Source organism: Bombina bombina, chromosome 6 (genome assembly GCF_027579735.1).
Source record: "Bombina bombina isolate aBomBom1 chromosome 6, aBomBom1.pri, whole genome shotgun sequence".
Lineage (NCBI taxonomy): Eukaryota > Metazoa > Chordata > Amphibia > Anura > Bombinatoridae > Bombina > Bombina bombina.
The window spans coordinates 234,115,240-234,259,418 of record NC_069504.1 but is presented as its reverse complement, the minus strand read 5'-3'; positions in this window follow the sequence as shown (position 1 = coordinate 234,259,418).

Here is a 144,179-nt window from a genome sequence, read left to right as displayed (position 1 = left end):
ATATTAACTACGGCAATCTATCAGATGCAGCGAATACTTGGATGGACAATATTATAATCACAGTATGTCGCATTTATAACTATATGCACTCTGGGGCTTGGAATCTTTTTACTTAAACAAGACATGGACTTGCACCTTATTGTGACGTCACCTATCGTTATGATTGTCTCCAGACAGTTTGGGGCAAAAGAACTTTAATTAACTAAACTACATGTGAGAGAAGTATTGACTTATACTATATATCAGCATCTTACTGAGGAAACGGGTGAATATCAGATCCTTGGGATTTATAACTTGTGGAGGTTTAGAAAATACTAAGAAAAGTAACATTGAGCGGAATGTCGCCTAAAAAAGGCTCTAAAGGGGATAACCCTGGAAAGAAAAAGGCAAATGGTATACCCTCAGTCAATAAGTTTTTTTAAGAGCATTGAATCTTCACAGTCTCCACATACTCATGATAAGGAGCCTAGAATGAGGAGCAAATCCACATCTTCGGAGTCTGACTCTGAAAACACTGGGCAGACAATAACAATACCAACGGCCTTATTTGAAACTCTACCATCTAAAAAAGACTTCACGGCCTTGGTGCAGCAAGTGAAGCAGTGCATAAGAGAAGAAATAGCTGATATAAAAAAAAGACCTTACAGAGATAGGCCAAAGAGTGGAAAAATTGGAGGAAGACTCGACCCAGCGACACATGACTTGAACAAACTTCTCTGATAAAATGTCACAAAAAGATTTAACTATCCTACAACTAGAAAATAAAGTTGATGACTTAGAAAATCGGAGCAGACGTCATAATATAAGGATAAGGGGTGTCCCTGAAGAAGTATCCCAGCAGGACTTAGAGGCATATGTCCAGAGTTTATTTGCCTATTTAACAGAAGAAGAAGATGACTACACTTTTGCTCTTGATAGGACTCATGGAGCTCTGAGATCCAAACCCCTGGAGGGTCAACCTCCAATGGATGTGATTGTAAAAGTTACCAGTTATCCCATTAAGGAAATGTTGATTTAAGACCCCTTACAGCCAAATTTCAACAGCGGAACATTCCTTATAGATGGGGGCATCCATTCAGCTTGCAAATTCAATGGAAGGGCAGAAGGATCTTTTGCCAGTCACCGGAGGACATTCCCTCAACCTGCAAGGAACTGAAATTGGATATCCCTGAGATGACTGGAAATTTAAAGGTGACTTCAGAAAACCGCAACAATAATGAGATTCCACTCCCACAAAAACAGGAGTGGCAAAAGGTGCCCTATCGAAGAAATGACAAATCTGTCTCCAAACAAAATGTTGCTGAAGATTCAAGACATGAGTCCACTTGAAGCTCGTATAAGTATAAATTTATGTTAATATTTGTTGCCATTGAGAGCCATAGCTCTGTTTTGTTACACTTTGAGACTAAATGCCTATGAATAAGATAGTATACAGCAACCATTTAGACCATGATAGGTCCCGATGATGTTACAACACTTCATAATCTATAGTTAAGAAGTGATGATGGACTGTTATTGTGAGACCATTGGTGGTTATGTGAATTTTGAGCTGTGCCATTATTGAGTCTCATAGTATGGTTTCAGAAAGGGAAACCATTCTACGGTTTTCAAACATATTTGGAAATCATATGTAAAGATGTGTGTGAATATATGTTTACCAAGCAAATGTTTAAATGTTAAGCCATGTTCTACTTAATATTGTCTTTATTCTTATTAGTCTGGCCTGGCCCTATTGGGCAATCCCCCCCCCCCCTTGCAAATAACAGAGCTTCGATTTAAGGAGCTTTATGTTTTCAAATCTATGTTTTTTCTATGTTAAACATGTTTCTTTTTTATTGTTACTACCAAGCCCAGGGATTACATATGTTAATCATACAGCCAGAGTGTCTATGCTTATGGAAAATGATGAGCAGAATATAATATTCCAATGACGACACAAGGTAAAGCACAATATTTACACATAATTACCCAAAATGTCAAAGGGTTGAATAGCCCCAATAAAAGATGGTTAGCCCTTCAAGATTTATATAAACGGGGTGGTAAGATCCTCCTATTACAGGAAACTCATTTTAAGTTGAATAGCATTCCAAGGTATTTTAATACCCAATACCCACAACATTTTCATAGTGTTAATCACCATAAAAAGATCAACGGAGTGAGTATCCTCATCCATAGATCTGTCCCATTCAAGGTTTTACAAATGGATAAAGACAAGGAAGGGAGGTTCCTATGCATAATAGGTTTGTTATATGGCAAGCCAATAACATTGGTAAATCTATATGCCCCAAATAAACATCAAGATAAATTTTTTAAACAAATTGCACAAAAGATATTAGACATTTCTAAGGGACCTTTGATTGTTGGAGGAGATCTTAATGTTCCATTGTTCCTTTAATAGATAGCTCCGGCTCCACCAATTATATTCCACAAAAGGTTTCTAGATCTATATGGCAGTCTATTAGAACACTCACTCTACACCTGGCGCTATGTACATCCATCGCAGAGAGACTACACGTTCTTTTCACACCCACACAAAAGTTACTCCCATTTGGATTATATTTTAACAGACCATATAGCTCTTTCATATGTCAAGCACTGCAATATAAAACACACCACGTGGTCAGATCATTCATTAGTTGAATGCTCCTTGCATTGGCCATCTATGCCTATACGCCCCTTTAATTGGAGGCTAGATGATTCTTTGCTCCTAGATCCACAGTTAGTGGAAAACTATACTAAACAAATAGATACATATTTCTCCTTAAACAATACCCCAGAAATTAAATTAGACATAATATGGGAAGCGCATAAGGCGTATATGAGAGGGGAATTTATCAAGACTAAAGCATCTAAACAAAAGGCCAGTAGAATGGTATATATATTAAAGAATATGTATAAAGCGCCTAAAAAGGCTGGGTAATAGCCGGGCTAATGTACTGAGCAGACTTCAGTATAGTTTAAAAGCCCTTAATACATTATAATGACGTAAAAAAGCCCATAATAGGGGATTAGATGTTAAAATTTATTACAAATAATAATGACATAAAAACAAATATAAAACCAAAATGAAATGCAATGATAATAAGATCCGGATCTACTAAGTCTCCTAAAATGTTCAATAAATGTCCAAAAAACTGTCCTATGGGTAAAATCCTGAAAATGCTTTAAAAGTCACACAGTCACAAAGGATTTGTCCTCCAAATGTTGAGAATGGCAAAACTGAAGTGATGCAAACGATGAGAAAACAAAACTGAAGTGATGAAAAAATCAATCAAATGTAAACAATATGTGAAAAAATGTGAAAAATTGTGTAAAAATATGAAAAAATAAGAAAAAAGCAAAAATAAGTGATTATATATATATATATATATATATATATATATAAAAATAAAAAACAAATGGTTAAAAATAGTTTAAAAAATGATGAAAAAATGTGATGATGAAATATGGTGAAAAATCAAAAAGTGTGTTAGCCAAAAAGTGTGAGAAAAAGAGACCAAAAAACACAATCCTCCAGAGATGATCCTGATAGTGGTTGTGTCTGTTAATCCTATTTGATAAGTAAGTCTAGGGAGGATGATAGAGTGGCGCACAAGGCTAAGTTCATAAATCTAATATGTAATGGAAAAAGGCCAATATCCTTACCAAAAAATTAAATATATATATATACAATATAACAACTGCTGATAAAGCACTAGATGGACGTAATGTCAGTCAGATAATTTATTAATCAATTCACAAGCTCTAAGTAAAACAAATAAGTAGAATCACAAGCTCTAAATGAAACAAATAAGTTGAATAAATATACATATGATAAATATTAATACTCAATAGATCAATGGGGGCAGTAAAAATAATAAGTATTGGATCTAAAATAATCTATAAGATGTGGCCACATCGTCTAAAATCTAATCATAAATACTAAAAACCAAACAATTAATGAGGCATTTGATCATAGATATACAATGAACAGTAAAAAACGTACTTGGAGGATGCTAATACTCTAAAGAAACAACCGCTAAATATAAGACAAGAAATCTCACAGATGTGATGAATATATATAAAGTTCTATTTCTGCTTATACTTTAATATTAAAAGATAGAAATCCGGAAAAATGGTTTGTGAAATTCAAGTCTCACTTTTTGTGCGCAAGAAAACAAATTATGGCAAACACAAAAGTCACTAGAAACAAATGTGATAGTTGGTAGCTCATATATCATAGAATCTTAGAAATGTAAGTCTCTTCCAAGTGCTTATAAGTGAAATGCTGACCGGTCAGACAAATGTTCACTCCAAAAACGGTAAAGTGGGGTTGAAATTGTATTCCACGTACCTGACAGACTTGCGGCTAAGAGTGGCTCCGAAGTTGCTTCCAGGCTCACAGTGGAGTGAGCAGCGAAGAGCACTATACGCTGAGCTTGTTTCCTGCTCCCAAGCGTGACTCCAGCATCTTCACTGTCTGCGTGCGTGCTGTGTCACCTGATGGTTAGAGTCCAATGGGGTTTCTCCAAAAGCGGTCCAGTTTCGAATGTCACTTTCAACATACAAAGTGAAAATTTTCCAGTGTGGTGTCTAAACGTTTAGTAAGTCTCTTCTACGCGTTTCGGCACGTTGTGCCTTTATCAAGATGACTTACTGGATGCCTAGTACTTGTTTTTATAGGGTTATTCCGGATGCCATTTTTTGTATTAACTGTTTAGTGGCTTTATCAATAAACTTTATTCAATGCACATTGTCCATTATTTATCTAAAGATCTATGATCATGACAATCTCTTATTTCTTAGGATACAACACCTATACAAATAGATAAAATAACCTCAAAAAAAATATATGTTATTTATAATTTTAGGATGGTTCATAGTCGAAGTAAGAATAAAATATTGGAATAAATAGTATCAATAGATTAGTCTAATACCTGGTATAAATAAATAAATAAATCACTAACTCGAATATAGTTTGTCTTAAAATCTTACAAAAAGTCCAAAGAAATGGATGAAACTAATGCATGAAATTGGCCATAAAACCGTATACAAAAACTTAAAAATACATGTAGGCAAAATATTTAATTAAAGGGATTGAGATCAAGTTCAGCATTCAATCCACCAGGGGTCAGGGTGGCAAAATTAAAAATAAGCTCAGCTTCTGTCCTTAAAAGTTGTTTTAATATATTTCCTCCTCTATGTTGTTTTACTTTTTTTACACCCCAATACAACAGGCCATCAGTCTTCTGGCCATGACACTCTTTAAAATGTTTAGAAAGGAGGTGGTCTTCATATCCCCACTCTATATTAAGGAGGTGCTGTCTTATTCTGTCCCTTACAGGTCTGCTTGTTTGTCCAAAATATTGTTTTTTGCACGGACACTGTATCATATAAACCACATTTTTATCACAGCATCTAATAGTGTCTCTAATTTTGATTTTACAATCTGAATTACTGGCCTCTATTAGTTTGCACTTGTTACTGAAACTACAGGCTTTACACTGATGGCATGGAAAGAAGCCTTCCAATTTATTACCTTGTATATCTGAATCTTGTTTTTTATTTTTCTTAAACTCACTGGGGGCTAAGATGGATTTGATTGTTTTGGCTTTCCTATAGACAATCTTGGGTGTGTTCTCAGTAATGTCAGATAGAAATGGATCTTTCTGGACTAAATGCCAGTGTTTATGTATGATTCTCTTTATTAATTTAAAATCTGCACTGTATTGCGTGATAAACGTAGTTTCTAGTTCTTTGGAATTTGTATGTTTTTTCTCTTTTTTCTTTAAAAGTGAAGTTCTATCTGTTTTCTCTACACTTTGTATGGACTGTTCTAATAGTTCTTCATTATATCCTTTTTCCCTGAATCTTTCTTTTAATATGTTCGATTGGTCCTTAAAGTCCTCCAAGGTGGAACAGTTTTTTCGCAACCTTAAAAACTGGCCTTTCGGAATATTTAATTTCCATTGGTCAAGATGGCAACTATTAAAATGTATATAATTGTTCGTATCTACTTTTTTAAAAAATGTTTTAGTTTGGACTTTATTATCTAAAATTTCAATGGTAAGGTCTAAGAAATCAATAGATGTATTGTTAAAATCATGAGTAAAAGAAATTCCCCATTCATTGTTGTTAATGTCTTCCATAAATAATTTAAGTAGATCTTCTCCCCCTTTCCAAATAAAAAACAGATCATCTATATAACGTTTGATGAGTACGAGGTTTGCGCTCCAAGGGCTAGTTAAAATGTTTGCATGTTCAAATCTGCCCATAAAAAGATTTGCATAACTGGGCGCAAACCTCGTACCCATCGCTGTACCTTTCTTTTGTAGAAAAAATTCACCATTGAAATTAAAATAATTATTATTGAGTATAAAATGGATGCATTGTAGGATAAAATCAGCTTGATTGAGGGGCATATCTTTGTCCTCATATAAATAAAATTTCGTTGCATCTAATCCTATACTATGTGTAATGTTAGTATAAAGTGCATTGACATCGCATGTGACAAGAAGAAAGTCCTTTTGCCATGTTATATTTTCTAACTCATGAAGTAATGCGGTGGAATCTTTAAGATAAGAGGGTAAAGTGGTTACATAGGGTTGTAGAAATGTATCTACATATTGCGATAAATTGGCAGTGAGGGAATTAATCCCTGAGATAATTGGTCTCCCTGGGGGTTTGATTAGGGATTTGTGTGTTTTTGGCAGGTAATAAAAAATGGGGGTAATCGGATAGTCCGTTTTTAGAAAACTTAGTTCTTTCTCATTTAAAATCTTCTCTTTTTTAGCATAGAACAGTAGTTTGTCAAGTTCAAGACTGAATTTCTGCACTGGATTAGCCTTTAATTTGCTGTATGTGTCAATATCACCTAGTAAACGATATGCTTCTATCAGGTAATCTTCTGTATCCATTAACACTAAACCCCCCCCCCCCCTTATCCGCTGCTTTAATGATTATCTCTGGGTTATTTTTAAGATCTCTTAAAATTTCATTTTCTTTCTTGGTTAAGTTGTATTTTTGTCTTTGTTTGCTTTTAATATTAATTTTACTTAAATCTTCTTTTACTGACTTCTCAAACATCTCTAAGTATTTACCCTTTTCTTGAGTAGGATAAAATGAGGACTTGTTTTTTAGATTTGTATGATTATAATAATCCTGTGTTTGTTTCTGACTAGTGGTCATACTGTTAGATGCACGCTCTATAGGGTTTTTAAGAAAATAACGTTTAAGTGTTAATTTCCTTATATACTGATTAACATTAATCATAGTATTGAACTTATTCATACGGCAAGTAGGGGCAAATGACAGACCTTTACTCAATACTTTTTCTTGTTCCTTGCTTAGAGTCAGTTTACTCAAATTAAAGATCCCGCTGGTGTTGATTACCTCAATCTTTTTGTTTCGTGTTCGTCTTCTCCCTCTCTTACCTCTAATCTTTTTTCCTTTCTGTATCCATTCCCTTTCTACATTTCTTTCTTGTAGTGTATCCCAAGATGTCCCTTCTGTTGGTGTGAATTGATTAATAAATTATCTGACTGACATTACGTCCATCTAGTGCTTTATCAGCAGTTGTTATATTGTATATATATATATTTAATTTTTTGGTAAGGATATTGGCCTTTTTCCATTACATATTAGATTTATGAACTTAGCCTTGTGCGCCACTCTATCATCCTCCCTAGACTTACTTGACCTTTCACCGAACTGTGTTTGAGAGATCATAGTTCTTTTAGAGTTGGCCCGAGTTCTTGATAGCATCTGTCTAGACTTACTCCCCACTACCCGTAAGTTTCTTATCTCTCTCAGTCTGTTGACGGTACTTTGGTCACTAGTATTAGAATTATTATTTTTTTAGCTCTTCTTTAATTACTAAATTATTATTTCCAAATGGATATTTTCAATTTAAGAACTAGTATTTTGGATAGTATGGATAGACGTCCTAACTTCACTCCAACTATTACTTCTAAAAATTGTGAAGAACTATTAAGGGAATTGGAGGAAAGCATGATTAAGGAAATAAAATTAAAAGCAGAGCTGACTTTTACACAAAAATACCTAGATAAAAAAATGGTCCCTAGAGGACTGCGTTTAAAAAAGAACTGCACATTCACTTTGGATGACGACCATAACACTGAATGGTACGACATCCTAGAAAAAGCTTCTACCAACCTGCTTAAAGTCCTAATTAAATCTAGAACTAGGTCCTTAGAAAATATTGATAAAAATATCAGTAATTTTAAAGAAAAACTTATTGAATATAATGAGGATTCTACATACAAAGAGAAACAGAAAGAACTCATCACCAATATAACTAATTTGAAAAATCAAATATTAGAAAATAAATGGAAGAAATTTACTAGGGACGAGATAGATTACTCTAGTAATAATATAGAAGAAAATTCTCCTAATGATAGCCCCCCAAATCAAAATAAACCCCAACAATCATGTACAGAAGACAATAGAAATGAAAACTTATTCAGAAAAAGTAACAGACTAAATTCTATTAGACAACCAGAAATGAGAAACTATAGAAATCAAGAGAGAGATAGAATCGCAAATCCTCACAACACATATTATACTTATAATAACAGAAGGCATACTGCAAATAACCATTTTAGACATTACAAAAATAATGGCTACTCTAACACATCAGAATATACAAGTGGTAACGGGACTCACTCCAGAAACCATACTTATGATTGGAACCCAAATGAGAACCATGGAAATTACCCTAGGGAACACACAAAATCAGCCTCTTTTTATAATTATAATGGACAATCCAGGGATAATAGAGACCATTATGGAAATCATTATAATAATAGGAATAACTATGATAGTTATAGAGATAACTCAAGAGATAATTGGAGAAAGCCTGATTCACATAAACAATATGGAGGCAACTACTATAATGATAAGTTTTTACCCAACTCCAGGCAATATGGAGGGAACTATCACAATGAGAGCAATGCCGCACACAATAGACAACATATAGGAAGACAATATGAGAGTAATACATATACCCTTAATGATAGAACACATACCAAACCAAAAGAAATCACAACTCAAAATAGATTCTTACCATTAGAAGAAATAAGAGAAGATCAGAATATTACTAGACCTTTTTTAGGGCCAGGCACACCAACAGAAGGGACATCTTGGGATACACTAAAAGAAAGAAATGTAGAAAGGGAATGGATACAGAAAGGAAAAAGAAGATTAGAGGTAAGAGAGGGAGAAGACGAACACGAAACAAAAAGATTGAGGTAATCAACACCAGCGGGATCTTTAATTTGAGTAAACTGACTCTAAGCAAGGAACAAGAAAAAGTATTGAGTAAAGGTCTGTCATTTGCCCCTACTTGCCGTATGAATAAGTTCAATACTATGATTAATGTTAATCAGTATATAAGGAAATTAACACTTAAACGTTATTTTCTTAAAAACCCTATAGAGCGTGCATCTAACAGTATGACCACTAGTCAGAAACAAACACAGGATTATTATAATCATACAAATCTAAAAAACAACTCCTCATTTTATCCTACTCAAGAAAAGGGTAAATACTTAGAGATGTTTGAGAAGTCAGTAAAAGATGATTTAAGTAAAATTAATATTAAAAGCAAACAAAGACAAAAATACAACTTAACCAAGAAAGAAAATGAAATTTTAAGAGATCTTAAAAATAACCCAGAGATAATCATTAAAGCAGCGGATAAGGGGGGGGGGGGGTTTAGTGTTAATGGATACAGAAGATTACCTGATAGAAGCATATCGTTTACTAGGTGATATTGACACATACAGCAAATTAAAGGCTAATCCAGTGCAGAAATTCAGTCTTGAACTTGACAAACTACTGTTCTATGCTAAAAAAGAGAAGATTTTAAATGAGAAAGAACTAAGTTTTCTAAAAACGGACTATCCGATTACCCCCATTTTTTATTACCTGCCAAAAACACACAAATCCCTAATCAAACCCCCAGGGAGACCAATTATCTCAGGGATTAATTCCCTCACTGCCAATTTATCGCAATATGTAGATACATTTCTACAACCCTATGTAACCACTTTACCCTCTTATCTTAAAGATTCCACCGCATTACTTCATGAGTTAGAAAATATAACATGGCAAAAGGACTTTCTTCTTGTCACATGCGATGTCAATGCACTTTATACTAACATTACACATAGTATAGGATTAGATGCAACGAAATTTTATTTATATGAGGACAAAGATATGCCCCTCAATCAAGCTGATTTTATCCTACAATGCATCCATTTTATACTCAATAATAATTATTTTAATTTCAATGGTGAATTTTTTCTACAAAAGAAAGGTACAGCGATGGGTACGAGGTTTGCGCCCAGTTATGCAAATCTTTTTATGGGCAGATTTGAACATGCAAACATTTTAACTAGCCCTTGGAGCGCAAACCTCGTACTCATCAAACGTTATATAGATGATCTGTTTTTTATTTGGAAAGGGGGAGAAGATCTACTTAAATTATTTATGGAAGACATTAACAACAATGAATGGGGAATTTCTTTTACTCATGATTTTAACAATACATCTATTGATTTTTTAGACCTTACCATTGAAATTTTAGATAATAAAGTCCAAACTAAAACATTTTTTTAAAAAGTAGATACGAACAATTATATACATTTTAATAGTTGCCATCTTGACCAATGGAAATTAAATATTCAGAAAGGCCAGTTTTTAAGGTTGCGAAAAAACTGTTCCACCTTAGAGGACTTTAAGGACCAATCGAACATATTAAAAGAAAGATTCAGGGAAAAAGGATATAATGAAGAACTAATAGAACAGTCCATACAAAGTGTAGAGAAAACAGATAGAACTTCACTTTTAAAGAAAAAAGAGAAAAAACATACAAATTCCAAAGAACTAGAAACTACGTTTATCACGCAATACAGTGCAGATTTTAAATTAATAAAGAGAATCATACATAAACACTGGCATTTAGTCCAGAAAGATCCATTTCTATCTGACATTACTGAGAACACACCCAAGATTGTCTATAGAAAAGCCAAAACAATCAAATCCATCTTAGCCCCCAGTGAGTTTAAGAAAAAGAAAAAACAAGATTCAGATATACAAGGTAATAAATTGGAAGGCTTCTTTCCATGCCATCAGTGTAAAGCCTGTAGTTTCAGTAACAAGTGCAAACTAATAGAGGCCAGTAATTCAGATTGTAAAATCAAAATTAGAGACACTATTAGATGCTGTGATAAAAATGTGGTTTATATGATACAGTGTCCGTGCAAAAAACAATATTTTGGACAAACAAGCAGACCTGTAAGGGACAGAATAAGACAGCACCTCCTTAATATAGAGTGGGGATATGAAGACCACCTCCTTTCTAAACATTTTAAAGAGTGTCATGGCCAGAAGACTGATGGCCTGTTGTATTGGGGTGTAAAAAAAGTAAAACAACATAGAGGAGGAAATATATTAAAACAACTTTTAAGGACAGAAGCTGAGCTTATTTTTAATTTTGCCACCCTGACCCCTGGTGGATTGAATGCTGAACTTGATCTCAATCCCTTTAATTTACATGTATTTTTAAGTTTTTGTATACGGTTTTATGGCCAATTTCATGCATTAGTTTCATCCATTTCTTTGGACTTTTTGTAAGATTTTAAGACAAACTATATTCGAGTTAGTGATTTATTTATTTATTTATACCAGGTATTAGACTAATCTATTGATACTATTTATTCCAATATTTTATTCTTACTTCGACTATGAACCATCCTAAAATTATAAATAACATATTTTTTTTTTTGAGGTTATTTTATCTATTTGTATAGGTGTTGTATCCTAAGAAATAAGAGATTGTCATGATCATAGATCTTTAGATAAATAATGGACAATGTGCATTGAATAAAGTTTATTGATAAAGCCACTAAACAGTTAATACAAAAAATGGCATCCAGAATAACCCTATAAAAACAAGTACTAGGCATCCAGTAAGTCATCTTGATAAAGGCACAACGTGCCGAAACGCGTAGAAGAGACTTACTAAACGTTTGGACACCACACTGGAAAATTTTAACTTTGTATGTTGAAAGTGACATTCGAAACTGGACCGCTTTTGGAGAAACCCCATTGGACTCTAACCATCAGGTGAAACAGCACGCACGCAGACAGTGAAGATGCTGGAGTCACGCTTGGGAGCAGGAAACAAGCTCAGCGTATAGTGCTCTTCGCTGCTCACTCCACTGTGAGTCTGGAAGCAACTTCGGAGCCACTCTTAGCCGCAAGTCTGTCAGGTACGTGGAATACAATTTCAACCCCACTTTACCGTTTTTGGAGTGAACATTTGTCTGACCGGTCAGCATTTCACTTATAAGCACTTGGAAGAGACTTACATTTCTAAGATTCTATGATATATGAGCTACCAACTATCACATTTGTTTCTAGTGACTTTTGTGTTTGCCATAATTTGTTTTCTTACGCACAAAAAGTGAGACTTGAATTTCACAAACCATTTTTCCGGATTTCTATCTTTTAATATTAAAGTATAAGCAGAAATAGAACTTTATATATATTCATCACATCTGTGAGATTTCTTGTCTTATATTTAGCGGTTGTTTCTTTAGAGTATTAACATCCTCCAAGTACGTTTTTTACTGTTCATTGTATATCTATGATCAAATGCCTCATTAATTGTTTGGTTTTTAGTATTTATGATTAGATTTTAGACGATGTGGCCACATCTTATAGATTATTTTAGATCCAATACTTATTATTTTTACTGCCCCCATTGATCTATTGAGTATTAATATTTATCATATGTATATTTATTCAACTTATTTGTTTCATTTAGAGCTTGTGATTCTACTTATTTGTTTTACTTAGAGCTTGTGAATTGATTAATAAATTATCTGACTGACATTACGTCCATCTAGTGCTTTATCAGCAGTTGTTATATTGTATATATATATATATTTAATTTTTTGGTAAGGATATTGGCCTTTTTCTATTACATATTAGATTTATGAACTTAGCCTTGTGCGCCACTCTATCATCCTCCCTAGACTTACTTGACCTTTCACCGAACTGTGTTTGAGAGATCACAGTTCTTTTAGAGTTGGCCCGAGTTCTTGATAGTATCTGTCTAGACTTACTCCCCACTACCCGTAAGTTTCTTAATCCTATTTGATGTAGTGTCCCAGTATCGATCCTATTTGATGTAGTGTCCTATAAACAATAAAATAACATAGTGTATTCCGTATAGATAAAATAACAGTAATTAGAATTTTGCTTACCCAGTATCGACGCGTTTCGGCCCCTATGAGGCCTTTTTCAAGACATACAATTGTGTGACACAATTGGCCTTATATAGGGTAAGCAATCAAACAAACAAAGTAAATTTTGGCGCCAAAAAACGTTACTTTTTGGGCCACCCACTTCCTGTTTGTGCTGTATTATGGGTAAAAGAGCTCTAATCACGAAAATAGCTGTCTAAAAGAGTCTTGTTTTAGAAATAAAGTTGTGTAGACTACTTCACTGTGTTTGTACAGTTATATTCAATATCCTTAAAATGTTCTGTAATTGTGAATTGTATTAAAAATTGTATTAAAAATTACGAATAGTGTGCAGTGACATCACTTCCGGTTTCGTCAAAACCGGAAGTTGTCATGGAGATTTGTTATACATTCCTGAGATAAATAATGTCACCTATATCTAGACATGGCCTATATATATATATATATATATATATATATATATATATATATATATATATGAATATATAAAAAGAGAGAAGCGCTCAACCTGGGAACGAACAATAGCATAATAGCTTGTTCTATGGTTAGTTACCACCCTAGAAGCAGCCTCTTTTTGCTCAATATGTGCCTTTCACAGAGAAGAACTTTCCTGTAGCATATCAGTCTGATCCTGACTTAACAGTGCAGTCCAGCCCCGAAATATCCGGCAATCTCTCTCTGAACGAGAGAAACAGCAAAACCCCAGACGTACGTTTCGGCCTATTGTGGGCCTCGTCCCTAAGTGTGATGCGGGAATCCAGACGTAGACCCGTTGCTCAGTGTGCCTAGAGGAATATGGCTGCACCTCACTGACGAGGCCCACACTAGGCCGAAACGTACGTCTGGGGTTTTGCCTTTTCTCTCGTTCAGAGAGGGATTGCCTGGTATTTCGGTGCTGGACTGTACTGTGAGGTCAGGATCAGACTGATATGTTACAGGAAAGTTCTTCTCTGTGAAAGGCACATATTGAGCAAAAAGAGGCTGCTTCTTGGGTGGTAACTAGCCATAGAACAAGCTATTATGCTATTGTTCGTTCCCAGGTTGAGCGCTTCTCTCTTTTTATTTATGCAAATTATGACACTTGGGGAAGTCTCCCTAAGTGTGATGCGGGAATCCAGATGTGGACCCGTTGCTCAGTGTGCCTAGAGGGATATGGCTGCACCTCACTGACGAGGCCCACAATAGGCCGAAACGTACGTCTGGGGTTTTGCTGTTTCTCTCGTTCAGAGAAGAATTGCCTGGTATTTCAGGGCTGGACTGTACTGTGAAGTCAGGATCAGACTGATATGCTTCAGGAAAGTTTTTCTCTGTGAAAGGCACATGTTGAGCAAAAAGAGGCTGCTTCTTGGGTGGTAACTAGCCATAGAACAAGCTATTATGCTATTGTTCGTTTACAGGTTGAGCGCTTCTCTCTTTTCATTTATGCAAATTATGACATTTTGGGAAGTCTCCCTAAGTGTGATGCGGGAATCCAGACGTGGACCCGTTGCTCAGTGTGCCTAGAGGGATATGGCTGCACCTCACTGACGAGGCCCACAATAGGCCGAAACGTACATATGGGGTTTTGCTGTTTCTCTCGTTCAGAGAAGAATTGCCTGGTATTTGGGGGCTGGACTGTACTGTGAAGTCAGGATCAGACTGATATGCTTCAGGAAAGTTTTTCTCTGTGAAAGGCACATGTTGAGCAAAAAGAGGCTGCTTCTTGGGTGGTAACTAGCCATAGAACAAGCTATTATGCTATTGTTCGTTTCCAGGTTGAGCACTTCTCTCTTTTTATTTATAAAAATGTTAATAGTCTATAATATTTTATAGTTACCTCTGTTTTTGTTTTTGTTTTTGATGACACATGTCTACATTTGTATCTAAGTTAAATAAATTATGACGTTCAGTTAATATTATGTTAAATACTTACCTCAAAGCTTAATGGACTATTGAATAATATATGCTTTCCTCCGTCTATAATGATACAGAAGATAATACATATATCTTAGACCAGTAATTGATGTTAACTCAAAAGGACTTACAAAAGGACAATGTACACAAAAGTGGCTTTGTAAGATGTTGGTACAATGTAAGACATGATGTTGATATGTTGTTTTTCTGTCAAATTTAAAAAAATAAAATATTTAAAAAAATAATAAAATAAAAAAATCACAAAAAATATTTTAGGAATAATAATTTATTTTATTTCATTTTCTTTAGGGGCTCTCATGTTTTTCATACGGAGATTTATTACACTAGACTACTCAGATCTAGCTCACTATTCAAACCCAAGGGGTGTAATGTCCCAAAATTGTAAATTAATTCTTCCTCTTGTCGCAGGAGTTTTTTCTCCATATCTCCTCTCCTTCCATCTGGGAATACCTTTTTAATACCCCAAAATGTCATACAGCTAACCTTTCCCTGATGTACTTCATGGAAATGTTTATATAGTGCCGTATCTTTTCTTTGATGCTCAATGCTTAAAATATGCTCTCTAATCATGTCCCTAAGTTTTCTAATTGTTTGACCAAAGTATAACAAATTACATTCGCATTTTCTGGCATATATTACATTTTCATCTGAGCAGTGAATTATTCCATTAATTTTAAATATTTTTCCTGTCTTTTGTGATTTAAGACTTTTTAGTTTATTACTGAATTTGCACGATTTACAAGAGTTACAGGGAAAAAAACTTCTATTTTATTCCCCTCCAAGTCTCTAATTCCTTTGCTAAACATTGATATATTTTTCTTTTTGTATTCACTCGGTGCCAATAGATTTTTAAAATGTTGTGCTTTCTTATATATAAATCTGGTATTTCTACCTAAATTAGGGCCTAGTAGGGTATCCTTTAACAAAAGGTGCCAATGTTTGTTTATCACTTGTTTAAATAGTTTGTATTGTGAAGAATAGTTAGTTATTATCGGTATATTCATTTCACTTGTAAGATCATTCTTATTTTTATTACTTAATCCCTTGTTCCTCTTTCTTAATAAACTTTGTCTATCTACATTTTTAATCTCACTAGCCATTTTTTCTATTTTCTATTTTCTAGCCATCAAAGAACACTGGTGTAAAGGTAAAAGGTTGCTGCCTGTGAGAAATACAAATACTTGCAGATACGGATTGGAGGAAAACTGAAAGGTAACACAAACAGCCCAGAAAAATATAAATACCTGCTGATATAAAAAAAATGGAGACAAACTTGCAAGTTAAGAGGTAATGCAGTTATAAATCTGCAAATTGTTGAAACACTGATTGAAATAATAATGATTCTAAATAACGATTCTAAACTCTAAAAAAGGCAGATCTATTAAAGGGCCATAATACCCAAATGTTTAAACACTTGAAAGTGATGCCGTATAGCTGTAAAAAGCTGACTAGAAAATATCACATGAACATCTCTATGTAAAAAAGAAAGATATTTTACCTCAAAAGTTCCTCAGTAGCCACATCCCATTGTAAAGGATTTCTAAGCAGCATATCAGTATGTCTGTCCTGGGACAGATGAAAGGATGAGCCTCGTGCAATCTCATATTATTTCCCTATTCAGGTTAAAGGAAGCTTACTATGAAATCTCATGAGAGTTAAGTCAAATCTCATGAGATCACATTAAAAGAGTTCATGACCTCAGCACTAATGCTGATTGGCTGCCGTTCATTTATTTATTTTTTATTATTTTTTTACCTGCATCTGGACAATAGCTGAGTATAACTTTTGAGCTGAGGAAATTGTGAGGTAAAATATCTTCCTTTTTTACATAGAGATTCTCAGGTGATATTTTCCTGTCAGCTTTTTACAGTTATACTGCATCAGTTTCAAGTGATTTAGCATATGAGTATTATGTCCCTTTAACTTTTAAACCCCAGAACACCAGAAACTGGAAAGTAATTAACTGATGAACTTTTTCTGTTTCAAATGTCTTTTGTAATTCAATATTCATACAACATATGTGGACTTAAAACTTTGCAACAAAATAGCAATTGTGAGTTAAATCACTATAAAACATTATCTTAGTGATACACTTATGCATTTGTGAGTGTGAATAAATAGCATTGTTTATTTCGTAGCATAAAAAGCAAAAAAGGGGTTATAAGTTTGAATTTTGATGTGAATTTTATATACAGTATCTGTATACTATATACTTTGTCTAAACCATTATGGTTATTTGCTAAACTAATTAAGTGTATTTAGTTTATGGATGACACCGATGTCAAAGAAATTTTAAAATACTGAGTATTGTTTTTTAATTTTGGAGTATTAAAATTTGCTTATTTAAATCAGAGGCTTGAATTCTCTTGCTTAGAAATGGTATATTTATTATTTTTATTTATTATTTTTTATTATAGATATTATTGACAGCCGTTTCAAGCATATATATGATGCCCTTATTTGTACATCTTATGGTGTTTTCTATTAAAAATTCCTCAGTTCTACCTGGAATTTTGATTGTTTTCTTTTTTGTACTAAAGTGACAGACCCTACAAATATGGCAAGGGAAGAAACCTTTTATATCTCCACCTTTGAGATCTTTGTCAAAAGTTTTCTTAAGATTTTTCGCTCTTCTGTAGATCATTCTGGGATAAGGCTGCTTTTTATCCCCCAGAAAAGGGTTGTTTTTAAAAAGGTGCCAATGTTTTTAAAGTATCTTTTTTACTATCTTATGATCCTCACTAAAATCATTGACAAATGGTACATCAAACTCATCAAATTTATTTCTCATATTTTTCAGATTATATATTTAATAGTGCCTTCCTTTCTTTTAGTGTCTCTTGCTCTACTTACTGCTGTGTCTATTACCTCTTATTTGTATCCTCTATCTTTGAATTACTCCTCTAGAATATTTATTTGAGTTTCAAAATCATTAATTTTGGAACAGTTCTTTCGAATCCTCAAACTCTGATTTATAGGAATACTCTTCTTCCATTTCATAAGGTGGCAGCTGGAGGCATGTATAAAGTTATTAGAGTCTATCTCCTTAAAACTTGTCCTGGTTTCAAGGTTATTTGACTCAACCACTATGTCCAAATCAAGGAATGTTATCCTTTCATTACTGTATTGATACCTACATGATATTCCTCTATCATTGCTGTTCATTGATTCAAAGAATTATATTAGCTGTTCTACCTCCCCTCTCCAGATTATAATGATATCATCTATATATCTCTTGAAGAGCACAAGGTTCGCACCAAGCTCAGAGTGGCTAAGGAATCTTTGTTCCCAATCCCCAATGAAGAGATTAGCATATCTTGGTGCGAACCTTGTGCCCATCCCAGTACCCTAAATTTGGAGGTAATACTTATTATTAAATGAAAAGTTTTTGTGTTCTAATATAAACCTTAAGCTTTGTAACAGAAATTCCCTTTGTTCCTTGCGTAAATCAACATCTTTTCATAAAAAGGAATCTATGGCCTCTAACCCCAAATTATGGTTTATTGATGTGTATAAGGATGTAACGTCACATGTAGCCAAAAGCATATTTTCTTCCCATTCTATATTCTTTAGTAGTATTAGGAGACTTGTGGAATCTTTGAGATAAGTATTCAAATTTACTACATATTTCTGTAATAGAGTATCCACATATTTAGATAAATTGGACGTCATAGAGCCAATACCCAAAATAATGGGTCTCCCTGGGGGATTTTTAAGATTTATATGTATCTTGGGTAAGTGGTAGAAGACCTACAGCCTGGAAAATGTATTCAAAATAAAGTTATATTCTCCTTCTTTTAGAATGCCGGTCCTTCTTCCACTATCCAAGATAGATACCCATTTCTTATTGAATTTTTCAGTGGGATTCATTCCTAGTTTTTTTATATGTTTTCTTATCCCCCCGGAGTCTTTCAGCCTCTGCACAATATTTGAGTTTATCCATTACAACTAGACCTCCACCCTTATCTGCAGGCTTGATGGTTATTGTGTTATCATCGTTTAGTTCTTTAAGCATCTCTCTTTCTTTTCTACTAAAATTATGTACTATTTTAAGGTTCTGATTGTTTTTTTTTTTAAATCTGCTAATACAAGTTTTTTCAAATGTTTCAATGTTACTTCCCTTATAATTTAATGGATAGAATTTCGATTTTGGCTGTTAGGCCTGTATGTACAAAACTTTTACATTGTGTGTTTGCGTTTACATTTATGTAATTTTCAAGTGGATGTTTAAGGAAATGTCTTTTAAGGGTCAGATTTATGACAAATGTTCTCACATTTATGTGGGTCTCAAATTTATTTAGGGTTTTAGTTGGAGCAAACGTCAGACCTAGATTTAGAATTTTGGTCTCCATATCAGTAAAACTTCTTTCACTTAGGTTAAAAATACCATTATTTTTAACTGTGTTCTGTTTGTTTTTTATTTCTGTCTCTTTGTTTCTGTTCTGTCTTCTCTGTCCTCCTCTACTTCCTCTATAGTTCTTTTTTTAACTTTGATGATCTGTCTGTTTTTAGGAGTTATTTTGGTCTTACTAAGTGGCCCTCCCTTGGAGAGATTCTCTCTAAAAAAAATGTCTTCTGCAGTAGTGAGTTCGAAACTGTCAAGTCTCTTTTCTCTAATGGTTCAAATCTATTGTGCTTTACTATTTTCCATCTTACCTCTTGGTTCTCTAGACCTATTAATCATCTGTCTAATCTATTTGGGCTCTTCCTCCCTGCTGTCATTATAATTATGTGTGTTCCATATCTCTTAATATTCATCATTATAATGATTCCCATTGTATGTGTTATATCTCCTATTATAGGAGGGCTCATGATACTCATTATATCTATATTGATATCTGTTCGGGTAGGGTCTATTCCAATTATTATTATTGTTAAAAGGGTTATTCCCTCTATATATTGGATTGCAATAATTGGATTGTTTTTGGTTTGTGTGTTGTCCCTCAGCCCTTCTAGGTTCATAATTTCTATATGTGTTTCTTTCCAAGAATTTCTCTGTCTCTGTTCCCTTGGTGTTTGATCCAACCTATTCATAATCACTTCTAAATTACAATTAATATTAATTTCTTTTGTGACTTCCATATTTTGGTCACTAGGAATTTCTTTTTCCTTCTCGCCCCTTTCCATTTTCTTCCATCTGTTAGTAATAATTTCCTCTTTCAATATGTCTAACCTTTCCATAATCATCTTCTGTCTATTTTTTTAAAGATGTTGTTCATGACTATTGTCTAGTTTGGTTTTAATATTCAGAATTTCTTCAATTATATTTATCAAAGTCTCTTTCCTTGATTTCTTTATAATTTCTATTAGCCCCTTTGAGGCTTCAAACAGGACTTAATACCAATCTTCTTGTAATACATCACTTAATGGGAGAGTACAAGATTTTTTAAACTTTAAACATTTAGGTATGAGTTCTTTATCTTGGTATCTGTCTAAAAAGATCAGTTCCATCTTTTGTTTTAATTCCTTGCTCATGTTTTTTTCAAAGTCATTCACAAGTTTATTAACATCAATTCTCTCATGTTCAACTGAGGTCTATCTCTAGATTCCAATTCTGATAATAATTTATCTCTATATGAAAATATCTCCATTATTCTCTTGCTGCCTAAATACTTAGGAGGTTTAGGGTCTATAGGTAGAATGGGTAAGTATAAAGGTGCTATAATTAATAACTCCTATGCCTCTACTATAGACAACATGAATTCTAGAAACATTATTAAACATTTATTATAAATCTATGTATTAGGGTATCCAGAAAATTCTCCATAGAATAAATATGGGTGGAGACATCTGTAGCTATAATAGGACACAAATGCACATATCTCATGCAGCACGCACTTTCAAATTTACTTTGTAAAAAGCTTATTACGATCTCTTATATCATAAACATCACCTATAAAGTGTTTTTGAGCACATAAATTTGCCTCTCTTGTATTTAGACCTGACCCCTATAAATTGCCTCTTTATAATCTTGCCAAATGCACCAGTATTTTTTTAATTTTATATTTTTTATTTTGACTTGTACCTTTCTATTTATCAATTTATAGATTTATATCATAAAGATGTGAACATGTATGTTAATATATGCTGGATCAGTCCCAGAAGAGATTTTACCCCAAATTGTGAATATATATTTTCAACACCCAACTACTGTTATATAACTATTTAAAAACTCAATCCCTAATTAAAACTAAGCCGGTGAAACCTAATTTTTGAGAGACATGTTTGTAATGAATGGTTATATGTTTTTTTGAATTATTATTATGTGATGGAGTTGTAAAATTAAAAGAAAATTAATGCCCAATAATACAAATGAGGGCACAAATAAACCCTGTTATACGTAAAGCACTAAAGAAAACTTGAATATTATGAGAAGCAATTGAATGAGACCTAGTCACTCATACAGCGTAAGGAAAGACGTGATTGGAAAGAAAGGTGTGACAGGAGGACCAATGAAAGTAAGACTATGGCTATTTAAAGGAGGACAAGATCTACACACGTCTTTTGATAAAGCCAGAGCACCTGGTAAAACGCATTGCTAATAGTGTGTAGCCTTACATTCCCTGAGGATAAAAACAGAAGCTCTGGGGTATAGAAAGAAGGAAAGCCCTTGTTCGTATTTGAGAAGTCTTTTACTCAGGAGATCGTTTGAGGGAACATATACCTGCGTACAAATAGTATTAATGTGCAGGTTCCAACGGTCTTCAGAAGTCACGGATTAACTTGCGCAAGTTACGAAGACCACAAAGAATGACAAGTGTGACATCATCATTATTCACATCTACCGCCGACGGGTGTGTAGATGTCCAGTTGATCAAGGAGATGCGGCGGTGGGTAAGCTAACCTGCCAGGCAGCAATTGTCTCCTTAGAAACCACGGAGGAAACATTGTGGTAGTTTGAACTGATGACCACAGAGGCCATATATTAGTGGGACTCAACACACAGTAAGATAACCAGTCCGACGCGGTCTGGCATCGCTTGACACACCTAAACAATAGTGCTCAAACTAAAGAACTAATTTAATTAAGACAACATTTTAACGAAAATCCAATCATTTAAAGCTATATAACAGCACATCATACTATATAGATACCATTCTATATATCGTAAAGGACTATTGCATATGTATTTCACACTCCTATTGAACAAAAACCTATACTTGTTAAAGAGAGACATTGCTACATTTAAGGAGAGACATTGCTATAATGGAATCAATATAGTTTGGATTTCAAATGCGCTAAAAGTAGCGAATATTAATTGTGCTTAAACATAACCGAGCGTACATTTTATTTATTTGTTTTTTTTATTTGTACTTTTTTTATTGTGCTTTTTTTTTATTATTCTATGTGTGCGGGTCTAGTTTTTGAGAAAAAACTCTTCCCCACAGAGCTCTGCTGTTTCTTAGTGTTGCAACACTATTTTTTATATTTTTTTAGACAGAAGCTGATTATATTTGTTAAACACTGTAGTTTGAAGATGAATTTTTATGTGGTACAATAAATTGGTATATATATATATATATATATATATATATCTCAATCAGGTCCATGTTTTAGACTCTTTAACTCTTAGTGCTTTTTTAGCGCCTCATCCTCGCCCCATTCTTTTTTACGTTATTATTATACTTTCTAGGAAGGAGATAGTTTGAAGAAGAGGCATAGGAGTTATTAATTCTAGCGCCTTTATACTTACCCATTCTACCTATAAATTTCAATACAACCATCTTTTTTAAAAAAAAAAAAACAACTAGGTGTATGTGCTACAAAATATTTATGGTCTAGATCATTCATAATTAAATGCTGCATTAATCAATCATTTACTCCCTTGGGCTAAAAGATATGAACTATGTTGTTCACAAAAGTAATTAATAGACATCATTTATTAAGCGTGTAGATCACTTTTATGGATAGCATAAAATGACAGAGAGTTCATTATGCAAAATAGCTTTAATGAAAAATGAAAAATGAAAAGAGGTCAAAACTCAGAAGCATAGCATTTTTAATATTTCTTAAACAAATCTAAAAAAATATTTACTGTGTATAGATTTCATACTGTATGTCACAATGTGGATATCTATAATAATGTAAAATAGACTTCATAAAACTTCACTGGTAGCAATGTTTAACATAGGTATTTAAGATATATAAACTGATATTTAAATAAAATGATTAGCAATTCTTTATTCCAGATTATTCCAATTTATTTCACACACTAACAAATAGCAAATAGAGAAAGTTTCCAATCAGGAAACGAATCAACTCACTTTCAGAACATGCAAGACAACAGCTACTGCACATGTTTAACTTTGCCCTTCCTCAACCAATTGTGGGCCATGATGTGCAATATTGCTGGACCGCAAAAACATTAGCAAGCGACTTGATATTACAAGTCCATGGTAAAGAGTGTTTACCAGGGAACGGTTAGCGTGGCAGACTTCCCTCGAGTGCAACGCATTGTTTCAATTGATATTGTGAACACATTAACTTGCAATCATATTAGTTGAAAGTTATAGATTGCGCTTGAGAAAAAGATGAAACTGCACTAGAATATTTAGTTCAATTTCAGACTTTTAAGCAAATGTAAACTGTAAGGATTAAAAAAATTGCACAAAGCACATTTAAAATACATTAAAATAAAGTATTACACACATATATGCACTTTTTAATATAAATATATAATTTCAATAAAAATAAAGGTTTTACAAGGGATATGGTATATATCAAGGTGTTTGACTGGGAAGGGCTCCAATGTGTGTATACATATTCACACACACACAGACACACACACATTATATGTATGCTGTAGTGTAGTTGGTCCACAGCAGTGTCGGTTTAGCGCATGAGCGATAACTTTTTTTTAGCACATCCCATAAAAGTCTAGCGTTAGCAAGCCTTGGTCTTTCGCGGAAAAAAACCCCTTCAAAAAAGCTCCACTTGTAATCTCACCTTGAGTGAGAGCAGGATTTATATCAATCAAACTCCAGACTGTAGGGACACTAAAGTAAAAAAAAATAGACTTTCATGATTCTGACAGAGCATGCAGTTTTAAGAGAGTTTACCTCCATTATCAAATTGTGCAGTCTTTTTATAATCACACTTTGTGAGGCAACAGCTACCACTGAGCATGTGCAATAGTTCATAAAATTAGGCAACAGCACTACTGTTAATAATTGACTAACAGGAGTAACATACATAAACAGTACTAAGAAATTGCTTTGCAGATAATACCTAACCTCCCCCACCCGATTGCATACGCTGTCGGCAATTAACATTGCACAAGTATATCTAATGAAATGCTTGTGCAATGCTGCCAACTGCAGATTAATCAGCCGCTAGCATGGGGTTCAATTATTGCTATCCGCCACCTCAGAGGTAGCGGATGAGTTAAGGAGCAGCGGTCTTAAGACTGCTGCTTCTTAACTTATGTTTCCAGCAAGCCTGACACATTCACAGCATGTTAAATTGGTCCCTAAGTTAAATCAAGAGCTTCTAACCATTTTTGTTCCTTTCATCAACCTAAGAACAAGAAGTCCTCCACTTTATTCCAGAAACAAAGTTCTTTTGTTTTTTCACAGAAGCTAAACCCTAATTGGAACAGGTCTAAACAGTCTAAAAAGCCTGTCTCTACTATCAAGTCTGCATAAAGCTGAGGCACTGATCCAGATATTCTGGTAGGGGGCAGATTACGCCTTTTTCAGGAGGACGTACGTCTGGGGATTTGCTGTTTCTCTCGTTCAGAGAGGGATTGCCTGGTATTTCGGGGCTGGACTGTACTGTGAAGTCAGGATCAGACTGATATGTTTCAGGAAAGTTCTTCTCTGTGAAAGGCACATGTTGAGCAAAAAGAGCTGCTTCTTGGGTTGTAACTAGCCATTGAACAAGCTATTATGCTATTGTTCATTCCCAGGTTGCGCGCTTCTCTCTTTTTATTTATGCAAATTATGACACTTGGGGAAGTCTCCCTAAGTGTGATATGGAAATCCAGACGTGGACCCGTTGCTCAGTGTGCCTAGAGGGATATGGCTGCACCTCACTGACGAGGCCCACAATGGGCCGAAATGTACGTCTGGGGATTTGCTGCTTCTCTTGTTCAGAGAGGGATTTCCTGATATTTCGGGGCTGGACTGTACTGTGAAGTCATGATCAGACTAATATGCTTCAGGAAAGCTCTTCTCTATGAAAGGCACATGTTGAGCAAAAAGAGGCTGCTTCTTGGGTGGTAACTAGCCATAGAACAAGCTATTATGCTATTGTTCATTCCCAGGTTGAGCGCTTCTCTCTTTTTATTTATTGGCTTCAGTCTGCTCAAGATCCATTGGTTCTGAACATGATTTTCCAAGGATACAGAATAGGTTTCAGATCAAGACTGACCTCTCAGGGGAAAGTTTCTGCTGTTTTATGTTCCAAAGAATCATGTGAGGGCAAGAGCATTTTTTCAGTCAGTTTTAGTTCTCAAATCTATGGGTGTAATAGTTCCAGTTCCACAATAGAAACAGGGTCAGGGATTTTATTCCAACCTCTTTATTGTTCCCAAGAAGGAAGAAAATTTCAGGAACTAATAATGATGTGGAAAGTATTTAGAAAACTGTGAAAACTGGTGATACAAATTTGTTTAAAATAGGTGTTTGTCTATAGGCCTCGTTGCAGAATGAAATATAGGCCTAGTTGCAGGATGAAAGACTGGAAATCTGTTATTAGAAGTAATAGCCAAAATGACGATGAAGGGGGACTTTTATCTGCCTGATATAGACTGCATGTTTCCCTGTACTAGATCATATAGAAGCAGGTATATTCTTTAATCCTGGCAAGGGGAATCACTTTAGCAATTGGGTAAGAAACCAACTATAAAGGAAGCTGTATTAGATTTAATACTTACAAAAAATGATACAATATCATATGTGTCTATAGATGAGAACTGAGGACCCAGTGATAATCAGTCTGTTTGGTTTAGTAATCAAGTGTAGGCACTGTCCACCCAGACTAAAACAAAAGGAGGAAAACTAAGGTAAAATTGATAGAAGTTGATGGTAGATTAGTAGAAGATAAGTAAATTGCAAGCTGTCTCATAGATTGTTAGGCTAAAACGCCTAACAAAACCCAGCCAAATTACCATTAATACCCAACCAGTAGACACTGTTAAACATGATAGGTGTTACTAGGAACAGAAAGTGTCTCTCATTCGAGAAAAAATGCAACATGGACCCCCCGTTATCAAAGAAAACAGTGCCAGTCAATAACTGTATTCAGTCCATTGGGTTGCACAGTGTTCAAACTGTGTATCCATCTCGCTTCAGTTTGTAAGAGGATCTTGTTCCGGTCGCCTCCACTTCTCAGCGGAGGGATGTATTCAATCAAGACGAATCTTAGGTCATTCACTGTATGGCCGGCCTCAAGGAAATGTCTTGCCACAGGTTGATCACTGGCCTTCTTCTTAATGGCACTCCTGATAGCTTATCTGTGGTAGGCAAACCACCATCATCGGAGGTTTGGCCAACATAGAAACGCCCACAACAGTACCGGATGGTGAACCTTCTATTAGTATGTGGTTGGCCAAAAGTAGGGCCAGCTACCATAGCACTGCATGTCGTGCAGCCTGCACATCTATAGAAACCATTCTACTTGTTGTGTTGTAGCCATTTGGTCTTAGTATAGCAATGGGAGGAATCCGTAATCATTAGGACATTCACTCTAGGGTGTTGCCATCTATTGAATGGGAGGGTAGGATCACTCTTGATGATGTGCCAGTGCTGATTAAGGCTAGTATCCACATTACTAATGGTTGGATTATATACAGTAGTGAATGTCAATCGCTGCATGTTGTACCTATTGGTATCATGGACGTCAGTTCCTGGATCAACGACCCCTCGCATACTCTGGTCAATCAGACATGGATTATAGCCATGCTGTACAAATTTCTCAGCCATTTCAGTTAGTTGGGACTGTCTCAAGTCTGGTTCACTGTTGTTTCTTGCCACTCTCAGTAGAGCAGTTGGGTGATTGCTAGCTGCTTGCAGCAATGAGTTCCGGTCCATTGGTTTAAAGTATAGGGATGTCCCCAATTGTTTCTGACCTTTCTCGAAGATCCTCAAGTCAAGGAAGTCAATTGTCGTGTTATTGATGTTAAGTTTGAATTTAACTGGATTGTCCAATTTGTTTAGCTGCTCAAACCAGCTCTCAAGTGCCCCAGCTGTGCCACTCCAGACTATAAAGAGGTCATCGATATATATCGACGATAAAACCTCACTTTGGGTTTCTCAAAGGCCCCCATTACAGATGTTTCGTATTTATCTATAAATAGGTTGGCCAGAGATGGTGCCACATTGGAGCCCATGGCAGTCCCCAATATTTGTTGATAGAAAAAATTCTCAAAACAAAAATAGTTGAGTTGTAGACTTAGCTCCAACATCTGTCTAAGGAAATCCCTAGGGGGACCCACATAAGGATAATGATCTAGTGCCTCCATAATACATAATTTGCCCCTTTCATGGGGTATGATCGTATATAGGCTATTGACATCAGCAGTTGCCAGGATCCAGGTGTCCTCCACTTCTAACTCCATCACTTCTTGAATGAGTTTATTGAATTGAATGTTTCTAACCAGTGGTTGTAGAAAGTGGTCCACAAAAAACGCTAGTCTGGAGGTAATTGAGTTCTTCGCTGAAACAATCATTCTCCCTGGTGATCTCTCCATACTTTTGTGGATTTTGGTAACGTGTAAAGTATGGGACAGGAAGGGAATTCCACTAGCAAATACCTCTTGGTGTTCTCATCAATCTAATATATACATGTTTTCATCTACTTGACTGCAAAAAGCTCCAATGCACTTCTATATACACATGTATTTATATGTTTATATATGCTGTAAATTCATATATACACATATAAATACATAAATACATATGTACACATATATAGACATATACATTTCAATTATGTATATGTATGTAATATCTATGTTAAAGCCCTTTGCCTGCCTTTTTGTTTTCTAACACCTGAGATCTCATATCTTTGAGCCTTTATAACTTTTTTGGGCAGTATTTTCTTAAATCATTTTTATTAGATGGTGTTATTGAAACTGTATTGTGTAATGTATTTTTGATATGTTTTGTGACACTTTTTAGTTTTGCAAAACAGTTAACTAGAGTTATGAGGTTGTGGTAACATTCTAGTGTAAATTGCGATTACGTTCATGTGTTCGCATTTACTTTCAACTTGTAATACGAGTGCAATTTAACTTGAGAGCAAACGAGCGTGAAAACCTGATATCACTTGCGTGCAAATAATAGCCTGACACTCTTAATCTGGCCCATAATACATTAAGTGGTGCTTAAAAAACGGAAAATAGCTTAGCACTAATCTTTTTACAGAGTATGATGTTTTCTTGGCATAATCAAAAATAAATGTAAAAAAGTCAGTGAATCTTGATAATATTCATCCAAGGGTTTTAAAGGAAATTTTATTTGTGCTAACTGCCCTGTTAATTGATCTGTTTAATCAGTCACTATTGACAGGAGTTGTTTTAAAATTATTGAAGAATAGCACATGTAGTGCCTCTTCATAAAAAAGGCAGCAGGGAAGAATCTCGTAACTACAGGCCAGTGAGTTTAACTTCAGTTGTAGGGAAACTAATGCAAAGTATTTTAAAAGAAAGAATTATGACTTTACAAAAAGACAAACAATTTAGATGATAAAAATCAGCATGGTTTTACTTCAGGGAAATCATGTCAGACCAATCTAATTGACTTTGATAATATAACAAAAGTATTAGACTAAGGTTGAGCATTTGATGTATCATATCTTAATTTCAGCCACGCATTTGAAACTTTCCAAATCAGCAAACTAATTCACAAACTGTATCTCCTTGGTCTAGACTAAAAAATTGTGAACTGAGTAGTATGCTGGCTTAAGGATAGAAAACAGAGTCTTAGTAAATGGAGTACCTTCAGATATCAGCAAAGGGCTACATGGGATGTTACATCTGATTGCAGATAATACAAAATATTTTAATAGAGTAGATGTGTCGGGGGGGGGGGGGGGGTTAGCCAAAATGAGAGTGATAGACAAAAATTAGAGGATTGAACAAATGACTGGGATCTAATGTCTAACACTGAAAAGTGCAAAATTATGTATTTAGGGGAGAAAATGAAAACATTAATTACAGACTTAATGACAATTTACTGACTGTTACAAATAAGAAATGGGATTTGGGAATTATTATTTCAGATGATTTAAAATTAAGGAAACAATGTAGTATTGCAGCGAGTAAGGCCAGTAGAATACTTGGTTGTATTGGTAGAGGTATTTGCAGCAGAGATAGTAAGGTTCATGTTGCACTTTACAGATCATTATTTAGGCCTAATCTAGAGTATTGTCTGCAGTTCTAAACAATATAAACAAACTGGAATCTGTGCAAAGGAGGGCTCCTAAAAGAATACATGTTCTAAAAAATAAAACTTACCAGGAGAGGCTCAATGACCTACAGTATGTATAGCTTAGAGGAGAGAGGGAAAGATGTGATATGATAATAACTTTCAAGTATATTAAGGGGCTTAGTAAAGCTGAGGCCAAGAGTATTTTTCATAAAAATAACAATTCAAGAACAAGGGGTCATGATCTCAAGCTGAAGGTTAGTAGATTCAGAAGCAATTTGCGGAAGCACTTCTTTACAGAAAGGGTGATTGATTAATAGAATAACCTTCCACCAGGGGCGTATTACCATCTAGGCCCGTGCCTAGGGCATTAGATCGGGAAGGGAGGCATTTTTTGGAGCCTCAGTAGGAGCAGTGCTGAAAAGTGCTGTGCTGTTACGGAGGAATAGCTCATTACAATGATTGCAGAGCCCCAGACCACATAGCCCAGTACATCTCCCAAGCTCAGCTCCTAATATTCAGAACCGTCCCAACCGCAGCTCATGAGTGTATGATGTGTACAGTTACTACGTATGCTATGCTTCCCACTGGTGCAGAAATGCGCTAAGCAATGACTGCAAGATTGTAATTTCCTGATATCTAAATTTCAATTGACTATGCAGGCTCAGCAGGACCTTGGATTCACCAACGAGGGCCCTGGCCCTTTGTGTACTAGAATTTCTGACTTCTTTTGGCATGCTGCTATTTACTACCAATATATACTGTGTGTATATATATATATATATATATATATATATACGTACACATACACACATATATATATATATATGACCTGAGTGTATGCAAGTGCTTTGCAAGCCATTACAATTTTTTATCACGTTACACCCCAACTAAAAAATATTATGATCTAAAAAAGTACTAAAACCATGTGGGTAGAGGGCAGCAGAATTTTGAGTGCCTAGGGCAGCATAAAACTTAAATATGCCACTGCCTTTTACAAGAGGTGGCAATGACAAACACTGTGGGGGATAAGCATAAGGCTATCCAACAAACTAGATAAGTTCATACTTTTAGGAAATATTGGGCAAACTTTCTGGACTTTTTGTTCTTATCTCCAGTCAAAATCTATGTAAGGAACTTACAGACTTGTTCTGGATTTGAAAACTTTATACAAGTTTCTCAGAGTTCCTTCTTTCAAGATGGAAACTATTCAGACTATTCTTCCTGTTGTTCAACAAGGGCCGTTTATGTCCTCTATAGATCTAAGTAAGGCTTATCTTCTTATCCTTATTCACATGGAACATCGTCAATTTCTTAGTTTTGCTTCCCTGGACAGGCTTTTTCTGTTTGTTGCTCTCCCATTTGGTCTGGCTCCTACTCCTATAATCTTTATGATGGTACTGCAGACTATCTTATTGTTTATACGAGTTCAGGGTTTTTTGGTGGTTCCTTACCTGGCCGATATCTTGATACAGGCTCTGTCTTTACATTTACCTGTATTTAAAACTAACAGAATTGTGTTGTTTCTTCAAAAGCTTGGTTGGAAAATCAATTTTCCAAAATGTTCTTTGTCCCCTCAATCGACTCAGTCTCCATGATTCTTTCTTTGACAGAACAGAGAAAGCTGAAGTCACTCTTGGCTTGTGTAAATCTTCAGTCAGTCCCTTCTCCTTCTTTAGTTCTTTGGAAGTTTTATATCTGATGATAGCAGCCTCAGATGCCATTCCTTTTGCTCAGTCTCACATGACCTTTTCAGCTTTGTATGCTTTGTCAGTGGTGCAGGGATTACACTCAGTTGGCTCAGAAGATTTTTCTGAATACAAAAACAAGACAATCACTTTCCTGCTGTATCAGACATCAGTCCATTGTTCTAGGGCATCCTTTTTCCATCCAAATTGAACTGTGATCTTAACAGATACAAGTCTTTAAGGTTGGGGTTCAGTCTGGGGGTCCCAGAGAGCACAGGAAGTTTTGTTATTTTGGAAGGTGAGGTTGCCCATACATATTCTTTCATTTTCAGGGCCCTTCAGTTCTGGCCTTTCCTAAAAAAGAGACTTATTTGCTTTCCAAGTCAATTTCACTGCAGGCGCTTAGTGATGAGGGAGGTTTCTCGAATTCTGACTTGGGCAGAGAGCAATTCCTGTATAAATTCTGCAGTATGTATTCCAGGGGTGAGCAATTTGGGTGCATATTTTCTCAGTCACCAATTCCTTCATGCAGTGGAATGGTCTCTTCATCTGGAAGTCATTAGTCAGATTGTGGATCTGTAGATTCTTATGGAAATAGATCTAATGGCTTCTCATTTGAAAAACAAGCTCGCCAGATACTTTACAAGCTCCTGGGATCCTCAGGCAGAGTTTGTGGATGCTTTAGTAGCTCCTTGGTTGTTTTGTTTGGCTTACATTTCCCACCTCTTGTTCTGTTACCAAGAGTGATAGCCCAGATCAAGCAGGAAGTGTCATAAGTAATCCTGATTTCTCCAGTTTGGCCTCACAGAACTTGGTTTGCAGATCTGTTGCAGTTATCCTCTGTGGTATCTTCCTCTGTGTCATGACCTTCTGACTCAATGGCTATCTTTTCATCAGGCTCTAACATCCTTAAACTTGATGGCTTGGAGATAAAATAATTTGTTTTAAGGCAGAAACTTTCTGATTCTGTTGTTGAAACTTTGGTTCAGGCCCTTAAACCTGTGACAAGGAAATTTTATCACACGGTTTGGAAGGCTTTTATCTCCTGGTGTGTGGAAAATGGGTTCTTCAATTTCTTCAGGATGGTTTGGATAAGGGTTTATCCGCTAGTTCTTTAAACAGCTTCAGCTCTTTCAGTCTTGGTTCAAAAGAAAATTGCTAAATTTATTAATATTAAGAATTCTTACCAGGCTTTAGTCAGGATTAAGCCAGTGATTAAGCTAATTTATTCTCCAATGAATCTTAATCTGGTTTAAAAGGTTTTGCATGTTCCTTCTTTTAAACCTATGCATACATTTGGATATTAAACTTTTGTCTTGGAAGGATTTGTTTCTTTTGGCTATTTCTTCTGCAAGAAGAGTTTTTTTTTAATTGTCTGCTCTTTGTTGTGAGCCTCCTTATCTTGTATAAGGTAAGGCAGTTTTGAGAACTAAGTTTGATTTTTTTGCCTAAGGTGGTTTTTCTGATAACATCAATCTTGAGATTGGTGTTCCTTCTTTTTGTCCTATTCCAAAAAAGTATAAGGAGAGGCTTCTTCATAATTTGGATGTGGTCAGAGCTTTGAAGTTCTATTTGCAGGCTAATAATGATTTTAGCTTGTTTGTTTCTGGTTCCAGAAAGGGTTAGAAGGCTACTAACATTTTATTAGCCTCTTGGTTAAAGCTTTTGGTCCATAAAACTTACTTGGAGGCAGGTCAGTCTCCTCATAAATTGATTACTGCCCATTCTACCAGATCAGTTGTTACTCCACGGCCTTTAACAATGAGGCTTCTGTTGATCAAATTTTCAAGGCAGCTACGTGGTCTTTCTTACAAACCTTTACTAAATTCCACCATTTTGATGTTTTTGCTTCTTCTGAAGCAGTTTTTGGCAGGAACGTTCTTCGGCCCGTTTTTTCTAGGCATTCAATATTATTATATATATATTTTTTTCTGCATTAAAAAAAAAGAAAACCAAATATTTGATCTATATTTTCCCTTTCCCTTATTACTCGGGGACTCCACAGCTTGGGTATTAGTTTCCCAGGTGTAATGGATTGTGGACTTTTTTTTTTTTTTAAATAAAATATAATTTATGCTTACTAATTTCTTTCATAGTGGTGAGAATCCACGAGGCCCTGCCCATTATTTTCTATATTTGTATTATGTTTTTTTTCTGGCAGCAATTCAAGTATGCACCTCTTTTTTTTCTCTACAAGTAGAAAGCAAGCGAGTTTAGTAGAAGACAAAAGATAAAATAGAAAAAGAAGCTTTACTACAGGCGTCGACAAATTAATTTAAAATTTAGGAGCCAGTAAGAATATTTAGGAGCCAGTCATACTTTTAAGAGCCAGGCAGTGGTATTTGTATATAGATATATGGTGGACAACCAAAAATGTTAAGGGACAGGGGTCAAATTCTAGGAGCCAGCAGCTCCATGCCTCCTGGGTTTGTCAAGTCCTGCTTTACTGTACATGGCTAAAGGGCTTCAGTTTCTGGCAATGAGCATCTTCCATTAACGATATTAGCTAAATCAATAAAGCCTATAGCAGGTTGGGTATTTCAAAGTTATTTTTAGAAGTAAATTGTACCAGAGCTTGGGGCAATATTAAAGCTGTAAAAATAAAATGTTATTTTAAATTACGCACAATTTATGCCAATTTGAATGCACCTTGTAATGCAATACTAAAGTGAGTATAGTAGTGATACAATAAACTGAAATATAACCAGATCACTGGTGGCATTAGGGAACTGCTGGGAGTTCTACAGTGCCCTCATCATTATTTTACTTTATTTAGAATAATTAGGCATACACTTCATAAAAAGAAAGAACATAGCATGCAAGAAGAGTAGTACAGTATTATGGTATAACACCCACAAAGCATTCCCTTTCTCACATGGCTCAATCTTTAACCATGACAAAAGGACAAATAGATAGGAGAAGGTGAATTTGAATTAAACAAGAAAAAACAGGACTAATAGAAAATGATGGTCCCTTAATATTTAGGTTAATGACTACCTTTGTAAACACACCCCATTTATAGAGTATTAAACTAACTTGAGCCAGATTCTAATTTGTTAGAAATATGATGAATAAATATAATAAATATTTCCGCATTCTAAACATATACAATTTAACATTTTCTGTATGCATTTTTTAAATCCACCTCTTTAATCAACTCTTTAAATGAAGGCTCATACAAGTCTGAAAAGTACAAAATAATAACAATATCCCAAATATTTACACCTAGATTACGAATTTTGCATTACGGTTTTAATGCTAAAAAAATGGCCATTTCAGAGTAAAAACAGAAATGCAGCCATTACGAGTTGTGTTGGTATAGCTATATCGCAAGCATTTTAGCCTGTAATGCAACGTCAATCCCGCACTCCAAAAAATTATGTTTTTCCGTGTGCTTTCCATAGCGCTGGTATTACAGGTTGTGCGGTGAGGCTAAAATGCTTGCGTTCCAGCCTATACCGTCACAATCCGTTACTTCTTCTGAGAGCAGTAGTTCTGAGTTTTGCGCAACAAAACTGTTACACAAAACTCATAACTAAAATAATACAAAGTACACTATCACCTATAAACTACCTATTAACCCCTATTTCGCCCCCCTCCCGCATAGCAAACACTATAATAAAGTTATTAACCCCTAATCTGCCTCCCCCAACATCGCCGACATTATTATATTATTATATTATATTATTATATATTAGTTATATATTAGTTATTGATAACGGGTTGAAAGCTAGAACAAACAATAGGCTCGAATTCTGACTTATACCCTTGGATGGGATCGCACAGCTGTTTCGGAGGCCTAGATCGCTAAGTCCACCCACATCAACATTACGGAAAGAGCCACTTGAGACATAACTGATCCGGGATATTACAATTAAATCCTCAACATGGAAGATATCTCCACAATACTGTCTACCCTCTTTACAAAGCTAGAGGAATCACTCCTAAGAGAATTGGACTCCCTACCTCAGATCACCTGTAATGACTACGCCTTACCACCGGAGGTAACAAGGGACACTTGACCTACAAACTACACTAGACCTAAGCATTCCATGGGCTATATGCTTAACCCAAATGGTCAAGGTGGTCTCCCGTTAGATCTGTTTAGAACGGAGGATACTACTCCCTTCCCAAATACCTCCCCGCAGAGAGAAGGAGCTGGAATGGAACCTTGCTCTCACAGATAATTATCGGCTGAGCCCAGTGCAGGATGACGGGAAAGAGACAGACAACGTAGCAGATATTTGCGGTGAGATATGGGAGGAGGATCGAGATATAGAGCCTGCAAGATTGGTGCAGAAGAGGAAGACATCAGTTGGCCTATTTGGTGAGCTGCAATGTCGTGGTGCCAAGATTATCCCTGAAGCAGGAGATGCATATCGGCTACACCACATATGACCGTTTGATTCAGAGAGTATGGGAACCCGAGATAGCAGATATGATATATTATTGGGAAATTTTGTAGCTTTGGCCATAACACTTGAAGCAGCAGGTTGCGATGCACTTGATACAATACTGGAGATCTCCTATTAAGAGCTGCAAGTGTGCTGGAGTACCAGTGTGGGGTAGGCCAGTAGGCCCTATTTGGAAGTGAATGCGTCACTCTATTAGTGGGACAACTGAATATTGTTACTCTCTACTTAAGGGAGATATATATGATGACCGCAAGGTCTAAAATTCTGGATTTTTGGATGTATGTGAGAACCTTGGTTTAGTATATAGTTGTATTTTACTCACACTTTAGTTTTGTTAACTAATTATGAGCATTCTATATCAAGTTCATTATGCACAAGTTGGTTAATACATTGTTCTATTTAACATTTATAGGCCTTTTCTTGAGGATCTGCATACAGTGTGCTAATGCACTTAGCTTCTTTTACATAACTTTTACATAACTTTAACCCATAAAGCGTATATAAATAACTCCCTATACCAGCACCTAATATTGATCGGCTATAATATACAATGTGTTTATTAGTAATACCAAAGTTATCGCTCTTTCTGCTCCTCATGGTTCTTATAGTGTTGCATTGACGTATATGTAATTTTCACTCTTATTTGTGTAAAATCCCTATCTTAACTGTAGAAATAAGTGGAATGTTGTACAATCCCTATACCAGCACCTCACCCAATTTGCTACGTAATATCTCCTGAAATCTCAGAAATAGTATGCCTGAGAGGAGAGTGGCTTCATAGCAAAACTTCTGTACAATCTCATATAGCTATTTTCCTACTACACAAGAGTCAAGCTTTAAGCACACATATACAAGTGACATAGGATTCCTTTAGCTTAACCTTTATAAGCGAGTGTTTCAGACCTGTGATGAGGTACCTCCATAAAGAGATGGAACAGCCTTAGAGAAGTGTATAATACACAACCCATGTTATTCTGAACCATATGAGCATACCTGTTGATATACTGAGATTAACTACAGATAATTTCTGGGTTTTTTTGTCTAGTTGACCAAACATTAGTTATATAGGTGCATCAATCATACCGCTGACTCAGCGAGTTATATTACACCACTCAATTGTACTTTTCTGGACTGGTCTATATTACTCTATGGAGACAATTTCTATATCACATTATATTTGTTTCAATGTTATCTGATAAAAATCACATGTGTGTCTAGGCAGTCTCTGAGAGGGCTGGTACCTGTACTGCAGTATCCTTGATAGTTAGCTACATGAGTGCTTTTTTTGGGGGTGTTTTCTTTTAGAGCAGGGTTTGGGCTTTTTTAAAAGATCTAAATGCCCTTTTAAGGGCAATACAAAGGAGCTAAATGCACTTTTAAGGGCAATGCCCATACAAATGCCCTTTTCAAGGCAATGAGTAGCTTAGGTTTTTGTTAGAGTTAGTTTTTTTTATTTTGGGGGATTGGTTGGGTGGTTGGTTTTACTGTTGGGGGGTCTTTATATGTTTTTCAGGTAAAAGAGCTTATTTCTTTAGGGCAACGCCCTACAAAAGGCCCTTTATCTTGTAAGGTGTATCCAGTCCACGGATCATCCATTACTTGTGGGATATTCTCCTTCCCAACAGGAAGCTGCAAGAGGATCACCCACAGCAGAGCTGTCTATATAGTTCCTCCTCTAACTGCCACTACCAGTCATTCTCTTGCAGCTCTCGACAAGAAAGGAAGTAGCTAGAGATGTGGTGTTTTATTTCGTTTATCTTCAATCAAAAGTTTGTTATTTTCAAATGGCACCGGAGTTGTACTATTTTAGCCTCAGGCAGAAAGTAGAAGAAGAGTCTGCCTGTGGTCTTTGATGATCTTAGCAGGTTGTAACTAAGATCCATTGCTGTTCTCACACATAACTGAAGAGAGAGGTAACTTCAGCTGGGGGAATGGTGTGCAGGGTCTCCTGCTATGAGGTATGTGCAGTTAAAAATTTCCTAGAGAAATGAATATGCTAGAAAATGCTGTTAATACCGGATTTATTTAAGGTAAGCCTGATTACAGTGATTTAATAATAACTAGTATCATGCTTGCTGTAAAAGGTAATATTCTTATTACTTTCTCACATTACTGAAACATAAAACGTTTGCTGGAAGTGTTTAAATGTTTTTTTATACATATTGGTGATAAAACTTTATTGGGGCCCAGTTTTTTCCACATGGCTGGCTAGATCTTGCCTAGGGATAGTTTTGTTGCGCCCTCTCACTGTGAATACAGGTTGGGAGGGGCCTATTTTCACGCCTAAATGCGCATTAGATTTTGCAGCTTGAGACATCCAGTTTCCCTGAAGGAGTCCCCTGAACTCTCTAAAGGGTTTTTTCAAAGTCGTTATATGGACAGGTAGGGCGACAGCAGAGCTGTGGCAGTTTGTTGTGACTGTTAAAAAACGTTTATGTCGTTTTTTTGATCCGGTTTTGAAACTAAGGGGTTAATCATCCATTTGCAAGTGGGTGCAATGCTCTGTTAGTCTATTATACACACTGTAAAAATTTCGTAAGATTTACTGATTTTTATCACTGTTTTTCAATTTCTGACAAAATTTGTTTCTCTTAAAGGCACAGTACCGTTTTTATTTTTTGCTTGTTTACATTTATCAAAGGGTTTTCCAAGCTTGCTGGTCTCATTGCTAGTCTGTTTAAACATGTCTGACATAGAGGAAACTCCTTGTTCATTATGTTTAGTAGCCATTGTGGAACTCCCTCTTAGAATGTGTACCAAATGTACTGATTTTACTTTAAGTTATAAAGATCATATTCTGTCTTTAAAAAATTTATCACCAGAGGAAACTGACAAGGGGTAAGTTATGCCGACTAACTCGCCTCATGTGTCAGAACCTTTGACTTCCGCTCAAGGGACTCCCGCTCAAGAGGCACCAAGTACATCTAGCGCGCCCATGGCGTTTACTTTACAAGACATGGAGGCAGTTATGGATCATACCCTTACAGCGGTATTGTCCAAACTACCAGGGTTACAAGGAATGCGAGACAGCTCTGGGGCTAGAAAAAATACAGAGCACTCTGACACTTTAGTAGCTATGTCTGATATCCCCTCACAATATGCAGAAGCTGAGGCAGGAGAGCTTCTTTCTGTGGGTGATTTTTCTGACTCAGGGAAGATCCTTCAACCTGATTCTGATATGTCAACATTAAAATTTAAGCTTGAACACCTCTGCGTGTTGCTCAGGGAGGTTTTAGCTACTCTGGATGACTGTGACACCATTATAGTGCCAGAGAAATTGTGTAGATTGGATAAATTCTATGCAGTACCTGTTTACACTGATGTTTTTCCAATACCTAAAAGGTTTTCAGAAATTATTACTAAGGAATGGGATAGACCAGGCGTACCGTTCTCTCCCTATTTTTAAGAAAATGTTTCCAATAGACGCCGCTACACGGGACTTATGGCAAACGGTCCCTAAGGTGGAGGGAGCAGTTTCTACCCTAGCTAAGCTTACAACTATCCCCGTCGAGGACAGTTGTGCTTTCCTAGATCCAATGGATAAAAAGTTAGAGAGTTACCTTAAGAAAATGTTTATTCAACAAGGTTTTATTCTCCAGCCTCTTGCATGCATTGCCCCGGTCACTGCTGCTGCGGCCTTCTGGTTTGAGTTTCTGGAAGAGGCCTTACAGGTAGAAATTCCATTGGATGATATACTTGACAAGCTTAAAGTGCTTAAGCTAGCCAATTCATTTGTTTCTGACGCCGTTGTTCATTTAACTAAACTAACGGCTAAGAACTCAGGTTTTGCTATTCAGGCGCGTAGGGCGCTATGGCTTAAATCCTGGTCAGCTGACGTTACATCAAAGTCTAAGCTTCTCAATATTCCCTTCAAGGGGCAGACCCTATTCGGGCCTGGACTGAAGGAGATCATTTCTGATATTACTGGAGGAAAAGGTCATGCCCTTCCTCAGGATAGGTCTAACAAATTAAGGACCAAACAAACTAATTTTCGTGCCTTTCGAAACTTTAAAACGAGCGCAGCATCATCTTCCTCTAATACAAAACAAGAGGGACATTTTGCCCAGTCCAAGCCGGTCTGGAGACCTAGCCAGGCTTAGAACAAAGGTAAGCAGGCCAAGAAGCCTGCTGCTGCCTCTAAGACAGCATGAAAGATTGGCCCCCGAATTCAGTAACGGATCTAGTAGGGGGCAGACTTTCTCTTTTCGCCCAGGCTTGGGCAAGGGATGTGCAGGATCCCTGGGCGTTGGAAATTGTGTCCCAGGGATATCTTCTGGACTTCAAAGCTTCTTCCCCAAAAGGAAGATTTCACCTTTCACAATTATCTGCAGACCAGATAAAGAGAGAGGCATTCTTACATTGTGTTCAAGACCTCCTAGTTATGGGAGTGATCCACCCAGTTCCAAAGGAGGAACAGGGGCAAGGATTCTATTCAAATCTATTCGTGGTTCCCAAGAAAGAGGGAACCTTCAGACCAATCTTAGATCTCAAGATCCTAAACAAATTTCTCAGGGTCCCATTCTTCAAGATGGAGACTATTCGAACCATCCTACCTATGATCCAGGAGGGTCAATACATGACTACCGTGGACTTAAAGGATGCTTATCTTCACATTCCGATACACAAAGATCATCATCGGTTTCTCAGGTTTGCCTTCCTAGACAGGCATTACCAGTTTGTGGCTCTTCCCTTTGGGTTAGCTACGGCACCAAGAATCTTTACGAAGGTTCTGGGGTCACTTCTTGCGGTCCTAAGGCCACGGGGCATAGCAGTAGCCCCTTACTTAGACAACATTCTGATACAGGCGTCGAATTTCCAGATTGCCAAGTCCCATACGGACATTGTTCTGGCATTCCTGAGGTCTCATGGGTGGAAAGTGAACGAAAAGAAGAGTTCTCTATCCCCTCTCACAAGAGTTCCCTTCCTGGGAAATCTGATAGATTCTGTAGAAATTAGGATTTACCTGACAGAGGCCAGGTTGTCAAAACTTCTAAATTCCTTCCGTGTTCTTTATTCTACTTCTCGCCCATCGGTGGCTCAGTGTATGGAAGTAATCGGCTTACAGGATTACTTTCTGTTATAATTTTTAAGCTAAACAACTAACATATTAAAGTTAATAAACATTAATTAAAACCTACTGACCTATATTTTCTCCAAAACAAAGTTTCATAACGTTCTAAAAGTTATATCTTTTATTTGCCGATGATGTCACGTTATCCTGCCCACTATTTTCAGCACTGCATGTTCAAAATACTTAAACCAATAACTTTGTGTTTAAAGCGCCATTTTGAAACCTAGGTATTGTAAACGGATTGGTACAGAGCAAAGGATACCCAAGGAGTGGGTTTGGAAAACAATTAAATTTGCAGACAAGATTTCTGATATACGGTAGAGATATGTTAATGAAATGCTATTGATAAAAAGTGTATTTGGGGTAGTTAGTTAGTAACAGGCATAGAAAATATTTACTTACAGTGGCCCTTTAATGGTAGTGGCAATGGACATAGTGCCGTTTGCCTGCCTACATCTCAGACCGCTGCAACTCTGCATGCTCAGTCAGTGGAATGGGGATTACACAGATTTGTCCCCTCTACTAAATCTCGAGTCCATCTTTCCAAAGGCATGACCTTCTGCAGGCTAGATTGGACAATAGTAACAACAGATGCCAGCCTTCTGGGATGGGGGGCAGTCTGGAACTCTGGTCATGGACTCAGGAGGAGGCTCTCCTTCCGATAAACATTCTGGAACTAAGAGCGATATTCAATGCTCTTCAGGCTTGGCCTCAGCTAGCGGCAGTGAGGTTCATCAGATTTCAGTAGGACAACATCACGACTGTAGCTTACATCTACCATCAAGGGGGAACAAGGAGTTCCCTAGCGATGTTGGAGGTTTCAAAGATAATTTGTTGGGCAGAGATTCACTCTTGCCACCTATCAGCTATCCATATCCCAGGAGTAGAGAACTGGGAGGCGGATTTTCTAAGTCGATAGACTTTTCATCCGGGGGAGTGGGAGCTCCATCTGGAGGTGTTTGCACAGTTGATTCAACGTTGGGGCAAACCAGAACTGGATCTCATGGCGTCTCGCCAGAACGCCAAGCTTCCTTGTTACGGATCCAGGTCCAGGGATCCCAAGGCAGCGCTGATAGATGCTCTAGCAGCGCCTTGGTCCTTCAACCTGGCTTATGTGTTTCCACCGTTTCCTCTGCTCCCTCGTCTGATTGCCAAGGTCAAGCAGGAGAGAGCATCTGTGATTTTGATAGCACCTGCGTGACCACGCAGGACTTGGTATGCAGATCTGGTGGACATGTCATCCTGGACTCTGCCTCTGAGACAGGACCTTCTACTTCAGGGTCCTTTCAACTATCCAAATCTAATTTATCTGCGGCTGACTCCTTGGAGATTGAACGCTTGATTTTATCAAAGCGTGGTTTCTCCGAGTCGGTCATTGATACCTTAATAGAGGCGCGAAAGCCTGTCACCAGGAAAATCTATCATAAGATATGGTGTAAATATCTTCATTGGTGTGAATCCAAGGGTTACTCATGGAGTAAAGGGACAGATTTCTGCTCTGTCTATTCTTTTGCACAAACGTCTGGCTGAGGTTCCAGACATGCAGGCGTTTTGTCAGGCTTAATTAAGAATTAATTAAGCCTGTGTTTAAACCTGTTGCTCCGCCTTGGAGTTTAAATTTAGTTCTTAAGGTTCTTCAAGGTGTTCCGTTTGCATTCCATAGATATTAAGCTCTTATCTTGGAAAGTTTTGTTTTTAGTAGCTATCTCTTCGGCTCGAAGAGTTTCGGAGTTATCTGCTTTACAATGTGATTCTCCTTATCTCATTTTTCATTCCGATAAGGTAGTGTTACGTACCAAACCTGGTTTTCTACCTAAGGTGGTATCTAATACAAATATCAATCAGGAGATTGTTGTACCGTCACTGTGTCCTAATCCTTCTTCAAAGAAGGAACTGAAAGTAGAAAGAATGGGACAGGCGCAGCCTGACTCAAGTGAAATACAATTTATTTGAACAGTAAGTGCACAAGACAAGTGGCTACTTACAAACATAAAAACAATCAAGGCATATATGTGAGCAAATTCCAAGGTGAAGACTACTGCAAGAATCCACACTGTACATGTTGAAAACACCTTCCAAATGGTGTCAGTGAATGCAGTGTTAATGCAGAAAGTCATAAAATGGGATAAAAGAGTCTCTACGCATTTCGTCAGGGTTCGCCCAGACTTTGTCAAGAGTGATTCTGTTCTTTGCTCCAACCGGCTTATAAAGCAGCTGATGCAGGTAAGATTCATAGGTCAGCCTATCATGTGCCACCTGTGTTACAACCTGTGTTCAAATGCCTGACAAGATAACATAGCTAGGTGCTAAGATCAAATTTGTTGCAAATAAATAAATGCATTAGTAAAAAAATACATTAATAAAAACAGCCATTGAAACAGTTTAAAAATGTACAAGCTTATGTGGATAAAAACCTGAAAATTAACATAATATAATAATGTTTCTGAATTGATAAACTCAGGGAACTGTATGATTTAAAACGGTAATATTTCACTAAAAAGCTAAAAAAGGTTTCAGCATTGTGGAGCCAAATTTAATTTTATAAAGTTGTCAAATACAGAATCTAGTCTATGTAGGAAAGTGTAGTTAAAAATTGATAAAAAAAAAATAAAAATAAATAATGAAGTGCCACACAGGTGACACATGATAGGCTGACCTATGAACCTTACCTGCATCAGCTCCTTTATAAGCCGGTTGGAGCACAGAACAGAATCACTCTTGACAAAGTCTGGGCGAACCCAGACGAAACGCGTAGAGAATCTTTTATCCCATTTTATGACTTTCTGCATTAACAGTGCATTCACTGACACCATTTGGAAGGTGTTTTCAACAAGTACAGTATGGATTCTTGCAGTAGTCTTCACCTTGGAATTTGCTCACATACAGGGAGTGCAGAATTATTAGGCAAATGAATATTTTGACCACATCATCCTCTTTATGCATGTTGTCTTACTCCAAGCTGTATAGGCTCGAAAGCCTACTACCAATTAAGCATATTAGGTGATGTGCATCTCTGTAATGAGAAGGGGTGTGGTCTAATGACATCAACACCCTATATCAGGTGTGCATAATTATTAGGCAACTTCCTTTCCTTTGGCAAAATGGGTCAAAAGAAGGACTTGACAGGCTCAGAAAAGTCAAAAATAGTGAGATATCTTGCAGAGGGATGCAGCACTCTTAAAATTGCAAAGCTTCTGAAGCGTGATCATCGAACAATCAAGCGTTCCATTCAAAATAGTCAACAGGGTTGCAAGAAGCGTGTGGAAAAACCAAGGTGCAAAATAACTGCCCATGAACTGAGAAAAGTCAAGCGTGCAGCTGCCAAGATGCCACTTGCCACCAGTTTGGCCATATTTCAGAGCTGCAACATCACTGGAGTGCCCAAAAGCACAAGGTGTGCAATACTCAGAGACATGGCCAAGGTAAGAAAGGCTGAAAGACGACCACCACTGAACAAGACACACAAGCTGAAACGTCAAGACTGGGCCAAGAAATATCTCAAGACTGATTTTTCTAAGTTTTTATGAACTGATGAAATGAGAGTGAGTCTTGATGGGCCAGATGGATGGGCCCGTGGTTGGATTGGTAAAGGGCAGAGAGCTCCAGTCCGACTCAGACGACAGGAAGGTGGAGGTGGAGTACTGGTTTGGGCTGGTATCATCAAAGATGAGCTTGTGGGGCCTTTTCGGGTTGAGAATGGAGTCAAGCTCAACTCCCAGTCCTACTGCCAGTTTCTGGAAGACACCTTCTTCAAGCAGTGGTACAGGAAGAAGTCTGCATCCTTCAAGAAAAACATGATTTTCATGCAGGACAATGCTCCATCACACGCGTCCAAGTACTCCACAGCGTGGCTGGCAAGAAAGGGTATAAAAGAAGAAAATCTAATGACATGGCCTCCTTGTTCACCTGATCTGAACCCCATTGAGAACCTGTGGTCCATCATCAAATGTGAGATTTACAAGGAGGGAAAACAGCACACCTCTCTGAACAGTGTCTGGGAAGCTGTGGTTGCTGCTGCACGCAATGTTGATGGTGAACAGATCAAAACACTGACAGAATCCATGGATGGCAGGCTTTTGAGTGTCCTTGCAAAGAAAGGTGGCTATATTGGTCACTGATTTGTTTTTGTTTTGTTTTTGAATGTCAGAAATGTATATTTGTGAATGTTGAGATGTTATATTGGTTTCACTGGTAAAAATAAATAATTGAAATGGGTATATATTTGTTTTTTGTTAAGTTGCCTAATAATTATGCACAGTAATAGTCACCTGCACACACAGATATCCCCCTAAAATAGCTATAACTAAAAACAAACTAAAAACTACTTCCAAAACTATTCAGCTTTGATATTAATGAGTTTTTTGTGTTCATTGAGAACATGGTTGTTGTTCAATAATAAAATTAATCCTCAAAAATACAACTTGCCTAATAATTCTGCACTCCCTGTATATGCCTTGATTGCTTTTATGTTTGTAAGTAGCCACTTGTCTTGTGCACTTACTGTTCAAATAAATTGTATTTCACTTGAGTCAGGCTGCGCCTGTCCCATTTTTTCTACTTTCAGTTCCTCTTTGATGCGATCCACGGACATCCATTACCTGTCACAGGCAGCAACTGATCACCCTTGAACCCAGAAGGAGGAACTTGCAACGCTGAGCTAACAGCCTGAATCATCTCTCCTTCAGCTCAAAGGAGAAACACCGGCTCTTTCATCCCCACAGAAGTTCCAGGACCGTAAGTGTCAAAATATTTGGCTCTGTTTGCCTAACTGTTTTCTTTCAAAGAAGGAACGTCTTTTACACAATCTTGACGTGGTTCATGCTTTAAAGTTTTATTTACAAGCTACTAAAGATTTTTGTCAAACATCTGCATTGTTTGTTGTCTACTCTGGACAGAGGAGAGGCCAAAAGGCTTCGGCAACTTCTCTTTCTTTTTGGCTAAGGAGTATAATACGCTTAGCTTATGAGACTGCTGGCCAGCAGCCTCCTGAAAGGATTACAGCTCATTCTACTAGAGCGGTAGCTTGCACATGGGCTTTTAAGAATGAGGCTTCTGTTGAACAGATTTGTAAAGCGGCGACTTGGTCTTCACTTCATACTTTTTCAAAATTCTATAAATTTGATACTTTTGCTTCTTCGGAGGCTATTTTTGGGAGAAAGGTTTTGCAGGCAGTGGTGCCTTCCGTTTAAGCACCTGCCTTGTCCCTCCCTTCATCCGTGTCCTATAGCTTTGGTATTGGTATCCCACAAGTAATGGATGGACTGGATATACCTTACAAGAGAAAACAAAATTTATGCTTACCTGATAAATTTATTTCTCTTGTGGTGTATCCAGTCCACGGCCCGCACTGTTATTTTAAGGCAGGTGTGTTTTATTTTTAAACTACAGTTACCACTGCACCCTATGGTTTCTCCTTTCTCTTGCTTGTCTTCGGTCGAATGACTGGTAGTGGCAGAGGAGGAGCTATATAGACAGCTCTGCTGTGGGTGATCCTCTTGCAGCTTCCTGTTGGGAAGGAGAATATCCCACAAGTAATGGATGATCCGTGGACTGGATACACCACAAGAGAAAAAAATTTATCAGGTAAGCATAAATTTTGTTTTTAAGGGCTATTGGTAGGTTATTGTAGGCTAGGTTTTTTTTATTTTTATAGGGCTATTTGATTAGGTGTAATTGTTTTAATTTTGGATACTTTTGTTTATTATTTTTTGTAATTTAGTGTTTGTTATTTTTTGTAATTTTTTTTTTTTTATTTTTTGTAATTTTAGATTTAATTTTTTTTAGTAGTGTTAGTTTTTTAAAAGTGTAATTTAGTTTTTAATTCATAGTTATTTTAATTTTAGTATAATAGTTATGTTAGGTTAATTATTAGTTTAAACTTAGTTTTTTTTAATTTCACAGGTAAGTTTTTATTTATTTTAAGATAGGGATATTGCAATTTTAATATAAAGTTAGGGGGTGATAAGCTTAGGGGTTAATAGTTTAATTTAGATTTTTAGGATGTGGGGGGCTGGTGGTTTAGGGGTTAATAGGCTTATTTAGCGGCGGTGATGTGGGGAGCCAGAGGTTTTAGGGATTAATAACTTTATTTAGTGGCGGCGGTGTCGGGGAGCGGTGCAATAGGGGGTAATACCATTATTATAGTGTCAGCAATGTTGGGGTGCGGGGGAATAGGGGTTAATAACTTTATTATAGTGGTAGCGATGTCGGGGAGCGGCGGAATAGGGGTTAATAACTTTTATTAGTGGCAGCGATGTCGGGAGCGGCAGATTAGGGGTTAATAACTTTATCTAGGTGTCAGCGATGTCGGGGGCAGCAGATTAGGGGTGTTTAGACTTGGAGTTTATGTTAGGGTGTTTAAACGTATCTTTTTTCCCCCATAGACATCAATAGGGGTTGCGTTACAGCGTTTTCCATTCCACGCTTAAGGTGTTAGTTTTTTTTATAACACCTTCTCCCCATTGATGTCTAGGGAAAGCAAGCATGAGCACTTCAAAGAAGCCCTTAGATTGTGTGCAGTATGGAGCTCATCGCCACCATATCGCATGCACAAGGTGACTTTTTAGAAACTTGTAATGGCAGCGATATGGAGGGTGAAATAACGCAATTTTTGTTGCGTTCATTTTGCACCCTCTATAGCGCAAAACTTGTAATCTAGGTGTTCGTTATTTAGGAACCATCACTTGAAAGAAAAGGATTGCCAGAGAGAGCTGTTACTTATTTTCAAGCAATGTATATCAGCTATCTGGCAGACAATAGGTTAAACATTCAAAAACATGGATATATAATGTTCTCTCTTAATAACTCAGCTCTCTCACAGCTATCACCCAGCCAATACCTCCACAGAAATCATGTGGTTATGTCTTGCCTTGAGTTACTCATATTGATCTCAATATTCAAAGAGAGAAAACACATGCAGAGATTGTTACTGCTATAGCCACTGGGTATAATAAATATCTGACAGTCATCACTCACATGGCATTGAGCTGTTCCTCTCAGTGCTGCAGATAAAATCTATTAAAAAAAATGTATTCTCTTTTTTTTTTTATTATTATTCTTCACGTGGAGATGATCTGTGTCTCTCATAATGCAGCTAAGCTCTTAACTACCCGGCTTTAAACTCCAGGGAAATGCTACACAGTAAATTTAAATAACCTTCTCAAAGTTGCATTTCCTACTATTGTATGCACTTTCTCTGGGAAACAACAAATAAGGATGTTACTTTATTGTGTTTCATTTTCTTAGAGACATCATAGCAGAGTAGAGTTGCAAGAACAAAAGTATTGGAGTGAATCAGAGTTAGAGTTGAACTGTAATATTATTATTATTATTATTATTCTTTATTTATAAAGCGCCAACAGATTCCGCAGCGCTGTCCATGGGTACAAAGATAAAAGTACAGTACAATACAATATAGAAGACACCAAAGTTTAACAAAACAAATACAGGGGGAATTGAGGGCCCTGTTCCCGTGGGAACTTACAATCTAGATGGTAGGAGGGTGAGAAACAGGAGGTGGGGACTGCAAAGGTGAGAATGATGTTAGTGTGGAGTTAGATGGGGCAGCAGTTAGGCAGGTAGAATTCATTTTTTACTGATTTAGAGATAGGCTTCCATGAACAGAAAGGTCTTTAGGGAGCGTTTAAAGGAGGAAAGGTTAGGGGAAAGTCTAACAGCTCTGGGAAGTGCATTCCAGATGGTTGGTGCTGCACGAGAGAAGTCCTGTAGCCTGGCATGGGAGGAGGTGATGGTAGAAGATGCAAGGAGCAGGTCATTGTTGGATCTTAGGGGGCGGGCTGGAGTATATTTCTTGATGAGTGAGGACAGGTAGGGGGGGGCTACGTTGGTAAGGACTTTGTAGGTCAGGATGAGAATTTTGAATTTAATTCTGCTGTGGATGGGTAGCCAGTGAAGGGACTCGCAGAGAGGTGCAGCAGATACAGAGCGTCGGGAGAGGAGGATTAGCCTAGCAGAGGCATTTAGGATGGATTGAAGAGGGGAGAGGCGGGAGAGAGGGAGGCCAGTTAGTAGGTTATTACAGTAGTCAAGTCGGGAGATTACCAGGGAGTGGATTAGCTGTTTAGTAGTTTCAGCACTCAGAAATGGACGGATTTTGGAGATATTGCGTAGATGGTTGCGACAGGGGGAAGAGAGCAATTGGATGTGGGGAATGAAGGACAGATTGGAGTCAAGTGTAACTCCTAGGACACGGACTTGGGGTGATGGGGAGATAGTGGTATCACCAACAGTGATTGAAAAGTTAGGAACCGGGGTAGAATTAGAGGGGGGATTAGAAGGAGCTCAGTCTTGGACATATTGATTTTTAGGTGGTGAGAGGCCATCCAAGAAGAAATGCCAGATAAGCAGACACCGATGTGAGCAAGGATAGAAGGAGAGAGTGAAGGGGCGGATAGGTAGATCTGGGTATCATCAGCATAGAGGTGGTAGTTGAAGCCATAGCTACTGATAAGTTTTCCCAGTGAGGATGTATAAATAGAGAAAAGTAGGGGACCCAGAACAGAGCCTTGAGGTACTCCAACAGACAGAGGCAATGGAGAGGAGTCGCCACCAGCAAAGGAGACAGAAAAGGACCTATTAGAGAGATAAGAGTGGATCCAGGAAAGGGCAGTGTCAGAGAGCCCAAAGGAGCTGAGAGTCCGTAGGAGAAGGGGATGGTCAACTGTGTCAAAGGCAGCAGACAGATCAAGTAAGATAAGTATTGAGTAGTGGCCATTTTTTTTTAGCAGAAAGAAGATCATTAGTAACTTTGGTGAGGGCAGTCTCAGTTGAGTGTTGGGAACGGAAGCCAGATTGTAAGGGGTCAAGCAGTGAGTTGGAGGACAAGAAGTGGGTTAAGCGATCGAAGACTAGTTTTTCCAGGACTTTTGAAGCTAGCGGAAGCAGTGATATGGGGCGGTAGTTTGCAGGAGAATTGGGGTAGAGGGAGGGTTTTTTGAGGATGGGGGTGACCTTTGCATGTTTGAAGGAAGATGGGAATGAACCGGTAGTAAGGGATAGGTTAAATATGTGAGTAAGAGCTGGAGTGAGGGTAGAAGACAGAGACGGTATTAGATGTGAAGGGATAGGGTCAAGTGGGCAGGTAGTGAGGTGTGAGGAAGACAATAGGGAACTCACTTCATTCTCAGAGGTAGGGGGGAAGGTGCTGAGAGTGGTGGAGGGGGTTGCCAGGGGTGGAGATGGAAGGTTGCAGACTTGTGTTGGGATATTATTTCGGATGTTGAGTTGAAAAAGTAGTCTGCCAGGTCTTGAGCACTAAAGGAAGATGAAGGGGGTGGTGAAGGTGGGTAAAGGAGAGAGTTGAAAATGGAGAAGAGACGTTTAGGGTTTGTGGAGTGAGTAGATATAGGAGAAGAGAAGTAGGTTTGCTTGGCTAAGTGAAGGGCAGAGGAGTAAGAATAAAGAATGAACTTATAGTGAAGGAAATCTGATTCAGAGCGGGATTTTCTCCAGGCACGTTCAGCAGCACAGGAGCATTTTTGCAGGTAGCGTGTTTGGTTAGAGTGCCAGGGTTGGAGCCGACGGCGTGGGGTTTTGCGTATTTGGGGAGGAGCGAAAGTGTCCAGTGCCGAGGAGAGAGTATTGTTATAGTGGGTTGTAGCAAGGTCAGGGCAGGATATTGTGGAAGTGTATGGGAGGTGTTTTTGAATAAGGTTGGAGAGTTGTAGAGGATCCACAGTGTGCAGATTTCTACAGGTGCGGGGGTGAGGGGGAGAAGTAGGTTTAGCCTGTATATTAAAACAAGATAAAACACAGAGGCGCCAAACATGGCCTAGTACAGCCAGATAACAGATACTAAAATCCACAAGATAGCGATTGAATACTCACAAAGGAGGTGCACCCATTGGTGCTTATGAAGCAGACTGGAGCCTCTCAGTGGTCCAGCTCACTGGTATACTTCATGAGTCAGATTGTGGTCCTTGATGGTAGTGATTAACAGGTTCCTGAATGAACACAAAAAATGCAAACCATAGCCCAGTAACGTTTAGACAAGCGAGTGGTAGATTGAGCAATCTTACTTACAAGATTCAAAGCACCAGCAGGTGCATAAACTGCAGACTGGAACCAAACAGTCGCCCAGTAGACTGATCCCTCCAGATGAAAACAAGATACCTCTCAGGTATGGGAAATGGGAGATGGGAAATGGGAGACAGGTGGCGTCAGAGGGAGAGCAGAGGTAGGAGAATACTAGATCAATAGAGTGTCCATCGCAGTGAGTAGGGAATATGGTGTGAGAGACCAAAGGAGTTTGTGAGTGAGAGAAGTTTAGAGGCAGCAGGGGCAGATGGGTTATCAATGGGGATGTTGAAGTCCCCCAGGATTAAAGCAGGTGTATTTGTAGAGAGAAAGTGAGAGAGCCAGGCAGCGAAGTTATCAAGGAATTGGGAGGTTGGTCCAGGGGGGCGATAGATAACTGCCACCCTGAGGGAGAGGGGGGAGAATAGTCGGATGCAGTGAACTTCAAAGGAGGAAAAGGAGAGAGATGGATGAGGCTGCAGGTGCTGAAAGGAGCAGGAGGGGGAGAGTAAGATTCCAACACCGCCACCATGTCTATCACCTAGCCTAGGTGTGTGGCTAAAGTGGAGACCACCGTGCGTGAGAGCAGCAATGGAAGCAGTGTCAGAAGATGATAACCAGGTTTCAGTAATTGCTAGAAGATTGAAAGCATTAGAAATAAAAAGGTCATGAACAGTTGTGAGTTTGTTACAGACAGAGCGTGCATTCCAAAGAGCACAAGAAAAGAGAGGGGATTAAGCGCTGTGTGTTAATAGAGATGAGATTGTTAGGATTGCATGACCTAGAGTTTTTGCAGTGGGGGACTGAGTGAGAGTGTAAAAGTGTGGTTAATGCTGCAGGGCCAGGGTTAGGAGAGATGTCACCAGCAGCAAGCAGTAGGAGGAGTGTGAGTGACAGAAGGTGAGAGGGGGACTTTTAGTAGCGGGTATGATTAGACACTGGAGAGTAAGATGGGGAAGTATTTCTAAGGAGACAAAGTAGTTCATGAGAGGACAGCATAGGGGATGAGAGAAGGGAGGGTGAGATAAGGATAGTGTGAGGGTTATTGTTGCTACAGGGAAGTGCAGTGATTTTTAGGAAAAGGGCAGACAGAGATAGCAGAAAATACATTGAAAGTATTGTGCAGGTGTATAGTTAGTTGGTTTTACATTTTAGTGGGACTGCAGTTTCCCCCTCCAGTTTCCAACTCCAGTTCTTAACTCGGCACTTGTAACACAGGGCACTTAGAATCACAGGCCACAAAGAGCCAAGGCTTCAGAGAGCCAAGTGTTCACTTATTTCTATATAAATTGTAATGATTTGAATCAGGACAGCTGTGCACAGGCAGACTAGTTAGGAGACTGGAGTTATACACACTTGCAAATTAGATTGGGGGGAAGACAAATGGTTGGGAAGCACACAGATATTGTACAAAGGAACTGATAACAAATCTAACAAAAAATCATAAATCCAGACAGCAGGAGAGATGCATACCAGTGTATTTTAGCAAATTAAAGGGATACAGAGGGGCAACCAGGCAGATGAAGGAAGCAGGAGAGATGCATACCAGTGTATTTTAGCAAATTAAAGGGATACAGAGGGGCAACCAGGCAGATGAAGGAAGCAGGAGAGATGCATACCAGTGTATTTTAGCAAATTAAAGGGATACAGAGGGGCAACCAGGCAGATGAAGGAAGCAGGAGAGATGCATACCAGTGTATTTTAGCAAATTAAAGGGATACAGAGGGGCAACCAGGCAGATGAAGGAAGCAGGAGAGATGCATACCAGTGTATTTTAGCAAATTAAAGGGATACAGAGGGGCAACCAGGCAGATGAAGGAAGCAGGAGAGATGCATACCAGTGTATTTTAGCAAATTAAAGGGATACAGAGATTAATAAATGATAGGAATGTCTTAACCATTGAGAATTAGCCATGGCACACCTTAAGACCCCCCCTAAATGCACCCATGTGAGGACTAATTGCCATTGGTGTTACCAATACCAAATGAGTTTGTATTATCTCTGGTTACACATTTATTTAATGGAAATACTACTACCAACTGAATATTAGAACAAGGTTGCAATACAACTACCAGGCTTCAAAACAATGTATATTAACCTATAGAACTAGATTACTACTGGAGCGCCATTTAGCGCTCCCGCTCATAAGTTAACTTTGCTAGACGGAGGCTTTTTGCATGCATCGAGTTGTGCTTGTATTGAGTTGAAAGTAAAAAATTAGTGCATGAGCAAAAACCCGATGTGCACAAAATGCAGAAAATTGTGAACGCTAAAGTATTGCAGTATGCAGTGATACCTACTACCTACAGATGACAGGGACAGCGATGGGCACAAAATGTCACCCCAATACGCTCTTTTCATGGCTGACCTAGAATACAGATTCTTATGTACTCAGCCCCACAAACCTTATACATATTATCGTTACATCGATGATATTTTCATAATATGGACAGAAAGAGAAGAAAGCCTTTTAGATTTCCACAAATCATTTAATTAATTTCACCCATCAATAAACCTTAAAATTGACTTTTCAAATCAAAGTGTGAATTTCTTGGACTGCACAATAACTGTCACCAATGGCATCCTTCATTCATCTATATACAGAAAACCCACAAACAGGTACAGCTACCTCCACAATTCCAGTCTCCATCCCAATCACACCAAACAAGGTATCATCTACAGCCAAGCTATCAGATATCACTGCATTTTCTCTGACACAAAAGACAGAGATCAGCACCTGAGTACACTGTCAGAGTCATTTAGGCAAAAGGGCTACAAGGAAAGGACAATATCTAAAAAAAATCAAATCTGCCCTAAAAACACCACAGTAAAGGTTCCTACAATACAAAGAAAAGGAAAACCAAAACAAGAACCCCTCTAGTAGTCACTTACAACCCTACTCTGGAAGGAGTACGCACAATTATTAAAGAGCTACAACCACTAATTTCAGAGGACCCACCCCACACTCAAAAAAATATTTCCTGAACTCTTCATACTAGAATTCAAACAACCGCCTAACCCGAGACAGAGATTGGTCCGCAGCAAATTAACCACAGAACAGAAGCTTACACAGAATGGCACTGCATGATGCAACAAATCACTCTGCAAACTGTGTCAACATATATGTGACAACAACACAGCCAGACACAATAACACATCATATAATATTAAAGGATCCTATTTGTGCTCATCTGCTAATGTGGTGTACATGATACAGTGTACAGCATGTGACAGAGGTTGCTACATTGGAGAAACTGGCCTAAAGCTGCATCTCAGAATGAATCTACACAGACACTTGATCAAAAACCACAAGGAAAATGAATATTGTACCCCTGTTGGTCATCACTTCACCCAGACTGGTCACTCCATCCTTAACCTTAGGATCAAAGTTCTTAAAGGGAAAATGATCACACATTTCTACACCAGAATTTAAGGACTTAATGTAGACTCTGGCTTTCTCACACACTACCATAACTTTCTATAATCTCTCATCTTATTGTCCTATATTGGTTTCTTTTTCCTTTTGTTTTTCCTCTCATCTTGCCTATTTACTCTCCTCTGATTATTTACTCTTTCTGGCTATTCTCAGCTATTTTCTCCTTCAGACACATACTCTGCTTTTTATGACACCCCTCTCACCCCCTCCCTCCCTTCCATGTGTTGTATGTGTTGTGTATCTTTATCAGATTGATCAGTATTGCTTCAGACCTGAGGAAGAGAGGAAAACTCTCGAAAGCTTGTCTTTGAAATATTATGTTAGTCCAATAAAAAAGGTATCACTGCATACTGCAATACTTTTTTTTTGAGCATCTTATCTACTGGACTAACACGGCTAATCCAATCTTCACTATATATATATATATAGGAATATCTTTTTAAAGATACTTAGAACATATTACCCTATGTGAAGAACATTGGAAAGTGAAATATTTACAGTAAATACATAAACTCTGAATATGATTTTTCATGTTTTCAGACACTTGACTGCAAATATAATATATATATATATATATATATATATATATATATATATATATATATATATATATAAATATATATATATATATATACACTCATCGGCCACTTTATTATGTACACCTCGCTAGTACCTGGTTGGACCCCCTTCAGAACTGCCTTAATTCTTCATGGCATAGCATCAACAAGGTGTTGGAAACATTTCTCAGAAATTTTGGTCCATATTGACATGATAGCATCACGCAGTTGCTGCAGATTTGTCGGCTGCACATCCATGATGCAAGTCTCCTGTTCCACCACACCCCAAAGGTGCTCTTTTGGATTGAGATCTGGTGACTGTTTGAGGCCATTGGACTACAGTGAACTCATTGTCAGTTTCAAGAAACCAGTTTGAGATGATTAGAGCTTTGTGACATGGTGCATTATCCTTTTGAAAGTAGCCATCAGAAGATGGGTACACTGTAGTCATAAAGAGATGGACATGGTCAGCAACAATAGTCAGGTAGGCTATAGCATTTAAACAATGCTCAATTGGTACTAAGTGGCCCAAAGTGTGCCAAGAAAATATCCCCGGGGGCGGAGCTAACCACTGAACAGAGAGGATGCACAGTGTAAGAGCTCCGTAGAAAACCTCTTCCATCAAGGGGTTTAAGAGCATAGTTTAGCCTTAAGCTGGACCTTACTTGCCCCTACTACTACCAGGGACATCAGACAGAGGACATTGTTAGATCCTGAAGAGCCGATCCGGAGCTTCATCACCGCCGCATCTGCGGCCTACTGCACACAGTGCTCCACAAGTACAGCACGAAATAAACACGCAGCCCTCAGAGACTCAAACAGCGTCAAGCAGAGACAACTTGGGATATAAAGAGTAAAGCCTCTGAGATCGCATAAGAAGCGGAACTATTTTTTTATATACAACTAATGCTAAACATCATTAAACTTTCATGACGAGTAAGAGGTAAAGCTCTAACAAATAAAGATGCAGCAACAACTCCACTATGCATTAACTTTCTAGCAACTGCGTCACCACCTTTATATAGCTTGAAAAGTCACTTTGATTATAAAGCCTAACCGGAATCAGAGCAGATGAAAAAAAACATTCAAATAAATCATTATACCAAAAAAACAAAAACTGAAGAACAAGACACAAACAGTAAAAGACTGTCTATCTCGTTCCCAATTAAAACATAAGACACAAGAGCCACAGTCTCCATCTGGAACCAGCGCTTCACCAATGTCAGATAAATCAGTAGCTGTACAACCGATCTCATCTAATCAAGACTTACTCCTACAAATTAAAGCCCTGTTTCAAGAAGAGTTTAAAACAGCCCTGACAGAAATAAAACAGGACATATTGGAAATAGGAGGCTGTGCAGCGGACATTGAAGAAAGATAGAAGAAGTGGTTGAAGAGATACCTCACTTACAAAATGCTGTTCAAGAACAAGCAAATCAAATAAAAAAACTAGAAGATCAACTAGAGGATCTAGAAAATAGGTGCAGGAGGTCTAACCTTCATATATGTAACTTACCAGAGACCTATACTAACCTCACAGAAACAATCTCATGATTATTTAAGCAACTTCTCCCTGAGACAGATACCACTCTATTCCTTATGGATAGAGTACATCGGGCACTTACCAGACCACCACAAGCGTCTCAACACAGAGCCATGATAGTAAAGCTCCATTATTATCACATTAAGGACCAACTACTGCAGGAGACCAGAACAATGAATGCAATTCGATTTGAGGGTCATCTAATTCAAGTATACTCTGACTTGGCACCCATTACCGTCCGCAAAAGAAGAGAGTTGAAACCAATCCTATCAGTATTATCTTCAGCACAGATTAAATATAGATGGAACTTTCCTTTCAGGCTTACTTACATTTATCAAAATTCCCCCTATTCCTGCACCACATTGGAAGAAGGATAGTCCATTTTGAGAAGACTACACCTGCTGAAAGAGATGCAAGCAACCAAAGATTCACCCAAGCTGCAAAGGAAACAGCTGCAGAAAGAATGGACATCTGTGGGAAAACCCAAGAAACCCAGAAAAGAAAGACAAGGTTCCAAGAGCCCAGACTGGTCAGAACCACCATTGGATGAAGAAAATCTACAAACGTGACTTGAGTATTAATCCTAAAGGCTTTAAATTCTCTATTACCCTATTGGTGGCAGTTGCTAACTGCTACACAGGGACTGCTAAGAATATGATCTTCAGACTGGTGATGTTGGGAAACTATGTTATGTCCTACCTAACATTTTTCCTTTCACACTTTCCTCCACCCCTTCTTTCCCACTTCCCCTTTCCCACATCCTACCCCCCCCCTTACCTCTTAACTCTTTGTGGCACAACCACCATACAAAGTCCCTTCTTTTACAGAATACGGTTGTTCTTTATGTTTATTATGAATGTATTGATCTATGTTCTGGTTTAGTTCAGAGAAAATGCCCACTTGATAGGTGGCGTCATAAAAGCTAGCTACAACCCATCTCTCAATTACCCATCCCACTTCTCCTGCCATTCCTGCCCCTTCTACCCCATCTTCCCATCCTTCTCCTTTCTCCCCACCACACACAGATTCATGTAAAACCAGCTTTATATAAATTCTGCATGTTTGTTGTTACATAGAGTTAATTCTTTCATAGAATGATTACTACAATTGTTTCAATTATATTGTTTTATACTATCACTTGTTGCACTAACACTACATGGATTCATCTTACAAGGTTGTGTATTCACCTAACTAACCAAACTTATACAAAGCTACACAAAAAGAAAAGAAAAATGTCCCACAATACTGAAAGATGTCAAAGAAAAAACCTTCACAAACAAACACATAGACATCACATATCACAGCACAACTTACTACCTCACTCTTCCATACCAATAGTTATTAACACAGGAACCAGTAATATTCTAAAGCAACTAATAATACTACTGTATGGCAAATATTAAAAAATATCTCACAATGTAAGGGGTTTGCATTCTAATGTCAAAAGACGCAAAGTGCTTACTTACTACAAATCACAAAACGCGCACATTGTAATTGTACCAACAGGATACCAAGGGTTAACAGCAGGGAACAAAGTCCTGAATATGGGATCAGCAACTCACAACCCAGCCAGTTTTCAGGTTTAAAACAGAATGACATTTATTAAAAGGCTATGCCTAGTATTTATGCAGATCTGACCCCAGCTGGGGGGGTTGAAAGAATCTTGTACATTAGATAGAGAGCAAACGCCCTTTGACATGCCACAATAGAATTACCTTACTTAGCAGATAACAACTTAAACACAAGACACACTTTGCTTTTCTTATCACCTAGGCGTCTGCTCTCTGGAGGTGATTAAACAATGGAATGTTTACCACTAACTTTAATGACAGTACACAATAGCTGAGGCTAGTAACCTTGTCATTAGAGAATAGCTTCTTAAAGCTGAACAGGGTTAACTCTTTAGTTCTGACTGAAGGGTCTGTCACATATACATAGCACACAATACCTATGCCTATAGACAACCTTTCTTACATTATAGTCCAGAAGTGGCTAGGTTTGCCACAATGCTCCCCCAGAACCAAGCCGGCATACACAGTCTGATCCCAATGGATCGGCTTGGGGATGTCCGGGGAAGTACTCACAGATCACTTTTCAAGTTCAGTTTGTCTGGACAACCCGTCAGCGTTACCGTTTTGTTTCCCTGGGCGGTAATGGATTGTAAAGTCGAAGGGCTGCAGCGCCAAACTCCAGCGCAGCAGTCTGGCATTGTCCCCGGCCACACGGTTCAGCCACACCAACGGGTTGTGATCTGTGAGTAAGGAAAAAGGTTGTCCATACAGTTACGGCTGCAACTTTTTGAGGGCCCACACCACGGCCAGGCATTCTTTTTCGATGGCGGCGTAGCTTACTTCACGGGGCAACAACTTTCGGATCAAGTAAGCTACGGGGTGTTCTCCGCCATCTGCTCCAACTTGGCTCAGCACTGCCCCCACTCCAAACATCGAAGCGTCTGTGTGAACAAGAAATCTTTTAGTGGGATCGGGTGTAGCAAGTACAGGCGCATTAGTTAGAGCAGTCTTTAGTTGTTGGGTCACCTCTGCGGTAAACTGGGTGCCCCTATCGGATATTATCTCCTGGGGGAACCCTACCCGGGAAAATATTTTTATTAAGGCTTCAGCTACCGTCTCTGCATGGATGTTGGAGAGAGCAATGGCCTCGGGGTACCTAATGGCGTAGTCCACCACGGTTAAAATGTACCTCTTCCCGAAGGGACTGGGCTTGGATAGTCACAGGGTTAACATCAGCGGGACCCATGGGAGCATAGGCAGAAACAGGGGGGCCAAGTCATTTCCAAGGAGAACATCAGCAGGTAAGTCCTTCTTGACCCCCACATTCACAGGTCTAGCGCCCACTCCCCAATCCAAATGTACCCTGGCAACAGGTAGGCGGAACACAGTGCCCCCTGCTACCCTCACAGCCACAGTGTCTCCAATGTGCTGTTTCTCAGACACCAAGTTCTTTTGAAGCAAGGTCATGGTAGCACCAGTATCCCGTAGACCACTGACCTCCTTCCCATTCACTTTAACCAGTTGCCGGTTATTCCGGTGGGCAGCTTGCACGGGGTCTGCTTCATGTAGGCTGCCCCAGCATTCTGGCGCCTCTACGTAGCGGGCCGCAGGCTGAGGATTATGTGGGATTCCGCCGGCGGGTCTTCTCCAGGACTGTGCTTGGTTCGGTGCGTTTAGGGGACACTCTGGTCTTTTGTGCCCTAGTTGCTTACATCCAAAGCACCGAATAGGTTGTGAGTAGCCCCGCAAATTGAACCGGGCTCTCTGAGGGTAGTTCGTGGCCGGAGGCCGTGTGGTATAGCGGTGCACCGGGGGTTGGTAACTGGCAGCTGCTGGGGTGACTGGGGGTCGGTATTCCACTCTAGCAGTGGGCAATTGTTATACTGCTCCCCCTGCCACTCGTACTGCCACGGATCCACCAGTGTGTGCTGTATCCAGCACCAAATGGGGAGCTATCAGGGTTAAAGTAGCTCCCGAATCCTGAAGTCCCTGGACGTCCTTCCCTTCTACGGTCACCAGCTGGCGGTGATGTTGCCGGTTATCGGTGGCCCGGACCGACATCACCTCATGCAGAATTCTCAGGGGTTCCTCGGCTTGGGTGCTCAACACCTCATGAGTGGCTGGCTCCGTTTGGTAATGGTGAGCAGCCGCCCTTGGGGCCAGGTTCTGTCTAACCTGGTTCCAAGCTTGTCTGCTCCGATTTTGGGTGCACTCACGTGCCATATGTCCCCACTGCTTGCAGGTGTGGCATTGTATATTCGCCCGTCCGTTGTATCGTGAGGGGGGTGGTGGATTCCCTGGGGCTGGGCGAAAAGGTGCCGCTGTGGGGTTGTTAGGCTGTAGTCCATGGTGCCTCCTGGCATCAAAATGCTGGTCTGCTAATCTGGCTGCTTCGGTTAAGGTGAGGGGTTTTCGATCTCTCACCCATTCTTGGGCTTCTGGGGACAAGTCGTTAAAGAATTGCTCCAACAGCATCAGTTGTCGCAATTCTTCCATGGTGGTAGCTTGGCTGGCCTGTATCCACTCTTGAGATGCTTGATCCAGCTTGTGGGCCCACTCTGCATGTGAATCTCTTTCTGGCTTGCGCAGGCCTCTAAACTTGCACTGGTATGCCTCTGGGGTAATGGCATATCTTTCCAAGATCGCTCTCTTCACTTTAGCGTAATCCTTGCTGTCCTCCCTGGGTACAGCGCGATATGCTTCCGCTGCCCTACCGGCTATCTTGCCTGCTAGCACCGGCACCCATACAGACTGCTCCAAATCATGTAACTCGCTCAGTCTCTCAAAATCCTGTAAATATCCATCGATCTCATCCTTCTCCTCACAAAACATTTTAAAGGCATGGTATGGGATTTTGGGTCTTACTGGGTTGCTGAGTGCTTCCAAAATGGATTCTGCTCAGGAGGATGTATTCCGCGGACTGTGTGCCATCACGTACTCCTGCACATCTGCCATTACCACGGATAGCATGTCCTGTGGTACAGGTTGGGGTAAAAATTCCAGCCTGGTACTCATTTCCCTCTGGTATAGGGTCTCCTCCATGGCTGCTGGAGACGTAGCGCTGCGAGCTCTGTCTCCCTCCATCAGCTCGGCAATTAATATAGCCTTGGGTTTGCTGCTGCCTATCTTTCCCCTGGCTTCTAGCAGTTCCTTTAACGTTTGTCTCTTTAGCTTAGAATAATCTGTCTCCATTGACTTCGGTCCCTGGTACTCCTTCCATATTAGTCAGTATTGTAGTAATCCCCCTCTTCCTGAGGTTACTGACTTGTGTAGTTGCTCTTCTGGGCGATTAGGTTGATCCCATCGCTTGCCACCAATTGTAACGGTACCAACAGGATACCAAGGGTTAACACCAGGGAACAAAGTCCTGAATATGGGATCAGCAACTCACAACCCAGCCAGTTTTCAGGTTTAAAACAGAATGACATTTATTAAAAGGCTATGCCTAGTATTTATGCAGATCTGACCCCAGCTGGGGCAGTTGAAAGAATCTTGTACATTAGATAGAGAGCAAACGCCCTTTGACATGCCACAATAGAATTACCTTACTTAGCAGATAACAACTTAAACACAAGACACACTTTGCTTTTCTTATCACCTAGGCGTCTGCTCTCTGGAGGTGATTAAACAATGGAATGTTTATCACTAACTTTAATGACAGTACACAATAGCTGAGGCTAGTAACCTTGTCGTTAGAGAACAGCTTCCTAAAGCTGAACAGGGTTAACTCTTTAGTTCTGACCGAAGGGTCTGTCACATATACATAGCACACAATACAGCCTATAGACAACCTTTCTTACATTATAGTCCAGAAGTGGCTAGGTTTGCCACAGTTATGTTACAAGAAACTCATTTCATTAAGAACTGCACACTGAAATATTGAGGTAAACTTTACCCAATACAATATCATGCAACTAGTAGCCATAAAAAAACATTGTGGGGTCTCCATCCTACTGCATAACTCACTTAATTTTAAGGAAGAAGCGGTTATAGCAGACAGAGATGGCAGATACCTAATAGTCAGTGGCCTAATACATAATGTCCCAATTCTAATAGCTAACATATGCGCCTCTAACGAAAAGCAATACCCCTTCCTTTCTAAAGTTAGTCATATACTGACACACTGGAAGAAATATAGAATGCTCATAGGAGGGGACTTTAATCTGACTATGGATGACACTGCAGATATAACAAGAGGGACTAAGCAACAGGGACAAAGGAGGAATCCAACTCACTCTCTATTAAAAGACTTCACCACAGACCACAATTTAATTGAAGGGTGGAGAACTCTTAATCAAGGGGAAAAGACTACACCTATCATTCTTTTAGTACATAATAGTTGTTCTAGAATAGTTTACATTCTATTGAGTCAAATATTGACCCCGCTCATAACAAAAGCTCAGATAATAAATTGTCCCTTGTCGAACCATGCAATGGTGGCAGTCACTATAGAGGGGATTAATAACACTAAGCAAACATGTTAGTGGACCTTAAACCCTAATGTATTCAAAGACATCTTATAAACACAACAGTTCAAAAGAGAAATATCTGAATTTATACAAATTAACAAGGGATCCACCTTTAATCCAATATATAGTTGGGGAGCACTGAAAGCATATGTAAGAGGGAGACTAATAACCGAATCAAACAAACAAGCTAAACACAAAAGACAGAGAATAGAGACAATTTGAAACAACATTTCTATACTAAAACAACAAGCGACACAACAGCACTGATGCTCTGTCACTAAACAAATGAAACAAAAAAAGTGAGGAACTAGATCAACTGTTAACAGAGGACGCGCATAGATCTATTAAACTGTTAGATACCCAATACTTTGTTCAAGCTAACAAACCAGACAGGATGTTGGCCAATAAACTAAAGGATATTACAAGAGTTACATCAGTACCACAATTACTTAAAACATCAGACAAATCAACTAATGACCCATTAGATAAAGCGATTATTTTTGCTAACTATTACCAAAAAGTATATAACCTACCATTGGAACAAACTACAACTACTAAAAGGGAGGACTTTCTAAACTTCCTTGACACTAGCTCAATACCTGCGATTTCCCAATTAGAGGCGGATAAATTAAATGCCCCCATCACAGCCCAGGAAGCCCCAGATAACATACAAAAGGTTATAGACCTGATTAATTTTGCTTAAGTCAATAAAGTTCCTTCTTTCTTCCTATCATTGGATGCAGAGAAGGCATTTGACAGTGTAAACTGGGACTATATGCATGCGGTTCTAGACAAGGTGGGAATAAATGGTGCTTTCCACAAAGCACTATTCTCTCTATATTCCTCACCAGCATACATCAAATTAGCGGGATATCATTCAGAGACCGTTGTGATTAGAAATGGTACTAGACAAGGGTGCCCCCTGCCCCCTCTATAGCTTGCCCTCTGTAAAGAGCCTTTAGCCATCAAAATCAGAGACAGTCAGGATATCTCGGATAAACAGTACAAAATGGCCCTATTTGCAGATGATGTAATATTGACACTGACAAAACTAGACATGTGCGGTTCGTTTCGGATTAATTCGGAAATTCGGTAAATTCGGTAAATTCGGAGATTCGGATCGATTCGGATTTCCGAAATAAAATACTTCCGAATCTACCGAATGAATCCGAAATAGCTGCCGTATCTCCGAATAAATCCGAATTAGCTCGTTAAAATTCGGCATTTCCCCATAGGAAACAATGGGAGTTTCGGCTGAAAAAAAACTAACACCGCAGCCCCATTGTTTCCTATGGGGAAACACTAAGTCTGCACCTAACACCCTAACATGTACCCCGAGTCTCTAAACACCCCTAATCTAACACTTATTAACCCCTAATCTGCCGCCCCCGCTATCGCTGACACCTGCATTATTTTATTAACCCCTAATCTGCCGACCGAATATCGCCGCCACCTACATTATAACTATTAACCCCTAATCTGCTGTCCCTAACACCGCCGACGCCTACATTATAGTTATTAACCCCTAATCTGCCCCCCCAACGTCGCCGCAATCTAACTACAAGTATTAACCCCTAATCTGCCGACCCGATATCGCCGCCACCTACATTATAACTATTAACCCCTAATCTGCTGTCCCTAACACCGCCGACCCCTACATTATAGTTATTAACCCCTAATCTGCCCCCCCCAACGTCTCCGCAATCTAACTACAAGTATTAACCCCTAATCTGCCGACCCGATATCGCCGCCACCTACATTATAGCTATTAACCCCTAATCTGCTGTCCCTAACACCGCCGACCCCTACATTATAGTTTTTAACCCCTAATCTGCCCCCCCCAACGTCGCCACAATCTAACTACAAGTATTAACCCCTAATCTGCCGACCGAATATCGCCGCCTACATTATAGCTATTAACCCCTAATCTGCTGTCCCTAACACCGCCGACCCCTACATTATAGTTATTAACCTCTAATCTGCCCCCCCCCCAACGTCGCCACAATCTAACTACAAGTATTAACCCCTAATCTGCCGACCGCAAATCGCCGCCACTATAATAAATGTATTAACCCCTAAACCGCCGCACTCCCGCCTCGCAAACACTATAATACATTTTATTAACCCCTAATCTGCCCTCCCTAACATCGCCGCCACCTACCTACAATTATTAACCCCTAATCTCCCGCCCCCAACGTCGCCGCTACTATAATAAGGTTATTAACCCCTAAACCTAAGTCTAACCCTAACACTAACACCCCCTAACTTAAATATAATTTAAATAAAACGAAATAAATTTACTATAGTTAAATAAATGAATCCTATTTAAAACTAAAGACTTACCTGTAAAATAAACCCTAAGATAGCTGCAATATAACTAATAGTTACATTGTAGCTATTTTAGGATTTATTTTTATTTTACAGGCAACTTTGTATTTATTTTAACTAGGTACAATAGTTATTAAATAGTTAATAACTAATTAATAACTACCTAGCTAAAATAAATACAAATTTACCTGTAAAATAAATCCTAACCTAAGTTACAATTACACCTAACACTACACTGTCATTTAATTAATTAAATAAATGACTCATATTTAAAACTAAATACTTACCTGTAAAATAAACCCTAATATAGCTGCAATATAACTAATAGTTACATTGTAGCTATTTTAGCATTTATATTTATTTTACAGGCAACTTTGTATTTATTTTAACTAGGTACAATAGCTATTAAATAGTTATTGACTAATTAATAGCTACCTAGTTAAAATAATTACAAAATTACCTGTAAAATAAATCCTAACCTAAGTTACAATAAAACCTAACACTACACTATCATTAAATAAATTAACTACAAGTACCTACAATTATCTACAATTAAATAAACTAAAGTACAAAACCCCCCCACTAAATTACAAAAAATAAAAAACCACTAAATTACAAAAAATAAAAAAATATTACAAGAATTTTAAACTAATTACACCTAATCTAAGCCCCCTAATAAAATAACAAAGCCCCCCAAAATAAAAAAAAATGCCCTACCCTATACTAAATTACAAAAGTTAACAGCTCTATTACCTTACCAGCCCTGAACAGGGCCCTTTGCGGGGCATGCCCCAAAGAAAACAGCTCTTTTGCCTGTAAAAAAAAAACACAATCCCCCCCCCACATTACAACCCACCACCCACATACCCCTACTCTAACCCAAACCCCCCTTAAATAAACCTAACACTACCCCCCTGAAGATCTCCCTACCTTGAGTCGTGTTCACCCAGCCGGGCCGAAGTCTTCATCCGATGGGGCAGAAGAGGACATCCAGACCGGCAGAAGTCTTCATCCAAGCGGGGCAAGAAGAGGTCTTCCATCCATCATACAAGTACCAAAATACAAACAAACACTAAATTACCAAAAATAATAAAATATTACAATAATTTTAAACTAATTACACCTAATCTAAGCCCCCTACTAGCTATTAATATAGCTTCAATATAACTAATAGTTACATTGTAGCTATTTTAGGATTTATATGTATTTTACAGGCAACTTTGTATTTATTTTAACTAGGTACAATAGTTATTAAATAGTTAATAACTATTTAATAACTACCTAGCTAAAATAAATACAAATTTACCTGTAAAATAAATCATAACCTAAGTTACAATTACACCTAACACTACACTATCATTAAATTAACTAAATAAATGAATCCTATATAAAACTAAAGACTTACCTGTAAAATAAACCCTAATATAGCTGCAATATAACTAATAGTTACATTGTAGCTATTTTAGCATTTATATTTATTGTACAGGCAACTTTGTATTCATTTTAACTAGGTTCAATAGCTATTAAATAGATATTGACTATTTAATAGCTACCTAGTTAAAATAATTACAAAATTACCTGTAAAATAAATCCTAACCTAAGTTACAATTAAACCTAACACTACACTATCATTAAATAAATTAACTACAAGTACCTACAATTAAATACAATTAAGAAAACTAAACTAAAGTACAAACCCCCCCCCCCCACTAAATTACAAAAAATAAAAAAATATTACAACAATTTTAAACTAATTACACCTAATCTAAGCCCCCTAATAAAATAACAAAGCCCCCCAAAATAAAAAAAATGCCCTACCCTATACTAAATTACAAAAGTTAACAGCTCTATTACCTTACCAGCCCTGAACAGGGCCCTTTGAGGGGCATGCCCCAAAGAAAACAGCTCTTTTGCCTGTAAAAAAAAAACACAATCCCCCCCCCCACATTACAACCCACGACCCACATACCCCTACTCTAACCCAAATCCCCCTTAAATAAACCTAACACTACCCCCCTGAAGATCTCCCTACCTTGAGTCGTGTTCACCCAGCCGGGCCGAAGTCTTCATCCGATGGGGCAGAAGAGGACATCCAGACCGGCAGAAGTCTTCATCCAAGCGGGGCAAGAAGAGGTCTTCCATCCATCAGAAAAGTACAAAAAAACAAACAAACACTAAATTAGCAAAAATAATACAATATTACAATAATTTTAAACTAATTACACCTAATCTAAGCCCCCTACTAGCTATTAATATAGCTACAATATAACTAATAGTTACATTGTAGCTATTTTAGGATTTATATTTATTTTACAGGCAACTTTGTATTTATTTTAACTAGGTACAATAGCTATTAAATAGTTAATAACTATTTAATAACTACCTAGCTAAAATAAATAAAAATTTACCTGTAAAATAAACCCTAACCTAAGTTACAATTACACCTAACACTACACTGTCAATAAATTAACTAAATAAATTAATCCTATATAAAACTAAATACTTACCTGTAAAATAAACCCTAATATAGCTACAATATAACTAATAGTTACATTGTAGCTATTTTAGCATTTATATTTATTTTACAGGCAACTTTGTATTTATTTTAACTAGGTACAATAGCTATTAAATAGATATTTACTGTTTAATAGCTACCTAGTTAAAATAATTACAAAATTACCTGTAAAATAAATCCTAACCTAAGTTACTATTAAACCTAACACTACACTATCATTAAATAAATTAACTACAAGTACCTACAATTAAATACAATGAAATAAACTAAACTAAAGTACAAAAAAAACAAACACTAAATTACAAAAAATAAAAAAAATTACACGAATTTTAAACTAATTACACCTAATCTAAGCCCCCTAATAAAATAACAAAGCCCCCCAAAATAAAAAAATGCCCTACCCTATACTAAATTACAAAAGTAATCAGCTCTATTACCTTACCAGCCCTGAACAGGGCCTTTTGCGGGGCATGCCCCAAAGAAAACAGCTCTTTTGCCTGTAAAAAAAAACACAATACCCCCCCCACATTACAACCCACCACCCACATACCCCTACTCTAACCCAAACCCCCCTTAAATAAACCTAACACTACCCCCCTGAAGATCTCTCTACCGTGTCTTCACCCAGCGGGCCGAAGTCTTCATCCGATCGGGCAGAAGAGGACATAACTATATTTTTTTTACAGGCAAAAGAGCTGTTTTCTTTGGGGCATGCCCCGCAAAGGGCCCTGTTCAGGGCTGGTAAGGTAATAGAGCTGTTAACTTTTGTAATTTAGTATAGGGTAGGGCATTTTTTTTATTTTGGGGGGCTTTGTTATTTTATTAGGGGGCTTAGATTAGGTGTAATTAGTTTAAAATTCTTGTAATATTTTTTTATTTTTTGTAATTTAGTGTTTGGTTTTTTTTGTAATTTAGTGGGGGTTTTTTGTACTTTAGTTTATTTAATTGTAGATAATTGTAGGTACTTGTAGTTAATTTATTTAATGACAGTGTAGTGTTAGGTTTAATTGTAACTTAGGTTAGGATTTATTTTACAGGTAATTTTGTAATTATTTTAACTAGGTAGCTATTAATTAGTCAATAACTATTTAATAGCTTTTGTACCTAGTTAAAATAAATACAAAGTTGCCTGTAAAATAAATATAAATGCTAAAATAGCTACAATGTAACTATTAGTTATATTGCAGCTATATTAGGGTTTATTTTACAGGTAAGTATTTAGTTTTATATAGGATTAATTTATTTAGTTAATTTAATGACAGTGTAGTGTTAGGTGTAATTGTAACTTAGGTTAGGGTTTATTTTACAGGTAAATTTGTATTTATTTTAGCTAGGTAGTTATTAAATAGTTATTAACTATTTAATAGCTATTGTACCTAGTTAAAATAAATACAAAGTTGCCTGTAAAATAAATATAAATCCTAAAATAGCTACAATGTAACTATTAGTTATATTGTAGCTATATTAATAGCTAGTCGGGGGCTTAGATTAGGTGTAATTAGTTTAAAATTATTGTAAGATTTTATTATTTTTGGTAATTTAGTGTTTGTTTGTATTTTGGTACTTGTATGATGGATGGAAGACCTCTTCTTGCCCCGCTTGGATGAAGACTTCTGCCGGTCTGGATGTCCTCTTCTGCCCCATCGGATGAAGACTTCGGCCCTGCTGGGTGAACACGACTCAAGGTAGGGAGATCTTCAGGGGGGTAGTGTTAGGTTTATTTAAGGGGGGTTTGGGTTAGAGTAGGGGTATGTGGGTGGTGGGTTGTAATGTGGGGGGGGGGATTGTGTTTTTTTTTTACAGGCAAAAGAGCTGTTTTCTTTGGGGCATGCCCCGCAAAGGGCCCTGTTCAGGGCTGGTAAGGTAATAGAGCTGTTAACTTTTGTAATTTAGTATAGGGTAGGGCATTTTTTTATTTTGGGGGGCTTTGTTATTTTATTAGGGGGCTTAGATTAGGTGTAATTAGTTTAAAATTCTTGTAATATTTTTTTATTTTTTGTAATTTAGTGTTTGGTTTTTTTTGTAATTTAGTGGGGGTTTTTTGTACTTTAGTTTATTTAATTGTAGATAATTGTAGGTACTTGTAGTTAATTTATTTAATGACAGTGTAGTGTTAGGTTTAATTGTAACTTAGGTTAGGATTTATTTTACAGGTAATTTTGTAATTATTTTAACTAGGTAGCTATTAATTAGTCAATAACTATTTAATAGCTTTTGTACCTAGTTAAAATAAATACAAAGTTGCCTGTAAAATAAATATAAATGCTAAAATAGCTACAATGTAACTATTAGTTATATTGCAGCTATCTTAGGGTTTATTTTACAGGTAAGTATTTTGTTTTAAATTTGATTCATTTATTTAGTTAATTTAATGATAGTGTAGTGTTAGGTGTAATTGTAACTTAGGTTAGGATTTATTTTACAGGTAAATTTGTATTTATTTTAGCTAGGTAGTTATTAAATAGTTATTAACTATTTAATAACTATTGTACCTAGTTAAAATAAATACAAAGTTGCCTGTAAAATAAAAATAAATCCTAAAATAGCTACAATGTAACTATTAGTTATATTGTAGCTATATTAGGGTTTATTTTACAGGTAAGTCTTTAGTTTTAAATAGTATTCATTTATTTAACTATAGTAAATTTATTTCGTTTTATTTAAATTATATTTAAGTTAGGGGGTGTTAGTGTTAGGGTTAGACTTAAGTTTAGGGGTTAATAACCTTATTATAGTAGCGGCGACGTTGGGGGCGGGAGATTAGGGGTTAATAATTGTAGGTAGGTGGCGGCGATGTTAGGGAGGGCAGATTAGGGGTTAATAAAATGTATTATAGTGTTTGCGAGGCGGGAGTGCGGCGGTTTAGGGGTTAATACATTTATTATAGTGGCGGCGATTTGCGGTCGGCAGATTAGGGGTTAATACTTGTAGTTAGATTGTGGCGACGTTGGGGGGAGGCAGATTAGGGGTTAATAACTATAATGTAGGGGTCGGCGGTGTTAGGGACACCAGATTAGGGGTTAATAGCTATAATGTAGGCGGCGGCGATATCGGGTCGGCAGATTAGGGGTTAATACTTGTAGTTAGATTGCGGCGACGTTGGGGGGGGCAGATTAGGGGTTAATAACTATAATGTAGGGGTCGGCGGTGTTAGGGACAGCAGATTAGGGGTTAATAGCTATAATGTAGGCGGCGGCGATATCGGGTCGGCAGATTAGGGGTTAATACTTGTAGTTAGATTGCGGCAACGTTGGGGGAGGCAGATTAGGGGTTAATAACTATAATGTAGGGGTCGGCGGTGTTAGGGACAGCAGATTAGGGGTTAATAGTTATAATGTAGGTGGCGGCGATATCGGGTCGGCAGATTAGGGGTTAATACTTGTAGTTAGATTGCGGCGACGTTGGGGGGGGCAGATTAGGGGTTAATAACTATAATGTAGGGGTCGTCGGTGTTAGGGACAGCAGATTAGGGGTTAATAGCTATAATGTAGGTTGCGGCGATATCCGATCGGCAAATTAGGGGTTAAATAATGTTATTATAGGGTTTGCGATGTGGGGGGGCCTCGGTTTAGTGGTTCATAGGTAGTTTACGGGTGTTAGTGACTTAGTGTACTAAATGGTTGTTAGTGTACTAAAAACATACCGAATTTCGGAACGGAATAGAACTGAATTCAGCCGAATCCGAATAAATCCGAAACGAATTTATTCGGATCCGAATAAATCCGAAACGAATTTATTCAAATTTTGCCGAATCCGATTCGATCCGAAACGAAATTCGAAAAGTCAGAATCGATCCGAACCGAAAACGAACCGAATTTTTTAGCCATGCACATGTCTAGACAAAACCCCTTAAATCCCTGCCACCTTTGTATCAATTACTACAAAAATGTAGCCTTATTTCTGGTTACAAGATAAATGAGGAAAAATGTGAGGCAATCTGTACACACCTACCTCCGAACACTAAAAAATAAATAGACCTGCACTTCTCCTTCAGATGGGCAAAAACAGCCATCAAATACCTAGGCATTATTCTTTCTCCTGATGTTTATTCCCTATACCGATTTAACTACCAACCAATCGGCTAGATTACGAGTTTTGCGTTATGAGTACATAAAGCAGTGTTAAGGCTCATAACGCTGCTTTTTCACTACCGCTGCTATTACGAGTCTTGTAGGCACAGCTGTCCCACACACTTTTTTGGCCGTACCGCAAATTAACTTACGCAATTTTCGTAAAGTCTTTTTTCTATGGGACTTTCATTGCGCCAAAATTACAAGCTTTTTTTTTTAGGACAAAAAGTGAACGGTACAGCCTATCCCGCCAGATTCGTAACGCATTCTAAAGTCAGAAGTTATGAGTTTTACACTACAAAGCTGTAGCATAAAACTCATAACTAAAGTGCTAAAAAGTACACTAACACCCATAAACTACCTATTAACCCCTAAACTGAGGCCCTGTCACATCGCAAACACTAAAATAAAATTATTAACCCCTAATCTGCCGCTCCCGACATCGCCACCATTATAATATAAACATATTAACCCCTAAACCGCCACACTCCCACCTCGCAAACACTAGTTAAATATTATTAACCCCTATTCTCCTAATTTCCTGTGCAAGAACTCACTACACAACAAAATAAACTAGTGGCTACAATATGTACTTCAACCAGACTTTGCATAGCTAGGTATTGGAAGACAGAACCTATTAGTTATAAAATAATAGAGCAAAAGATAGATTACATATACCAAATGAGTAGTGCAGCAGCTGATTTAGTATCTACTAGGGACCGGTTCCTAGCATTATGGGAACCATGGATAATGTTTACTGAAGCCAGATAAGGGGAAAACACCCCCCCCACCCAGAACACCTTTAAGAAGAATGCATACATCAGACGATTGATATTTTGTTAGAAACATACACAACCACTGCACTTTTATTACTATTTAGTGTTTATTATGAGACCTTGTTGATCCACATATTAATTCTGTTAAGTCTCCGATCTGAAAGGGGGATTACTGTAAATTGAACGTATTTGTATTGTAATGCATTTACTTTCTTTCTGTAACATTTTCATTTAACATGTTATAAAATGTTATAAAATTCAATAAAATACTACCATAAAAAAAAGAAAATATCCCCCACATTACTGTTGCTTTTCTTTCATCTCGAACCAGTATGCCCATCCTCCTCTGACCTCTGACATCAACAACTGCTGCTCACTGGATATTTTCTCTTTTTAGGACCATTCTCTGTAAACCCTAGAGATGGTTGTGAGTGAAAATCTTAGTAGATCAGCCATTTTTTAAATACTCAGACCAGCCGTCTGGCACCAACAATCATGCCACATTCAAAGTCACTTAAATGCCTTTTCTTCCCCATTCTGATGATCGGTTTGAACCTCAGCAAGTCATCTTCACCATGTCTAGATCCCTTAATGCATTGAGTTGCTGCCATGTGATTGGATGATTAACAATTTGTGTTACCAAACAATTGAGCAAGTATTTTGCTATTATTTTACTTTTACTACTTTAAATAGTATTTTTAAAGTATAACAGATAACAGAAAAAACAGAAACATTCAAAGCATAACCAATGGCAGGTAATAATACAGTGATCAGGTGGCACATGTCCAATCAGATAACACCTTTAAACTGTGAGGCCTACTTATCAAGCTGTCAACTGTGCTGCATTCGCTGGCACCAATATGCTCGCCTGATATCGCCTAACATCGCTGCCATGGACCTGAATACGTTCTCCAAATTTACTAAAAAAGCTGTCAAAAAGCCACACACCAAGTACAGAGCGATTAGCAGCGGACTGTTGTTAACTAACTGTCATCGATCTCGCTGCTATTCGGCTTTTTCCCTGCTTTATTTGTATACTGTCACTAAACACCGCCACTATACTAAACAGTTTAACCCCTATCCCGCCGCTCCTGGACCCCGCAGCAACTAAATAAAGTTATTAACCCCTAATCCGCCGCTCCCGGACCCTACCACAACTAAATAAAGTTATTAACTTCTAAACCGCCGCTCCCGGAGTCTACTGCTACCTACATTATGCTATTACCCCCTAATCTGCCGCCCCTTTACCGCCGCCACCTACATTATACTTATTAACCCCTAATCTGCCACCCCCTATACCGTCGCCACCTACATTATGTTTTTAATCCCTAATCTGCTGCCCCCTACAATGCCGCCACCTACATTATGTTATTAACCCCTAAATCACCAGCCCCCCACATCACCATAAACCAAATTAACCTATTAACCCCTAAATCTAACAACCCGCTAACTTTATATTAAATATTAACTCATCTCTAACTTATAATTAATTTAAACTTACCTTTAAAATTACATTAAACTATATTAAACTATTAATTAAACTACCCTAACTCTTATAATAAAATTACATTAAACTATATTAAATTAATAATTAATCTAACCTAACTTTTCTAATAAAATGACATCAAACTACAAATTAAATTAACTATATTATATATTTAGAAACCTAATCCTACTCAAATAATTTAAATCTACACTAAAAAATTACAAAGTTACAAAAAACTAACAACTAAGTTACAAAAAATAACAAACACTAAGTTACAAAAAAAATAAATAAACACTAAGTTACAAAATAGAAAAAAATAAATTATCAAAGATTTAAACTAATTACAACCGGCGATTAATGACGGTACCTTTATCATCCAAGATGGCGTCCCTTCAATTCCGATTGACTGATAGAATTCTATCAGCCAATCGGAATTATGGTAGAAAAAAATCTTATTGGCTGATCCTATCAGCCAATAGGATTGAGCTTGCATTCTATTGGCTGATTGGAACAGCCAATAGAATGCAAGCTCAATCCTATTGGCTAATTGAATCAGCCAATAGGATTTTTTTCTACCTTAATTCCGATTGGCTGATAGAATTCTATCAGCCAATCGGAATTGAAGGGACACCATCTTGGATGACATCACTTAAAGGTACCATCATTTAGTCGTCGGCCATCAGATGAAGAGGATGCTCCGCGTCGGATGTCTTGAAGATGGACCCGCTCCGCTCCTGATGGATGAAGATAGAAGATGCCGCCTGGATGAAGACTTCTGACCATCTGGAGGTCCGCTTCTGCCCGGATAGGATAAAGACTTCTGCCCGTCTGGAGGACCATTTCTGCCCGGTTGGGTGAAGATGTCTCAAGGTAGGGTGATCTTCAAGGGGGTAGTGTTAGGTTTTATTAAGAGGGGATTGGGTAGGTTTTAGAGTAGGGTTGAGTGTGTGGATGGTGGGTTGTAATGTTGGGGGGTATTGTCTTTTTTTTTACAGGTAAAAGAGCTGATTACTTTGGGGCAATGCCCTGCAAAAAGACTTTTTAAGGGCTATTTGTAATTTAGTATAGGGTAGGGATTTTTATTATTTTGGGGGCTTTTTTATTTTATTAGGGGGATTAGATTAGGTGTAATTAGTTTTAAAAAATTGACATTATTTAATTTTTTTGCAATTTAGTTGTTTTTTTTCCCCGTAATTTAGTTTATTTAATTTAATTGTAATTAATTGTAGTTAATGTAGGTAATTTATTTAATGATAGTGTAGTGTTAGGTGTAATTGTAACTTAGGTTAGCATTTATTTTACAGGTATATTTGTATTTATTTTAATAACTATTTAATAACTATTCTACCTAGTTAAAATAAATACAAAGTTGCCTGTAAAATAAAAATAAACCCTAAGGCCTAGATTTGGAGTTTTGTCGGTAACGACCCGAAAAACTAACGCCGGCTTTTTTCTGGCCGCACCATAAAAATAACTCTGGTATCGAGAGTCCACATAAAGGCTGGGTTAGGCTCCAAAAAAGGAGCGTAGAGCATTTTTAACGCAGCTTCAACTCTCAATACCAGAGTTGCTTACGGACGCGGCCAGCCTCAAAAACGTGCTCGTGCACGATTCCCCCATAGGAAACAATGGGGCTGTTTGAGCTGAAAAAAAACCAAACACCTGCAAAAAAGCCGCGTTCAGCTCCTAACGCAGCCCCATTGTTTGCTATGCGGTAACCCTTCCTACGTCTGCACTTAACACTCTAACATGTACCCCGAGTATAAACACCCCTAACCTTACACTTATTAACCCCTAATCTGCCGCCCCCGCTATTGCTGACCCCTGCATATTATTATTAACCCCTAATCTTCCGCTCCGTAAACCGCCGCTACTTACATTATCCCTATGTACCCCTAATCTGCTGCCCCTAACACCGCCGACCCCTATATTATATTTATTAACCCCTAATCTGCTCCCCACAACGTCGCCTCCACGTGCCTACACTTATTAACCCCTAATCTGCCGACCGGACCTGAGCGCTACTATAATAAAGTTATTAACCCCTAATCCGCCTCACTAACCCTATCATAAATAGTATTAACCCCTAATCTGCCCTCCCTAACATCGCCGACACCTAACTTCAATTATTAACCCCTAATCTGCCGACCGAATCTCGCCGCTATTCTAATAAATGTATTAACCCCTAAAGCTAAGTCTAACCCTAATACTAACACCCCCCTAAGTTAAATATAATTTAAATCTAACAAAATTAATTAACTCTTATTAAATAAATTATTCCAATTTAAAGCTAAATACTTACCTGTAAAATAAATCCTAATATAGCTACAATATAAATTATAATTATATTATAGCTATTTTAGGATTTATATTTATTTTACAGGTAACTTTGTATTTATTTTAACCAGGTACAATAGCTATTAAATAGTTAAGAACTATTTAATAGCTAAAATAGTTAAAATAATTACAAATTTACCTGTAAATGAAATCCTAACCTAAGTTAAAAAATAAACCTAACACTAGACTATCAATAAATTAATTAAATAAACTAACTACAATTACCTACAATTAACCTAACACTACACTATCAATAAATTAATTAAATACAATTGCTACAAAGAAATACAATTAAATAAACTAGCTAAAGTACAAAAAATAAAAAATAACTAAGTTACAAAAAATAAAAAAATATTTACAAACATAAGAAAAATATTACAACAATTTTAAACTAATTACACCTACTCTAAGCCCCCTAATAAAATAACAAAGCCCCCCAAAATAAAAAAATGCCCTACCCTATTCTAAATTTCTAAAGTTCAAAGCTCTTTTACCTTACCAGCCCTGAACAGGGCCCTTTGCGGGGCATTCCCCAAGAAATTCAGCTCTTTTGCCTGTAAAAAAAAAACATACAATACCCCCCCCCCAACATTACAACCCACCACCCACATACCCCTAATCTAACCCAAACCCCCCTTAAATAAACCTAACACTAAGCCCCTGAAGATCATCCTACCTTGTCTTCACCATACCAGGTTCACCGATCAGTCCAGAAGAGCTCCTCCGATGTCCTGATTGAAGCCCAAGCGGGGGGCTGAAGAGGTCCATGATCCGGCTGAAGTCTTCTTCCAAGCGGGCCAGAAGAGGTCTTCCATCCGATTGAAGTCTTCATCCAAGCGGCATCCATCCGGAGCGAAGCGGCAGCATCCTGAAGACCTCCACCGCGGAACATCCATCCTGGCCGACGACTGAACGACGAATGACGGTTCCTTTAAATGACGTCATCCAAGATGGCGTCCCTCGAATTCCGATTGGCTGATAGGATTCTATCAGCCAATCGGAATTAAGGTAGGAATATTCTGATTGGCTGATGGAATCAGCCAATCAGAATCAAGTTCAATCCGATTGGCTGATCCAATCAGCCAATCATATTGAGCTTGCATTCTATTGGCTGATCGGAACAGCCAATAGAATGCGAGCTCAATCTGATTGGCTGATCGGATCAGCCAATCGGATTGAACTTGATTCTGATTGGCTGATTCCATCAGCCAATCAGAATATTCCTGCCTTAATTCCGATTGGCTGATAGAATCCTATCAGCCAATCGGAATTCGAGGGACGCCATCTTGGATGACGTCATTTAAAGGAACCGTCATTCGTCGTTCAGTCGTCAGCCAGGATGGATGTTCCGCGGTGGAGGTCTTCAGGATGTAGCCACTTCGCTCCGGATGGATGCCGCTTGGATGAAGACTTCAATCGGATGGAAGACCTCTTCTGGCCCGCTTGGATGAAGACTTCAGCCGGATCATGGACCTCTTCAGCCCCCCGCTTGGGCTTGGATCAGGACATCGGAGGAGCTCTTCTGGACCGATCGGTGAACCTGGTATGGTGAAGACAAGGTAGGATGATCTTCAAGGGCTTAGTGTTAGGTTTATTTAAGGGGGGTTTGGGTTAGATTAGGGGTATGTGGGTGGTGGGTTGTAATGTTGGGGGGGGGTATTGTATGTTTTTTTTTACAGGCAAAAGAGCTGAATTTCTTGGGGCATGCCCCGCAAGGGCCCTGTTCAGGGCTGGTAAGGTAAAAGAGCTTTGAACTTTAGTAATTTAGAATAGGGTAGGGCATTTTTTTATTTTGGGGGGCTTTGTTATTTTATTAGGGGGCTTAGAGTAGGTGTAATTAGTTTAAAATTGCTGTAATATTTTTCTTATGTTTGTAAATATTTTTTTATTTTTTGTAACTTAGTTCTTTTTTATTTTTTGTACTTTAGCTAGTTTATTTAATTGTATTTCTTTGTAGCAATTGTATTTAATTAATTTATTGATAGTGTAGTGTTAGGTTAATTGTAGGTAATTGTAGGTAGTTTATTTAATTAATTTATTGATAGTCTAGTGTTAGGTTTATTTTTAACTTAGGTTAGGATTTCTTTTACAGGTAAATTTGTAATTATTTTAACTATTTTAGCTATTAAATAGTTCTTAACTATTTAATAGCTATTGTACCTGGTTAAAATAAATACAAAGTTACCTGTAAAATAAATATAAATCCTAAAATAGCTATAATATAATTATAATTTATATTGTAGCTATATTAGGATTTATTTTACAGGTAAGTATTTAGCTTTAAATTGGAATAATTTATTTAATAAGAGTTAATTAATTTCGTTAGATTTAAATTATATTTAACTTAGGGGGGTGTTAGTATTAGGGTTAGACTTAGCTTTAGGGGTTAATACATTTATTAGAATAGCGGCGAGATTCGGTCGGCAGATTAGGGGTTAATAATTGAAGTTAGGTGTCGGCTATGTTAGGGAGGGCAGATTAGGGGTTAATACTATTTATGATAGGGTTAGTGAGGCGGATTAGGGGTTAATAACTTTATTATAGTAGCGCTCAGGTCCGGTCGGCAGATTAGGGGTTAATAAGTGTAGGCAGGTGGAGGCGACGTTGTGGGGGGCAGATTAGGGGTTAATAAATATAATATAGGGGTCGGCGGTGTTAGGGGCAGCAGATTAGGGGTACATAAGGATAACGTAGGTGGCGGCGCTTTGCGGTCGGCAGATTAGGGGTTAATAAGTGTAGGCAGGTGGAGGCGACGTTGAGGGGGGCAGATTAGGGGTTAATAAATATAATACAGGGGTCGGCGGTGTTAGGGGCAGCAGATTAGGGGTACATAAGGATAACGTAGGTGGCGGTCGGCAGATTAGGGGTTAAAAAATTTTTTTAGAGTGTCGCCGATGTGGGGGGACCTCGGTTTAGGGGTACATAGGTAGTTTATGGGTGTTAGTGTACTTTAGAGTACAGTAGTTAAGAGCTTTAGAAACCGGCGTTAGCCCAGAAAGCTCTTAACTACTGACTTTTTTCCTGCGGCTGGAGTTTTGTCGTTAGATGTCTAACGCTCACTTCAGAAACGACTCTAAATACCGGAGTTAGAAAAATCCCATTGAAAAGATAGGATACGTGGCTGGAAAGTGAGCGTTAGACCCTATTTTGAGTGACTCCAAATACCGGCGGTAGCCTAAAACCAGCGTGGTTTTCACGGCTAACGCCAAACTCTAAATCTAGGCCTAGGCTAGCTACAATGTAACTATTAGTTATATTGTAGCTAGCTTAGGGTTTATTTTTTCGGTAAGTATTTAGTTTTAAATAGGAATAATTTAGTTAATGATAGTAATTTTATTTAGATTTATTTAAATTATATTTAAGTTAGGGGGTGTTAGGGTTAGGGTTAGACTTAGGTTTAGGGGTTAATAACTTTAATATAGTGGAGGCGATGTTGGGGGCAGCAGATTAGGGGTTCATAAATGTAGGTAGGTTGCGACGACATTGGGGGTGGCAGAATAGGGTTTAATAACTATAATGTAGGTGTCGGCGATGTTGGGGGCAGCAGATTAGGGGTTCATAAGTATAATGTAGGTGGCGGTGTCCGGAGCGGCAGATTAGGGGTTAATATTATAATGTAGGTGTCGGCGATGTCGGGGGCGGCGGATTAGGGGTTAATAAGTGTAAGATTACAGCTGTTTAGACTCGGGGTTCATGTTAGGGTGTTAGGTGTAGACATAAAATGTATTTCCCCATAGGAATCAATGGGGCTGCGTTAGGAGCTGAACGCTGCTTTTTTGCAGGGGTTAGGTTTTTTTTTCAGCCAAATCAGCCCCATTGATTTGTATGGGGAAATCGTGCACGAGCATGTTTAGCCAGCTCACTGCTACCGGGTTGAAAAAAACCTGCAATACCAGCGTTGTTTGTAGGTGAGCGGGGAGTATAAACTGCTCGTTAGAACCGCACCCCTGTTACCGCAAAACTCGTAATCTAGGCGAAAGTTTGTCTGAGGGAAAAAAATGGAAACTTGAAGAAGCTGGAACATCTTGGAAACTTGAAAGTCCTTGAAACTGAGGAAATGTTTCCTCTCTTGAAATTCCGGAATAGACGAGAAGATGATACCTCTTTAGGATCCTGGATTGGATGGAGATTGAACTGAAATAAATATAAAAATATTAAAGCAACCAATAAAATAATAAAATAAAATAATTTAATTAACTGAATAACAAATTTTTAAAGGAGGGATATAGAGGTGGGAAAATAATAAAATCTAGATTATTCCGTTATAATATTAGGATAATCAGACTTTTATTACAAGGATAGAGACTCCTATTTTGCTAATATAAAGCAAATAAATTCAAGATGCCAGATGGTGTGGAATAGAAGAAATAGGTTTAAAATAAAACTGATGAAAAATAGAGTCAGAAGACCAGTCTGCAGCATTTAAAATATCTTGTAACATAGCAGACTTAGAAAGGGCCTAAGAAGCAGAAGCTCCTCGAAGAGTGTGAGAAGAAAAAACAGGATCCACATGAGCTTGCAACATTATCCACTTACTAATGGTACAGGAAGTAACAGGTAAATAAGGAAGAGAAAAAGAAATTAACAATTGTTTAGAATTAGAAGATCTCAAAGAAAGAGTTTTAGATTCATACACCTAGATTACGAGTTTTGTCGGTAAAGCTGTGCGTGGCTAACGAGCAGTTTATGCTCACCGCTCACCTACAGTAACAATGGTATTACGTTTTTTTTTTAAAACCGGCATTAGCCGCAGAAAAGTGAGTGGAGAGCAAAATTTTGCTCCACATCTCACCTCAATACCAGCGCTGCTTACGGTAGTGGTGAGCTGGCTAAAGTGCTCGTGCACGATCTCACCATAGGAATCAATGGGGCAGAGCCGGCTGAAAAAAAACCTAAGACCTGCAAAAAAGAAGCGTTCAGCTACTAACGTAGCCCCATTGATTCCTATAGGGAAATAAAAGTAATGTCTACACTTAACACCCTAACATGAACCCCGAGTCTAAACACCCCTAATCTTACACTTATTAACCCCTAATCTGCCGCCCCCGCTATCGCTGACACCTACATTATATAATTAACCCATAATCTGCCGCTCTGGACACCGCCGCCATCTACATTATACTTATGAACCCCTAATCTGTTGCCCCCAACATCGCCGCAACCTACATTATATTTATTAACCCCTAATCTGCTGCCCCCAATGTCGCCGCAACCTAACTACACTTATTAACCCCTAATCTGCCACCCACAACGTCGCCGCCACTATAATTAAATTATTAACCCCTAAACCACCGTACTCCCGCATTACAAACACTAGTTAAATTTTATTAACCCCTAATCTGCCGTCCCTAACATTGCCGCCACCTACCTACATTTATTAACCCCTAATCTGCCGTCCCCAATGTCGCCCCCACTATATTAAATGTATTAACCCCTAAATCTAACTCTAACCCTAATCCTAACACCCCCGTAACTTAAATAAAATTTAAATACATCTAAATAAAATAACTTCAATTAATTAAATAATTCCTATTTAAAACTAAATACTTACCTATAAAATAAACCATAAGCTAGCTACAATATAGCTAATAGTTACATTGTAGCTAGCTTAGGGTTTATTTTTATTTTACAGGCAAGTTTGTATTTATTTTAACTAGGTACAATAGTTGTTAAATAGTTATTAACTATTTAATAACTTCCTAGTTAAAATAAAGACACATATACCTGTAAAATAAATCCTAACCTAAGTTACAATTACACCTACACTATGATTAAATTAATTCCCTACATTAAATTAAATTAATTACAATAAAATAAAATAAACTAAAGTACAAAAAAAATCAAACACTAAATTACAGAAAATAATAAAATAATTACAATTTTTTAAAACTAATTACATCTAATCTAATCCCCCTAATAAAATAAAAAAGCCCCCCAAAATAATAAAAATCCCTACCCTATACTAAATTACAAATAGCCCTTAAAAGGGCTTTTTGTGGGGCATTGCCCCAAAGTAATCAGCTCTTTTACCTGTAAAAAAAGAATACAATACCCCCAACATTAAAACCCACCACCCACACAACCAACCATACTCTAAAACCCACCCAATCCCCCCTTAATAAAACCTAACACTAACTCCTTGAAGATCACCCTACCTTGAGACGTCTAATCGGAATTAAGGTAGAAAAAAGCCTATTGGCTGATGCAATCAGCCAATAGGATTGAGCTTGCATTCCATTGGATTGAACTTCAATCCTATTGGCTGATTGCATCAGCCAATAGGTTTTTTCTACCTTAATTTCGATTGGCTGATAGAATTCTATCAGCCGATCAGAATTGAAGGGATGCCATCTTGGATGACGTCACTTAAAGGTACCGTCATTTAGTCGTCGGAAGAAGACAGAAGAGGATGCTCCACATCGGATGTCTTGAAGATGGACCTGCTCCGCTCCGGATGGATGAAGATAGAAGATGCCGTCTGGATGAAGACTTCTGCCCATCTGGAGGACCACTTCTGCCCAATTTTGGGGGGCTTTTTTTTTTTTATTAGGTGGATTAGATTAGGTGTAATTAGTTTAAAAAACTTGTAATTATTGTATTATTTTCTGTAATTTAGTGTTTTTTTTGTACTTTATTTTATTTTATTTAATTGTAATTAATTTAATTTAATGTAGGGAATTAATTTAATTATAGTGTAGTGTTAGGTGTAATTGTAACTTAATTTAGGATTAATTTTACATGTATATTTGTCTTTATTTTAACTAGGAAGTTATTAAATAGTTAATAACTATTTAATAACTATTGTACCTAGTTAAAATAAATACAAAGTTGCATGTAAAATAAAAATAAACCCTAAGCTAGCTACAATGTAACTATTAGTTACATTGTAGCTAGTTTAGGGTTTATTTTACAGGTAAGTATTTAGTTTTAAATAGGAATTATTTATTTAATTGTAGTTATTTATTTAGATGTATTTAAATTATATTTAAGTTAGGGGGGGTTAGGGTTAGGGTTAGACTTAGGTTTAGGGGTTAATACATTTAATATAGTGGCAGCGACGTTGGGGGCGGCAGATTAGGGGTTAATAAATGTAGGTAGGTGGCGGCGATGTTAGGGGTTAATAATATTTAACTAGTGTTTGCGGTGCGGGAGTACGGCGGTTTAGGGGTTAATATATTTATTATAGTGGCAGCGATCTCAGGTTCGGCAGATTAGGGGTTACACATTTTTATTTAGTGTTTGCGATGTGGGGGGCCTTGGTTTAGGGGTTAATAGGTAGTTTATGTGTGTTAGTGTACTTTTAAGCACTTTAGTTAAGAGTTTTTATGTTACGGCGTTAGCCCATAAAACTCTTAACTACTGACTTTTAAATGCGGTACCAGTCTTGACAGGAGAGGCTGTAATGCTCACTTTTAGGAAGACTCGTCATACCGGCGTTATGCAAGTCCCATTGAAAATATGGGATACGTAAGTGGATTTGTGGTATTTTCGAGTCGTGGACAAAAAGTGAGCTGTACACCTGTACCTGCAAGACTCGTTATACCAGTGTTAGGAAAAAAGCAGCGTTTGGACCTCTCAATGCTGATTTTAAAGGCTAGCGCAAAACTCATAATCTAGGTGATAGACTTTCAAACAAGACACAGAGTTTAGGATGTTTGAAAAAACATGTATAGAAAATAGAAGTTATAGTTTTAGTATGTCTAGAAAGAGAAAAAGAAAAAATTACACCTTGAGGGGAAAACATTTCTGCATCATAATCTATAGCCTTAACATCAGAAACTCTTTTATAAAACAAAAGACATAACAAAGTTGGAAGTTTACAAGTAAGTTGTTTAAGAGACAAATCTTTATTATCTGGCCAATTTCTGAAAAACAAAATTATTAAATCAACATCCCAAAATTAATTGTATTTAGGAACAGGAGGTCTTTTGACTGTATGCCCCTAGTTCACTCCTTTGTATATGTATTTTAATTTGTTTTTAATAAATAGAACTTTCTAATTTTTAAAAAATAATCTTGTGAGTGATTTTACCTGCCTGCACCTGCTTGGAGTGGAACCTAACACACTGAAGTCTGCCACTTTTGGATATTGCATCCTAAGGAAAAGTCCCTTGGTGGTGAGCTGACACACCTTACCAAAATATGCCAGCTTGCTCCTACTAGCACATAAGTGTGATCATCTAATATGTGAGTACCCAATCTTTCTTTGTGCTAAGTCAAACACCATATCCTTTGTGATCTGCACAATTTGGAGCTTTTCCTGTGTTTTATTTTCCTACTACAGTTAATGACTGATATCCTCTGTGGGTGCGCTGTCACACCTGATAAAATCTGCAGCCTGTCCCTACAAGCACATAGGTGTGCTCCAGAGCCTTGTGAGTACCCATTTGGCTTTTTTCTGTGGCTTTATGCTTATTTGATGATACTACACATGAGGCACCCCTTTGTTTTGTCTTTTATATAGCATCTCTGGACCATTGTTGGTGAGGAGGAGGCTGCCATCGTTGGGAAGAAAGATACACTTCTTAATCTGAAATTGAACTTTCCTTTAACATGCCAAATTGCTGGCAATTCTAATTGTATTTACATGCTTATATATCATTGAGGTTATCACTAGCTATGTATTAGCGCTCACCCTTTTGTTGTGTAGACAGCCTCAAAGAGATAAGTAAGATAATTAATCACTTTGCTCAAAGGCTGAAATGGGATCCAGATTCCTGTCATGGCACCAGCTAGTCCATTTAGCCCATGCAGAAAAATAACATTTCCTGGTGCCCAAGAGTCTTGAATGAGGAGTTTAGCTCCTGATGAAAGACCTTCGGAAGACCAGGAACCCCGGAAATCTTCCAGGCAATGAGTTGAAGAGAACCTGCGAGAATTAATTCGTGAAAATATCTGTTGTGATTGGTAAGGAGATTTTGTTGAAAGTGAAAAACTGGTGGAAGGACAGATATTTCTAGAAGAATTGGGAATCAAGATTGAGCTGTCCACCAAGGGGTGATTAGAAGAAGGGATATCTGATTTGTCTTCACATATGAAATTGTTTGAGGAATCATTGAGAATTGGCCTATCAGAGGCCAATTCTGAAGAAAAGCATCCATTGCTAAAGCTGTCGGATCTGGTCTCCAACTGAAAAATGGGAGTAGTTGATAATTCAGGCGAGAGGCAAAGAGATCTATTAGAAATGAACCTCTCAAATCTTGAAGTTTGAGGAATAGGAGTCTGTCTAATTTCCAGTTGCTGTTGTCTTTTAGATGACGAGATCCCCAATCCGCTGCGGTGTTGGAATGTACTCTGCCTGAATCGATATGTTGTGAGAAAGACATTGATGTATAAATTCCTTGGTAATATCTGATAAGATTTTTGAAGCAGTACCTCCTAGTCGATTTAATTAGTGCACTGCTGATATGTTGTCCATATGAAGAAGGATAGAAATAGGAGAGCTGTTTCTGACAAAACTCTTGACTGCAAAGGAACCGGCAAGAAGTTCTAAACAATTGATATGAAGCTTCTTCTCTGAAAGAGACCATTTGCCCCCTGTAATAAGAGGACCAAATCTGGCTCCCTAACCAGAATTGCTCACATCCGATTCTAGTATAATGTCTGGAGATTTCCCAAAGATGACTTTCCCATTCCAAGTTTCCAAATTAGATAACCACAAAAGAAGTTCTGTTCTTGCTTCTTCTGATAACGAGATTTCTTGAAAGTAAGAATAACCTAAACGAAGGTAATGCATCTTCAATCTCTGTAATGTTCAATAATGAAGAAGAGCAGGGAAGATTACTTCAATCAAAGAGGATAGAAGACCTATAATTCTTGGTAAAGAACGAATAGGAAATGATTGTTTCTTGAGAAGATAATTTATCTCCGTTATTTTCTTTTGCCTAGATTTAGAGTTCTGCGTTAGCCATCAAAACCAGCGTTAGGGGGTCCTAATGCTGGTTTTGGCCGCCCGCTGGTATTTAGAGTCAGTCAGGAAAGGGTCTAACGCTCACTTTCCAGCCGCGACTTTTCCATACCACAGATCCCCTTATACCAATTGCGTAGCCTATCTTTTCAATGGGATCATTTTAACGCCGGTATTTAGAGTCTTGGCTGAAGTGAGCGTTAGAAATCTAATGACAAAACTCCAGCCGCAGAGAAAAGCCAGGAGTTAAGAGCTTTATGGGCTAATGCCGGTTCATAAAGCTCTTAACTACTGTGCTCTAAAGTACACTAACACCCAGAAACTACCTATGTACCCCTAAACCGAGGCCCCCCACATCGCCGCCACTCTATTACATTTTTTTAACCCATAATCTGCCGACCGCACACCGCCGCAACCTACATAATATTTATTAACCCCTAATCTGCCCCCCCCCAACCTCGCCGCCACCTACCTACAATTATTAACCCCTAATCTGCCGACCGGACCTCACCGCTACTATAATAAAGTTATTAACCCCTAATCCGCCTCACTCCCACCTCAAAAAACCCTATAATAAATAGTATTAACCCCTAATCTGCCCTCCCTAACATCGCCGACACCTAACTTCAAGTATTAACCCCTAATCTGACGACTGGACCTCGCCGCTACTCTAATAAATGTATTAACCCCTAAAGCTAAGTCTAACCCTAAAACTAACACCCCCCTAAGTTAAAAATAATTTTTATCTAACGAAATAAAATAAATCTTATTAAATAAATTGATCCAATTTAAAGCTAAATACTTACCTGTAAAATAAACCCTAATATAGCTACAATATAAATTATAATTATATTGTAGCTATTTTAGGATTAATATTTATTTTACAGGCAACTTTGTATTTATTTTAACCAGGTACAATAGCTATTAAATAGTTAATAACTATTTAATAGCTACCTAGTTAAAATAATTACAAAAGTACCTGTAAAATAAATCCTAACCTAAGTTACAATTAAACCTAACACTACACTATCAATAAATTAATTAAATAAACTACCTACAATTATTTACAATTAAACCTAACACTACACTATCAATAAATAAATTAAATACAAATACCTACAAATAAATACACTAACTAAAGTACAAAAAATAAAAAAAGAACTAAGTTACAAAAAATAAAAAAAGAACTAAGTTACAAAAAATAAAAAAATAATTTACAAACATTATAAAAATATTACAACAATTTTAAGCTAATTACACCTACTCTAAGCCCCCTAATAAAATAACAAAGCCCCCCAAAATAAAAAAATGCCCTACCCTATTCTAAAATAAAAATTGAAAAGCTCTTTTACCTTACCAGCCCTTAAAAGGGCCTTTTGCGGGGCATGCCCCAAAGAATTCTGATCTTTTGCCTGTAAAAAAAACATACAATACCCCCCCAACATTACAACCCACTACCCACATACCCCTAATCTAACCCAAACCCCCTTTAAATAAACCTAACACTAAGCCCCTGAAGATCTTCCTACAATGTCTTCACCACGCCGGGTATCACCGATCCGTCCAGAAGAGATTCCATCAGCCAATCAGAATTTTCCTGCCTTTCCTAGGAGGAAGACTTCAGCCGGATGATGGACCTCTTCAGCCCTGGATAGGATGAAAACTTCGGAGATTCTTCTGGACGGATTGGTGATACCCGGCGCGGTGAAGACAAGGTAGGAAGATCTTCAGGGGCTTAGTGTTAGGTTTATTTAAGGGGGTTTGGGTTAGATTAGGGGTATGTGGGTGGTGGGTTGTAATGTTGGGGGGGTATTGTATGTTTTTTTTACAGGCAAAAGAGCAGAATTCTTTGGGGCATGCCCCGCAAAAGACCCTTTTAAGGGCTGGTAAGGTAAAAGAGCTTTTCAATTTTTATTTTAGAATAGGGTAGGGCATTTTTTTATTTTGGGGGGGCTTTGTTATTTTATTAGGGGGCTTAGAGTAGGTGTAATTAGCTTAAAATTGTTGTAATATTTTTATAATGTTTGTAAATTATTTTTTTATTTTTTGTAACTTAGTTCTTTTTTTATTTTTTGTAACTTAGTTCTTTTTTTATTTTTTGTACTTTAGTTAGTGTATTTATTTGTATTTATTTGTAGGTATTTGTATTTAATTTATTTATTTATAGTGTAGTGTTAGGTTTAATTGTAGATAATTGTAGGTAGTTTATTTAATTAATTTATTGATAGTGTAGTGTTAGGTTTAATTGTAACTTAGGTTAGGATTTATTTTACAGGTACTTTTGTAATTATTTTAACTAGGTAGCTATTAAATAGTTATTAACTATTTAATAGCTATTGTACCTGGTTAAAATAAATACAAAGTTGCCTGTAAAATAAATATTAATCCTAAAATAGCTACAATATAATTATAATTTATATTGTAGCTATATTAGGGTTTATTTTACAGGTAAGTATTTAGCTTTAAATAGGATTAATTTATTTAATAAGATTTATTTTATTTCGTTAGATAAAAACATAATTTATGTAAGAACTTACCTGATAAATTCATTTCTTTCATATTAGCAAGAGTCCATGAGCTAGTGACGTATGGGATATACATTCCTACCAGGAGGGGCAAAGTTTCCCAAACCTCAAAATGCCTATAAATACACCCCTCACCACACCCACAATTCAGTTTAACGAATAGCCAAGAAGTGGGGTGATAAAAAAGTGTGAAAGCTTATAAAATAAGGAATTGAAATAATTGTGCTTTATACAAAATCATAACCACCACAAAAAAAGGGCGGGCCTCATGGACTCTTGCTAATATGAAAGAAATGAATTTATCAGGTAAGTTCTTACATAAATTATGTTTTCTTTCATGTAATTAGCAAGAGTCCATGAGCTAGTGACGTATGGGATAATGATTACCCAAGATGTGGATCTTTCCACACAAGAGTCACTAGAGAGGGAGGGATAAAATAAAGACAGCCAATTCCTGCTGAAAATAATCCACACCCAAAATAAAGTTTAATGAAAAACATAAGCAGAAGATTCAAACTGAAACCGCTGCCTGAAGTACTTTTCTACCAAAAACTGCTTCAGAAGAAGAAAATACATCAAAATGGTAGAATTTAGTAAAAGTATGCAAAGAGGACCAAGTTGCTGCTTTGCAAATCTGATCAACCGAAGCTTCATTCCTAAATGCCCAGGAAGTAGAAACTGACCTAGTAGAATGAGCTGTAATCCTCTGAGGCGGAGTTTTACCCGACTCAACATAGGCAAGATGAATTAAAGATTTCAACCAAGATGCCAAAGAAATGGCAGAAGCTTTCTGGCCTTTTCTAGCACCGGAAAAAATAACAAATAGACTAGAAGTCTTTCGGAAAGACTTAGTAGCTTCAACATAATATTTCAAAGCTCTAACAACATCCAAAGAATGCAACGATTTCTCCTTAGAATTCTTAGGATTAGGACATAATGAAGGAACCACAATTTCTCTACTAATGTTGTTGGAATTCACAACTTTAGGTAAAAATTCAAAAGAAGTTCGCAACACCGCCTTATCCTGATGAAAAATCAGAAAAGGAGACTCACAAGGTAAGAGCAGATAATTCAGAAACTCTTCTGGCAGAAGAGATGGCCAAAAGGAACAAAACTTTCCAAGAAAGTAATTTAATGTCCAATGAATGCATAGGTTCAAACGGAGGAGCTTGAAGAGCTCCCAGAACCAAATTCAAACTCCAAGGAGGAGAAATTGACTTAATGACAGGTTTTATACGAACCAAAGCTTGTACAAAACAATGAATATCAGGAAGAATAGCAATCTTTCTGTGAAAAAGAACAGAAAGAGCAGAGATTTGACCTTTCAAGGAACTTGCGGACAAACCCTTATCTAAACCATCCTGAAGAAACTGTAAAATTCTCGGTATTCTAAAAGAATGCCAAGAAAAATGATGAGAAAGACACCAAAAAATATAAGTCTTCCAGACTCTATAATATATCTCTCTAGATACAGATTTACGAGCCTGTAACATAGTATTAATCACAGAGTCAGAGAAACCTCTTTGACTAAGAATCAAGCGTTCAATCTCCATACCTTTAAATTTAAGGATTTCAGAACCTGATGGAAAAAAGGACCTTGTGACAGAAGGTCTGGTCTTAACGGAAGAGTCCACAGTTGGCAAGAGGCCATCCGGACAAGATCCGCATACCAAAACCTGTGAGGCCATGCCGGAGCTACCAGCAGAACAAACGAGCATTCCTTCAGAATCTTGGAGATTACTCTTGGAAGAAGAACTAGAGGCGGAAAGATATAAGCAGGATGATACTTCCAAGGAAGTGATAATGCATCCACTGCCTCCGCCTGAGGATCCCGGGATCTGGACAGATACCTGGGAAGTTTCTTGTTTAGATGAGACGCCATCAGATCTATTTCTGGAAGTTCCCACATTTGAACAATCTGAAGAAATACCTCTGGGTGAAGAGACCATTCGCCCGGATGCAACGTTTGGCGACTGAGATAATCCGCTTCCCAATTGTCTATACCTGGGATATGAACCGCAGAGATTAGACAGGAGCTGGATTCCGCCCAAACCAAAATTCGAGATACCTCTTTCATAGCCAGAGGACTGTGAGTCCCTCCTTGATGATTGATGTATGCCACAGTTGTGACATTGTCTGTCTGAAAACAAATGAACGATTCTCTCTTCAGAAGAGGCCAAAACTGAAGAGCTCTGAAAATTGCACGGAGTTCCAAAATATTGATCGGTAATCTCACCTCCTGAGATTCCCAAACTCCTTGTGCCGTCAGAGATCCCCACACAGCTCCCCAACCTGTGAGACTTGCATCTGTTGAAATTACAGTCCAGGTCGGAAGCACAAAAGAAGCCCCCTGAATTAAACGATGGTGATCTGTCCACCACGTTAGAGAGTGTCGAACAATCGGTTTTAAAGATATTAATTGAGATATCTTTGTGTAATCCTTGCACCATTGATTCAGCATACAGAGCTGAAGAGGTCGCATGTGAAAACGAGCAAAGGGGATCGCGTCCGGTGCAGCAGTCATAAGACCTAGAATTTCCATGCATAAGGCTACCGAAGGGAATGATTGTGACTGAAGGTTTCGACAAGCTGAAATCAATTTTAGACGTCTCTTGTCTGTTAAAGACAGAGTCATGGACACTGAATCTATCTGGAAACCCAGAAAAGTTACCCTTGTCTGAGGAATCAATGAACTTTTTGGTAAATTGATCCTCCAACCATGATCTTGAAGAAACAACACAAGTCGATTCATATGAGATTCTGCTAAATGTAAAGACTGAGCAAGTACCAAGATATCATCCAAATAAGGAAATACCACAATACCCTGTTCTCTGATTACAGACAGAAGGGCACCGAGAACCTTTGTAAAAATTCTTGGAGCTGTAGCTAGGCCAAACGGCAGAGCCACAAACTGGTAATGCTTGTCCAGAAAAGAGAATCTCAGGAACTGATAATGATCTGGATGAATCGGAATATGCAGATATGCATCCTGTAAATCTATTGTGGACATATAATGCCCTTGCTGAACAAAAGGCAAGATAGTCCTTACAGTTACCATCTTGAACGTTGGTATCCTTACATAACGATTCAATATTTTTAGATCCAGAACTGGTCTGAAGGAATTCTCCTTCTTTGGTACAATGAAGAGATTTGAATAAAACCCCACCCCCTGTTCCGGAACTGGAACTGGCATAATTACTCCAGCCAACTCTAGATCTGAAACACAATTCAGAAATGCTTGAGCTTTCACTGGATTTACTGGGACACGGGAAAGAAAAAATCTCTTTGCAGGAGGTCTCATCTTGAAACCAATTCTGTACCCTTCTGAAACAATGTTCTGAATCCAAAGATTGTGAACAGAATTGATCCAAATTTCTTTGAAAAAACGTAACCTGCCCCCTACCAGCTGAGCTGGAATGAGGGCCGCACCTTCATGTGGACTTAGAAGCAGGCTTTGCCTTTCTAGCAGGCTTGGATTTATTCCAGACCGGAGATGGTTTCCAAACTGAAACTGCTCCTGAGGATGAAGGATTAGGCTTTTGTTCTTTGTTGAAACGAAAGGAACGAAAACGATTATTAGCCCTGTTTTTACCCTTAGACTTTTTATCCTGTGGTAAAAAAGTTCCTTTCCCACCAGTAACAGTTGAGATAATAGAATCCAACTGAGAACCAAATAATTTGTTACCCTGGAAAGAAATAGAAAGTAGAGTTGATTTAGAAGCCATATCAGCATTCCAAGTCTTAAGCCATAAAGCTCTTCTAGCTAAAATAGCTAGAGACATAAACCTGACATCAACTCTGATAATATAAAAAATGGCATCACAGATAAAATTATTAGCATGCTGAAGAAGAATAATAATATCATGAGAATCATGATCTATTACTTGTTGCGCTAAAGTTTCCAACCAAAAAGTTGAAGCTGCAGCAACATCAGCCAATGATATAGCAGGTCTAAGAAGATTACCTGAACACAGATAAGCTTTTCTTAGAAAGGATTGAATTTTCCTATCTAAAGGATCCTTAAACGAAGTACCATCTGACGTAGGAATAGTAGTACGTTTAGCAAGGGTAGAAATAGCCCCATCAACTTTAGGGATTTTGTCCCAAAATTCTAATCTGTCAGACGGCACAGGATATAATTGCTTAAAACGTTTAGAAGGAGTAAATGAATTACCCAATTTATCCCATTCTTTGGAAATTACTGCAGAAATAGCATTAGGAACAGGAAAAACTTCTGGAATAACCACAGGAGATTTAAATACCTTATCTAAACGTTTAGAATTAGTATCAAGAGGACCAGAATCCTCTATTTCTAAAGCAATTAGTACTTCTTTAAGTAAAGAACGAATAAATTCCATTTTAAATAAATATGAAGATTTATCAGCATCAATCTCTGAGACAGAATCCTCTGAACCAGAAGAGTCATCAGAATCAGAATGATGATGTTCATTTAAAAATTCATCTATAGGGAGAGAAGTTTTAAAAGATTTTTTACGTTTACTAGAAGGAGAAATAACAGACATAGCCTTCTTTATGGATTCAGAAACAAAATCTCTTATGTTATCAGGAACATTCTGCACCTTAGATGTTGAAGGAACTGCAACAGGCAATGGTACTTTACTAAAGGAAATATTATCTGCATTAACAAGTTTGTCATGACAATTAATACAAACAACAGCCGGAGGAATAACTACCAAAAGTTTACAGCAGATACACTTAGCTTTGGTAGATCCAGCACTAGACAGCGATTTTCCTGTAGTATCTTCTGACTCAGATGCAACGTGAGACATCTTGCAATATGTAAGAGAAAAAACAACATATAAAGCAAAATTGATCAAATTCCTTAAATGACAGTTTCAGGAATGGGAAAAAATGCCAAAGAACAAGCTTCTAGCAACCAGAAGCAATGAAAAAAATGACACTGAAATAATGTGGAGACAAAAGCGACGCCCATATTTTTTAGCGCCGAATCAGACGCCCACATTATTTGGCGCCTAAATGCTTTTGGCGCCAAAAATGACGCCACATCCGGAACGCCGACATTTTTGGCGCAAAATAACGTCAAAAAATGACGCAACTTCCGGCGACACGTATGACGCTGGAAACGGAAAATAATTTTTTGCGCCAAAAAAGTCCGCGCCAAGAATGACGCAATAAAATGAAGCATTTTCAGCCCCTGCGAGCCTAACAGCCCACAGCGAAAAAAGAGTCAAATTGAAGGTAAGAAAAAAATGATTAATTCAAGTGCATTATCCCAAATATGAAACTGACTGTCTGAAAAATAAGGAATGTTGAACATTCTGAGTCAAGGCAAATAAATGTTTGAATACATATATTTAGAACTTCATAAACAAAGTGCCCAACCATAGCTTAGAGTGTCACAGAAAATAAGATTTACTTACCCCAGGACACTCATCTACATGTTTGTAGAAAGCCAAACCAGTACTGAAACGAGAATCAGCAGAGGTAATGGTATATATAAGAGTATATCGTCGATCTGAAAAGGGAGGTAAGAGATGAATCTCTACGACCGATAACAGAGAACCTATGAAATAGACCCCGTAGAAGGAGATCACTGCATTCAAATAGGCAATACTCTCCTCACATCCCTCTGACATTCACTGCACGCTGAGAGGCTCCAACTTGCTGCGGAGCGCATATCAACGTAGAATCTAGCACAAACTTACTTCACCACCTCCATCGGAGGCAAAGTTTGTAAAACTGAATTGTGGGTGTGGTGAGGGGTGTATTTATAGGCATTTTGAGGTTTGGGAAACTTTGCCCCTCCTGGTAGGAATGTATATCCCATACGTCACTAGCTCATGGACTCTTGCTAATTACATGAAAGAAAATTATATTTAACTTAGGGGGGTGTTAGTGTTAGGGTTAGACCTAGCTTTAGGGGTTAATACATTTATTAGAGTAGCGGCGAGGTCCGGTGGGCAGATTAGGGGTTAATACTTGAAGTTAGGCGTCGGTGATGTTAGGGAGGGCAGATTAGGGGTTAATACTATTTATTATAGGGTTTTTGAGGCAGGAGTGAGGCGGATTAGGGGTTAATAACTTTATTATAGTAGCGGTTAGGTCCGGTCGGCAGATTAGGGGTTAATAATTGTAGGTAGGTGGCGGCGACATTGGGGGCGGCAGATTAGGGGTTAATAAATATAATATAGGGGTCGGCGGTGTTAGGGGCAGCAGATTAGGGGTACATAGGGATAACGTAAGTTGCGGCGGTGTACGGAGCGGCAGATTAGGGGTTAAAAATAATATGCAGGGGTCAGCGATAGCGGAGTCGGCAGATTAGGGGTTAATAAGTGTAAGGTTAGGGGTGTTTAGACTCGGGGTACATGTTAGGGTGTTAGGTACAGACTTAGGAAGTTTTTCCCCATAGGAAACAATGGGGCTGCGTTAGGAGCTGAAAGCTGCTTTTTTGCAGGTGTTAGGTTTTTTTTCTGCTCAAACGGCCCCATTGTTTCCTATGGGGGAATCGTGCACAAGCACGTTTTTGAAGCTGGCTGCGTCCGTAAGCACCGCTGGTATTGAGAGTTGCAGTGGCGGTAAATATGCCTGTACGCTCCCTTTTTGGAGCCTAATGCAGCCCTTCTGTGAACTCTAAATACCAGCGGTATTTAAAAGGTGCAGGGGAAAAAAAACATGCGTAGCTAACGCACCCCTTTGTCCGCAGATTTCTAAATCTAGGCGTTTATCTTGTCCATAGGAAGACTTAAAGTGGTAGAAACAGTTTCTATTACAAAACTTAGAAAGATTAAATTCTGAGGAGAAAGGATTATTTTTTTTTACATTTACAATAAAACCTAAGTTCTGGAGAAGATTCATAGTCGTGTTTAATTGATCTGAAAGAATAATTGGATCCTGATGAAAAATAAGGATATCATCTAAATAAATTATAAGATGAATACCTCTCATTCTCAACCAAGAAACAACAGGTTTTAATACTTTTGTAAAATCCCAAGGAGCAGATGATAGACCAAAGGGAAGACAAGTAAATTGCCAAATGTAATCTTTCCAAAAGAAACAAAGAAACTTCCTGAATTCTGAATGAACTGGAATATTCAAATAAGCATCTTTAAGATCTAAACGGACTAACCAATCTTTGCCAATAAGACAATCTCTCAAAATATGAATTCCTTCCATCTTCAAATGATTGTATTCTATATGAAGGTTTTACTGTCTTAAATGTATTACAGGGCGATAAGATCCTTATTTTTTCTTTACTAGGAACATATTGCTGATGAATGAATTTGTTGGATCTAGAACTTGTTCTATAGCTTCTTTGTTTAATAAATCTAACATTTCTAAATTTAGAAGATTAGAATCTGAAAGGGAAAACTTTATTGGAACAGGAAGAGTATTTTGAATGGGAGGGGAAGAAAAAATTAAATGCAAACCTGAGATAGTTTGAACTACCCAAGGATCTTGTGTAATTAAAGTCTGTTTTTTTACAAAAAGGGTTAATCTGCCTCCAATTTTTTGTGGGGAAAAAAGGGTGTAAGAAAAGGTGAGAGAACTTACCGTTGAAATGTCTTTGTGATGGACGATATCTGAAGGATCTGTTTGTCCATTGTCTCTCTCTTGAGGGAAATACATTTTTATGTGAACTGGAGGGTGAGACGTAATTTTGAAATTGAGACTTGGACATACCTTAGAAACTATCAGGAAAGTGGCCTCGTCCTTTCCCGGTCCTATCAAAAATTTTGTTGGGTTGCTAAAATATTTTCTTAGTATTTACTTGAATTTTAATTAAGGAATTAAATTCATTAACATAACTATTATGTTTTTTGAGACCACTTTCACCAAAAAAAAGGCTGTTGGCTTTAGGGTTCATTTCAGTGGGGGCAAAATCAGATTTTTTTGGGTTGATACGTTTAAGCTATGGCTACTCTGGATCCATTCTCTCATTATATAAGGGTCTAAAGAGGATTCTGGTTTGGTAATGGGACCCATTAAATCTAATAATTTGTCCTGACAAGTCTTTAAGTATCTGTCAGTACCTCTTTTAATATTTATTTTTTTGTAGCAATACATTTCAAAAAATTTCTATAAATTTTGGGGTAATTTAGGAAGAATGAGGGAGTTCTGGTCTGGGACACCCTGCTTTCAGAGTAGTTTTAGCCTTTATAGATAATGGTCTTCGCACATAAAAATCTAAAAATGTGGCTACCCTTTTAGAAGGTTGCCATTGTGAGGAACAGGGATGCAATAAATCATCGGGATCTAAAAATAAATCCCCTTTATTATCCAGTAATTTAGGTTTAGATAAGCAAAAAACATTCTCTTGTTTTTGAAGAGTGAGAAAAATTAGGGGAATTATTAGATAAACAAATCAATTAATCATCAGAATCATTAGAATCAAAACTTGTATCTATATTACCATCAAAATTTTCATCAATATCTGAGTCAGAAGACTTCTGCAGAAACAGCGTCTGCGTATACTCTGCGCTTTAATACTTTTTTAATAAAGTTTGTTCAGAATCTGAGTCTGAATTATTAAGCTCATTCTTAAAAACTGCAGAGATTTTGTCTGATGCGAGCAGACATGATTCAAGTTTATTTTTATTTAATAGTTTGTGAATATTTTAATGTTTAGACTTACAAGTAGCCTTTTTTGGCTTAGAATTTGGTTGCTGAGGAATGTGAGCTTCATGAACAGATGTTATAGCAGTTTGTATTTTAGACATTTGTTCAGTAAATTGCTGCATAGATTCTAATAGAGTCTGAAAAGACTTCTCAATTGTCCTGAGACATAATAAAATATAATAATAATATTCTATAAAATTCGAATGCTTAAAATAAATAAAGCTAAAATAATATAATTAATAAATATTAAAAATCCTATAGACCCTGAAGGGAATCAAACCTGGGTCTTACAAGTTAAAGAGCTTGTACAAAACCTCTAAGCTATCATATAATAGCTAGAAAATATATCACAAAATGATTAAAGAAACTAAATAACAAAGTGAAACGCATGTTAACAAATAACAATGTAACAATAATGTGAAGCCGTTTTTTGTAGGAAATAATATAGAGGAGTGTGCTATGAGGTAAAGAGGGTGGGTATGAGGGCAGGAAAATGAGTCCCACAATGTCAGAGGCAAAAGAGGACTTACAAACGAAAGAAGAAGAAAACAAAATAGCAGCAGGAGGCAAGCTCAGCCGAAAACAGAAAGTAAGGAATAAAAGAAAAACGGGTGATGACGATGATAGAAAAAGGGGAGTAATAAGAACCAGAGATATACCGGAACGAAAAGAATCAAATTTGGAAAGGAACCAAGAAAAATAAAGTCAAAAGAAATATAAAAGAAAACTAAAAGTTAATTAAAAGAAATATAAGACCAAAAAAGAAAAACAGATTAAAAACATAGGATAATAAGATATAAATAACAAATGAATAACAATAAAAAACATGGATTAATAATAATAATTCTTAAAGAAACATCTAGATGCACAAAACAAGATAATAATATTTATTGCAACCATAATAAATATTTACTTATCTCATAGAGTAGCAAAAAGAAAAGAGGAAGATTAACGGTTTTCTCACAGTTTAAAGGACTTTGGTGTTATCTGATTGGACATGTGCTACCTGATCACTGTATTATTACCTGTCATTGGTTATGTTTTTAATTTTTTTCTTATCTGTTATACTTTAAAAATGCTATTTGTGTAGTAAAAGGAAAAGAATAGCAAATAGGAGTCTCTGTCCTTGTAATAAAATTCAAATAATTTTCATTCTGCAGTTAACAATAAATGTAGCTGAAAATCCTAAATCAAAAGGTCTATGTAGTTTAATAGGATAAACATGTAGTATGTTTAATGTATAGTAGAATTTTGTCATAAGAAAACACGTTTTGAACTCAACATCCTCGTTTTAAAGAACTTACCTGTTCCTAAGACTAGTGTCAACAAAGCTAAACATATACAGTAGCTTAAATCACACTTTTACTCACACTCAGAGACTTTTATGAAAATAGCATATAACTAAAGTCTAATCATAAGAATTAAATAAAGCTGATACCACATTCAAATCCATTGTCCCTTTAAAAACATGAATCATAATGAATTTATCATTCAACTGCCATTGTTTTCCTGTTATATCATTTGGACTGGTAACCTAATAAAGCAATTATTATACTTCAAAGCTTAGAAAACAAAAATTGGGATCTGTGAGAAAGAATATACAAACATTTCTAATTAATGTGATTAAATTATATTTAAAATGACTCTTCTTTTCCACAATATATAAATTCTCAAATTCTATTTTTTGATTATAATGTTACCTAAACACTGTTTTGTACCTTTTGCTTTTAGAAATAACAAACATACCAACACTAAGGTTACATTTTCCAACATGATGCTTCTCTTCCTGTTTTTAAGATCTCTTCACTTGCATATGCAGGGCAAAAGGGGCAGCTGCCCAGGGTCCAGTCTTTGTTGAGGGGCCCAAGAGTCCTAAAAAAAAACAAAAACTTTTTTTTGGTTCATGCCAGACTGCTGATGTAATGTGACATGGGCGGCACACACAGTCAGCCCCAATACTGTCACAGTCAAAAGTTCTCTGCTTATATTTATTTGTTAGAAACTGTGACAGACCGTGCTAATGTCATGTGACATGCCAAGCTAGTGCCATGTGCTGTTTTAGATGTGCACTGTGCAGCACTGAATGCAAAGCCCTAACTCAGCATCCAGCCAATCCCACTGCATCAGAAAAGGTTCTGCTGGGGTTACCATTGTTACCAGGTAACTGCTCTGGTGGTAGGATTGTTTCGGGGTAGGGCTGACTATAGGCGCTTGCAGCAGGCATGTGAGGATTTGAGCATCTGTTCTGCTCTCTTGGATAGCCTTGGAAAGACAGCATCCAGTCTGCTGGTCCCCTTAGCCCGCTCTTTTTGCTGTGGCCCTAAGATCAACTAACTGAAGTTTGTTAGGGGAACAGTGCTTTGTAGAAAGGTGTCAGTGGGAAGAATAAGTGAGTGCACACACGTTCCTCTCCCATGCAGCATTGTCTAGTGCAGAGTGAGAGGGAACTTGTTCCTAGCAAAGAAGTGGCATGTGCTGCTGTGGCTGATGTATAGTGTCATGCTGATATTCACACATTAAGTTAAGGTTTAATTTTATAGTTTTTTTTTCTCTATGTCTCAGATTTGACAGCTTCCAATAGTAGTTCTGCTGTTCCAGTCTATAAACGTATATTTGTCTGTACCTCCATGCTTCCTCCCCAGTCTTTACCATGTGTTGCTCCTGTTGGCTGCCCTAAATCTCTTTAACCAGCTAACCTCACACCAGAATCACATTCAAAAGCATATTCAATTAATCCACAGTGTTTATATATTTATTTACTTATTAGTACTGCTTAGGTCCAGTTTCACATATTGCAATTTTTTTTTTAAATGATTAGCCCAGCAGTGGATGATCCACTGCTGGGCTAATAATTTAAAAAAAATTTGAACATAAATTGATTTAGTTGATTTTTGGGATGTTGGGGTGGAGAGCGAAATTCCATGGGGGGGGGGCCCAAGAAAATGTTTGCCCAGGGTCCAGTCAGTATTAAAGACGGCCCATATGTATTACCCTATGACTCATATCATTAAAGGGACATTGTACTATCAAATGTTTCCTTTTAATGTGTTCAAAATTACTTGTTATATATACTGCAGAATTTTAAATGTATGGATTGAAATAACTATTTTGCACATTTAAACCATTATCAAGGACATGCCTGTATAATTGGGCTGACCAAGCATAAGGAGCAGACCTGTTCATGTTATCTCTGTCTACACACACACAGAGAGTAATAGTAATAGTAGTTATGACCTGGAGGTTCAATGAGAACAACCAGGTCTTTCAGATACAAATCTCTCTCTCTTTCTCTTACCACCACTGGGGGTTAGTAAGTGCTATTGTAAATTTACTCCATCAGGTAAAATGGACAATTAGGAACACATTAAGGGCCACATTACAAGTGGAGCGCTAATTGATCAAGCGCCCGCAAATTTGCCCATTTGTGGGCGGGCGACAAATAACCATTATTAAAAGTGTCTGGTTATTGCTACCTCAAGCTCGCGGTAGCAATTAGCGCTCTGAAAATTAACCAGAGCTCAGACCCCTTGGTTAATTTTAAAAATGTGCCCCAAATGCCTCCCAAACTTAAGTGTGAGGTTGTATAATAATAATAAAAAATAGAATCTTAAATTTTTTTCAAAAACTGCATAAGGCAGCATTTATGGGTTAAAGTGAGCAGGTCAGGGGTGTTAGAAAAAAAAACGACGCTGAAAAGTGCCTTTACATAGCGGTCTACGGTAACTGTGTGTTCCCAGTAAATATATATATATATATATATATATATATATGTATTTGCTTATATACATATATATATTTGAGCTATTATGTGTATATTCACACATTAGCACATAAATATATACTGTATGTTTGCTGATTTCTGCTGATTGGTGCACAAATTACCCCCTTCGCTGCGCTAGTTGCTTTTGTGTAAAATATTGTGCTTGTATAATGCTTTCTAGAGAGGCCAAGGAATAAAAATCTTTACAGGGAGTGCAGAATTATTAGGCAAATTAGTATTTTGACCACATCATCCTCTTTATGCATGTTGTCTTACTCCAAGCTGTATAGGCTCGAAAGCCTACTACCAATTAAGCATATTAGGTGATGCGCATCTCTGTAATGAGAAGGGGTGTGGTCTAATGACATCAACACCCTATATCAGGTGTGCATAATTATTAGGCAATTTCCTTTCCTTTGGCAAAATGGGTCAAAAGAAGGACTTGACAGGCTCAGAAAAGTCAAAAATAGTGAGATATCTTGCAGAGGGATGCAGCACTCTTAAAATTGCAAAGCTTCTGAAGCGTGATCATCGAACAATCAAGCGTTTCATTCAAAATAGTCAACAGGGTCACAAGAAGCGTGTTGAAAAACCAAGGCACAAAATAACTGCCCATGAACTGAGAAAAGTCAAGCGTGCAGCTGCCAAGATGCCACTTGCCACCAGTTTGGCCATATTTCAGAGCTGCAACATCACTGGAGTGCCCAAAAGCACAAAGTGTGCAATACTCAGAGACATGGCCAAGGTAAGAAAGGCTGAAAGACGACCACCACTGAACAAGACACACAAGCTGAAACGTCAAGACTGGGCCAAGAAATATCTCAAGACTGATTTTTCTAAGGTTTTATGGACTGATGAAATGAGAGTGAGTCTTGATGGGCCAGATGGATGGGCCCGTGGCTGGATTGGTAAAGGGCAGAGAGCTCCAGTCCGACTCAGACGCCAGCAAGGTGGAGGTGGAGTACTGGTTTGGGCTGGTATCATCAAAGATGAGCTTATGGGGCCTTTTCGGGTTGAGGATGGAGTCAAGCTCAACTCCCAGTCCTACTGCCAGTTTCTGGAAGACACCTTCTTCAAGCAGTGGTACAGGAAGAAGTCTGCATCCTTCAAGAAAAACATGATTTTCATGCAGGACAATGCTCCATCACACACGTTCAAGTACTCCACAGCGTGGCTGGCAAGAAAGGGTATAAAAGAAGAAAATCTAATGACATGGCCTCCTTGTTCACCTGATCTGAACCCCATTGAGAACCTGTGGTCCATCATCAAATGTGAGATTTACAAGGAGGGAAAACAGTACACCTCTCTGAACAGTGTCTGGGAGGCTGTGGTTGCTGCTGCACGCAATGTTGATGGTGAACAGATCAAAACACTGACAGAATCCATGGATGGCAGGCTTTTGAATGTCCTTGCAAAGAAAGGTGGCTATATTGGTCACTGATTTGTTTTTGTTTTGTTTTTGAATGTCAGAAATGTATATTTGTGAATGTTGAGATGTTATATTGGTTTCACTGGTAAAAATAAATAATTGAAATGGGTATATATTTGTTTTTTGTTAAGTTGCCTAATAATTATGCACAGTAATAGTCACCTGCACACACAGATATCCCCCTAAAATAGCTATAACTAAAAACAAACTAAAAACTACTTCCAAAACTATTCAACTAGATTTTCAAAATGCTGCAAATTACCTAAATCTGTTGTTTGATTTGCAACATTATGAAAACCTTGGTTTTTGGAGATCTCTAGGGAGTGTTGGACAAGCATAATATTTTACACAAACTCAAAAAGTGTTTTTTTAATGTCTTAGTGGCTGCAATTAATGGTATGCTCCCATGAAGATGTGTTATTCACACTCAGGTAGATTATGAGTTATGTGCGCTATAGGGAATTTAACGAACGCAACAAAAGTTGCGTTATTTCATCCTCTATAGCACAGCCATTACAAGTTATGAAACAGCCGGCTTGTGCATGCGATATGGTTGTGTTGAGCTCCATACCACACAAAATACAATCGCTGTTTTGACGTGCTCGTGCACGCTTTCCCCATAGACATCAATGGGGAGAGCGGGTTAGAAAAAATGCCTACGATCGCGGAATGAAAAACTCTGTAAAGCAGAAAAAAAGTAACGTTTAAACCCAACCCCACGTCTAAATACCCCTAATCTGCTGCCCCCGACATCGCCAACACCTACATAATGTTATTAACCCCTTATCTACTGCTCCAGACATAGCCACCACAGAAATAAATCTCTTAACCCCTAATCTGCCTTTCCCGATATTGCCGCCATTATACTAAAGTTATTAACCCCTATTCCCTCACACCCCAACATCGCCCAAACTATAATAAATCTATTAACCCCTATTCCGACGCTCCTCGACATCACTGCCACTAAATAAATATATTAACCCCTAAACCTCTGGCCTCCCACATCACTACCACTAAATAAACATATTAACCCCTAAACCGCCAGCCCCCCACATCGCAACAACTTAAATTAAACTATTTACCTCTAAACCTAACCATAAACCTAACTGTAACCTTAACCCTAAACCTAACCCAACCCCAAAACTAATACCCCCTAACTTTAACATAATTAAAATAGAGCTAAATTAAAGTTACACTTATTAACTAAATAATACCTATAAAACTAAATACATACTTACCTGTAAAATAAAACCTAAGCTAGCTACAATATAACTAATAGTTATATTGTAGCTAGCTTAGGACTAGATTTGGAGTTTGGCGGTAGCCGTCAAAACCAGCGTTAGAGGCTCCTAACGCTGGTTTTAGGCTACTGCCGGTATTTGGAGTCAGTCAAAAAAGGGTCTAACGCTCACTTTTCAGCCGCGACTTTTCCATACCGCAGATCCCCTTACGTCATTTGCGTATCCTATCTTTTCAATGGGATCTTTCTAACTCCGGTATTTAGAGTCGTGTCTGAAGTGAGCGTTAGAAATCTAACGACAAAACTCCAGCCGCAGAAAAAAGTCAGTAGTTAAGAGCTTTCTGGGCTAACGCCGGTTCATAAAGCTCTTAACTACTGTGCTCTAAAGTACACTAACACCCATAAACTACCTATGTACCCCTAAACCGAGGTCCCCCCACATCGCCGCCACTCGATTAAATTTTTTTAACCCCTAATCTGCTGACCGCCACCTACGTTATACTTATGTACCCCTAATCTGCTGCCCCTAACACCGCCGACCCCTGTATTATATTTATTAACCCCTAACCTGCCCCCCACAACGTCGCCGCCAGCTACCTACAATAATTAACCCCTAATCTGCCGAACGCAAAGCGCCGCCACCTACATTATAGCTATGTACCCTTAATCTGCTGCCCCTAACACCGCCGACCCCTATATTATATTTATTAACCCCTAATCTGCCGCCCTCAACGTCGCCTCCACCTGCCTACACTTATTAACCCCTAATCTGCCGAGCGGACCGCACCGCTATTATAATAAAGTTATTAACCCCTAATCCGCCTCACTAACCCTATAATAAATAGTATTAACCCCTAATCTGCCCTCCCTAACATCGCCGACACCTAACTTCAAACATTAACCCCTAATCTGCCGACCGGAGCTCACCGTTATTCTAATAAATGTATTAACCCCTAAAGCTAAGTCTAACCCTAACACTAACACCCCCCTAAATTAAATATAATTTAAATCTAACGAAATTAATTAAATCTTATTAAATAAATTATTCCTATTTAAAGCTAAATACTTACCTGTAAAATAAATCCTAATATAGCTACAATATAAATTATATTTATATTATAGCTATTTTAGGATTAATATTTATTTTACAGGTAACTTTGTATTTATTTTAACCAGGTATAATGGCTATTAAATAGTTAAGAACTATTTAATAGCTAAAATAGTTAAAATAATTACAAATTTACCTGTAAAATAAATCCTAACCTAAGTTACAATTAAGCCTAACACTACACTATCAATAAATTAATTAAATAAAATACCTATAATTATCTACAATTAAACCTAACACTACACTATCAATAAATAAATTAAATACAATTCCTACAAATAAATACAATGAAATAAACTAACTAAAGTACAAAAAAATAAAAAAGAGCCCCATTGTTTCCTATGGGGGAATCGTGCACAAGCACGTTTTTGAGGCTAGCCGCGTCCGTAAGCAACTCTGGTATCGAGAGTTGAAGTTGCGTTAAATATGCTCTACGCTCCTTTTTTGGAGCCTAACGCAGCCATTCTGTGGACTCTCAATACCAGAGTTATTTTAAAGGTGCGGCCAGAAAAAAGCCAGCGTTAGATACGCGGGTCCTTACCGACAAAACTCTAAATCTAGCCGTTAGTTTTTATTTTTATTTCACAAGTAAGTTTGTATTTATTTTAATTAGGTAGACTAGTTACTACTAACTACCTTGTTAAAATAAATACAAACTTACCTGTGAAATAAAACTTAAGCTGCCTTACACTAAAAACATTACAAAAAATAAAAAACTACCATTACAAAAAATAAAAAACACTAAAATTACAAAAAATAAAAAATGAAAATTATCCAAAATAATAAAAATTATTCCCTAATACCCTTTTAAAAAAATAAAAAACCCACCCCCAAATAAAAAACCCTAATCTATAATAAACTACCAAGGGCCCTTAAAAAGGGCCTTTTTGTGGGACCTTAAAAGGGCCTTTTGTAGGGCATTGCCCTAAAGATAACAGCTCTTTTCAAACAAACACCCCTAACAGTATACAAACCCCCACTCCCCAAACACACAAAATAAAAATAAAGTAAAACCTAATCTACCCATTGCCCTGAAAAGGGCATTTATATGGGCATTTCCCTTAAAAGGGCATTCAGCTCTTTTTCCTGCCTTTAAAAGGGCATTTAGCTCTTTTATTAAATCCCCAACCCCTAATCTAAAAATAAAAAACACCCCAAAACGAAAAAAAACAAAAGAACATTACACAAAATAACAAACGAATTATCCAAAATAATAAAAATTATTCCTATTCTAATACCCATTTAAAAAAAAACAAACAAAATAAAAGAAACCTAATCTAGAATAAACTACCAATGACCCTTAAAAGGGCCTTTTGTAGGGCATTGCCCTAAAAATATCAGCTTTTTCTGAAAAAAATACAAAGACCCACTAACATTACAAACCCCAACCCCCCAAAACCCACAAAATAAAAAAAAAAACTATCTAAAAAACCTAATCTACCCATTGCCCTGAAAAGGGCATTTGTATGGGCATTGCCCTGAAAAGGGCATTCAGCTCTTTTGCTGCTCTTAAAAGGGCATTCAGCTCTTTTAAGAGTGCCCACCCTAATCTAAAACAAAACACCCCAAAAAAACTTAAAAAACCTAACACTAACCCCTCTTTAGGTACTCACAGTTGTTGAAGTCCCGCTTGAACGATCTTCCTCCCGGCGGATCCATCTTCCTCCAGACGGCTCCATCTTCATCCATCGCTGGACCAGCATCTTCTTCATTCTTGCGGAGGCGGAGCAGCGATGCACAGAGGTGGAAGTCCAGGTGAAGGTCGAAGGTGGAGATCGAAGGCGGAGGTCAAATGTGGAGGTCCAGGTGGAGGTCCAAGGCAGAGGCCATCGATCCGACGTGGAGGTCCTCTTCATAGGATTCGATTCAGCCAATAGAATGAGAGCTGCTTAAATCCTATTGGCTGATATGAACAGCCAATAGGATTTAAGCAGCCCTAATTCCTATTGGTTGAATCAAATTTTCAGCCAATAGGAATGCAATGGTAACCCCAGTATAAAGGGGTACCTTTCATTTCAATCCTCAGTGTGTGGCGGACAATCGCATGAAGTGGACCTCCACATCAGATCAATGGACCTCCATCTGGACCTCCGCCTTGAACCTCCGCTTTGGACATCCGACTGGACCTCCGCCTTGGACCTTTGGCCTGGACCTCCGCCTCCATGCATCGACCGCTCCACCTCCGCAGGGATGAAGAAGATGCCGGTCCCGCGATGGATGAATTTGGAGCCGCCTGGATGAAGACCTTTTCGCCGCCTGGATGTCCGGACTTTAGGAACTGTATGTGGATCTTCGGGGGTTAGTTTTAGGATTTTTAAAACTGTTTTTTTTTTTTTTTTTAGTTTAGGGTTTGGGCTTTTCTTAAAAGAGCTAAATGCCCTTTTTAGGGCAATGCAAAAGAAGTAAATGCCCTTTTAAGGGAAATGCCTATACAAATGCCCTTTTCAGGGCAATGGGTAGTTTAGATTTTTGTTAGAGTTAAGTTTTTTTATTTTGGGGGGTTGGTTGGGTGGTGGGTTTTATTGTTGGGGGTATTTGTTTTTCTTTTTACAGGTAAAAGAGCTGTTTAACTTGGGGCAATGCCCTACAAAAGGCCCTTTAAAGGGCTATTGGTAGTTTATTGTAGGCTAGGTTTTTTTTTATTTAGGTGGACTTTTTTATTTTTATAGGGCTATTAGATTAGGTGTAATTCTTTTTTATTTTTCGTAATTTAGTGTTTGTTATTTTTTGTAATTTAGTATTTTTTATTTTTTGTAATTAGATATTTTAGTAGTGTTAGGATTTTTTTATGTGTATTTTAGTTTTCTTTAATTGGTACTTAGTTTAATTTTAGTTTAATAGTTTAATACTTAGTTTAATTAGTTTAATAGTTATATTAGTTTAATTGTCAGTTTAAACTTAGTTTTTTTTAATTTGACAGGTAAGTTTTAATTTAAGATAGGGAAATTGTAATTATAATAAGTTAGGGGGGCTTTCGGTTTAGGGGTTAATAGTTTAATTTAGTATATTTCGTTTTCGGGCTTGCGGTTTAGCGTATAATAGGTTTATTATAGTGGCGGCGATGTCGGGGAGCATTGGAATAGGGGTTAATATCTTTATTATAGTGTGGGCGATGTTGGGGTGCGGGGGAATAGGGGTTAATAACTTTAGTATAGTGGCGGCGATATCTGGGAGCGGTGGAATAAGAGATAATAAATTTATTAGTGGCGGCGATGTCGGGAGCGGCAGATTAGGGGTTAATAACTTTAATATAGTGTTTGTGATGCGGGAGGGCCTTGGTTTGGTGTTAATAGGTAGTTTATGGGTGTTATTGTACTTTGTAACACTTTAGTTATGAGTTTTATGTAACAGTTTTGTTGCGTAAAACTCATAACTGCTCTCAGATTGCAAAACGAAACTTGTCTATATAGGCTGGAACGCAAGCTTTTTAGCCTCACCTCAAAACTCGTAATGGCTGCATTATGGAAGTCCCATGAAAAAACGTAATTTTTAAGAGTGCGGGACTGACGTTGTGTTACAGGCGAAAAGGCTTGCGGTACAGCTATACCAACAAGACTTGTAATGGCTGCGGTGATGTTTTAATGCTGAAATTACCATTTTTTTAGCGTTAAAACCCGAACGCAAAACGTGTAATCTAGGTGAATGTTTATTATAGTTTTTAATCTGTTTAACTAGGTTTTCCTTTTTAATTAGGTTTTATTATCTGAGCAATTTCTTCTAATGAATTGGAATGACTTAGAAAAAGGCAATAAAATGATCCAAACGGACCACAATGCTTTTTGCATAGGAATGCTCATGGAGGCTTCTGTTTGATATTACTTGGTATTAATGAAAAGTTAAATTTGCTTGTGTAGCCTGCTTCATATTCTTTTCATATACTAATATATACATGTTTTTAAAGGGACACTAAAGTCAAAATTAATTTTTCTGATGGAGCATAAAGTTTTAAGAAACATTCCAGTTTACTTGCATTATCATATTGCACACAGTCTTTTTATATGATTTTTTTTTTACTACTGAGCATGTGCAAGAGTTCACAGTTTATATGTATATGAGTCTATTATTGGCTAATGGCTGTCACATGCTGCATTGGCTGTCAAATTAAAAAAAAAAAATTGCTAGAAAAAATCTATTTCTCCTGTTAAGTGTGGTCAGTCCACGGGTCATCATTACTTCTGGGATATTATCTCCTCCCCTACAGGAAGTGCAAGAGGATTCACCCAGCAGAGCTGCTATATAGCTCCTCCCCTCTACGTCACCCCCAGTCATTCTCTTGCACCCAACGAATAGATAGGATGTGTGAGAGGACTGTGGTGATTTTAATTAGTTTATTACCTTCAATCAAAAGTTTGTTATTTTATAATAGCACCGGAGTGTGTTATTCATTCTCTGGTAGAATTTGAAGAAGAATCTACCTGCGTTTTTTCTATGATTTTAGCCGGAGTAGTTAAGATCATATTGCTGTTTCTCGGCCATCTGAGGAGAGGTAAACTTCAGATCAGGGGACAGCGGGCAGATTAATCTGCAAAGAGGTATGTAGCAGTTTATATATTTTCTGACATGGAATTGATGAGAAAATCCTGCCATACCGTTATAATGTAAACTCAGCCTTCAATACAGTAGATGTATCTGGTATCAGGCTGTCATGTATGTATATTTTACACTTCAGTATTCTGGGGAATGGTACTTCACTGGATTTATACTGTATGCATAGACTTAACCTAATTTGCAGGGACTTGCAATAGGTTTTTAAATAACAATTAATTTATTGAGGTTAAACGTTTTTTGCTGGCATGTAAAATCGTTTATTTCTCTGAGGTACTGGGTGAAAAAATGTTTTGGGCACTGTTTTTTCCACTTGGCAATAGTTTTGTTTAAATTTAAACAGTTTACTGATCTCTCTCACTGTTATGTGTGAGGGGGAGGGGCCATTTTTGGCGCTTTTACTACGCATCAAAAAACTCAGTCAGAGGTTCATTTTCTTCCTGTATGATCCGGTCCATCTCTACAGAACTCAGGGATCTTCAAAGCTTGTTTTGAGGGAGGTAATCATTCACAGCAGAGCTGTGAAGATTGTAGTTGACTGTGATAAAAAACGTTTATTTGTGTATTTTTTCTGCTGTCAGGGTTAGTTATCCTTTGCTAATGGGAACAATCCTTTGCTAAAATTGTATATTTCTTACAAAGATATGATGCTATAATTTATTTATTTCAACTGTCATAATTTTTTCTGTGCTTCTTATAGGCACAGTTCGTTTTCATATTATTGTAAATTACTTGAAGAAGCATTTCCAAGTTGCTAGTTAATTGCTAGTGTGTTAAACATGTCTGATTCAGAGGAAGATACATGTGCTATATGTGCTAATGCCAAAGTGGAGCCCAATAGAAATTTATGTACTAACTGTATTGATGCTACTTTAAATAAAAGTCAATCTGTACAAATTGAACATATTTCACCAGACAACGAGGGGAGAGTTATGCCGACTAACTCGCCTCACGTGTCAGTACCTGCATCTCCCGCTCGGGAGGTGCGTGATATTGTAGCGCTGAGTACATCTGGGCGGCCATTACAAATCACATTACAGGATATGGCTACTGTTATGACTGAAGTTTTGGCTAAATTACCAGAACTGAGAGGTAAGCGTGATCACTCTGGGGTGAGAACAGAGTGCGCTGATAATATTAGGGCCATGTCAGACACTGCGTCACAGGTGGCAGAACATGAGGACGGAGAACTTCATTCTGTGGGTGACGGTTCTGATCCAAACAGACTGGATTCAGATATTTCAAATTTTAAATTTAAGCTGGAAAACCTCCGTGTATTACTAGGGGAGGTATTAGCGGCTCTGAATGATTGTAACACAGTTGCAATACCAGAGAAGATGTGTAGGTTGGATAGATATTTTGCGGTACCGGCGAGTACTGATGTTTTTCCTATACCTAAGAGACTTACTGAAATTGTTACTAAGGAGTGGGATAGACCCGGTGTGCCGTTCTCACCCCCTCCGATATTTAGAAAAATGTTTCCAATAGACGCCACCACACGGGACTTATGGCAGACGGTCCCTAAGGTGGAGGGAGCAGTTTCTACTTTAGCTAAGCGTACCACTATCCCGGTGGAGGATAGCTGTGCTTTTTCAGATCCAATGGATAAAAAATTAGAGGGTTACCTTAAGAAAATGTTTGTTCAACAAGGTTTTATATTGCAACCTCTTGCATGTATTGTGCCTGTCACGGCTGCAGCAGCATTTTGGTTTGAGTCTCTGGAAGAGACACTTGAATCATCTACACTAGATGAGATTACACACAAACTTAAAGCCCTTAAGTTAGCTAACTCATTTATTTCAGATGCCGTAGTACATTTAACTAAACTTACGGCTAAGAATTCCGGATTCGCCATTCAGGCACGCAGAGCACTGTGGCTAAAATCCTGGTCAGCTGATGTTACTTCTAAATCTAAATTGCTTAATATACCTTTCAAAGGGCAGACCTTATTCGGGCCCGGGTTGAAAGAGATTATCGCTGACATTACAGGAGGTAAAGGCCATGCCCTGCCTCAGGACAAAGCCAAAGCTAAGGCTAGACAGTCTAATTTTCGTTCCTTTCGTAATTTCAAAGCAGGAGCAGCATCAACTTCCTCTGCACCAAAACAGGAAGGAGCTGTTGCTCGCTACAGACAAGGCTGGAAACCTAACCAGTCCTGGAACAAGGGCAAGCAGGCCAGGAAACCTGCTGCTGCCCCTAAGACAGCATGAATCGAGGGCCCCCGATCCGGGACCGGATCTAGTGGGGGGCAGACTTTCTCTCTTCGCCCAGGCTTGGGCAAGAGATGTTCAGGATCCCTGGGCGTTAGAGATCATATCTCAGGGATACCTTCTGGACTTCAAATCCTCTCCCCCAAGAGGGAGATTTCATCTGTCAAGGTTGTCAACAAACCAAACAAAGAAGGAAGCGTTTCTACACTGCGTACAAGATCTTTTATTAATGGGAGTGATCCATCCAGTTCCGCAGTCAGAACAAGGACAAGGGTTTTACTCAAATCTGTTTGTAGTTCCCAAGAAAGAGGGAACTTTCAGGCCAATCTTGGATTTAAAGATCCTAAACAAATTCCTAAGAGTTCCATCGTTCAAGATGGAAACTATTCGAACAATTTTGCCCATGATCCAAGAGGGTCAGTACATGACCACAGTGGATTTAAAGGATGCTTACCTTCACATACCGATTCACAGAAATCATTACCGGTATCTAAGGTTTGCCTTTCTAGACAGGCATTACCAGTTTGTAGCTCTTCCATTCGGATTGGCTACGGCTCCAAGAATCTTCACAAAGGTTCTGGGTACTCTTCTGGCGGTACTAAGACCGCGAGGAATTTCGGTAGCTCCGTACCTAGACGACATTCTGATACAAGCTTCAAGCTTTCAAACTGCCAAGTCTCATACAGAGTTAGTACTGGCATTTCTAAGGTCGCATGGATGGAAGGTGAACGAAAAGAAGAGTTCTCTCTTTCCACTCACAAGAGTTCCCTTCTTGGGGACTCTGATAGATTCTGTAGAAATGAAGATTTACCTGACAGAAGACAGGTTAACAAAGCTTCAAAATGCATGCCGGGTCCTTCATTCCATTCAACACCCGTCAGTAGCTCAATGCATGGAGGTGATCGGATTAATGGTAGCGGCAATGGACATAGTCCCCTTTGCACGCCTACATCTCAGACCGCTGCAATTGTGCATGCTAAGTCAGTGGAATGGGGATTACTCAGATTTGTCCCCCACTCTGAATCTGAATCAAGAGACCAGAAATTCTCTTCTATGGTGGCTTTATCGGCCACATCTGTCCAGGGGGATGCCATTCAGCAGGCCAAACTGGACAATTGTAACAACTGACGCCAGCCTACTAGGTTGGGGCGCTGTCTGGAATTCTCTGAAGGCTCAGGGACTATGGAATCAGGAGGAGAGTCTCCTTCCAATAAACATTCTGGAATTGAGAGCAGTTCTCAATGCCCTTCTGGCTTGGCCCCAGTTAACAACTCGGGGGTTCATCAGGTTTCAGTCGGACAACATCACGACTGTAGCTTACATCAACCATCAGGGAGGGACAAGAAGCTCCCTAGCAATGATGGAAGTATCAAAGATAATTCGCTGGGCAGAGTCTCACTCTTGCCACCTGTCTGCAATCCACATCCCGGGAGTGGAGAACTGGGAAGCGGATTTCTTAAGTCGTCAGACTTTTCATCCGGGGGAGTGGGAACTTCATCCGGAGGTCTTTGCCCAAATACTTCGACGTTGGGGCAAACCAGAGATAGATCTCATGGCGTCTCGTCAGAACGCCAAGCTTCCTCGCTACGGGTCCAGATCCAGGGATCCGGGAGCGGTTCTGATAGATGCTCTGACAGCACCTTGGACCTTCAAGATGGCTTATGTGTTTCCACCCTTCCCGATGCTTCCTCGATTGATTGCCAGAATCAAACAGGAGAGAGCATCAGTGATTCTAATAGCACCTGCATGGCCACGCAGGACTTGGTATGCAGATCTAGTGGACATGTCATCCTGTCCGCCTTGGTCTCTACCTCTGAAACAAGACCTTCTGATCCAGGGTCCATTCAAACATCAAAATCTAACTTCTCTGAAGCTGACTGCTTGTAGATTGAACGCTTGATTTTATCAAAACGTGGGTTTTCTGAGCCAGTTATTGATACCTTAATACAGGCTAGGAAGCCTGTTACCAGAAGGATTTACCATAAAATATGGCGTAAATACTTATATTGGTGCGAATCCAAGAGTTACTCATGGAGTAAGGTTAGGATTCCAAGGATATTGTCTTTTCTACAAGAAGGTTTAGAAAAGGGTTTATCCGCTAGTTCCTTAAAGGGACAGATTTCAGCTCTGTCCATTCTTTTACACAAACGTCTGTCAGAAGTTCCGGATGTTCAAGCTTTTTGTCAGGCTTTAGCTAGGATCAAGCCTGTGTTTAAAACTGTTGCTCCGCCATGGAGTTTGAACTTAGTTCTTAATGTTTTACAGGGTGTTCCGTTTGAACCCCTTCATTCCATTGATATCAAGTTGTTATCTTGGAAAGTTCTGTTTTTAATGGCTATTTCCTCGGCTCGAAGAGTCTCTGAGTTATCTGCCTTACATTGTGATTCTCCTTATCTAATTTTTCATTCAGACAAGGTAGTTCTGCGTACTAAACCTGGGTTCCTACCTAAGGTGGTCACTAACAGGAATATCAATCAAGAGTTGTTCCATATCCATCTTTGTGTCCTAATCCTTCCTCGAAGAAGGAACGTCTGCTACACAATCTAGATGTAGTCCGTGCCCTGAAATTTTATCTACAGGCAACTAAGGATTTTCGTCAAACGTCTTCCCTGCTTGTCGTTTATTCTGGCCAGAGGAGAGGTCAAAAAGCTTCGACTACCTCTCTCTCTTTTTGGCTTCGTAGCATAATACGATTAGCCTATGAGACTGCTGGACAGCAGCCTCCTGAAAGAATTACAGCTCATTCTACTAGAGCTGTGGCTTCCACTTGGGCCTTTAAGAATGAGGCTTCTGTTGAACAGATTTGCAAGGCTGCAACTTGGTCTTCTCTTCATACTTTTTCCAGATTTTACAAATTTGACACTTTTGCTTCTTCGGAGGCTGTTTTTGGGAGAAAGGTTCTTCAGGCAGTGGTTCCCTCCGTATAAAGAGCCTGCCTGTCCCTCCCGTCATCCGTGTACTTTTGCTTTGGTATTGGTATCTCAGAAGTAATGATGACCCGTGGACTGACCACACTTAACAGGAGAAAACAAAATTTATGCTTACCTGATAAATTCATTTCTCCTGTAGTGTGGTCAGTCCACGGCCCGCCCTGTTTTTTATGGCAGGCTAAAAAAATTTTTGGATTATACTCCAGTCACCACTACACCCTTGGGCTTCTCCTTTCTCGTTGGTCCTTTGGTCGAATGACTGGAGGTGACGTAGAGGGGAGGAGCTATATAGCAGCTCTGCTGGGTGAATCCTCTTGCACTTCCTGTAGGGGAGGAGATAATATCCCAGAAGTAATGATGACCAGTGGACTGACCACACTACAGGAGAAATGAATTTATCAGGTAAGCATAAATTTTGTTTTCTCATTTAAAATTCAAAGTACGTGCCTTTGCATTGTTCTTTTATTATACACCTTTGGGTTATGCAATACTATTTTATTTAAGTTATTTTGGAACAATGCTTTACTAATCTGTAATGATTAAATACAGAACGAAATGTATTTGTTATTGCAGACACTTACAGTTACATATTGACAAAAGCAAACACATAATGGAAATCCTGAATTTAAGAAGATTACAAAAGTTAGAAAAATAAACACTTTTTTTAAAAGTATTTTTAGTAAGAGTATTTGCAACAAAAGCTAAATGTATGTGCATTTGACATATTTACACACCTACAACTAAAATATTTCAATACCAATTTACCCTAACTAATATTAAACACTTTCCCATTAAGCACACTAAAAAAACACAGTGATTCTCCCACACACACAATAAAATCAACCATAAAACTGCCAGCAAAAAGTGGCGCTCATAAAGAAGAGCTAAGGGATGATTTGATAGTATATATAGCCTTACAGCAAAGTAAGGGGGCGCTAGTGATAATATAGATAGTGATATTAATCTATATACTCTTTAAAAAATGCAAATTGGTAATTGTGTATACAATACAAATAAAAAAATAAAACAAAATAAAAGAAAAATGAAATAAAATCCTCTCATATGAGGGAAGTCCAAATATAATTACAAAATCAAGGCAAAAATAAGTCCTTTTCAAAACCAAGTGGAAAAGCCCTGTGGTGGCTGCCTCCTCCTCGCCGACTAGTCCGGGTATAACTATGAGCAATAGAAGAAAATAGAGGGGCGCCTCACATGTAGGATCAACAGATATAAAAATCAGTAATAACAGTAGTAGAGCCAAATGGGTACTCACACACTTCACAAGCACACCAATGTGCTGGTAGAAGCAGGCTGCAGATTCAAATAGGTGTGGCAGCTCACCTCTCAGGTAGTACTGTGATGCTGGAGATGGAAAAGGAGACACAGAAAAAAAGCACTACATGTGCAGACTGTTAAAAATATAACTAACAATATTTTCAGTGGTACAGATGGTTACTCACATACTCCATGAGCACACTTATGTGCTGGTAGAAACAAGCTGCAAATTTTAGGCAGGTGTAGCAGCTCACCCCAAATCAGATTTCTTAATGCTGTAATCAAATGGCTCCAATAGGTAAAACAAAGTCCCAAAAAGGTAGAGAGACTCTTATGTATCAGCAGGGCAGTAGGTAGGTAAAGATATCCACTCAAAGGCGTATTTCCAGTAAAATACAAATATTTATTAAAAACAAAAGTTAAAAAACACAACAGAACAATTGCTGTGTAAGGTGGATAAAAAAGGGGTTAACAGTGACCCCAATAATGCAACGCGTTTCTCGGTTTTGCACCGTTTCATCAGGCATAAAATTGTTCTTATTCCTACCTCTCCTGCCTCTGCTTTATATAGCCAGCTAACAAACATTATCCTCCTTTCAGAGGGGTGTGTTTAACAATTAATCACTGACACCTGTCTAAGGTGGCTAGTCTCCTAATTACAAAATGTTAAGGAAATCCAATGTACTTATATATGCAAGACAACTGTCTATTAGTTGTTTATAATATACGTGTATATGTACAAAAGACTAGCTTTCTATCTGATATACGTATGTGTATAAGTGTAAGGGGGATTTTCTTTCTATTCCATCTATTCTATAGATCTCCCAACAGTGATAGTCTATTCCTATACTATATATGTTATATGGCTCATCCATCAGTAATATTTCCCTATATTCCATAATCCATACTGATAAATAGAAATGGAAGACAGATCAATACTAACCCGCATTGTAGATAGAAATATTCCTCCATTCCTGTTATATATCCATAAGACTGTATATGTGCATATAAATAAACCATGTGTATATATTATGCATATAAGAATTTAGTTTCATTTGATTGTATGTATACATTGTAATAGGCTGCATTTAACAGCGTCCACCACTTTTGCACGGATTACATTTCCGAGTATTGGTTTCATGGGGGTTTCTATTGGTTGTTACACGTCTTTCCTTAGCCAATAGTAAACGAGCCTCATGGGGGTGTGTGCACACATGTTTGTTGCATAGGATATTTTTCAGTATTATGCACTGCGATCGCGCTCCCCTATCAGCTGCAAGTGTCTGCCGTGTATGACACTATATTATGCGTAATGATCGCCTATTTTAGGCCAACTATAACCCAGATGTCTCTTCCCCATTCTTGATGAATATAACTACAAATGGCCTTGAAAATCCCAAAACTTGATTAATTGCCCGGGGTGCATATGAATTTTAACCTCTGTGGGTTTTTTTTTCCCTATGTCTAGAAATATTCATAGCCGGAAACTTTTTACAAAATAATCTGTCCTCTTAATAATATGTCCTAATGTTGTACTTTATAGGTATTAATGGGGGTTTCTATACTACGGTAATTTTACCAATGCTGCACTCCGCAAGCAGCATATATGAAATTTACAGCGAAACATTAACCCAATATTGACTTGGCTCAACTAAATGGTATGCACTGTATTATAAATAGAGCCCTAGTGTTCCGATTTCTTTAGATCAATTTGTAATTTTTATAATTACATAGTATTTTCGATCCCAAAATGTGATAAAAATCACACATAATAAATATCAAAATAAACCACGATTGTGGAGCAAAACACAGTCTAAAATCTAGTATATAAATACGAAAAAATCAAATTTATGTTGATAAATCCTGGAGTAATGCATAAAGTAGCATATGGTGAATATTAATATGGTGTATAATATAACATAATATCTCTCAAAGTGTGATATTGCAACTAAATGTGACAGTAATATAAAGGTGATTAGACCATCTAATGTGATAAAAATGTGTCAAGATATACCTATTTATAAATTCAAAGAAAATACTTATTCACTAAAGTTTTAAACTGTAACTAAAAAATACTAATACTAAAGTGATTCCTAACTCTAAGTGTCCTCTATATGTGAAAAAAAATAAAAATAAAAATAAAAAATAAATAATAAAAATAGTGAGTGTTGTGTAAATATATATTAATAATAATGAAACAACCACACCTGTAATTCGGGTGTGGAAAAAATTATAACTAGTTAAGGAAACTATTGTTTAAAAGGCCGCCAGATCTAATACCTCGTTCAGGCCAGAGGGAAACAAAGACTGGGATTTGAATATCCAGTATGTTTCCCTCTGGCGCAGGCGAGTGTATCTATTGAACCCTATTCGATTGGGAATATGTTCCAGGGGAGTGATGACAAAGGTGTGGTGGTATCCATGGTGTTGGATTGTGTTGTGTCGGGAAATACTATGTTTAAGTGATCTCTTTTTGATATTTCTCAAGTGTTCACTCCACCTTGTACGTATCTTCCTGCAGGTGCGGCCCAAGTATTGTAGGCCACATCTGCAGGTCAGAACGTAAATAATATAATCCATACTACAATCTATTCTTTTCTTGATGTGGAATATTTCTCCTGTGGTATGACTTTTTATAGATGTACAACCATGTGTGATGTAACTACACATGAGACATCTTGATTTATTACATCTAAATGTGCCTAATTTTTCTCTTCTAGTTATGGGAGATTTGGCAGTATGTAAACCATTTCTTTTTGATAGTACTATTTTGCTTGGGGCCAATTTTTGCTTTAAAGTTGGCGCTCTCCGAAACACCGTCCGTGGGGTCTTGCCAATAATATTTTTAAGAATTGGATCTTTTAATATTATCGGCCAATGTCTCTTTAAGATTTTTTTTAATATGGGAATGTTCAGAGTTAAACAGCCAACATTCATACAATAAACTCAAAAACCCCTGATTGCAATAGGTCCCATGAAATGTTGAACGACAGTGTATACGTTATGTTCCAAAGCAGTATAAATCAACAAGCTTGATTATATTTAATACACATTGGTGGAGCACTAAATGGTATGTTAGTATATTCAATTTTAATAACGTGTGTATTATTAAAGAGCCGGCATCCACTTGTTTAATGGTCACAGGTGTGTATGTATTCTTTTCAATGGCGTGTGAGTTTTAAGATGTGTATCCTTATGTTCACTTCAAAGATTATGATTATGTTTAGTACCACTATTCACAGTACCCACACCGGTATCAAACAACTGGCTTGGTAATCACAGTATATAATTTCATAGATTCCGGTCCTACTCACCGCAGGAAGGGCTGATATCAGTGTTAGTGGTTGTAGTTCTGATCCGTGTCGATTCCTCTTAGTTATCCTCACACGCTGTACACACCTGCAAGGTAGCTCACTGATTGTCTGCTGTGCATGCTGTAGTTGCTTTGAAAGACACACTGTTTAAAAGTAGCATACACCCCTCCTCAGCGTTTTCCTTGCGCTGACATGATACATGAAAAGTTCCAAAAGAAGTTAGTGGAGGTGTATGCAGGCAGCACAACTTAGTTTAAAAAATAATGAAGTTTATTAAATCATTTAAAAACTGATACAAGCACAGAAACAAATGTTACCCAAACACACAGGGGAAAGACTGCCTTCCGACGCGTTTCCTGCTCAGACTGAGCACTTCATCAGTCTGAGCAGGAAACGCGTCGGAAGGCAGTCTTTCCCCTGTGTGTTTGGGTAACATTTGTTTCTGTGCTTGTATCAGTTTTTAAATGATTTAATAAACTTCATTATTTTTTAAACTAAGTTGTGCTGCCTGCATACACCTCCACTAACTTCTTTTGGAACTTTTCATGTTCAGAGTTATACTGGGTTATGAAAAGAGGGTCTTTCAAAGGGGCCATTCCTAATTCATTGGGACTATCTGAATGGGGAGCTAAGATGGTGTTTCTATCTTCTCCCCTTGCCTTAAGAAAACTGTCTTTAATGAGCTCATTGGGGTATCCCTTTTCCCTAAATCTGGTAATTAAGACCTCTGATTGTTTGTCATACAGTGTCAATGTGCTACAGTTCCTTCTGATTCGTCTAAACTGACTGTAGGGGATGTTGGTCTTCCAACCATTAAGATGGTTTCTGGATAAATGGAGGAAGTTATTACTATCCACATCCTTGAAGTAAGTGGAAGACATAACATCCCCCACGTAATTCTATCCGAGACAGACATCTAAAAATTCAATTTGTTTGGCCTGTAAATTATGTGTAAATGACAAGCCCATATTGTTAGAGTTGAGGTGACTAGTGAATAGTATAGCTTCATAGCTTCATCTGTGGTTCCCTTCCATATAAAGATGAGGTCATCAATGTAACGGCCATAGAATACCAGGTTTGCCGCCCAGTTGGAATCGTAAATGTATCGGTCTTCAAAGACACCCATAAAAAGGTTGGCAAAACTGGGGGCAAACCTGGTACCCATGGACGTCCCCTTGATTTGAAGATAGTAATCATCCAGAAATTGAAAATAGTTATGTGATAATATGTATTCTATACTAGTGATGATAAAATCTTGTTGTACTGAGGGAAGATAAATGTCATTATTGAGATATTCCCTTATTGCATCAACCCCTAGAATGTGATCTATATTAGAGTAAAGGGCCCCCACATCACAACTCAACCAAAAATACTGTTCTCCTCTCTTGACATTCTGAAGCTTGTTTATTAGATCTGTGGTGTCTCGAATGTAAGACAGTAATTTATTGACATATTTTTGTAGTAAAAGATTAATATACTCTGATAGACGGTCTGTTAAACTGTTAATCCCTGAGATAATGGGTCTACCTGGGGTGAAGTCTGGTTTTTATGGATTTTTGGTAGGTGATAATAGAATGGAATGCTTGGGTGGTCTGGTAAAAGATATTGTTTTTCCTTCTTGTTTAGGACCCCCTTATTGAGGCCATCCAGTATTAGATTTTTAAGAATTATACTATATGTTGTTGTGGGATCACTGTCTAATTTCTTATAATATTTGAGATCCAATATTATGCGTTTAGCTTCAGAAATATAATCGGGGTAGTCCTGTAGGACAATCCCCCCGCCCTTGTCCGCTTGTCGTATTACCAGGGTTTTATTGGCAATTAGTTGTTGTAAGGCTTTTTGTTCATTTGGCCAAATTTGCTTATGTTGTTTATGATTTCTGGTTTTCATCTTACTTTGTTTCTGGCATAATTTGTTCAGATCTTCTAAAACTAGCTGTTGGAAGAGATCAATATAAGAACCCTCCTCTCTGGGGGATTAAATGTTGAAGATGGTGCTAAATTGGTGTGTACAATCTGTTCAAACAAATTATTTGTAAGTTCAATTGGTTCTGTATAGATGATTTGTGTCAAATTTCTGGGGTCCATATTATCTGTAAGTATTGGTGTGCCGTCTAATTTATGTTTTCTTAGTTGTTTTGACTCAAAATATCTCTGTAAGTAGAGTTTTCTTGTGAAGGAATTTATATCTACAAATAAATTAAATATATTCGGCTGATTAGGGGGGCAAAATGAAAGACCTCGGCCTAAAACTCTAATTTGGTCATCTGTAAGTGTATGGGATGATAAATTGAAAATACCTTATTTTAGTCTCTGTAGCTTTGTTTTCTTGAGGGTGTGCCCTCTCCCTCTCCTCCCTCGTTTGGGAATGATCTTTTCTTGTTGTTCACTGTTGTTTTCGTTTTGTCCCACAATGGGGCCAGTGGTCTCTCCCCTAAAAGATGATTCCCAACAGAGGTGGAGGGTCTTTCTTGTCGGGAATGTTGCTGTTCAATCGGTCTGTGAGGAGAGTTATCATTAGTATCTGATAAAACATGAAATCTATTCTGTATTGGGGTCTCATAGAAATGGTGGGGGGTACTTGCATGCTCATTGCTATGTTCCCAATTATTTCTATCTTTTTGCCCATAATGCCCCTTCTCAAATTGTCTATGAAATTGGTTGTTTTCGTAATGTCTGGTTTGTGGAGTATAATTGGCCTCATTGCAATGATTGGAGTTGTGTGACCCTCTATTGTTCTCCTGGTGATTGGTTCTGGATTTCCAATTTGTTTGTGGTTGTTGTCTATTATAGATTGAATTACTAGATGAACTCTCTTGTGTTCTCCAATTTGTGTTTCTATGGTTAAAACCCCCATTATATCCATAATTGTTGTGAGTCCTAGCTGTATTGGAATTCTGTTTATCAAAAAGATAGCTATTAGGATATGGATTCCCTTCACTGTTGGGAGACCAGTTTTCACCATTATTTGATTTATTTTTATTCCTATTCTTCATATTTTGTACTACCTTCCAATTGGAATCTTTTGTGTCAGTTCTATCTGTGTCACTTTTCTTGTTATATGTGTATACAATTCCTTTACTATAGTCCTCTTCATCTCTAGCTAGTTTTGAATTTTTCCTTTCAATTAGTTCTCTCTGATAATCATCAGATGTTTTAATGGTAAAGTTATTAAGTCTTAGATACTCGGGTGTCCCTTTAATAGACAGTTTTCTTGCATATATAAGTACATTGGATTTCCTTAACATTTTGTAATTAGGAGACTAGCCACCTTAGACAGGTGTCAGTGATTAATTGTTAAACACACCCCTCTGAAAGGAGGATAATGTTTGTTAGCTGGCTATATAAAGCAGAGGCAGGAGAGGTAGGAATAAGAACAATTTTATGCCTGATGAAACAGTGCAAAACCGAGAAACGCGTTGCATTATTGGGGTCACTGTTAACCCCTTTTTTATCCACCTAACACAGCAATTGTTCTGTTGTGTTTTTTAACTTTTGTTTTTAATAAATATTTGTATTTTACTGGAAATACGCCTTTGAGTGGATATCTTTACCTACCTACTGCCCTGCTGATACATAAGAGTCTCTCTACCTTTTTGGGACTTTGTTTTACCTATTGGAGCCATTTTGATTACAGCATTAAGAAATCTGATTTGGGGTGAGCTGCTACACCTGCCTATAATTTGCAGCTTGTTTCTACCAGCACATAAGTGTGCTCATAGAGTATGTGAGTAACCATCTGTACCACTGAAAATATTGTTAGTTATATTTTTAACAGTCTGCACATGTAGTGCTTTTTTTCTGTGTCTCCTTTTCCATCTCCAGCATCACAGTACTACCTGAGAGGTGAGCTGCCACACCTATTTGAATCTGCAGCCTGCTACTACCAGCACATTGGTGTGCTTGTGAAGTGTGTGAGTACCCATTTGGCTCTACTACTGTTATTACTGATTTTTATATCTGTTGATCCTACACATGTGGCGCCCCTCTATTTTCTTCTATTCCTCATGATTTGATAGTAATATCACAGGTCTTTGACCAAAATAAATAATATTTAATATAAAAAAAACATTTAAAATCATTCATAAAAATATGTTGTGGCCAAAATCCCTATTATGATCAGGATATTAGGTTTTATAGAATTTTAAGTATCTATCTTATACATTGTGGCCACAACATATATTATGAATGATTTTGAATGTTTTTTTTATATTGAATATTATTTATTTATTTTAGTCAAAGACCTGTGATATTACTATCAAACCATCCCTTAGGTCTTCTTTTTGAGCGCCACTCTCTGCTGGTAGTTCTACAAATAAAATATTGGCAAACCATGGTGATAATTTTCAGTTAATAAACACATTTCCAAATAACTCCACACTGTAATGCACCAGACCTACAGAATCCAGGAGAAGTTGGGCCAAAATAATGGTTTAAGCTTAGGCTCAAATAACCACAGACTAGCAAAAAGTGACAACAAATTCACCGTAATCATATGCTCAGACACTCAGGTGGGCACAAAAATGCAGCATACATAATGGCTAATGACTAAAAAGCAGCGTGTGACAGCAACAGCAACACCCAAGAAACAGCCACGGACACCCAGACATTCTTGAAAAAGCTTTTGAAACTTTTGCCTATCAAATTTGCTGGAAGACTATACCACATATCTACTACATTTTATAACAATATAAAGCAGATCATTATATGACATTCATTCAAACTTGATTGCCATAGCAACAACAATATGCTTAATTACCTGTTTTCTAATATGCAGTTTCTTACCTGTTTTCTAATATGCAGTTTCTTATTCAAATTTGATTTAAAAGTCCAGATTATCTATCAAAAAACTAAATTTATTTCTAACAGTCCAATATATTGATTGTGCTATGCACTATAAACTATCCACAATAACTCTAATATAATTCAAATCTACTGTAATCATAAATATAATTATCAAAAATATATATATTTTTTAATTTAAAAGTAATATGGGATTTTGTATATATGTCTCTTATGACTTATATTTCCTTCACAGTGACAATGTAAACAGATTCCCCAGACTAAGGGCTTGTTTCCATTGATCCGTAATTTGGTTGCAAACCGCAAAATATACTGTCAGAAGCAATTTCGTATATAGACTGCTAACGATGGTGCGTTATGCCACCTGCTGCCAAAAATATTATAGCATCCAATAGAAATTATTATAAACCATTATACGCTAATTTACACCAGGTTTCCAATGAAAAAGCAAAGCGTTAATATACTGCTGTAGGCTATGGATACATTAAAAAACATTACACCCAGCTCAACTAGGTGTAAAAGTTGAAAAATTAGCTTTTTGAGGCCTAGTTCCATTGAAATTGTTTTAATGGAGACAAAAATTGGAATATGTAATATTTATTGTTGCCCCATGTATAGGAATAGTGCACTTATGTTCTTATGGAAATATCAATATGTATTTACATATAAAAAATATGTGCAAGCACATATCTACAAAATTCAGCAGCAACAAATATTACATATATTTATAAAGTGGAAAATTTAATTATAATAAAAAGTAATATTTGCTTATAGTTTAAAAATATGTCATTTAAATAAGCTGATCTTTGTTTTTGTTTCTCTTTTAGATGTGATCACAGGTAAGGAGCGCATATGTTAAATGTACATTTTACAGTGCAAGGTCAGGTTACCATAGCAATGAACCTGTTATGGCGAGATTTTTGATAAATCCGACGTCGGATGGAAGCGATAACACAACTTTAACTTACACTTGCACAAAAAGAGAGACTGCGTTAAAGGGAAAGCCTACTCCAGAATTTGTATTGTTTAAAAAGATAGATAGGAAACTAAGATGTCATATAGACAGGAGGGTGGGGGGGGGGGGGAAGAAGCAGAGAAACCACTACCAGGGCAAGCCAAGAAATTATCAAAACTGGAGCAGAACTAACTATGACATGTGGAAGTCTGTACCTCTCCTTTTTGGAGTCTCTGTGATAAATACAAATAATTCTAAATTTGATACATCTTTAACATATGTTCGAGATCTTTCTCCCATGCCACATAATTGAATCCTTAATAGGAGAGTGTACTCAGCGTTCATTATAGGACACAAGTTCAAGCGCTCTAGAAGAATATCTAACAATCCGCCAATTCTTGGATTCCAGAGACAGCATTTACACAGAATTGTATCATATATCACTCCCTCATAATGAGAGGAACATTTTAATACTAAATTTGTTGTCTACATGACCCTGGAGCCACGAATCAGACATAATAGGCTTAAACCGGCGGATTACTAATAGGCAGCACACCCTGCCCCAGTAATCTTGGCAATTTAATCTAACTTCTAACGCTTACAACTACATTCACTAGAGGACCCTGAGCAGCATTATCTTGTAAAAATCTAACACCTATCACGCTTTAATTAATTAGCTTGATGCTCAATACCTAAAGCTGGAGTAGCTTCTACAAATTATTTATGAAAAAACGCTTTCTACAGAGGCGTTGAAGCTACTTGCAACACCCTACGCAAAGACTGCAAATTTACAGTACCCTCATGTGGACCACCCCCGCCCGGCTATGGGGAGCGGGCTGAGCAGATGCCATCTTCTCACACTTCAGGCAGCATGTGGAGCACTCATGCAGAAAAGCCCATACCTTTGGAGCCAAACAAAGAGATGGCACTGGTAGATAAGAGCCTACAGACCGCCCTGAAGGAGCCAAACAAAGAAATGGATTACCTATCTCGCTGCTGCCAGACCTGAACTCCATTGATTCATCTGCCCCATGAGCTAATCCCGACTATGTCTAACAGGTCAGAAGGGACTGTTTTTAATTAGAATATACAGAGACTCTTCTTTTTTGAAGTCTCTGTGATCTTTAACATATGCTTAAGATCTTTCTCCCATGCCACATAATTGAATCCTTAAAAGGAGAGTGTACTCAGCGTTCATGATAGGACACACGTTTGAGAGCTCTAGAAGAATATCTAACAATCCGCCAATTCTTGGATTCCAGAGACAGCATTTACACAGATTTGTATCATATATCACTCCCTCATAATGAGAGGAACATTTTAATACTAAATTTGTTGTCTACATGACCCTAGAGCCACGAATCAGACGTAATAGGCTTAAACCGGCAGATTACTAATAGGCAGCACCCCCCCCCCCCAGTAATCTTGCCAATTTAATATATGCAGAAAAGCCCATACCTTTGGAGCCAAACAAAGAGATGGAACTGGCAGATAAGAGCCTGCAGACCGCCCCGAAGGGGCCAAACAAAGAAATGGATCACCTATCTTGCTGCTGCCAGACCCGAACTCCATTGATTCATCTGCCCCGTGAGCTAATCCCGACTATGTCTAACAGGTCAGAAGGGACTGTTTTTAATTAGAATATACAGAACACGGATCAGAAGACTTATAATGCCCAATTGTCACTGCTACACGGAGTGCCCAAGAGGAATACATATACAAAAGCTTCCCAGACAAGCCATGTCTCTGAGAAAATGACTATGTTTATTTCACATTTCTTCTTATACTTGGGACAAATACCATACCGCATGGCCCTACTTTTGATGCGTCACCTCCAGAGGTTCTGAAAATTTGAAAAAAGGCTATCTTCCTACTACCTGAGACAAGCATATAGCTGTAGGGTACCATTCCTGAGCTGGTGCATGTATGGTACATACAAATATACAATAATCTAATTTAAAGGGACAGTCAACACCGGCACAACTTAATCCCATAATTTTGGATCCTCAGAATAAGATGCGCCTGCACCGCCTCCCATGTTAAATACATCTAAGGTTATAGGAGTAATCGTCAACAGCACATACATTTTTCTGCTGTAGATATGGCGGCCTCGTGAAAGGCATACGGCCACGCCCATCATTTGTGTGATGGAGGACACAAGTGCACAGGCAGGAACGAGTATATGGGAGCCAGCTTCTACAGATTAGCCGTTTTCTTGCCGTGACACACTGTCCCTTGTTTTCGCATACACGCACTTTTTGATCCTCTTGCATGTATTGATACCCTGGAATCAACACTGATGTTGAGAACAATTTATATGACTGACTATCCTTTTCCCATGTCCCATTTAGTGGATATCCGCTGTTGAGGGGTGTATCATACTTACAGCTTGGTGGATCATCAACGTTGTGTATATATGCTGGAACATACCTCATATGTTTGAGGTCACACATTGTGAGTGTACATCTTTTTAACCTGTTTTTTATGTATTAAAGTGATACGTTTTATACTACACTTAGATCGCTTGTGTACTCTTTGGTGCATGGCGTTGCGCTCCATTTGTTCTGTCTTTTCAGAATTTCTTCTATCTACCTCAAAAATTCACGGAGACCACACCAGTGGATAAGAAGGAGCAGCAGAACACCATACACAAGGATCTTTATGCTTTTTTAAGAAACCATTTTTAACCACCTACAAGTGACTCTCTTTTTTACCCACTCCTTCCAGTTTAGAGTGGGTTAACTGGTAAGACTGTTTATATATGAAGCTATTATAAGCCACCTATTTAATTGTTGTTTATGGCAATTTTGTAATTCCATTAGTGTTTACATAACATTATTGCTGTGTTTTGCGATATTGCCTTTATCTTATGTTATTTTATTTCATTCTGCTTGTGGTGCTCCTTTTTTCTTTCTTTGTTACATTTTATCTAAGCTTCTGCAGATTGACTCCTTATCTCAGATCTTTTGACAGACTTTCATTTCAGGCAATTAGTGCTGACTCTTAAATAACTTCATGTGCTTGAGCACAAAGTTATCTATATGGAATACATGAACTAACGCCCTCTAGCTGTCAAAAACTGTCAAATGCATTCATATAAAAGGTGGCTTTCAAGGGCTTAGAAATTAGCATATGAACCTCCTAGGTTTAGCTTTCAACTAAGAATACCAATAGAACAAAGCAAATTTGATGATAAAAGTAAATTAGAATGTTTTTTTTAAATTACATGCCTTATCTGAATCATTAAAGTTTAATTTGGACTTTACTATTCCTTTAATATACTTTTTACCTCTGTAATTACCTTGTATCTACAACTCTGCAGACTGCCCCCTTATATAAGTTGTTTAGACAGACTTGCAGTTTAGCCAATCAGTGCTGACTCTTAAATAACTCCATGGGAGTGAGCACAATGTTATCTATATGACATGCATGAACTACCAGTGTCTAACTGTCAAAACTGTCAAAAGGCACTGAGATAAGAGGCAGTTCAGCGACTTAGAAATTAGCATATTAGCCTACCTAGGTTTAGCTTTCAACTAAGAATATAAAGAGAGCAAAGTAAATTTGATGATAAAAGTACAATGGAAATTGCATGCCCTATTTGAATCATGAAAGTTTAATTTTGACTAGACTGTTCCTTTAAATGTTTTAATGGAAACCTGGTACTTAAAGGGACATTATACACCAAAAAAATATGGGCTAATTTAATAAAGCACTCAAAGAAGATAAAGTCTGTAATTGACATGGGGCTAAATTTCCAGAGTTGTTGTATAGACAAGCTGGATTGGTGATGTCTGTAACAGGAGTGGGTCAAGCGGAAGTTTAACCTCATCAGTACAATAGTATGGAAAAACTCCATTGTAGATAGCAGCACCTACGGGCTCTGTATGTAGCTGGCGTTCTCAACATAGCAACCCCACCACTTACTGCATAATCAGCATTGAAGGCGTACGCCACTTGCTCCTTTATGCTGCTACGCGATCTTTCACACTTATAGACTGCCGCTCCAGTGACTGTTTGTCCTCTCACTCCGGATCTGATTGTGATTGACAGCGAGTCAGCGGCATTGAAGTACTTATTAGAGTACTTGATGCCAACGTTTTACTGCATTGTTTGAAGGATGGACAACTGTGGAGGGTTGGCTGGAATATATGTTATGCAAATGAGATTTATATATACAGTATATTATAAACTGCTTAGTACGGGCATATGCAGTACATTATTTTTACATACTCTGAATTAGATTTGAATTAAATGCTCAGAGGGCAAACAGTTACTAGGAATTGGTGTGAGTGTAAAAAGCAGCGTCTTGATCGGACTAGTCAGACTCATGGTGTAGGATCAGAGTTGAATCTTGTGATTTCTGTAAAACTGTGTTTGTAAAGTGCGAGGTTAGGGGATTGTACATTACACAGACAGCTCCAGCATGGGGGCTAGCTGTAAGGACTAGCTAGGGACTGAGGAAAAAAGCCTTTGAGGCCTATTTATCAAGCCATCAACCGCAAATACACTTGAATTCCGCAGCGTAATTGTGTAGAGCCTGATTCCCCTTATTTATCAAAGCCTACAGACCGGCAAAAGTAGAAATTTGTGACGTAACATACAATCCGCCGGTCTCAGTCCGACACAGATCAATGCTTACGTCATTACAGATGTTTCGAATGCAAATTCGGCACTATCTGACTACTTTTGCTAGTTATCAAATTTCTAACAGGTACGCTCGCCACTGTTCCGGCCCAGCGTACCTGGTTTTCAATCCACCACCCTGGAGGCCACGGATGCCATAGGAATCAATGGGAGTCTGAAAGCAGCGAAAGGTTATGTTCGCTGCTGCCCGATGTCCCATTGATTTCTATGGTAGAATAAAAGTTACGTTTACACCTAACACCCTAACATGTACCCAAAGTCTAAACACCCCTAATCTGACACCCCCTACACCACCGCCACCTACATTATACTTATTAACCCCTAATCTTCTGCCCCTACACTGCCGCCACCTACATTATACTTATTAACCCCTATTCTGCTGTCCCGACACCACCGCCACCTAAATAAAAGTTATTAACCCCTAATTTTCCGTTACCGCCACCGCCGCCACCTACATAAAGTTATTAACCCCTATCCCGCCACTCCTGGAGCCCACTGCAACTAAATAAATGTATTAACCCCTAAACTTGTCTGATTGGAATATTCAATAGAATGCGAGCTCAATCCTATTGGCTGATTGGATCAGCCAATAGGATGAAAGCTCAATCCTATTGACTGATTGCAACAGCCAATAGGATTTTTTCAACCTTAATCCCGATTGGCTGATAGAATTCTATCAGCCAATCGGAATCTAAGGGACGCCATCTTGGATGAGATCATTTAAAGGAACATTCATTTGGGAAGAAGACGTCAAACGAAGAGGATGCTCCGCGTCGGATGTCTTGAAGATGCAGTCGCTCCAAGCCAGATGGATGTAGATAGAAGATGCCGTCTGGGTGAAGACTTCTGCAGGCTTCGATGAAGACTTCGGCTGCTTGGATGAAGACTTCTGCCAGCTTCTTGGAGGATGGATATTGGAGCTTCAAAACTGTAAGTGGATCTTCAGGGGTTAGTGTTAGGATTTTTTAAGGGTTTATTGGGTAGGTTTTATTTTTAGATTAGGGGTTTGGGCTGCAATAGAGCTAAATGCCCTTTTAAGGGCAATGCCCCATCCAAATGCCCTTTTCAGGGCAATGGGGAGCTTAGGTTTTTTTAGTTAGGTTTTTATCTGGGGGGGTTGGTTGTGTGGGTGGTGGGTTTTACTTTTGGGGGGTATTTGTATTTTTATTTACAGGTAAAAGAGCTGATTTCTTTGGGGCAATGCCCCGCAAAAGGCCCTTTTAAGGGCTATTTGTAGTTTATTGTAGGCTAGGGTTTTTTTTTATTTGGGGGCGGGGGGGGGGTTATTTTCATAGGGCCCTTAGATTAGGTGTAATTAGTTTAAATCTTTGATAATTTATTTTTTATTTTGTGTAACAGTGTTCATTTTTTTTGTAACTTAGTCGGCTAGATTACGAGTCCCAACGCTGCTTTTTAACGCCCGCTGGTATTACAAGTCTGGCAGGTACAGGTGTACCGCTCACTTTTTGTTCCGCGACTCGAGCATACCGCAAATACCCTTACGTCAATTGTGTATCCTATCTTTTTAATGGGATTTGCCTAACGCTGGTATTACGAGTCTTGGAAGAAGTGAGCGGTAGACCCTCTCCTGTCAAGACTGGTACCGCATTTAAAAGTCAGTAGTTAAGAGTTTTATGGGCTAACGCCGGAACATAAAACTCTTAACTAAAGTGCTAAAAAGTACACAAACACCCATAAACTATCTATTAACCCCTAAACCGAGGACCCCCCCACACATCGGAAACAATTTAATAAATATATTAACCCCTAATCTGCCGATCAGACATCGCCGCCACTTTAATAAATATATTAACCCCTAAACCGCCGCACTCCCGCCTCGCAAACACTTGTTAAATTTTATTAACCCCTAATCTGCCATCCCTAACATCGCCGACACCTACCTACATTTATTAACCCCTAATCTGCCACCTCCAACGTCGCCGCTACTATATTAAAGGTATTAACCCCTAAACCTAAGTCTAAACCTAACCCTACCACCCCCAACTTAAATATAATTTTAAATAATCTAAATAAAAAAACTACAATAAATGAATTATTCCTATTTAAAACTATCTGCTAGATTGCGAGTCTTGCGTTAGCCTTAAAAAGCAGTGTTGAGGGGTCCCAACGCTGCTTTTTAACGCCTGCTGGTATTACGAGTCACTTTTCTTCCGCGACTCGAGCTCACCGCAAATCCCCTTACGTCAATTGCATATCCTATCTTTTTAATGGTATTTGTCTAACGCCGGTATTACGAGTCTTGGAAGAAGTGAGTGGTAGACCCTCTCCTGGCAAGACTCCTACCACATTTAAAAGTCAGTAGTTAAGAGTTTTATGGGCTAACACCGGAACAAAAAACTCTTAACTAAAGTGCTACAAAGTTCACTAACACCCACAAACTACCTATTAATCCCTAAACAGAGGCCCCCCCGCTCAAACACTTTAATAAATTATTTAACCCCTAATATGCCGACCGGACATCGCTGCCACTTTAATAAATATATTTACCCCTAAACTGCCGCGCTCCCGCCTCGCAAACACTAGTTAAATTTTATTAACCCCTAATCTGCCGTCCCTATCATCGCCGACACCTATCTACATTTATTAACACCTTATCTGCTGCCCCCAAAGTCCCTACTATATTAAATTTATTAACCCCTAAACGTCTAAAAGTCTAACCCTAAGTCTAACCACCCCTAACTTAAATATGATGTAAAATTATCTAAATAAAATTACTACAATTAAATACATTAATCCTATTTAAAACTAAATATTGACCTGTAAAATAAACCCTAAGCTAGCTACAATATAACTAATAGTTACATTGTAGCTTGCTTAGTGTTTATATTTATTTTACAGGCAACTTTGTATTTATTTTAACTAGGTACAATAGTTATTAAATAGTTATTAACTATTTAATAACTTCCTAGTTAAAATAAAGACAAATATACCTGTAAAATAAATCCTAACCTAAGTTTCAATTACACCTAACACTACACTATAATTAAACTGATTGCCTAAACTACCTACAATTAATTACAATTAAATAAAATAAACTAAATTACGAAAAAAAACCACTAAATTACAGAAAATAAAAAATACAAGAATTTTAAACTAATTACACTTAATCTAATCCCCCTAATAAAATAAAAAAGCCCCCCAAAATAATAAAATTCCCTACCCTACACTAAATTACAAATAGCCCTTAAAAGGGCCTTTTGTGGGGCATTGCCCCAAAGTAATCAGCTCTTTCATCTGTAAAAAAAAATACAATACCCCCCAACTTTAAAACCCACCACCCAAATACCCAACCCTACTCTAAAACCCACCCAATCCCCCCTTAAAAAAAACCTAACACTAACCCCTTGAAGATCATCCTACCTTGAGACGTCTTCCAGTCGGGCACAAGTGGACCCCCAGAGGGGCAGAAGTCTTCATCCAATCTGGGCAGAAGAGGTCCTCCAAGCGGCAGAAGTTTTCTTCCAGGCCGCATCTTATATCTTCATCCATCCGGAGCGGAGCAAGTCCATCTTCAATCCAGCCAACCCGGAGCCATCCTCTTCAAAGCGAAGAATGAAGGTTCCTTTAAATGACGTCATCCAAGATGGCATCCCTTGAATTCCGATTGGCTGATAGGATTGTATCAGCCAATCGGAATTAAGGTAGAAAAAATCCTATTGGCTGATGCAATCAGCCAATAGGATTGAGCTTGCATTCTATTGGCTGATTGGAAAAGCCAATAGAATGCAAGCTTAATCCTATTGGAGGATCCAATCAGCCAATAGGATTGAGCTCGCATTCTATTGGCTGATTGGAACAGCCAATAGACTGCAAGCTCAATCCTATTGGCTGATTGGATCCTCCAATAGGATTGAACTTCACTCCTATTGGCTGATTGGATCAGCCAATAGGATTTTTCCTACCTTAATTCCGATTGGCTGATAGAATCATATCAGCCAATCAGAATTCAAGGGACACCATCTTGGATGACATCATTTATGGGAACCTTCATTCTTCACTTGGACTTCATTTGAATAGGATGGCTCTGCATCGGCTGGATTGAAGTTGGACCCGCTCTGCTCCGGATGGATGAAGATAGAAGATGCCGCCTGGATGAAGACTTCTGGCCGTATGGAGGTCCTCTTCTGCCCAGATGTGCCAGGCTGGGTGAAGACGTCTCAGGGTGATCTGCAAGGGGTTAGTGTTACGTTTTATTAAGGGGGATTGAGTGGGTTTTAGAGTAGGGTTAGGTGTGTGGGTGGTGGGTTTTAATGTTGGGGGGGTATTGTATTTTTTTTTACAGGTAAAAGAGCTGATTACTTTGGGGCAATGCCCCGCAAAAGGCCCATTTAAGGGTTATTTGTAATTTAGTATAGGGTAGGGACTTTTATTATTATGGGGGGCTTTTTATTTTATTAGGGGGATTAGATTAGGTGTAATTAGTTTAAAATTCTTGTAATTCTTTTTAATTTTCTGTAATTTAGTGGGGGGGGGGGGGTTCCGTAATTTAGTTTATTGAATTTAATTGTAATTAATTGTAGGTAGTTTAGGTAATTTATTTAATGATAGTGTAGTGTTAGGTGTAATTCTAACTTAGGTTAGGAATTATTTTACAGGTATATTTGTCTTTATTTTAACTAGTAAGTTATTAAATAGTTAATAACTCTTTAATAACTATTCTACCTAGTTAAAATAAATACAAAGTTGCCTGTAAAATAAATATAAATCCTAAGCTAGCTACTATTAGTTATATTGTAGCTAGCTTAGGGTTTATTTTATCAGTAAGTATTTAGTTTTAAATAGGATAAATTTATTTAATTATGGTAAATTTATTTCGTTTAATTTAAATTATATTTTAGTTAGGGGGGTGTTAGGGTTAGGGTCAGACTTAGGTTTAGGGGTTAATAAATTTATAATAGTGGCGGCGACGTTGGCGGCGGCAGATTAGGGGTTAATACATTTAATATAGTTGCAGCGACATTGGGGGGGCAGATTAGGGGTTAATAAATATAGTATAGGTGGCGGCGATGTTGGGGGCAGTAGATTAGGGGTTCATAAGTATAATGTAGGGGGCGGCGGTATCCGGAGCGGCAGATTAGGGATTAATAATATAATGTAGGTGTCAGCGATAGCGGGGGTGGCAGATTAGGGGTTAATAAGTGTCAGATTAGGGGTGTTTAGATTCGGGGTTCATGTTAGGGTGTTAGTTGCAGACATAACTTTTGTTTCCCCATAGGAAACAATGGGGCTGTGTTAGGAGCTGAACGCTGCTTTTTTGCAGGTGTTAGGTTTTTTTCAGCCAGCTCAGCCCCATTGTTTCCTATGGGGAAATCGTGCACGAGCACGTTTAGCCAGCTCACCGCTGACTTAAGCAACGCTGGTATTGAGGTGAGATGTGGAGCTAAATTTTGCTCTACGCTCACCTTTTTGCTGCTAACGCCAGGTTTAGAAAAACCTGTAATACCAGCGTTGTCTTAAGGGAGCGGTGGGAAAAAAAGGCTCATTAGCAACGCACCCCTGTTACCGCAAAACTCTTAATCTAGGCGAGTGTTTGTTATTTTTTGTAACATAGTTGTTAGTTTTTTGTAACTTAGTAATTTTTTTGTGAAGATTTAAATTATTTGAGTAGGGTTAGGTGTTTAAATATATAATATAGTTAATTTAATTTGTAGTTTAATGTAATTTTAGTATAACAGTTAGGGTAGATTAATTATTAGTTTAATATAGTTTAATGTAATTTTAGTATAATAGTTAGGGTAGGTTAATTATTAGTTTAATATAGTTTAATTTAATTTTAAAGGTAAATTTAAATTTATTATAAGATAGGGATGAGTTAATATTTAATATAAAGTTAGCGGGTTGTTAGGTTTAGGGGTTAATAATTTAATTTAGTTTATGGTGATGTGGGGGGCTGGCGGTTTAGGGGTTAATAACTTTATTTAGTTGCGGTGGGCTCCGGGAGTGGTGGGATAGGGGTTAATAACTTAATGTAGGTGGCGGCGGTGTAGGGGGCGGCAGATTAGGGGTTAAGAACATAATGTAAGTGGCGGTGGGTGTCCGGGAGCGGCTGGATAGGGGTTAATAAGTTTATTAGAGTTGCAGCGGGGTCCGGGAGCTGCAGGATAGGGGTTAAAAAGCTTAGTATAGTGGTGGTGTTTAGTGACAGTATACAAATAAAGCTGGGAAAAAGCCGAATAGCAGCGAGATCGATAACTGTTAGTTAACAACAGTCCGCTGCTCATTGCCCCATACTTGGTGCGCGGCTTTTTGACAGCTTTTTTTGTTAAATATGGAGAGTGTATTCAGGTCAGTGGCCGCGATGTTAGGCAATGTCAGGCAAGCGTATTTGTGCCATCGAATGCAGCAAAGTTGACAGTCTGTAGCTAGTGGGGATGTACTCAAATATAGTCAGAGCAATATAAATGTTATCATCATTTTTAGGTATTTTAGAAGCAAAATTGATAATACATATAATGCAAACTTTATGTTCTTTGAGTGCTCGATTTAAATATCCCATATTTTTTGGGGTGTATAATGTCCCTTTAAAGCTTAGAGATATTAAGGGAGAAGCATTTTGGAGTTGTGATAACTGGAAAAACACACTGACAATAGCAGTCAAAGTTAATACATTTTTATCTGCCAAAAGCAAGATTGTGATCTCATCCCCAAAGCTGTAAAACTTTCTGATTGTTAAACAGGATAGTGCTCCCATAGCTTGCAGCATTTTTTTTAGCTCACTATGCCTTGACGGAAAGAAATCCTTCTGTATTCTGTAGTATAGGAGTCTGAAATGTCCTGCTCCTAAGATCAATACGAAGGCAGAAAAAAAACGCCCATAAAAATAGAGAGAAGGTATTCACTTTAGCTGTAGAGGTTTGGAAATGGACTAAAACCACATCATATACTTTTAGGAATTAATTATATCAATGGCTTGTGCGCAGAAGCATCATTGTTAGAATGAACTACTTCTGCTTTAGAGATATACAGTACCATTATTCCTGCCCACATGCTGATTCTTCAGGGTGTCAACACCATATTAATGCAGATAATAAAATGAACCTAGATATGCAATTAATAAAACATTCAGCACATTTATGTGATATGATGTACAGTATGTAGAGAGTCACATAACATGTATAAGCTGTATAACTCTGATAACACATGATACTTACTTCCCAGAACATTGTGTGATCTTCTATTTATGCCAAGCATGAATATGTGTATTGAATATTTTCCCCTATCCTTTAGTAGATTACAAAATCAAGCTGTTTTTTTTTTTTTAAACTCCATAAGCTTTCAGTGACTCACGTGTCACTTCTTTAAATGCAAATACAGTGCACAGATCTTGCCTGATTTCAACAGGTGACCTGTGCACACTCAGGCCCCTATTTAACAAAGGTCTTACGGACCTGATCCGACACTGCGGATCAGGTCCGCCAGACCTCGCTGAATGCGGAGAGCAATACGCTCTCTGTATTCAGCATTGCACCAGCAGCTCACAAGAGTTGCTGGTGCAACGCCGCCCCCTGCAGACTCGCGGCCAATCAGCTTCCAGCAGGGGGTGTCAATCAACCCACTCAGAGCAGGCGGACAGGGTTATGGAGTAGCAGTCTTTGTGACCACTGCTTCATAACTGCTGTTTCTGGCGAGTCTAAAGACTCGCCAGAAACACGGGCCGTCAAGCTCCTTTCGGAGCTTGATAGATAGGCCCCTTATTATTACTGCAAAATAATGAGTCAACATTTGTGTATGTCCAACTCAAAATTAACAAAATCTCTACATAGGATTTATTCTCTGTAAAACAAATTGTTAAAGGGAATAAAATAGACTCTGTTAAATAAGAAAATAGTCAAAGGATATACAAAGATTCAATAAATTTAAGAAAAATTGATTTTTGTCTCCCACACAGATACTTTACATGGAAGATTTTCTAATTCAAATACTACAATAACAGTTATAATTTGACCAGCATGATTCAATGAAATGGCCTTTTGAGAAATAAATGCACTTGCTCAAAACATGCAAAAATGTAATAAATCCTTTTATTGATCCATAGATCAGATATGCAGAATAGGATTACTAGTTTGAAAAGCTTTCACAATACTAAGGAACATTTCTATTACTTTTCTTGTTTATCTCAGAGCTTTTAGAATACAGGAAAAAGGCAGATTAGAGAGTACCCATGTACTGAAATAGGATTTTTAGTCATCATGTTTTTAGGATAATTTTAATATGAACTATTTGATGTCTCTAACAAAATACATCATTTAAAACAGAGAGATGTATATCATTGTCTGTACACAGATCTAAGAGACGTAGCTGCAGTGGAACATAAATTACTGTAAAATTTGTTGCCAGGCAACTAAGTAGTGAAAATTTGCTGCCTGGCCCTATCTCAAACATTCAAGAAAGAAGTGGAAGTGCATTAATGACATTTTTTTGCAGGTCAAGGAGAAAAAGTTTCTGAGACATAGAGGAATGTTATCTTGCCTTTATTTTATCTTGACTTTATTTTAACTTTGTACTTGGAACCTAAATATTATTGGCATATTGGACCTATCACATCCTCTTTCTATGCAAAAGTGAGAATTCATCAATGCTTGTGAGATGAAGGTTATGGTAACTATGATATTATAAAGGCAGTTTCTCTGCTGATCTTTCTATTGTTGTTTCAAGATGTGCAATTTGGCATACATTATAAATTATATTTTATAAAAAGTAAAACCAACAACTTTTTTTTTTAACAATTTCAGTCTCTCTCATAAATAAATGGGTGTATGTAGCCATTCCAGTCCACAACCCCTCACAAGCTTTTTCTTCCCTTACAACCTCAATTTTTACTGTCCTAGACAACCTTGGCTAGGCTGTATATTCTGCATGTAAATCCTTACTATTTTAGATCCTGATACCACCAAAAAAGATGTAAACAGCCAGTCTATACAGATCCCTTAAGATCATTTGCCCTTTTACGTGGCTTTCTTTTGTGATTAAATAAATGTTGATTGTACTACAGTCCAACCATAGGTTATATTAAAACTAATCCACTATAAGCCAGATCACACCAGTTTAAATATGTATTCTCTAGATTCTATGGCCTAGATTTAGAGTTGGGCGGTAGCCGTCAAAACCAGCGTTAGAGGCTCCTAACGCTGGTTTTTACCGCCCTCTGGTATTTGGAGTGAGTCAGGAAAGGGTCTAACGCTCACTTTGCAGCCGCGACTTTTCCATAACGCAGATCCCCCGACGCCATTTGCATAGCCTATCTTTTCAATGGGATCTTTCTAAAGCCGGTATTTAGAGTCTTGGCTGAAGTGAGCGTTAGAAATCTAACGACAAAACTCCAGCCGCAGAAAAAAGTCAGTAGTTAAGAGCTTTCTGGGCTAATGCCGGTTTATAAAGCTCTTAACTACTGTGCTCTAAAGTACACTAACACCCATAAACTACCTATACACCCCTAAACCGAGGTCCCCCCACATCGCTGCCACTCTATTAAAAATGTTTAACCCCTAATCTGCCGACCGCACACCGCTGCCACCTACGTTATCCCTATGAACCCATAATCTGCTGCCCCTAACACCGCCGACCCCTATATTATATTTATTAACCCCTAATCTGCCGCCCCCAATGTCGCTGCCCCCTACCTACAATTATTAACCCCTAATCTGCCGACCGGAGCTCACCGCTATTATAATAAAGTTATTAACCCCTAATCCGCCTCACTCCCGCCTCAATAACCCTATAATAAATAGTATTAACCCTTAATCTGCCCTCCCTAACATCGCCAACACCTAACTTCAAGTATTAACCCCTAATCTGCCGACCGGAGCTCACCGCTACTATAATACATTTATTAACCCCTAAAGCTAAGTCTAACCTTAACCCTAACACCCCCCTAAGTTAAATATAATTTAAATCTAACAAAATAAATTAACTCTTATTAAATAAATTATTCCTATTTAAAGCTAAATACTTACCTGTAAAATAAACCCTAATATAGCTACAATATAAATTATAATTATATTGTAGCTATTTTAGGCTTAATATTTATTTTACAGGCAACTTTGTATTTATTTTAACCAGGTACAATAGCTATTAAATAGTTAATAACTATTTAATAGTTATCTAGTTAAAATGATTACAAATTACCTGTAAAATAAATCCTAACCTAAGTTACAATTAAACCTAACACTACACTATCAATAAATTAATTAAATACAATACCTACAAATAAATACAATTAAATAAACTAATTAAAGTACAAAAAATAAAAAAGAACTAAGTTACAAAAAATAAAAAAATATTTACAAACATTAGAAAAATATTACAACAATTTTAAACTAATTACACCTACTCTAAGCCCCCTAATAAAATAACAAAGCCCCCCAAAATAAAAAATGCCCTACCCTTATTCTAAAATTAAAATAGAAAAGCTCTTTTACCTTACCAGCCCTGAAAAGGGCCATTTGCGGGGCCTGCCCCAAAGAATTCAGCTCTTTTGCCTGTAAAAAAAAACATACAATACCCCCCCCAACATTACAACCCACCACCCACATACCCCTAATCTAACCTAAACCCCCCTTAAATAAACCTAACACTAAGGCCCTGAAGATCTCCCTACCTTGTCTTCACCTCGCCGGGTTCAACGATCCGTCCAGAAGAGCCTCCGAAATCTTCATCCAAGCCCAAGCAGGGGCTGAAGAGTGACGTCAATCCTCCGGCTGAAGTCTGGATCCAAGCGGCAAATGAAGAAGTCCATCTTCGGGAAGAAATCTTCATCTTATCCGGGCAGAAGAGGACATCCGGACCGGCAAACATCTTCATCCAAGCCGCATCTTCTATGTTGTTCCATCGGATGACGAGCGGCTGATCTTGAAGACCTCCGGCGTGGATCCATCCTCTTCGTTCGACGTCCAACTGAAGAATGACGGTTCATTTAAGGGACGTCATCCAAGATGGCGTCCCTCGAATTCTGATTGGCTGATAGGATTCTATCAGCCAATCGGAATTAAGATAGGAAAATTCTGATTGGCTGATGGAATCAGCCAATCAGATTCAAGTTCAATCCGATTGGCTGATTGGATCAGCCAATCAAATTGAGCTTGCATTCTATTGGCTGTTCCGATCAGCCAATAGAATGCAAGCTCAATCTGATTGGCTGATCCAATCAGCCAATCGGATTGAACTTGAATCTGATTGGCTGATTCCATCAGCCAATCAGAATTTTCCTACCTTAATTCCGATTGGCTGATAGAATCCTATCAGCCAATCGGAATTCGAGGGACGCCATCTTGGATGACGTCCCTTAAAGGAACCGTCATTCTTCAGTTGGACGTCGAACGAAGAGGATGGATCCACGCCGGAGGTCTTCAAGATCAGCCGCTCGTCATCCGATGGAACAACATAGAAGATGCGGCTTGGATGAAGATGTTTGCCGGTCCGGATGTCCTCTTCTGCCCGGATAAGATGAAGATTTCTTCCCGAAGATGGACTTCTTCATTTGCCGCTTGGATCCAGACTTCAGCCGGAGGATGGACGTCACTCTTCAGCCCCTGCTTGGGCTTGGATGAAGATTTTGGAGGCTCTTCTGGACAGATTGGTGAACCCGGCGAGGTGAAGACAAGGTAGGGAGATCTTCAGGGGCTTAGAGTTAGGTTTATTTAAGGGGGTTTGGGTTAGATTAGGGGTATGTGGGTGGTGGGTTGTAATGTTGGGGGGGGTATTGTATGTTTTTTTTTTACAGGCAAAAGAGCTGAATTCTTTGGGGCATGCCCCGCAAATGGCCCTTTTCAGGGCTGGTAAGGTAAAAGAGCTTTTCTATTTTAATTTTAAAATAGGGTAGGGCATTTTTTTTTATTTTTGGGGGGCTTTGTTATTTTATTAGGGGGCTTAGAGTAGGTGTAATTAGTTTAAAATTGTTGTAATATTTTTCTAATGTTTGTAAATATTTTTTTATTTTTTGTAATTTAGTTCTTTTTTATTTTTTGTACTTTAGTTAGTTTATTTCATTGTATTTATTTGTAGGTATTGTATTTAATTAATTTTTTGATAGTGTAGTGTTAGGTTTAATTGTAGATAATTGTAGGCATTTTATTTAATTAATTTATTGATAGTGTAGTGTTAGGTTTAATTGTAACTTAGGTTAGGATTTATTTTACAGGTAATTTTGTAATTATTTTAACTAGGTAACTATTAAATAGTAATTAACTATTTAATAGCTATTGTACCTGGTTAAAATAATTACAAAGTTACCTGTAAAATAAATATTAATCCTAAAATAGCTACAATATAATTATAATTTATATTGTAGCTATATTAGGATTTATTTTACAGGTAAGTATTTAGCTTTAAATAGGAATAATTTATTTAATAAGAGTTAATTTATTTCGTTAGATTAAAATTATATTTAATTTAGGGGGGGTGTTAGTGTTAGGGTTAGATTTAGCTTTAGGGGTTAATACATTTATTATAGTAGCGGTGAGATCCGGTCGGCAGATTAGGGCTAAATTATTGTAGGTAGGTGGAGGCGACATTGGGGGCGGCAGATTAGGGGTTAATAAATATAATATAGGGGTTGGCGGTGTTAGGGGCAGCAGATTAGGGGTACATAGGGATAACGTAGGTTGCGGCGGTGTAAGAAGCGGCAGATTAGGAGTTAATAATAAAATGCAGGGGTCAGCGATAGCGGGGGCGGCAGATTAGGGGTTAATAAGTATAAGGTTAGGGTGTTTAGACTCGGGGTACATGTTAGAGTGTTAGGTGCAGACTTAGAAACTGTTTCCCCATAGGAAACAATGTAGCTGCGTTAGGAGCTGAACGCTGCTTTTTTGCAGGTGTTAGGTTTTTTTTCAGCTCAAAATGCCCCATTGTTTCCTATGGGGAAATCGTGCACGAGCACATTTTTTAAGCTGGCCACGTCCGTAAGCACTGCTGGTATCGAGAGTTGCAGTGGCGGTAAATATGCTCTACGCTCCCTTTTTTGGAGCCTAACGCAGCCATTCTGTGAACTCTAAATACCAGCGGTATTTAAAAGGTGCGGGGGGAAAAAAGCATGCGTAGCTAATACACCCCTTTGGCCGCAGAACTCTAAATCTAGCCGTTGGGCTTTTGTTCACAATATTACCTACCACAACCACCAAGAAAGGTTTAGTCAGCAACCAGTACAGACATTTGCCTTCATGCCTGCCCTAAAATCTAAATTATGTTGACGTAAAATGGTCTATTTAGATAAGTAGTTTCTCATACAATAGGAGTGGAAGAAGAAATTGTATTAATCTCATAAGTACATTTTAACATAGCTAAAATAATCACTTATTATTGATTTAATCAAGTATTCAAATAAAACTTTCTCGAAGCCCTTACTGTTCAGTGTTAGAGACAAGGGACCGGTGTGAGTTAACACTGAATATTATGTACAAACTAAGAGATCATTGGCCAAGAGTGGCCACTCCTTTGGTCATCAGCACTAAAAAGTGCACAGGGATAGGCAAGGTGTCCGTACATGGACACTGGTGTCCGTGACTAGCCCTTGCAGTGTCCACCACAACCTTAGTATATCTTTTCTTTATTTTTTATTATTAAATAATAGTAATAAAAAAAAATATGTAGCGTGAGTAAAGTTAGTGGCTTGTCAAGAGACTGCTAGCGATATTGGGTGATAAGTTATGGAATAAATAAAGCCTGGGTGAAATACTGGATGTGCATCTGTATAATAACACCCAGCTCTATACAAAGACACAGTAGTGACACTGGTACATGAGTATAGCCCGAGGAGGGCTGGTTATAGAATCAGTAGTATCTGCATCAGTATAATAACACCCAGCGCTATATGACACAGTAGTGACACTGGCACATGGTTATAGCCAGAGGAGGGCTGGTTATAAAATCAGTGGTATCTGCATCAGTATACTAACACCCAGCACTATATAATGACACAGTAGTGACACTGGCACATGGGTATAGCCAGAGGAGGGCTGGTTATAGGATCAGTGGTATCTGCATCAGTATAATAACACCCAGCACTATATAATGACATAGTAGTGACACTGGCACATGGGTATAGCCAGAGGAGGGCTGGTTATAGGGTCAGTGGTATCTGCATCAGTACAACACCAAGCACTATATAATGACACAGTAGTGACACTGGCACATGGGTATAGCCAGAGGAGGGCTGGTTATAGAATCAGTAGTATCTGCATCAGTATAATAACACCCAGCACTATATAATGACACAGTAGTGACACTGGCACATGGTTATAGCCAGAGGAGGGCTGGTTATAAAATCAGTGGTATCTGCATCAGTATACTAACACCCAGCACTATATAATGACACAGTAGTGACACCGGCACATGGGTATAGCCAGAGGAGGGCTGGTTATAGGATCAGTGGTATCTGCATCAGTACAACACCCGGCACTATATAATGACACAGTAGTGACACTGGCACATGGTTATAGCCACAGGAGGGCTGGTTATAGAATCAGTGGTATCTGCATCAGTATACTAACACCCAGCACTATATAATGACACAGTAGTGACACCGGCACATGGGTATAGCCAGAGGAGAGCTGGTTATAGGATCAGTGGTATCTGCATCAGTATAATAACACCAAGCACTATAAGAGGATGTTTTTAATTTCAAATGTACCTTGGTGTCCTTCACTAAGGTCTCTACTTTGGAAAATGTCCACCACAGCCTTTGTCTGTGCCTATCCCTGAAAGTGCACCATTGTCAATATTATCTGTCATCTCAAGGGGAATGAACTAAACTGTACAAAATATCAAACATAATAAAAATGTGTATACAAATTAAGATGAACCTTAAAGCCAACCAGGGGCATATCAAATCACAAAGGCCTCCATCCCTGGTGTCAAACAAAACTTTAATAGACAAAACAAAAATCCAACAGAATAGACCAACAGGGTGCCAACCAGTGACATGTCTAGACCCACACAGAGACTGCAACACAAACCTTATGTGTAAATTGTGCAAAAACTATGAAAAAACAAATATCATTAAAAGATATATGTACATAAAATAGAAGCAGACATATACAAGACATAAGCCCAACAAGCGAATGGCATATTGGCATATAAAGAAATTCTGATGAATAAAACGAAATCAAAATTTGCTGACAAA